The sequence below is a fragment of the Schistocerca americana genome, chromosome 2 (assembly GCF_021461395.2).
Source record: "Schistocerca americana isolate TAMUIC-IGC-003095 chromosome 2, iqSchAmer2.1, whole genome shotgun sequence".
Classification (NCBI taxonomy): Eukaryota; Metazoa; Arthropoda; class Insecta; order Orthoptera; family Acrididae; genus Schistocerca; species Schistocerca americana.
In genome coordinates this window covers 930623827-930768005 of record NC_060120.1, presented here as the reverse complement: position 1 = coordinate 930768005, position 144179 = coordinate 930623827, and the positions used below count along the sequence as shown (strand labels likewise).

General features: G+C 42.8%; 1 protein-coding gene and 1 pseudogene across 1 annotated transcript; both read right to left on the bottom strand.

Annotated features, from left to right (window-relative positions):
• Positions 1–41062: 41062 nt before the first annotated feature.
• On the bottom strand, positions 41063–136913 carry LOC124594555 (hemoglobin subunit beta-like). The gene is made up of 4 exons (XM_047132927.1): positions 136768–136913; positions 118911–119148; positions 59066–59283; positions 41063–41099 (listed from the first exon to the last, which is right to left on the bottom strand). Exons 1-4 carry the CDS (start codon positions 136911–136913, stop codon positions 41063–41065), a joined length of 639 nt encoding a protein of 212 aa, XP_046988883.1.
• LOC124597262 lies at positions 41478–41595 on the bottom strand (annotated as a pseudogene).
• Positions 136914–144179: the final 7266 nt, after the last annotated feature.

The following is a 144179-nucleotide window of genomic DNA, read 5'->3' as shown; positions in this document are numbered from 1 at the left end:
TAACAGTAACACATAATTTTCTTTTCAAGTACATGGTAATATTTCTTTTTACAATCAGTTGTTGTGGTGCACCACTTTAATTACTTAGACATTAAGATGTGATTATACATTTCCCTTATCTGCATTGTTGTTTTTACTGTAATATTTTTTCTGCTTGAGCTATGTCATGTTTAGATAAAAGTTATTGCATTTGCTGTTGCTGTTTGCCAGGCATAGTGCTACTAAATTTCACATTACATTACTCCGTTAAGCCAGTTTTACAACTGATTTTTTTTGTTGCTACTGTACATTGGCTCATATTAGTTGTAATGTTGCATTGCTTGGTAATTTACATTTACTGTAGCTTGCTTTGCAATTTTCAATTTTTTTTGCATTGCTGTTTGTGTTAATTTGTTATGTGCTGCTGCATTGCCTCGTCCCTTGGTATATATATCTCTGAGCTCAATAGATTTAAGTTAGCTTAAGAGGGGGTAGACTATAGGAGAAACTGACTATGGAGAATAGGTAAAGAATGCATTGCGAAGTTATATAAAAAGGATTTGGGCCCAAATGAGTATTGTACAATCAGAAATAATTATTTTGAAAGAAATATGAACAGAATACAGAAAGCATGCTTGGATAAGATTTTTTTGGTGGAAGCAAAGGTTGAAATAAGACGAAAGATCTATGGAATGAAGTTTTGGGATGGACTGCAGTACCAAATGTTACACTGAAAACGAACCCTGTCCTTTCGTTTTGTGTTATCCCAGTATGTGTTTGTGTACCCTTGTGTATTTGTTTTCTTCCTGTCTCTGTGTAGTTTCATAGAATTTTTTTCTCTTTTAATATTAAGCTACATTCACTATGATGAGGAATACTGTTATCCTCAAATATAATTGGCATTAATAATATGTTATTTTCTTTGTAAAGATGTTTAGACATTATTCATTCTGTTTAAATGCTCATGTGTGTAGTTGATGTTTCAATAATTATTCTGATCTTCTATGTATGTACTCATGTCATAATTCCACTGATGTATATGTTAGTTCGATTCTTTTGTAAAGCCTGTACTACAAAAGTTATCTGTATTATTATGTTCTTTAATGATGTATTCTGTACCTTTGTTATTGTATTTTTATGTTACAAAATTGTAATTGTTACCAGTTCTTCAAATTAAGTAACATTTCACTGCACACGTTTCTGTTGGTCATAGTACATGGACAATATGTGAGAAGTAGGGACTGATAGTGTTTGCACGTGTGTTAATGATTCAGCAAGGGACTGGATAACAGCATTGCTGGATCTAAGGACCTTTCCAAAAACTTTGTGAGTGCACAAGTGGTGGTTTATGGACTTGCTATATTCTCCGCAAGACTCTTCAATGGTGAATGTGCACCTGCACAATCGCAACAGATGGCTGCTGGCCATCTCTACAAGGACTACAGTGGGTCTGCACCTCTGGTGGCCCACCAATACCATTATCTCTACAAGGACTACAGTGGGTCTGCATCTTTGATGACCCACCAACACCATTATTTCTACAAGGACTACAGTGGGTCTGCACCTCTGGTGGCCCACCAATACCGTAATCTCTACCAGGACTACAGTGGGTCTGCTCTGTGATGACCTAACTACCAATATTCTTCAAAACGTCGACTGACTCTGCTGTGGGTTTACTCTGTTGTGGCCCATTACCTGTCAGCATGTCAAGAGTCAACACTGTCTTTCCGTTGGAAGGACAACACTACTTCTTCAAGACTGAATGGAAATCCACTACTTCAGTGTGCAATTTTTTTTACTAATGAGACTTTGTGAAAAAAAACTGTAATTACTATTGTGATGAACAATCTGGACTGTCTTTATGGACTGTGAGAAAATTTTAGCTTTTGACCAACATTGTATCAATAAGTGTGTGCATTTGATTTCTTTGTTATTGTAATTATGAAAAATTTTATCAAATCATTATTGGCCACTGCCCAAAAAAAAATTTGTAAAATTTTTTGTGGGGAGCATGGGGGCTATGTAAGTAGGCTGTTTATGTTTTCTCTATGTAAGTAGGCTGTTTATGTTTTCATATTGGCAACGTTACGTAGCGCTCAATATGAAAATCACTGGCTGTGCTGTGTGCAGTCTGTGGCTAGTTTGCATTGTTGTCTGCCATTGTAGTGTTGGGCAGCGGCAGCTGGATGTGAACAGCGCGTAGCGTTGCGCAGTTGGAGGTGAGCCGCCAGCAGTGGTGGATGTGGGGAGAGAGATGGCGGAGTTTTGTAATTTGTCATGAACTGCTATATTTATATATGATGATATCAAGGTAAATACATTGTTTGTTCTCTATTAATATCTTTCATTTGCTAACTATCCCTATCAGTAGTTAGTGCCTTCAGTAGTTAGTGCCTTCAGTAGTTAGAATCTTTTATTTAGCTGGCAGTAGTGGCGCTCGCTGTATTGCAGTAGCTTGAGCAGCGAAGATTTTTGTGAGATAAGTGATTTGTGAAAGGTATAGTTTAATGTTAGTCAGGGCCATTCTTTTGTAGGGAATTTTGAAAGTCAGATTGCGTTGTGCTAAAAATATTGTGTGTCAGGTTAAGCACAGTCTTGTATAATTGTTCAAAGGGGACGTTTCAGTTTTACTACTGATTTATTTTTCTTGTTGCTGTACATTGGCTCATATCAGTTGTAATGTTGCATTGCTTGGTAATTTAGATTTACTGTAGCTTGCTTTGCCATTTTCCATTTTTTTTTTGTCATTGCTGTTTGTGTTAATATGTTATGTGCTGCTGCAATGCCTTGTCCCTTAGTTTAGCATCTGAGCTCAGTAGATTTAAGTTAGCTTAAGAGGAGGTAGACTGTATAAGAAACTGACTATGGACAATAAGGAAAGAATGCATTGAGAATTTATATGAAAAACATTTGGGCCAAAATGAGTATTGTACACTGAGAAATAATTATTTTGAAATAAATATGAATAGAATACAGAAAGCAGGTATAGATAGTACTTTTGGGAATAATGATGAACAAAGGGAGATCTCCATGCAAAATACTGCAGTAAAACAAACCCTGTCCTTTCCTTTTGTGTCATCCCTCTATATGTCTGTGTACCTTTGTGTATTTGTGTTTAGCTGATGAGAGCTATGTTGTAGAATTTTTCTAATACTATGTTATTTACTTCGTAAAGATGTTGAGACATTATTTATTCTGTTTTGTTGCTCATATGTGGAGGTGATGTTTCAAAAGTTATTCTGATTTTTATGTATGTACTTATGTCATAATTCCTGTAACACTGATGTATATGTTTATTTCTATTCTTTTTTAAAGCCTGTACTTCAAATGTTATCTGTATTGTTATGTTCTTTAATGATATATTTTGTACCTTTGTAATTGTATTCTTATGTTATAAAATTGTAATCGACACCAGTTCATCATATTATTAACTTCTAAGTTACATTTCACTGCACACGTTTCTGTTGGTCATAGTATATGGACAATATGTGAGAAGTAGGGACTGATAGTGTTTGCACGTGTGTTAATAATTCAGCAAGGGACTGGATAACAGCATTGCTGGTTCTAAGGGCATGTCAAACAAATTTTTTGTGAGTGCACAAGCGGTGGTTATGGACTTGCTATATTGTCTGCAAGACTCTTCGATGGTGATTGTGCACCTGCACAGTCGCAGCAGATGGCTGCTGGCCATCTCTACAAGGACTACAGTGGGTCTGCACCTCTGGTGGCCCACAAATACCGTAATCTCTACAAGGACTGCAGTGGGTCTGCACCTCTGATGGCCCACCAATACCACAGTCTCTACCAGGACTACAGTGGGTCTGCTCTGTGATGACCTACCTACCAATATTCTTAAAAACGTCGAATGACTCTGCTGTGGGTTTGCTCTGTTGTAGCCCATTACCTGTCAGCATGTCAAGAGTCAGCACTGTCTTTCCGTTGGAAGGACAACACTACTTCTTCAAGACTGCATGGAAATCCACTACATCCATGTGCATTTTCTTTTACTGCTCATCCTTTGAGAAAAACACTGCAATTTTACTGTGATAAATGATCAGGTCTGTCTTTATGGACTGTGAGAAAATTTAAGCCTTTGACCAACATTGTATTAATACGTGTGTGCATTTGATATTTTTGTCACTGTAATTATGAAAAATTTTTTCAAATCATTATTGGCCACTGCCCAAAACAATTTGTAAAATTTTTTGTGGGGAGCATTGGGGCTATGTAAGTAGACTGTTTAGGTTTTTTTATTGGTAACGCCACCTCTGTATAAAAATCACTGGCTGTGCTGTGCGCAGTCTATGTCTAGTTTGCATTGTTGTCTACCATTGTAGTGTTGGGCAGCGGCAGCTGGATGTTAACAGCGCGTATGGTTGTGCAGTTGGAGGTGAGCCGCCAGCAGTGATGTGGGAAGTGAGATGGCGGATTTTTGAGTACATTTGTAAGAATGGATGACATGAACTGCAATATCTATTATGTTAATTAAGGTAAATACATTGTTTGCTCTCAATTAAAATCTTTCATTTGCTAACTATCCCTATCACTAGTTAGTGCCTTCCGTAGTTTTAATCTTTTATTTAGCTGGCAGTAGTGGTGCTCGCTGTATTGCAGTAGTTCGAGTAACGAAGATTTTTGTGAAGTAAGTGATTTGTGAAAGGTACAGGTTAGTAAGGGCCATTCTTTTGTAGTGATTTCTGAAAGTCAGATTGCGTTGCGCTAAAAAAATATTGTGTGTCAGTTTAAGAACAGTCCTGTATAATTTTTCTAAGGGGACGTTTCACTACCAACCGATATTTTCCTCTTGTCAAGTTGTGATACAAGTTTCTCTTCTGTCATATTTGCGTTTTTCCCATATTTGCGTTTTTCCCATATTTGTGTTTTTCCCATATTTGCGTTTTTCCCATATTTGCGTTTTCGCCACATTTGCGTTTTTCCCATATTTGCGTTTTCGCCACATTTGCGTTTTCGCCACATTTGCGTTTTCGCCACATTTGCGTTTTCGCCACATTTGCGTTTTCGCCACATTTGCGTTTTCGCCACATTTGCGTTTTCGCCACATTTGCGTTTTCGCCACATTTGCGTTTTCGCCACATTTGCGTTTTCGCCACATTTGCGTTTTCGCCACATTTGCGTTTTCGCCACATTTGCGTTTTCGCCACATTTGCGTTTTCGCCACATTTGCGTTTTCGCCACATTTGCGTTTTCGCCACATTTGCGTTTTCGCCACATTTGCGTTTTCGCCACACTTGCGTTTTCGCCACACTTGCGTTTTCGCCACACTTGCGTTTTCGCCACACTTGCGTTTTCGCCACACTTGCGTTTTCGCCACACTTGCGTTTTCGCCACACTTGCGTTTTCGCCACACTTGCGTTTTCGCCACACTTGCGTTTTCGCCACACTTTCGGTTTCGCCACACTTTCGTTTTCGCCACACTTTCGTTTTCGCCACACTTTCGTTTTCGCCACACTTTCGTTTTCGCCACACTTTCGTTTCTGCCACACTTTCGTTTCTGCCACACTTTCTTTCTTGCCTTGCGTTTTTCCCATATTTTGGGAACCCATGATGGTTCAGACTAAGGCCTACCAACCAATCTTTTCCTCTTGTCAAGTTGTGATACAAGTTTCTCTTGTGTCATGTTTGCGTTTTTCCCACATTTGCGTTTTTCCCACATTTGCGTTTTTCCCACATTTGCGTTTTTCCCACATTTGCGTTTTTCCCACATTTGCGTTTTTCCCACATTTGCGTGTCACCCACATTTGCGTGTCACCCACATTTGCGTGTCACCCACATTTGCGTGTCACCCACATTTGCGTGTCACCCACATTTGCGTGTCACCCACATTTGCGTGTCACCCACATTTGCGTGTCACCCACATTTGCGTGTCACCCACATTTGCGTGTCACCCACATTTGCGTGTCACCCACATTTGCGTGTCACCCACATTTGCGTGTCACCCACATTTGCGTGTCACCCACATTTGCGTGTCACCCACATTTGCGTGTCACCCACATTTGCGTGTCACCCACATTTGCGTGTCACCCACATTTGCGTGTCACCCACATTTGCGTGTCACCCACATTTGCGTGTCACCCACATTTGCGTGTCACCCACATTTGCGTTCTCCCCACATTTGCGTTCTCCCCACATTTGCGTTCTCCCCACATTTGCGTTCTCCCCACATTTGCGTTCTCCCCACATTTGCGTTCTCCCCACATTTGCGTTCTCCCCACATTTGCGTTCTCCCCACATTTGCGTTCTCCCCACATTTGCGTTCTCCCCACATTTGCGTTCTCCCCACATTTGCGTTCTCCCCACATTTGCGTTCTCCCCACATTTGCGTTCTCCCCACATTTGCGTTCTCCCCACATTTGCGTTCTCCCCACATTTGCGTTCTCCCCACATTTGCGTTCTCCCCACATTTGCGTTCTCCCCACATTTGCGTTCTCCCCACATTTGCGTTCTCCCCACATTTGCGTTCTCCCCCACGTTTGCGTATTCCCCACGTTTGCGTATTCCCCACGTTTGCGTATTCCCCACGTTTGCGTATTCCCCACATTTCGCGAACCCTTGATGGTTCAGACTATGTCCTACCAACCGATTTTTTCCTCTTGTCAAGCTGTGATACAAGTTTCTCTTCTGTCATATTTGCGTTTTTCCGATATTTGCGTTTTTCCCATATTTGCGTTTTTCCCATATTTGCGTTTTTCCCATATTTGCGTTTTTCCCATATTTGCGTTTTTCCCATATTTGCGTTTTTCCCCATATTTGCGTTTTTCCCGTATTTGCGTTTTTCCCGTATTTGCGTTTTTCCCGTATTTGCGTTTTTCCCGTATTTGCGTTTTTCCCGTATTTGCGTTTTTCCCGTATTTGCGTTTTTCCCGTATTTGCGTTTTTCCCGTATTTGCGTTTTTTCCATATTTGCGTTTTTCCCATATTTGCGTTTATCCCATATTTGCGTTTTCCCATATTTGCGTTTATCCCATATTTGCGTTTATCCCATATTTGCGTTTATCCCATATTTGCGTTTTTCCCAAATTTGCTTTTTTGCCACATTTGCGTTTTTCCCGTATTTGCGTTTTTCCCAAATTTGCGTTTTTCCCGTATTTGCGTTTTTCCCGTATTTGCGTTTATCCCATATTTGCGTTTTTCGCGTATTTGCGTTTTTCGCGTATTTGCGTTTTTCGCGTATTTGCGTTTTTCGCGTGTTTGCGTTTTTCGCGTGTTTGCGTTTTTCGCGTGTTTGCGCTTTTCCCGTGTTTGCGCTTTTCCCGTGTTTGCGCTTTTCCCGTGTTTGCGCTTTTCCCGTGTTTGCGCTTGTCCCGTGTTTGCGCTTGTCCCGTGTTTGCGCTTGTCCCGTGTTTGCGCTTGTCCCGTGTTTGCGCTTGTCCCGTGTTTGCGCTTGTCCCGTGTTTGCGCTTGTCCCGTGTTTGCGCTTGTCCCGTGTTTGCGCTTGTCCCGTGTTTGCGCTTGTCCCGTGTTTGCGCTTGTCCCGTGTTTGCGCTTGTCCCGTGTTTGCGCTTGTCCCGTGTTTGCGCTTGTCCCGTGTTTGCGCTTTTCCCGTGTTTGCGTACTTCCCGTGTTTGCGTACTTCCCGTGTTTGCGTACTTCCCGTGTTTGCGTACTTCCCGTGTTTGCGTACTTCCCGTGTTTGCGTACTTCCCGTGTTTGCGTACTTCCCGTGTTTGCGTTCTTCCCGTGTTTGCGTTCTTCCCGTGTTTGCGTTCTTCCCGTGTTTGCGTTCTTCCCGTGTTTGCGTTCTTCCCGTGTTTGCGTTTTTCCCATGTTTGCGTTTTTCCCATGTTTGCGTTTTTCCAATACTTCGCTAACCCTTGATGGTTCCGACTATGTCTTACCAACCGATTTTTTTCTCTTGTCAAGTTGTGATACAAGCTTCTCTTCTGTCATATTAGCATTTTTCCCATATTTGCGTGTTTCCCATATTTGCGTGTTTCCCATATTTGCGTGTTTCCCATATTTGCGTTTTTCCGATATTTGCGTTTTTCCGATATTTGCGTTTTTCCCATATTTGCGTTTTTCCCATATTTGCGTTTTTCCCATATTTGCGTTTTTCCCATATTTGCGTTTTTCCCATATTTGCGGTTTTCCGATATGTGCGTTTTTCCCATATTTGCTTTTTTCCCATATTTGCGTATTTCCCATATTTGCGTTTTTCCCATATTTGCGTTTTTCCCAAATTTGCTTTTTTCCCTTATTCTCGTTTTTCCCTTACTCGCGTTTTTCCCATATTCGCGTTATTCCCATATTCGCGTTTTTCCCATATTCGCGTTTTTCCCATATTCACGTATTTCCCATACTCGCGTATTTCCCATACTCGCGTATTTCCCATACTCGCGTATTTCCCATACTCGCGTAGTTCCCATACTCGCGTATTTCCCATACTCGCGTATTTCCCATACTCGCGTATTTCCCATACTCGCGTATTTCCCATACTCGCGTATTTCCCATACTCGCGTATTTCCCATACTCGCGTATTTCCCATCTTTGCGTTTTTCCCATCTTTGCGTTTTTCCCATATTTGCGTTTTTCCCATATTTGCGTTTTTCCCATATTTGCGTTTTTCCCATATTTGCGTTTTTCCCATATTTGCGTTTTTCCCATATTTGCGTTTTTCCCAAATTTGCTTTTCCCCCAAATTTGCGTTTTTGCCACATTTGCGTTTTTGCCACATTTGCGTTTTTGCCACATTTGCGTTTTTGCCACATTTGCGTTTGTGCCACATTTGCGTTTTTCCCGTATTTGCGTTTTTCCCGTATTTGCGTTTTTCCCGTATTTGCGTTTTTCCCGTATTTGCGTTTTTCCCTTTTTTGCGTTTATCCCATATTTGCGTTTATCCCATATTTGCAATTTTCCCCTGTTTGTGGTTTTCGCGTGTTTGCGTTTTTCGCGTGTTTGCGTTTTTCGCGTGTTTGCGTTTTTCGCGTGTTTGCGTTTTTCGCGTGTTTGCGTTTTTCGCGTGTTTGCGTTTTTCCCGTGTTTGCGTTTTTCCCGTGTTTGCGTTTTTCCCGTGTTTGCGTTTTTTTCGTTTTGCGTTTTTTTCGTTTTGCGTTTTTCCCGTGTTTGTGTATTTCCCGTGTTTGCGCTGTTCCCGTGTTTGCGCTGTTCCCGTGTTTGCGTTTTTCCCGTGTTTGCGTTTATCCCGTGTTTGCGTTTTTCCCGTGTTTGCGTTTTTCCCGTGTTTGCGTTGTTCCCGTGTTTGCGTTGTTCCCGTGTTTGCGTTGTTCCCGTGTTTGCGTTGTTCCCGTGTTTGCGTTGTTCCCGTGTTTGCGTTGTTCCCGTATTTGCGTTGTTCCCGTGTTTGCGTTGTTCCCGTGTTTGCGTTGTTCCCGTGTTTGCGTTTTTGCCGTGTTTGCGTTTTGACTCTACCCTATCGAGTTTGGGCTCGAATGAAACTTCTTGACAGACAGAATACGATGGCGAGGTCTGAAAATGTAAGAAATGAAGGCCAGGAGACCACGACACCTTACATATCCCTCCACCTTAGGACAAAATTTTTGTCTGGGGTTTGTGAATGCCAAGGAAAACATTGACAAAGTCAGGCAAAAATTGCTCTTTCAGATTTTCCAATTAACTTTCTCAGCCATTCTTAACAATTTTTGTAATTATTTTTATACCTATTGTTTCTAGTTTGAAAATATACAATTTGTGTTTTGTTGCTAGGCAGAAATGGAATTGGTTTCCTTTGCCATTGCCATTACGTGTCTCTGTTTTTCCTTTTCATCAAAAGTTGTTTTACAATCCTTTCTTTATCTTAACTCGTTAGTATACAGTGTATTATGTCTTGGTGTGGTTATCTCTTTTCTTTAATTAGGCTTTGCGTAAATGTTCGTAAAAGCTCTGTTGTGTTACTTTGTTTTTTTTATTTAGGCATTATCTTTTCTTTTATGTGTCACTATTTTTTTGTTATTGTGTAAGAATGAAGAAGCGTTTCCTCTTAATTCTATCCTTGGTATTAATAATATTACCCCAAAAAGGTGTTTTTGAATTTTACTTAAAGAAGAAAAATTCTGCGTAAATCCTTTTCTAAGTTTACATATAAAAGAAAGAAATAGACTTTCCATGAGTTTGTGAGATTATATAATTATACTAACTAAGTTTCCTTCCAAAAGGTTTTAAAGTATCTATAAATTATGGACTTTACATATATAATAAAAATAATTACTTTTACAAAGAAAGAGCACCCAAAGTCCTTGGGACTGCGTGGGTGGAGGCTTTCCAGGTGCCAGACTGATCGATCACTTACGAATGGTTGGGCTGCTCTGCTAATGCTAGGAGGAGACCATAAGCAGGTCTCCACTGTTTCGAGCTCCTAGGGCGAAGGGTCTACAAGTAGCTGAAGTAGGGACAAACACAGTGAATTAACTGTTCTACTTTCCCAAAACAGGAAGAGAAATAATAAAAAAAGTTCTCTGGACAGCGTAAATAATTACTGACGAAGTCCCTGTGTCATGTCTACCACATTTATTCTGGACAGTGACTAATTTTATTTGCCGTTTATCATAAACTTTGTCGTACCACTTCTCATTAGGTCGAGCAAAGCACCTAGTATAGACGACACTTCTTCACAACTATTGAGATCCTTGAGAGCACACATCATGACAAAAGAATTCCAACCGGTATGCAGGATATACAGTAAGATGATAAAAGTCAAGGGATACCTCCTAATACCGTGTCGGATCTCCATTTCACAGACGTAGTGCAGCAAATCTACGTGACATGGACTCAACAAGCTGTTGGACGTTTCCTACAGGAATATTGAGCCTCGATGCCTCTACAGCCGTCCATAATTGCGAAAGTGCTGCCGATGCTGTATTTTGTGCACGAACTGACCCCTCAATTATGTCCCATACGTTTTAGATGGGATTCATGTCAGGCGATCTCGGTGGGCAAATCACTCGTTCGAATTGTCCAGAATGTTTATCAAACAAATCGCAAACACCTGCGGGCCGGTGAGATAGTTCATTGTCATCCACAAAAATTCCATCGTTACTTTGGAACATGAAGTCGATGAATGGTTGCAAATGGTCTCCAAGTAGCCTAGAATAACCATTTCCAGTCAATAATCGGCTTAGTTGGACCAGAGGACGCAGTCCATTTCATGTAAACACAGCCCACACCATTATGGAGCCACCACCAGCTTGCACAGTGCCATGTTGACAACTTGGCTCCATGACTTCGTGGGGGCTGCGCCTCACTCGAATCCTCAGCCCTTATCGGCTGAAATCGGGACTCATCTTGCCAGGCCACAGTTTTCCGATCGTCTGGGGTCCAACCGATATGGACACGAACCCTGGAGCGGCGCTGCAGGCGATGTCGTGCTGTTAGTAAAGACACTCGCATCGGTCATCTGCTGCCATAGCCCACTAACGACAAATTTCGCCGCACTGACCTAACGGATACGTTCGTCGTACGCCCCACATTGATTTCTGGGGTTGTTTCATGCTGTGTTGCCTATTTCTTAGCAATGACAACGCTACGCAATCTCCGCTGCTCTCGGCCATTAAGTGAAGGCTGTCGGCCGTTGCGTTGTCCGTGGTGAGAGGTAATGCCTGAAATGTGGTATTCTCGACACACTGTTGATGCTGTATATCTATGAATACTGACTTGCCTGATGGTTTCCGAAATGGAATGTCTTATGCGTCTAGGTCCAACTACCATTTCGCCGTCTGTATATGTCGATATCGCTATCCCATGACTTTTTGCACCTCAGTGTATGAGACAGGCGAAATAACCACACACTGCTAGCAGGTGTGAATGTTACTGAACAATTAATTTCAAACGTTATGGCTACAAATGACTGACGTGTATTACTTATAGAGGAATGGAAAGGCTGGTAGAATACATCCTCGGTGAAGGTTATTTTGGATTCCAGAAAAATGTATGAACACCTGAATCAGTTCTGACCGTACGACGTATCATAGAAGCAGATTTAAGAAAGCAAACTGACTTTCATTTTTTCACATTAAGTGAAAACTGTTTAACAATGCTGACTTTAAAATACTCTTTAAAATTCAGATGGTAGCAAGGGTAAAATAACCTTATCTGCAATTTATACAGCAACCAGACTGCAGCTGTGAGAGTTGAAGGACATGAAAGTGTAGTAGCAAGAGAGATGGCAGTCAGAAAGTATTTTAGCCAAGACTCAACGTTATTCTATTTGTACACAGGAAAGGACAAGTTTGAAAAGGGAATTCAAATTCAAGGAGAAGATATTCAATTTTGTGCTTTGCCGATGATACTGTAAATGTGTCAAACATTGCAAAGGGCATGGAAGATCAATATAATAGAATGGACAGTGCCTTGAAAAGTGGTCTTAAGATAAGCATCAACAGAAGTAAAACAAAGGTAATGTAATGTAGTCGAATTAAATTAGTTGATCTGAGGGAATTAGGTTACATATTGGAACATTAATAGTAGTAGATGAGTTTTCTTATTTCGGTAGCAAAAATTCTGACGATGGCAGAAGCACGAGTAGAGGATGTAAACTGTTGGCCGCCAACAGAAAAAAAAGCGTTTCTAGAAAAGAGAAATTTGTTAACATCGAATATAGATTTAAGTTTTCGGCAGTTCTTCCTGAAAATATACTTGCCTAGAATGGTGCCTTGTGTGGAAATGTAGCATGGACGGTAAACAGTTTAGACAAGAAATGAGTAGAAGGTTTTGAAATATGACACCACATAGGAATGCTGAACAATAGTTGCTTACTTGGACAACTAATGAAATGTTGCTGAATCTAATTGAGGAGAAAAGAAATGCATGACACAACTTAATGAAAAGAACGGTTTGGTTCGTAGGACCCATCCTGAGGCATCAATTATGGTTCTGGAGGGGGTATAAATTGTAGGACGACACCAAGATGTGGGTTGGAGTAGCTATACCGACTGAACAGGCGTGTACATAATAGAGTGGCACGGATAACTGCATAAAACCAATCTTCTGACTGAGGAAAATGCAATAACAATACCAAAACTGTGGCAGTTTTCAGTCGCAAGAGGAATACGGGGGACGTGAAATTGTTGAACGTAACCTTCGCCTCTTAGTGATACCACAGCGTTTGTCCGTAGATTCTGAAAACCCGAAAATGCGTAATACCCCCTTCACCCCTACTACGGTATTAATCAGGAGTGTTTTGTTTTACGATATATTCGTTTCAGATGTTGTCTCTACGTTTTTATAACAAAACTATTAGAGAGCGGCGATCATGCACAACAAACCTCTCCCGATGCAAGGGGGACGTTTCCCTTAACCAAGTAAATATTATAATTATTGCTCTTACATGTTGCCTAGGTAGCATATTAATGAGATGCTAATGTGGCCACCGTACTTGGGAAACTTCATGACTAGAGCCTTGAAGGCAGTGAATGTCCCAAAACACCGCAGTAAACGTGTTTGTCGGGCTTCCAGAGCTTCGCTGACCGCTGCTTCCTTTCCTTTTACTCCGTTTTTCCAATTTTGGAAGGTCTGCGGCACCCTTCACCTCATGCTGCTGAGCTCAAATCTTCCAGAAGTCTCTTTAACGTTGAATAGAAAGAAAAGGCATGGTAGCCCACAAAAATTATCAGAAATTAAAAAAAAAAAAACTCCTAATGTACCAGTCGCGCCCATCTCCCTCGATGGCGTACAGGATGTGACTAGTACGACTGAGAACAAATAAAGCTTCAGGAACCACACAAACTCCCTTATATACGGAGGGAGTTCGTCATAGCATTTGCGTGCCATTTGGAAGCGACTGCGTCATGCGTAATCTCGTCGGATGTGCTGGTCGCTTCCGGACTGTTTCAGGCAAACAACAGAACTGACAAGTAGATTTCTGTATCGTTCGGGGACCAGGCGGTGGCAGATGTGTCAAGGACCCCCATTTCATAGCACGTAAGCAGCTCCACAAGATAATATCTCTACTGCCTGCCTGGATACTATAGAAGCGCAGTGCATCATCTCACGTGGTTTTTGACGTACGGCGCTCTCGGGAATGGATACTGTTACACTCGACCTACCGCTACCAAACAAATACTTCAGTATTTACATGCTTGTGGGAAGTTGGTTAAATTTTCAAGACGGAGAAAAGTCATTCCTAGAGCCGAAAAATGGTGTGAGTACATGATGACTATTGGGTATCTAGAGTGTTTAACGTTTCTGGAACTTTTCAAGAGGAGATCGTAACACACCACGCACAGCGGACGTGTACCTCCAGCTTTTCTCCATCTTTCGCACTTTGAGGAAGATCGAATCATTAGCATCAAGGACATGGGAATATCATATCGACATACTTCACAGATCGTTGGCTGTAGCGCAATGACTGCAGAACGTGTGTTGACGAGAAGGACTCAGGACAACAATGTGGCAATGTGAGTAGGCATAGATCTTTCTCGAAGGTATACACTAGGAGAAGATCCGAAGATCGGTTGTGTAGCCCTGATGAAGAGAGAAATGACAATAGTTGAAATCCGGGCAGAGACTACAGGCACAATGTAACCATGAGCCGTCGCGAGTTGATTATCTCAAGCTGAGTTCAGATCTCGAGTTCCCATGTGTCGCTTACCTCTGACGCCAAACCACAGACAACAGGTACTTCCACGATGCAGAGGCAGAGTAATCTGAGAGATTTAGTGATATTCTGTGTTGTTCAGTGATGAGTCGAGCATTTCTTTGTGGTGGTGAGGTAGACAGTAACGAGTCTCCCTCGGGCATGTGTGTATGTGTTGTCCTTAGAGTAAGTTAGTTTAAGTTAGATTAAGTAGTGTGTAAGCTTAGGGTCCGAAGACCTCACCAGTTTGGTCCCATGACATCTTACCACAAATTTCCAAGTTTTTGACACTAACGTGTTCGTAGTCGACCTGGTGAAGGTCGCAGGGAACGGCAAATTTCGAGCCTCAAACCCCTCCAACTCCTGGAATCGTGGTGTGGGGAGGTGTTTGGTATAGCAACGGGACTGAATTAGTAATTGTTTAAGGGAAGCTGAGTGCTTGCCAGTATTTGAGAAGAATAGTAAACCTGGTTGTGATATCCCTCACGACCAATGTACCATACATCCCAGCAGGAAAATGCAGTATCCCACAAGGCAGTCGACACCATAAACGCCTGCAGAAATGTACGCATTTTTGACAACTGCCACGTCCCTTATTTGTAACGATGGAGCACGTCTGGGATGCGATGGGAGGGCGGACACTCTCATACCAGCCTTCAGCCAGCCATATGCATGAACTTACACAGCATCTGTTTTATATGTGGCAAGAAATTCCTCAAGATAACATTATAAGTCTGCTTACACCCGACATACCTCATATTGATCTTAATGATGGTCATCAATTCTGAATGCAGCGAAAATTTAACGATTTAATGAACATCTCCTCACTGTCTGATAAATATCAGACTGATGCTTCATGGTTCAACACTTTCCACTTCCGTCAGCGTAGTACTCCGGTACTGCGACTTCATCCGACTACCTTTCTCCACGTTTCGAACGTCCAACGTGGGTGTTCCTATGCTCTCGATAATCCCTGTGCACTTTCACATGAGATGAGCAGAGATACACATATGAGGTGGTGGATGCTGCATTCCATTGCGTAAAAGCTGTTGTGGATGACATAACTGCTCATTGGATGATGTCCAGCACTGAAGTGGATAGAAATCTGGTGCATCGTGCGCCGTTTAAGTGTTGTTACAATGCGCTGTAGTCGACGAGTTATTGCCCACAGTAGATGCATTTTCCTCGAGCTATAATAGCAGATGATAGCCAAGACTGCAGGTTGCGCTGTTGTGTTTGACCACGTACGGCATCTGTGTCATGTCCTCAATGCGTTGCAAGTGTCATAGCAGTGTTCTGTGTAGTTGTGAGCGCGTTATGTCGCAGTCGGAGCTACGTGAATTCCATCGTAAGCAGCCCACTGGTGCTCATATTGTGGTTGCTTCCGTAACCAAGGTATCCTAAGTGTTTTGTGTTTCAAGAGCACCATATCGAAGATTTATACCGTGTACGCGGACGAAAGCGTGTGCTGAGTGATTCTGACGTATAGTCATTGAAGAGCATTTTGACGAAAAATAAGAGGAAGCTGCAGAAGTCACTGCATAACTGTATGTTGCACTCGCGAGCCCTGTCATCAACAAAACAAAACGAAGGGGGCTCCAGATGCAGGGAACTGCAGGGCAAGCTTGACTTCCGAAGCCATACACCAGTCATGGAAATTCCCGTAACAGGAAAATGTGGTGCCGAAGGCATAAAACCTGGACTGTGGAGCGATTGATGAAAGTGATTTGGTCGGATGAGTCTCATTTCACACTGTTTGCAACTTCCGGCCGAATTTACGTCCTTAGGGTTAACCATGGTGGGAGTTTGGTGTTGATCTGGGTAGCCAAATCGTGCTATTCCATGATTGCTATGGTTACTCTGCAAGTTCGCATTACTACCAAGGGTTCTGTGATCATTTTGGTTGATCAGGTCCATCCAATAGTACAATGTTTGTTCCCCATTGATGATATTGTCTTCCCAGACGACAGCTCCCCCGTTCACGCAGCTCGTATCCTCCAGGACTCGTTTTGTGATCTCGAGGATAAATTGTCGCCTCTTTCCTGACCACCATAATCGCCAGATTTCAATATTATTGAGCTCTTGTGGTCTACCTTGGAAAGAAGGATGCGAGATTGCTATCCACTTCCATAAATTTCTGTCCACCCAATGAACGCATCTAGTTAGACGGAAAGACAATTAAAAAAAACCACTCCGTCTACAGGCCACAAGTGGACCACCGGGACCATTAGACCGCCGTGTCATCCTCAGGGGAGGATGCGGATAGGAGGGGCGTGGGGTCAGCAGACGGCTCTCCCAGTCGTTATGATGGTGTTCTTCACCGTAGCCGCTACTATTCGGTCGAGTAGCTCCTCAATTGGCATCACGAGGCTGTGCGCACCCCGAAAAATAGCAACAGCGCATGGCGGTCCGAATGGTCACCCATTCAAGTGCCGACCATGCCCGACAGCGCTTAACTTGGGTGATCTGACGGGAACCGGTGTAGCCACTGCGGCAAGGCCGTCGCCTAGACGGAAAGACAATAGCAAAGTTGAAATGAGTATGTGAAACAAAAAAGCGATTGCTTTTCCATAAGTAGTGCAGAAAGTAATAACGTAGTAGTAAACATTGAAACTTAAACACTTGGGTAGCCAGTACTTTTACTAATACTACAGTTATTACATTCCTGTAGGTTACGGTGTGCTTGTACTTGACTCGAGTTGTCATTCATTTGCTCCTAGGCTATTTTCAGTCACGAATCTTAAACTACGGATTATATTAAGGAATATTTAATCCACTGAAATTAGCTGGACTCGCATAACTTGGGTAGCCAGTACTTTTACTAATACTACAGTTATTACATTCCTGTAGGTTACGCCTTGCTTGTACTTGAGTTGTCGTTCATTTGCTCCTAGGCTATTTCCAGTCACGAATCTTAAACTACGGATTATATTAAGGAATATTTAATCCACTGAAATTAGCTGGACTCCCATAAATACTAATAGAGTTTCCATGAAAACACATGTTAGCTGGCTTTTTGGTATTTATTGCTGCCTCTTATTTATAATTGTCCAAATTTACTACGGTGTAAATCTTCAAATGAGAGAAGAACGTTTGGGATACTGATGTACAATAAAGGTTTCTTCATACAGGCGTCGTAAGTTTACCCCATACCTTTGTCGCTATGCACGGTGTAACCTTTCGTACTACCACACACATTAACCTCTGTGTTGCTGTTTTGCTGTTCCACACTTTCTCGATTTACTATGTTCTGTTACTCTTACGAATGATATATCATAGGATGTATCCCCAAATTCTGCTGGTAAGGTATTCTAAATTACACTGAAGCGGCAAGGAAACAGGCATAGGAATGCGTATGCAAATACATAGAGATGTAACCAGGCAGAATACGACGCTGCGGTCTGCAACGCCTATACAACACACCAAGTGTCTGGCGCAGTTGTTAGATTGGTTACTGCTGCTACAATGGCAGGTTATCAAAATTTAAGTGAGTTTGAACGTGGTGTTATAGTCAGAGTACGAACGATGGGACACAGCGTCTCCGAGGTAGCGATGAAGTGCGGATTTTACCGTACGACCATCTCAAGAGTGTATTGTTAATATCAGGAATATGGTAAAACATCAAATCTCCAACACCGCTGAAACCGGAGAAAGATCCTGCAAGAACTGTACCAACGACGACTGAAGACAATCGTTCAACGTGACAGAGTGCAACCCTTCCGCAAATTGCCGCAGATTTCAATGCTGGGCCATCAACAAGTGTCAGCGTGCGATCCATTGAACGAAACATCATCGATATGGGCTTTCGAAGCCGAAGGTTCATTCGTGTAGCCTTGATGACTGCACGACACAAAGCTTTACCCCCCGCCTGGTCCCGTCAGCACCGACATTGGACTATTGATGACTGTAAACATGTTGCCTGGTTCAAATTGTATCGACCGGATGGATGTGTACGGGTATGGAGACAACAGGGAAATGTTCAAGCTGGTGGAGGCTCTGTAATGGTGTGGGGCGTGTGCAGTTGGAGAGATATCGGATCCCTGATACGTCTAGATATGACTCTGACAGGTGACACGTACGTGAGCATCCTGTCTGATCACCTGCATTTATTCATATCAGTTGTGCATTCCGACGGACTTGGGCAATTCCATCGGAACAATGCGACACCCCACGCGTCCAGAATTGCTACAGAGTTGTTCCTGGAACACTCTTCGGAGATTAAACACTTCCACTGGCCACCAAACTCCCCAGACATGAACATTATTGAGCATATTTGGGATGCCTTGCAACATGCTATTCAGAAGAAATCTCCATCTCCGCGTATTCTTACGAATTTATGAACAGCCCTACAGGATTCATGGTGTCAATTCCCTTTATCACTACTTCAGACATTATCCGAATCAATGCCACGTGCCGTCCGTAGTGGCCGAGCGGTTCTAGGCGCTTCAGTCTGGAACCGCGCGACCGCTACGATCGCAGGTTCGAATCCTGCCTCGAGCATGGATGTGTGTGATGTCCTTAGGTTAGTTAGGTTTAAGTAGTTCTAAGTTCTAGGGGACTGATGACCTCAGAAATTAAGTCCCATAGTGCTCAGAGCCATTTGAACCAATGCCACGTCGCGATGCGGCACTTCTGGGTGCTTGCGGGGGTCCTACACGATATTAGGCAGGTGTACCAGTTTCTTTGGCTCTTCAGTGTATATTTGCGGCGTTATTCACGTCCATTCATTTCTTTCTTGTAAGTGTAATACAGATTATAGCTCAAGACTGTATTTTACGAAGACACAACGTCAGAAATTCACTCACCTTTTGTACTAAGCCGGCGTGATTTAAAGGCTAGGGATAAGGATCGTCTCGCGGTTAAAAAATATTTCATTACGTTAGTGGGGTTACATGTTTCGCTTTCAGCAGCCATATGAGTCCGGAGAATACGAATGCATTTAACGTGTTTTCTTTCTGTTTTCCGTCGTGTCTTAGCTTTACAAAACTATTTCCTTCACGAACAGTCGTATGAGGCATAATTCCCATAGTTATGTGTTTACCAGACTGCTTAATTCAAATATCTATGTATAACCCCCCCTAAAATATTTCCCATTTCTTCTGAAACATTATGTATAACTTCAGTACATCCAGTATTATCTGCATTGAGTCCTTAACATCAGCTAGATTGCGGCTGACGCTGCATTGTGTAAATGTTGGTTCGGACCTTTCAGCACTGCTACATGAAACGCTAAGCTGGGTAACCGTGGTCTGCAAATTAATGGCACTGTGTACACGCTAACGTTTGCTTGGTCTTCGTCTTTTCATTTTACGCTGCCAGTCATGCTGAGTTGCTGAGTGCTGCTTTCGGAGAGCTCTGACCGTAACACGTAGAGGCACAAACTAAGGCAGTCACCTCCGGGAACGAGAGCTTATCATCTTGTTGCCGGCAACTGCATCAGAGTTTCCACCGTGATTGTGTTCTTATCTTTTATCCCCTTCAATGCAATGACGGCTAATTGCCTCAGGAGGCGGATACTTACCCATTACTCTTTAATTCTGGCTTATTCGAACCTGACTCAATACTTGTCCTAAATTACTCTGAATGTCAACTGAGTGTGATCTAACGGTACCACTGCCAGTCAACATGTGTATGTTTCTCAATCTGCTCTTGACAGGAAGATTAGGAGATGCTATCATTGATGACACAGCCTAAGGGTCCATCCCGTCAATGAATACATACGAGGGCATTTTTGTGCAGTTCTTCTCCTATCAACATATCACTACCACGTAGCTCTCTCGGCCTGAATTTATTTGATAAAATCACATATGATGATTGTGAAGAAATATGAGGAGCTTCTTTTTGGTAAATATACACGGTATTTCAAAAAGATTCATCTCATTTTGCAAGACTACATATTCTACATGACTGAAGATAGAAACTCAAAGTACATTTTAACTTAAGCATCGAAACTAAATGTTTATCTTGGCGCCAGTGGTTTGTAACTGGTTTATGTCGGTTCTGGTGGGGATTTCCATGATTCAGGTACCTGGCTCGCTTACTCGTTCAGTATCCAGTATACGTCCAGTCGAACATAGCACAACGCAGCAGCAAAAGGTTTAAGCGCTCTCCGTTTCACTAGGTGCAACTCAGTTGCGGCCGTACGGCTTGATTTTCATCGAGATTGCGGCACTGTACCTCCTGCATCTCAAAGCATTAGAAGATGGCGTCAACAGTTTTAAGACACTGGCCATTTATATGAGGGAAAATACACAAGTCGCTCCGTGCGTTCTTTCGAGACACAGGGCGCATTCAAGAGAGTTTTGCACTTAGTCAAGATAAATGTAGTCGTCATGCCAGCCGGGGGTTGGCCATTCCTGATGCGTCTGTCTGAATGTGGTTTTCGCGTACTTTTGTATCCCAAACCATACAGGATTCAGTTACTACACGCCCTTCACCATGATTGTAAGCAGCAACGTGTAGAGTTTTCTAAACTCATTCTAGGCGTGGAGATGGCAGATAACAGTTTACTTTCTCTTTTGTTGTTCAGTGTTGAGGCTATGTTCCATATAAGTGGAGAGATGAATTACCGCAACCAAAGACTAGTGGTATACAAAAGTCATATATACCATGTGATCAAAAGTATCCGGACACCTGGTTGAAAATGACTTACAAGTTCGTGGCGCCCTTCATCGGTAATGTTGGAATTCAATATGGTGTTGGCCCACTCTTAGCCTTGATGACAGCTTCCACTCTCGCAGGCATACTTCCCGTCAGGTGCTGGAAGGTTTCTTGGGGAATGGCAGCCCATTCTTCACTGATTGCTGCACTGAGGGGAAGTATCGATGTCGATCGATGACGACTGGCTCGAAGTCGACGTTCCAAAACATCCCAAAGGAGTTCTATAGGATTCAGGTCAGGACTCTGTGCAGGACAGTCCATTACTGGGATGTTATTGTCGTGTAACCATTCCGCCACAGGCCGTGCATAATGAACAGGTGCTCTATCGTGTTGAAAGATGCAATCGCCACCCCCGAATTGTTCTTCAACAGTGGGAAGCAAGAAGGTGCTTAAAACATCAATGTAGGTCTGAGCTGTGATAGTGCCACGCAGAAAAATAAGGGGTGCAAGCCCCCTCCACGAAAAACACGACCACACCATAACACAAGAGCCTCCGAATTTCACTGTTGGCACACAACACGCTGGCAGATGATGTTCACTGGGCATTCGCCATATCCACCCTCTACCATCGGATCGCCACATTGTGTCCCGTGATTCGCCACTCCACACAACATTTTTCCACTGTTCAGTCGGGCATTCGCCATATCCACCCACTACCATCGGATCGCCACATTGTGTTCCGTGATTCGTCACTCCACACATTTTTCCACTGTTCAGTCGTCCAATGTTTACGCTCCTTACACAAAGCGAGGACTCTTTTGCCATTTACTGGCGTGATGAAATCCAAGTTTTCTCACCTCCCTCCTAACTTTCATAGTACTTGGAACTCCTGTCTGGACATATGTCCGCCTATTACACAGTACGACCCTCTGTCAGTCAACAGACGAGGTCGGCCAGTACGCTTTTGTGCTGTACGTGTCCCTTCACGTTTCCACTTCACTACCACCTCGGAAACAGTGAACCTAGGATGTTTAGGAGTGTGGAAATCTCGCATACAGACGTATCACACAAGTGACACCCAATCACCTGACCACGTTCGAAGTCCGTGAGTTCCGTGGAGCGCGCCATTCTGGTCTCTCAAGATGTCTAATGACTACTGAGGTCGCTGATAAGGAGTACCTGGCAGTAGGATGCAGAATAATGCACCTAATATGAAAAACGTATGTTTTTGTGGATGTCCGGATACTTTTCATCACATAGTATATCATAGGCAAGCACGAGAGAGACTCTCCAAAGTTTCCTATGTTTTTCGGCTGTTTCTCGAGATACGTTTTACAATCAGGCGTCAACTGCATGAGTAACTCGCAGGGCTAGCATTTACCACATTTGCAACAGTATACGGAAAATTTATTTTTCAGCGGAACGGTGCACCACCGCAATTTGAGAGCAGTTATTAACAGTGAGCTGCCGCAGTGACGGATCGCCTGTAAACGTCGTAAGTATCACGCATCGCTCAGTTATACTCCACGGTTTTTGCGGGATTTTGTGAAAAGTCATGGGATAGAGATAAACACATATACAGATGGCAGTAGTATCGCGTGCACGAGGTATGAAAAGGCAGTGCATTGCCGGAGCTGTCTATTTGTGCTCATGAGATTCATATGAAAAAGTTTCCATGGTAATTGCAGTTAGACGCATGGTACATCCCATTTCGGAAATCATTAGGAAATTCGGTATTCCGAGATCCTCAATGTCAAGAGACATTTCAGGCTTTACCTCTCACCACCGTCAACGCAGCGGCCGACGGCCTTCACTTAATGGCTGAGAGCAGCAACGTTTGTGTAGAGTTGTCAGTGCTAACAGGCAAATAACACTGCGTAAAATAAAGGCAGAAATCAATATGGGACGTACGACGAATGTATCCTTTAGGACATTATGACGAAATTTGGCGTTAATGAGCTATGGCAACTAGCAGCAGACGATCGACGTGTGTGCATTGTCAACAAGACGCCATCGCCTGCAGGTCCTTTCCCAAGCTCGTGATCATATCGACTGGATCGCAGACGACTGGAAAATCGTGGTCTGGTGAGCTGAGTCCCAGTTTCAGTTGGTATGAGCTGATGGTAGGGTTCGAGTGTGGCGCAGACCCCTTGAAGGCAAGGACGCAGGTTGTCAACAAGACACTGTGCAAGTTGGTGGTGACTCCATAATGGTGTGGCTCATGTTTACATGGAAGGGCTTGGGTACTCTGGTCCAAGTGCACCGTTCATTGTGTGGAAATGGTTATTTTCGGCAAATTGGAAACCATTTGCAGCCATTCATGGACTTCATGCCCCAAACATCGGCCGGCCGCGGTAGCCGAGCGGTTCTAGGCGCTTCAGTCCGTAACCGCGCAACTGTTACGGTCCCAGGGTCGAATCCTGCATCGGGCATGGATGTGTGTGATGTCCTTAGGTTAGTTAGGTTTAATTAGTTCTAAGTTCTAGGGGACTGATGACCTCAGATGTTAAGTCCCATAGTACTCAGAGCCATTTGAATCATTTGAACCCAAATATCGATGGACTTTTGGTGGATGATAATGCTCCATGTCACTGGGCCACAGCATTCTGGACAATTCGAGCGAATGATTTGTCCATCCAGACTGCCCGACATGAATTCCACTGAACATTTATGGGACATTATGGAGAGGACAGATCGTGCACAATATCCTGCACCGGCAACACTGTCGCATTTATGGACGGATAAAGACGCAGAATGGCTCAGTATTTCTGCAGGGGACTTCCAACGACTTGTTGAGTCTATGCCACGTCGAGTCTCTACACTGTCCCGGATAAAAAGAGGTCCGGCACGATATTGGGCGGTATCACCTCAGAGCATAGCACAACGCAGTATTTCCCCAGACAATGACACTATGGGTGAGTGTACTCTGCTGTAGTTGGCACCATACAAACTTCCATCGTTGTTCTCCCCTTTAGACAAGGGCGATAATGTATAATGGATAAGTCATAAATTAGTTCAAAATGGTTCAAATGGCTCTGAGCACTATGGGACTTAACATCTGAGGTCATCAGTCCCCTAGAACTTAGAAATACTTAAACCTAACTAACCTAAGGACATCCCACAAATCCATGCCCGAGTCAGGATTCGAACCTGCGACCGTAGCGGTCGCGCAGTTCCAGACTTAAGCGCCTAGAACCGTTCGGGCACACAGGCCGCCCATAAATTAGTATCGAATGGTACGTTTTTAGAAAAGGTATTCTTAGGAAACGTGTATTTTTTCAGTTTGGCTGTGGTGGGTATTAATCAACAGTAAAGAAAGTCCCTGACAAACAAATCGACTGACAACTTGAAAAGTCTAAACAGACGTAAGGACTTGCCCGAAGAAAATTTTGTAGAAAGCTGGGAGAAACTTTTTGCTATTGCTGGGGCGCTTCTCTGCTACACTTGATGTAAAGCTGCCGGGAGGTTGCCAAACAATTTAGCCACCGGTGGAAGTAATGAGGATCAGATAAAGTCAATGCTAGTACACAGAGAGTCCAACTGAGCAGCTGCCATCACGCCCGCCATCCAGAAGTGCTGCGATTTTCAGAAGTCATCAGTCACCCACTGCCTGGTAGTACAATGCTCTACTGCATTCCCATAAAAAGTACGTCAGCAGACGTTGCTGTTATTCATATAGTAATAACCAACAAGCTGTAAAGTGACTCTGAAATAATTGTTACCGCAATGTGCATATTATTATCATCATTTCAATCTTAGAATATGATTGAAAGACATTAATTGTTTCATAGTAAGTTTCGTAAAGGGCAACTGCGGTTAATTTAGCTGTGTTCCACAATGAGAAAAGTTTTGTGAAAGCAAAAGTAACAGCAATGTATTACGGTATATTGGTAATTTTTACTTATGGACCGTCTGACAGCAACTGAATAAAACACAATTTTAGTGCCATACGCGTTTCGCCTTTATTTTCTGCAAGGCATCATCAGTGGCCTGGAATATGTACATATGTTAGCTATTTAATTTACATTTTTGTCACTGTGCCTACAGGTTATAAACAGTTCTGGTGGATGGTATTTCCTATTAAGTAGTAATGTTTTGAACTTTACTTACAAGTTGCTTGGACAATTTCTTACATATTACGCTCCTGATGCATTTTTGGTGTTGTCCTTCTTCTTCGGAATGCCAATTTGCGGTTTTTTCCCACATTCCACAGCACTATGAACTGAACGCTTGTTTCAATGCACTGTTTTGGTTTCTGTTGCAGACTATGAAATGTTTTTGCCAAAGATCGAATGTTATTGCCAAACTTTCGAGTGTAATTATTGAAGTATCTGTGATCTGTTCGTGTATGAATTTGTGTGTGTGTGTGTGTGTGTGTGTGTGTGTGTGTGTGTGTGTGTGTGTGTGTGTGTGTGTGTTTTGGTGTGATATAATTTTTTTGTGCTGCGTGTGTGTACCGTAATATTACACGCAGCTGAGGAAAACAGGACTACAAAAGTTGAAAACGGCAATGTAGTCTAATTGCAGTCCTGCAACTGGCGCACCAAACCCTTGAATTTGACATTGATAGCAACCGGCATACTCAGTTCCAGATATTATAATTAGTAAATATAAACATTGCCATGCTGAATAAGATTATGAAACAGTCATTACATAAAGTAACTTCCAGCGCGGGACGTTGACAAAAGTATCTCTGTATAAAATGGCACCCAGTTTAGAGTTAACGTAGCATCATTACAACACAAATACATCCTCCTCGAGCCAGTCCGAACATAACAAGTGTCCATTCTGGGATACTTGAATTACGATAAAAAAATTCGGCTGCAGCGTACAATGGGAATACTTGTTTGAGGTAACAATGTCTATGGTTCACGTCCATTGTTCGATCGCTGTAACTGCAACGCTTTGAGTTTGTGTAGAGACTGGCCTGTGTAGGGAGTACCTCAGATTTCAGGTAACTTCTTTTCCCTGCGCCCCAGTTGGCTAGACAGAGTACAGAGTTTAGAGTTTCCACCCCAACTTAGAGAAGGCCGACAAGCGGAGGCCAGGCAGAATGGGTAAGGATAAGCGCTTTTCTATCGCGCGTGCTAGCGTCAAAAACAGACTTTTCCACTTAGTCTTAAAGGTCTGGCGTTCCTTGAATGAACGTTGAAGATCTGAAAGTGACAGTTCCCTCTGGAGTAGCTAAGTTAGTGGTCAAAATTCATGCAGCCTTTAGAAATAACCCAAAAGCGGCTATAAAGTATTTGAGAAAAATACGTAGTTGATCCTCACTTAAAAAGGATAGTTGCCAGAAGCCGGGTGTACTGTGAACACGTCTTGTTGTTCATCAGGTGAGTCTGCGTATTAGACAGATGCAGTATCTATGATCCCAGATCATACAAAATGATGGATTACTTCCATGAAACTAATAGACTGCCTGAAAAAAATCAACTGCCGCGTACATCCGAAAACGTTGTTATGAAGTTCCTGACCTCGTCAAGCGCCCCGCATGTTGTTTATGGTTGGAGGACCTGGGCATTTCAATAGAATAATTTACTTCAGTTGTTGCCTAATGATGAAGTGTGATTTGGTACAAATAACATTTATTCAAGCAGTGTGGAAAAATTACTCAGGACACATAAACGTCGAGCTTATAAAACACTTTCAGAATGAATTTACGTAATTAAAATAGAAAAACGATATAATTAAAATAGAACAATGATAAGAAATTGAATGATGCTGGACGATTACGACTTAGGTGCTGCCCACACACACATAAATGGCACAAATTACGTTTTCAAACGTGATTGCAAAATTGTGCAGTTGCACAGAAACGGTGAATTCGAACAGAAGCACACAACAGATCAATGAATAACGGAAGAATCAGAGAGGAACGTCACTACCCGGATGAGCCCCAATGAGTTAACACTATTACGAACCAAAACATGACTGGTTACAAAAAGAGTCCACTTTGAAGCAAAGATTAGGTTGCAGAGAAACTTGCACACCGTGTGTGAAGCGCGTAGATCAAATTGGGAAGACTAAATATAGAAAACAGGAACGAACTCCTCTTACCTCAGTATGACGCTATTCTCGGGGTTGCGCTTGAAGATCAAAGTGAAACTTCGAAGACCGGGCAGAGTACCGAAGTCAAGAAAAACACTTACGAGTGCAGAGTCCATAGTAACTTCACCAAGTAGAAGTTCGAATCAGTCCAAATCCATACAAATCCTAATACGACTTCGAATGCTTCACTCAGTTTTTAGGTAGACTTTCTTCACTCCACGGAAAGGCACCCCGCACAATCTTTTATAGTCAGTCGTTGAAAGGGCCTAAGTTCTCTTCCAATTAGGGATCTGGGAGTCCGTTCCCTAGCTCCCACTGTAAAGTTAAAATGTGTAAGCCAGTGAGAAACGTGATGGAGATGTGAAACGGGTGTAGCCTTGTTTCCACGTCCAGACTTGTTTGTTCTACATTCTGGAAACTTTGTCGGGTTTCGCACAGCGTTCCCACGTGAAGATAAATTTTGGAAATTTGCAGATGGACGAATGGTTTTTATTTTGCTTGAGGAAGCATGTCTGGAGGCCACACACAGCGGGATAACGCCAAGTGGACAGCGGAGGACTCCACCCTAAGGTTACTAACAAGTAGAGCTCTCACCCCTTCCATTATAGAGAACACCGGTTTTCTATTCCACCGAGCACTGTGTGCGGAGGGTGAGCCTGGAGGATAATCCCTGACAGACTCGCTTGACTGTTCGTGCGGCCTGCTAGCGCAGTAGTTGCCTTCTGAATGACTGAAAGCTCTCCCAAGACGTGAGAAATTTCCTCCAGTTTTCACCTGAGCGAAAAGGAGTTCCCCTTGTTAAGACGAGATGCATTTAATGCGAAAAAAACTACTACGAGAATGAAATATTAGGTTACGTACAGAGAGGTGGGTAACCCAAGTCGCTACAAGCAACCCCTAATCACTCACGTAATCAGCACTGATACCAATGAAAAGTTGCAAGTAAAAACTGAACCTGCATCTACATCTACATCGATGATTCACCATCCACCTTTCGGCGCGTGTCGGATGGTACCCCGTACCCATACTACTCATTTCTTTTTCTGTTCCACTCGCAAAAACAACGAGGAACAAAACACTATCTACACTACTGGTAATTAAAATTGCTACACCAAGAAGAAATGCAGATGATAAACGGGTATTTAATGGACAAATATATTGTACTAGAACTGACATGTGATTACATTTTCACGCAATTTGGGTGCATAGATCGTGAGAAATCAGTACCCAGAACAACCACCTCTGGCCGTAATAACGGCCTTGATACGCCTGGGCATTGAGTCAAACAGAGCTTGGATGGCGTGTACAGGTGCAGCTGCCCATGCAGCTTCAACACGACACCACAGTTCATCAACAGTAGTGAAAGGCGTATTGTGACGAGCCAGTTGCTCGGCCACCACTGACCAGACGTTTTCAATTGGTGAGAGATCTGGAGAATGTGCTGGCCAGGGCAGCAGTCGAACATTTTCTGTATCCAGAAAGGCCCGTACAGGACCTGCAACATGCGGTCGTGCATTATCCTGCTGAAATGTAGGGTTTCGCAAGGATCGAATGAAGGGTAGAGCCACGGGTCGTAACACATATGAAATGTAACGTCCACTGTTCAAAGTGCCGTCAATGCGAACAAGAGGTGACCCAGACGTGTAACCAATGGCACCCCATACCGTCACGCCGGGTGATACGCCAGTATTGCAATGACGAATACACGCTTCCAATGTGGTTCACCGCGATGTCGCCACACACGGATGCGACCATCATGATGCTGTAAACAGAACCTGGATTCATCCGAAAAATGACGTTTTGACATTCGTGCATCCAGATTCGTCGTTGAGTACATCATCGCAGGCGCTGTTGTCTGTGATGCAGCGTCAAGGGTAACCGCAGCCATGGTCTCCGAGCTGATAGTTCATACTGCTTCAAACGTCGTCGAACTGTTCGTGGAGATGGTTGTTGGCCTGCAAACGTCCCCATCTGTTGACTCAGGGATAGAGACGTGGCTGCACGATCCGTTACAGCCATGCGGATAAGATGCCTGTCATGTCGACTGTTAGCGATACGAGGCCGTTGGGATCCAGCAGGGCGTTCCGTATTACCCTCCTGTCTGCATCAAGACCGACACTCACCCTGCAAACACTTTTGGTCATTTCAACTTGAGCCTCAATAGAATATGGGTGCCCATTTCGGTCAGTTCCGTACGCGGTACTCGCAAAAAGGATGCAAGGAATGGACGTGGCTAGACAGACACGTATATTTTATTCTCAGAGTTTGAGATTACATTTGCTAATTTGAATATTTCTCCACGTTTTCTTTATGTCAATTGCTTGCTCATAGTTGTATTACAGTGTGAGTGATCATTCCTGGCCAAAAGAAGTCTACTGGTGTCAAAAATAGGCCTTAGTTCGAGGAAGAAATTTCTGAAAAAGTACGTTCGGAGCTCAGCATGCTGTGGTGTTTACACCTGGAATGTGGGGAAACTTGAAAAGAACAGAATTGAGGCGTTTGAGATGTGGTTTGCCAGATGTGAGTAGGACTCGCGCACTGAAGAATCAGCACAAACGTAATTATGCATATAGACAGTTCATCCATTACGGGAATTGAGGATCTCGACGATCTTTGTCTGTTATCTACAGTGTCTCAAGATATAGGAACCAGGAATTCCAAAACTCGAAAATGTTTTAATTTCGTGTTTGAAGTTGGATAACAAATGACAAAAGAAATATTTTTCTCATGCGATATCATTACAAATTAACAATTTTCTAATATTTTCCTTTACTTGTATTGTGAAAACTTTCCTCTCTGCAAATTTCATGATTCTGCATTACAAAGAAGTACCCTGTCGGTATTAATGAGTCACTTTGCGATTATCAAAATATGTGACATGAATGCCGGTATCTTTTGATTGCATTGACTTAGAAGCTAACGTTTGTTATACTAACAAGGTAGCGTACACCTTAATGTGGGACATAAATTTCAACTTGATGTGTCAACCCGTTCCTGAGAAAAAACGGGTTTTAAGAGGTGGACGGAGTTTCTGATAACAAATGACGAAATTTTCTGTTTTTCTTGCATTCACACATCAAAAGAAGTTTTGCATCACCTCGGTTCTGAGAGTTCCGGAACCTGTACGGAAAATTGGAATAGAGATCAACATAAACATCATTTTCGCCCCATTTATTGCTCATGAAAACCACACGTTGCATGTTGTACCACCATACAGTGAGATCTTCAGAGGTGGTGGTCCAGATTGCTGTACACACCAGTACCTTTAATACCAGTAGCAAGTCCTGTTGCATTGATGCATGCCTGTATTCATCGTGGCATACTATCGACGAGTTCAAGGCACTGTTGGTCCAGAATGTCCCACTCCTCAACGTCGATTTGACGTAGATCCCTCAGAGTGGTTGGTGGGTAACGTCGTCCATGAACAGCACTTTTCAAATCATCCCAGACATGTTCGATAGGGTTAATGTTAGGAGAACATGCTCGCCACTCTAGCTGAGCGATGTCGTTATCCTGAAGGAATTCATTCACAAGATGTGCACGATGGGGGTGCGAATTGTCGTCCATGAAGACGAATGCCTCGCCAATATGCTTCTGATATGGTTGCACTATCGGTCGGAGGATGGCATTCAAGTATCGTGCAGCCATTGCAGCGCCTTCCATCACCACCAGCAGCGTACGCCGCCCCCACATAATGCCACCCCAAAACAGCTGCGAGCCTCCACTTTGCTGCACCAGCTGGACAGTGTGTCTAAGGCGTTCGGCCTGATCGGGTTGCCTCCAAACACGACTCCGACGATTGTCTGATTGAAGGCATATGAGACACTCATCAGTGAAGAGAAGTTGATGGCAATCCTGAGCGGTCTATTCAGCATGTTGTTGGGCCCGTCTGAACCGCGCTGCGTGGTGCCGTGGTTGCAAAGACGGCCCTGGCCATGGACGTCAGGAGTGAAGTTGCGCATCATGCAACCTATTGCGCACAGTTTGAGTCGCAACACGACGTCCTGTGGCTGCACGAAAAACATTGTTCAACATGGTGGCGTTGCTGTCAGGGTTCCCTCGAGCCATAATTCATGGGTAGCTGTCATCCACTGCAGTAGTATTCCTTAGGCAGCCTGAACGAGGCATGTCATCGACAGTTCTTGTCTCTCTGTATCTCCTCCATGTACGAACAACATTGCTCTAGTTCACTCCAAGACGCCTGGACACTTCGCTTGTTGAGAGCCTTTTTCGGGCACAAAGTAACAATGCGGACGCGATCGAACCGCTGTATTGACCAGCTAGGCATGGCTGAAATACAGACAACACGAGCCGTGTACTTCCTTCCTGGTGGAATAACTGGAACTGATCGGCTGCCGGACCAAATGGTTCAAATGGCTCTGAGCACTATGGGTCTTAACTTCTGAGGTGATCAGTCCCATAGAACTTAGAACTACTTAAACCTAATTTACCTAAGGACATCACACACATCAATGCCCGAGGCAGGATTCGAACCTACGACCGTAGCGGTCGCGTGTTTCCAGACTGTAGCGCCCAGAACCGCTGGGCCACGCCGGGCCGGCCGCTGCCGGACCCCCTCTGTCTAATAGGCGCTGCTCATGGAAGGTTGTTTACATCTTTGGGCGGGTTTAGTGACATCTCTGAACAGTCTATGGAACTGTTTCTGTGGTACAATATTCACAGTCAACGTCTATCCTCAGGAGTTCTGGGAACCGGGGTGATTCAAAACTTTTTTTTAAGTGTGTGATTACAAATTAACCAATTTCGAATTTTTTGGTTTTGTCGTACGGCAGAACGTTGCTTCTTCGCAAATTTCATGATTCTAGGTCAACGAGAACTAAGCCGTATCTTTTGATGAGTGAGTTTGCGAGTGTCAAAATATATGACGTAAATAGCTGTATCTCTTGATTGCACTGGCTTAGAAGCTGCACTTTTCTACATTGCCAAGAGCCCGTAGACCTCAATATGTGACATAAATTTCAAATTGGTCCATCTATCTGTACCTAAGAAGTAGGGTTTTGATAGGTCGGACAGGCAGACAGCCAACAAAGTGATCCATAAGGGTTCCGTTTTTACCGACTGAGATACAGAAACGTAGTAAATGATGCAGTTATCCGCAGAATCGGTGAGGAAAAGAACATGACGAAAAAACTCACAAGACGAAGGGAAAAGATGAGAACACACGTGTTAAACATCAGGGATTAACTGCCATCATGGTACTGGAGAGAGTGACAGAGGTTAAGAACTTTAGATGTAGAGAGACATTATATCACAACTAACAAATAACTGAAAATCTAGGGTACAAGTACTGCTCTGATATGAAGAGATTGTCGCAATAGAAGAATTCGTGGCAGGCCGCATCAAACGAGTCAGAAGATTAACGGAAAATAAGGATGAAGACTGTAGTGTTCACATTTTACAGTATTTGGTGAAGCATTGTTTTTACGAATTGTTGAATATTTCTTTAAACATTCAGTAACTTTGTGTTTTATATTATCTGTTACGCAGGCCAGTACAACGGTAATCGAGGGAACTCCTTTTTGGAATAATCTCCGCGACCATTTATTGTACAATATTTTGTTGGCCGCCGTATTTGTTGCTAGTTATTATTTCAATACTGAAAAACTTGGCCAGATCACAATTCTATGCACAAATGAACATTGAAGCGGCAAAGAAATTGGTATAGTCATCCGTATTCAAATATAGGGATATGTAAACAGGCATTATACGGTGCTGCGGTCGACAACGGCTATACGAGTATCTGGCGCAGTTGTCAGATTGCTTACTGCTGCTGCAGTGGCAGTTTATCAAGATCTACGTGAGTTTGAACGTAGTGTTATGGTCGTCGCACGAGCGATGGGATACAGCATCTCCGAGGTAGCGATGAAGAGGGGATTTTCCGATACGACCATTTCACGAGTGTACCGTGAATATCAGGAATCTGGTAAAACATCGAATCTCCGACATCGGTGCGGCCGGAAGAAAATACTGCAAGAACGGACAACGGCGACTGAAGAGAATCGTTCAACCTGACAGAAGTGGAACCCTTCCTCAAATTGCCGCAGATTTCAATGCTGGGCCATCAGCAAGTGTCAGCGTGCGAAGCATTCAACGAAATGTCATCGGTATGGGCTTTCGTAGCTGAAGGCCCACTCTTGTCCCTCGAATGACTGCAGGATACAAAGTTTTACGCCTCGCCTGGGCCCTTTAACACCGACATTGGACTGTTGATGGCTGGAAACATTTTGCCTGGTCGGACGAGTCTCGTTTCAAGCTGTATCGAGAGGATCGACGTGTATGGGTATCGAGACAGCCTCATGAATCCATGGACCGCAAGTCTCTAGAGGAACGGAGGGTTCCAAATGATTGGAAAAGAGCACAGATAGTCCCAGTCTTCAAGAAGGGTCGTCGAGCAGATGCGCAAAACTATAGACCTATATCTCTGACGTCGATCTGTTGTAGAATTTTAGAACATGTTTTTTGCTCGAGTATCATGTCGTTTTTGGAAACCCAGAATCTACTATGTAGGAATCAACATGGATTCCGGAAACAGCGATCGTGTGAGACCCAACTCGCTTTATTTGTTCATGAGACCCAGAAAATATTAGATACAGGCTCCCAGGTAGATGCTATTTTTCTTGACTTCCGGAAGGCGTTCGATACAGTTCCGCACTGTCGCCTGATAAACAAAGTAAGAGCCTACGGAATATCAGACCAGCTGTGTGGCTGGATTGAAGAGTTTTTAGCAAACAGAACACAGCATGTTGTTATCAATGGAGAGACGTCTACAGACGTTAAAGTAACCTCTGGCGTGCCACAGGGGAGTGTTATGGGACCATTGCTTTTCACAATATATATAAATGACCTAGTAGATAGTGTCGGAAGTTCCATGCGGCTTTTCGCGGATGATGCTGTAGTATACAGAGAAGTTGCAGCATTAGAAAATTGTAGCGAAATGCAGGAAGATCTGCAGCGGATAGGCACTTGGTGCAGGGAGTGGCAACTGACCCTTAACATAGACAAATGTAATGTATTGCGAATACATAGAAAGAAGGATCCTTTATTGTATGATTATATGATAGCAGAACAAACACTGGTAGCAGTTACTTCTGTAAAATATCTGGGAGTATGCGTGCGGAACGATTTGAAGTGGAATGATCATATAAAACTAATTGTTGGTAAGGCGGGTACCAGGTTCAGATTCATTGGGACAGTGCTTAGAAAATGTAGTCCATCAACAAAGGAGGTGGCTTACAAAACACTCGTTCGAACTATACTTGAGTATTGCTCATCAGTGTGGGATCCGTACCAGATCGGTCTGACGGAGGAGATAGAGAAGATCCAAAGAAGAGCGGCGCGTTTCGTCACAGGGTTATTTGGTAACCGTGATAGCGTTACGGAGATGTTTAATAAACTCAAGTGGCAGACTCTGCAAGAGAGGCGCTATGCATCGCGGTGTAGCTTGCTCGCCAGCTTTCGAGAGGGTGCGTTTCTGGATGAGGTATCGAATATATTGCTTCCCCCTACTTATACCTCCTGAGGAGATCACGAATGTAAAATTAGAGAGATTAGAGCGCGCATGGAGGCTTTCAGACAGTCGTTCTTCCCGCGAACCATACGCGACTGGAACAGGAAAGGGAGGTAATGACAGTGGCACGTAAAGTGCCCTCCGCCACACACCGTTGGGTGGCTTGCGGAGTATAAATGTAGATGTAGATGTAGACCCTGCATGTAAGGAGGGGACTGTTCAAGCTGGCGGAGGCTCTGTAATGGTGTGGGGTGTGTGTAGTTGGAGTAATATGGGACTCCTGATACGTGTAGATACGACTCTGACAGGTGAAACGTACGTAAGCATCCTGTCTGATCACCTGCAGCAATTCATGTCCATTGTGCTTTCCGACGGACTTCGGCAGTTGCAGCAGGACAATGCGACACCCAACACGTCCGGAATTGCTACAGATTGGCTCCAAAAGCACTCTCGTGAATTTAAACACTTCAGCTGTCCACCAAACTCCGCAGACATGAACATTATTGAACATATTTTGGATGTCATGCAACGTGCTGTTCAGAAGAGATCTCCACCGCTCGTTCTCTTACGGGTTTATAGACAGCCCTGCAAGTCCCACTGTGTCAGTTCGCTCCAGCACCACTTCAGACATTAGTCGAGTCCATGCCACGTCTTGTTGAGGCATTTCTGAGTGCTCGCGGGGCTCCTACACGATATTAGGCAGGAGTACCAGTTTCTTTTGCTCTTCAGTGTGTAATGACGACCCACTTCATTCATTTAATAATTTACACTACTGGCCATTAAAATTGCTACACCACGAAGATGACGTGCTACAGACGCGATATTTCATCGACAGGAAGAAGATGCTGTGATATATAAATGATTAGCTTTTCAGAGCATTCACACAAGGTTGGCGCCGATTTCTCATACTCAAACAGCAATTGACCGGCGTTGCCTGGTGAAACGTTGTTGTGATGCCTCGTGTAAGGAGGAGAAATGCGTACCATCACGTTTCCGACTTTGATAAAGATCGGGTTGAAGCCTAACGCGATTGCAGTTTATCGTATCGCGACATTGCTGCTCGCGTTGGTCGAGATCCAATGACTGTTAGCAGAATATGGAATCGATGGGTTCAGGAGGGTAATACGGAACGCCGTGCTGGACCCCAACGGCCTCGTATTACTAGCAGTCTAGATGACAAGCATCTTATCCGCATGGCTGTAACGGATCGTGCAACCACGCCTCGATCCCGGAGTGAACATATGGGGACGTTTGCAAGACAATAACCATCTGCACGAACAGTTCGACGACGTTTGAAGCAGTATGGACTATCAGCTCGGTGGCTGTGGTTACCCATGACGCTGCATCAGACAGGAGCGCCTGCGATGGTGTACTCAACGATGAACCTGGGTGCACGAATGGCAACACGTCATTTTTTCGGATGAATCCAGGTTCTGTTTAAAGCATCATGATGGTCGCAGTCGTGTTTGGCGACATCGCGGTGAACGCACATTGGAAGCGTGTATTCGTCGTCGCCATACTGGCTTATCACCGGGCGTGATGGTATGGGGTGCCATTGGTTACACGTCTCGGTCACCTCTCGTTAGCATTGACGGCACTTTGAACAGTGGACGCTACATTTCAGATGTGTTACGACCCGTGGTTCTACCCTACATTCGATCCCTGCGAAACCCTACATTTCAGCAAGATAATGCACGACCGCATGTTGCAGGTCCTGTACGGGCGTTTCTGGATACAGAAATTGTTCGACTGCTGCTCTGGCCAGCACATTCTCCAGATCTCTCACTAATTGAAAACGTCTGGTCAGTGGTGGCCGAGCAACTGGCTCGTCAAAATACGCCAGTCACTACTCTTGATGAACTGTGATATCGTGTTGAAGCTGCATGGGCAGCTGTACCTGTACACGCCATGCAAATTCTGTTTGACTCAATGCCCGGGCGTATCAAGGCCGTTATTACGGCCAGAGGTGGTTGTTCTGGGTACTGATTTCTCAGGATCTATACACCCAGATTGGGTGAAAATGTAATCACATGTCAGTTCTAGTACAATATATTTGTCCAATGAATACCCGTTTATCATCTGCATTTCTTCTTGGTGTAGCAATTTTAATGACCAGTAGCGTACATGAACCTTTCTTGCCTTACCATCCGTGTTGCACTTGCTTCCATTGCAGACAGAGACAGTCTTAGGACAATACCAGTCCTTAAGTGAAAAAGATTACAAAATTAATGTGTGCTTTTAAAAAAAAACCATCGGAGTTATATTGTACGTTTGGAGTTACGTGTTTTATTAGACTGCATCTTGTCACGTGCGTAGTATCAGGTTGCGTAAGTGGTAGAAGGACTCTGATTATGCTGTTATCGCAGCTTTGGCGTTCAAATTGGTTCCGCTGTTAGCTCCACACTTAGCTACGAGGTCGGCGATCACTCCGGTTCCAGCACCCCTTCCTAGATGCCGCACATCCTGCGCATCAGGCGCCTGAGCCGCTTGGTGAACCGCCGCCACAGCCGCCGCCTGCGGTGGCGCTGCGTCTCGCGCGGCTCTGGCTCGTCCAGGACCACTTCCTCCACCACCGCGTCCTCCTCCTCGTCCTCGTCCTCCCATTCGTCGTCCGACGTCACGCCCCACAGCTCCTGTTGCGTCCTCCAGAAGGGCTTGCGGTGATCCCAGTAGAGCAGCTCTCCCGGTGCCTCGAACATGCTCGCCACGCTGCAACAGTGGTACCTGTTACTGGGCAGCATGTCTCAACGAACCACCCGCAGCTTACACGCAAGTGATTTCTAACCGTCATATTCTATTACCTAACACAATAAAATACACTGACGCAAAACAATCGCAACACTAAAAAGCAGTTAATGTAGAGTAAGTACATCGGCTCCCGTGATATCACCGAAGTTAAGCGCTGTCGGGCGTGGCCGGCACTAGTATGGGTGACCATCCAACCGCCATGCGCTGTTGCCGTTTTTCGGGGTGCACTCAGCCTCGTGATGCCCACTGAGGAGCTACTCGACCGAATAGTTGCGACTCCGGTCAAAGAAAGCCATCATAATGACCGGGAGAGCGGTGTGTTGACCACACACACTCATATCCGGATACTCAAATAAGGAAGACACGGCGGTCGGATGGTCCCGATGGACCATTTGTGGCCTGAGGACGGAGTGCAATGTAGAGTAATAAAATTTTGGGAAAAGATTTGTCTAGGTAACATATTGAAAGATCACAGGTTAATGTAAGCGCGAAATAAGCCATTGCAACTGTGAAATGTTGGAACATTAATAACCGGTGTAACCGCTACAATGTTGAATGCAAGCATGCAAGTATGCACGCATTGTGTCGTACAGGTGCCGGAAGTCAGCTTGTCCGATGGAGTACCATGCCTGCCAGTGGGTCAATACATAGACGTTTGATGCTGATTTTGGATGACACTGGAGTTGTCGTCCTATGATGTCTCATACGTGCTCAACTGGAGACAGATCTGGTGATCGAGCAGGTCAAGGCAACATGTCGACACTCTGTGGAGCATGTTGAGTCACAACAGATATACTTGGTGATCAAAAAGTCAGTATAAATTTCAAAACTGAATCGCCGGGTATGTGGGCGAGCGTTATCCTGTTGAAGAACACACCCTGGAAAACTGTTAATGAATGGCAGCACAGCACGCCGAATCACCAGACTGACTTACAAATTTGCACTCAGATTGCGTGGGATAACCACGAGAGTGCTCCTGCTGCCATACTACCCAGACCGTAACTCCAGGTGTAGATACAGTATGTCTAGACCGCAGACGGGTGCAGGTCCTTAACTGGCCACTTCCTAATCAACAAATGGCCATCACTGGCACTTAGGTAGACCAGCTTTCATCAGAAAACACAATAGAACTCTGTCATGCTTTCCAATGAGATCTCGTTTGGTACCACTGAAGTCACAAATGGTGGTAGTATAGGTCGGTGGAATGCACGCTACAGGGCGTTTGGCCCGGAGCTGTCCTCAAAGTAACCGATTTCTAACAGTTCGTCGCGTCACTACGGTGCCAACTGCTGCTCAAATTACTGCTGCATACGCAGTACGACGCGCCAGAACCATACGCCTAATACGATAGTCTTCCCTCTCGATTGTGCCACGTGACCGTTCGGTACCCAGCCTTCTTGCGAGCGTATATTCTCGTTGCCACCGCTGGAAGCATTCTAATACAGTAGCTATATTCCTACTAAGTCTTTCTGCAATATCGCAGAAGGAACATCAAGCTTCTCGTAGCCCTGTTACATAAGGTGTTGATAATGGCGTCTTTGTTACCTTAAAGGCATTATTAACTAACGTCAACTCACTACGTCCAATCTTAAAGGTAACTAACGCTGACGACAGTTACAGCGTGTATTTAAAGCAAACTGATGCGAAATCTGTATAGACACCATCTTTCAGATGCAGAAACACGCCTATCAACCTTCGTTTATGTCGCACAACTCCTTCTTGATGTTGCGATTTTTTTTCCGTCAGTGTACAGCAGTTTCACCCTAGACCAGAAACTGCCATGTAAACGCCATCTGCTAAACATAAAAAAATATTCTGAATTTACTTCTGGCTATACATGTGTACTGTGTTCCTCATCCATGCTGAACATCTACAAAGTATCAGTCCAAACTATCCTCTCCTTGTACCAACGTTATCTATCCTCAAAGCCAAATTTGTATCTCTTCCTTCAAATGCTAGAAAGCCATACACTTCCGTGTGCGTCTAACCACCCCTAAAAGCTTCCCTCACTGAAAGCCTTCATATATTTTATACTTCCGCAAACTAGACAGCAAGTGACCTTTCGTTGACTGCCGACATTCACATCTGCTGTCTTTGTACTAGCAGATCCTCCCAACATCACACCTATACAATCTCCACATCCTGTCCCAACGTGGCATGTGCCACGTCTCGTTACCTGACCACAATTTCCGCCGAGAGTTCGGCTAGTCCTTCGAGCTTTAACAGAACACACCTTCTTCACAGTCGGCACCACTGGCATAAATTTATTAAAAGGAAGTTACTCCTTTCCACTTACACTATATGCATTTGAACATCTACTATTGCGTTGGTGCGTAAGTTCGTAGCGTTTTTCCATAAATTTGATAAACAGAAGAGATACACGTGACAGAGAGCATCCCTTCCCGCAGTATTCCTGGTCGTTGCTCTTGGATTGCGTCTGCAAGACGTCTGAAGGGCAATAAATGTCAGCAGCAATGGTTACACCTCGGGGGAGCAATTCGCAGTACACCATATCGTCGCTGTTCCACCATATACATAACAGTATCTTCTGTGGATGCACACAGGTCTTTGTACGGGCAGTTGTTGCTTTGTTTGGCCACAGAAATTCTTTTCCTTATGATAGCATAAACGCACCATCTCTCGTCATCAGCAACGATACAGGATAGGAATGGTCGGTGTTATTCACGATCCAGTTAATGACGAGCAAATAGAGATGCACATGTGATCATCCACTGATTTTGACTTGGAGCTTACGGTATCCATACATCCAATTGTTGAACCTTCCGCCTTGCACACAAACGTCGCACGGTGGTGAAGTGATCACAGTTCAACACATCTGCCAGTTATCAAGTACAGCGACGTGAATCGTTGTGAATTAATGGGTTTAGACGAACTTCATCAAATCGGGGAAGCTTTTCCTGAACGTGGAGAATCGTTAGTGTCAAAACGATCCTCCTTGAAATGAGAAAATAATTTTATTACCGTGCTCTGTCCAAGGGCACTATTCCCACAGGCGGCGTAAACGGTCCTGGCTGCCCCCTCTTCTATCAACCCTCTAATGAACTTAACGAGAAGAATATGTCGGAAATGTTCCGATTTCTCTACATAGCGCCCCACTTTCTAGCGTCCAGAACTCCACTCGCTACAAACGACAATATGTAAACTCAGATAGCAACACGGAACTACAAATAAAAAATGACAGTTGATAAATAAACCCGTAGCAACCGGAATATCAACATGCGAAACAAAAACGCTAATAACTTATGAACCATAGTAATACGCATTTCTCGCCGCCTAGAGCGTATCCGACTTCTTGCCAGTATTAAAAATTCAATTATTGGCCAATCCCTCCTGGCATCGCACAGAGACTGATGGCAAACAAAGCTATTGAAAACTTCAAGCCAAGTCAAATGAAAATTATTATTCTCTGCTCTTCAAATAGGTATACGAAGTGCACGGTGATAGTTATTCAGGGTCGGTTCTAGAATTAAAAGGACTAGATTAAAAAGGACGTCATTTAAAGGGTAGTGATCTGAAGGGAGAGATAACGTGATTTAAAGGGACAGTATGTAAGTACATTGCCATAACTTTGGACATAACCAAGGCCTACTCTGCTAGACATTGTAGAAGCCCAGACTGTAATTTTCACCCCTGCATTTTTAAGAGTTTTAAAATTATAAAAAAACTTTTTATAATATTTTAATGGCTTTGCACCTGTCTCTGTGGTTCTTATAAGTTGTTAATCCTGTGTATATATATCGTATATCAGTTGCGGTAGCTGTACCAAATATAAATACAGCTTCTAGATAGGTATATTGCGTAATTAAAGCACTCCGTCTTCAGGCCACGAGTGACCTACCGGGACCATCCGACCGCTGTGTCATCCTCAGTGGAGGATTCGGATAGGAGGGGCGTGGTGTCAGCACACCGCTCTCCAGGTCGTTATGATGGTATTCTTGACCGAAGCCGCTACTATTCGGTCGAGTAGCTCCTCAATTGGCATCACGAGGCTGAGTGCACCCCGAAAAATGGCAACAGCGCATGGCGGCCTGGATGGTCACCCATCCAAGTGCCGATCACGCCCGACAGCTCTTAACTTCGGTGATCTCACGGGAACCGGTGTATCCACTGTGGCAAGGCCGTTGTCCATAATGCGTAATTAAAGCTATAAGAATAATTTTTTAGAGTCTGCCATAATTATTAATTGGAAATAATTTTGTAAACATGTTTTAGATTTATTTTCGTTCACGTTTTATCTGGCACATTGTAATGTAATCACATAAATGATTTTAAGTAGGAAATACATGTTGCACTAGCTGCACCTGTCGGCCCAACTGTCAACGCCTGTCTTTTACAGGCCACCATCTCCCGGTCTAGCGTCACCCGGGCTCTAGCTGTCTGCCCTGTGGTTAGTGACGTAAGACATACGTATGTGGTGAATACCTGTTTATGTAGTTGCCGTAATTTTGACATGCCGATGCATTGAACTTCTAGTCAGTTACGTACTGCCAATTCATTCTGTTGAACTATGTTGGTTTTCTGGTTTTTCCATTAAATTGTACCTGATACTGTAAGTTACAATAGTTTTATATAGGCTATAGCCACACTGTATAAATGCTTTCCAGATCTGAAGATAGTAAGATTTGATTTCCGAAATCAGTTAACGAGAATAAAGGTTATTGTTAGCGACCTTGACAAAGAAGTTCATCTTGTCTAACATATTACCACAGCACGCCCCTTGTTCCCTCAAAATGAGCAGAATCTTTAAGAAGTTAGTGAATGCGAAGATAATTCAGTGTAAAAGCAAGAAAGCGGTGACGGAACTTACAGAGAGACATGAACCTCCGTGAAACACTCTTTGTCATCATGTGTGGATGGACAACGAAGAAACCATCTTTAATCTAGAAATTGCGCGACCAGAATTAATGGAAGCGATAGCGCTCACCAAAGGAAAAATTTTGACCGATAGAAAATTGAGTCGTAACGTTTGAACTGCCAAAAGACTTTGAAGAAGCCCATCTCACATACCTTCATCCCTCTTCACGAAAAAAATGTGATCCCGGCAAGAAATCATACACGAATCAGTCTTAAGTTAAATACGAACATTGACTGGATGACATAACCGCGACTGTAAAGCACTCCGTCGTTCCTATCGTAATAAATGCGTAAACAACACGTGCACAGAGACTCTGCTACAACTGATGTAAAATTCACTTCTTAAAAAAACTGCCTAATTGGAATGACGTCTCTTCGAGTCTCACTAAAATCTGTCGTGGGAGTGAAGCAGCATTTACCCTGGCTAGGTGTGGACCACACCAAGCCAACGTATAGAGTGACGAAAAAAGCTCAGCCGCTCTGTGCTTCCGACGCATACAAGAAAAAAAATGCGCGCCTAAACTGTAGAGGTCAATCGAGGCCTGTAACCCATTACCATCCTAACCGCATCTGAGGAGACCGCCCTCGCGGATCCCTCTGCAAACGAGCTCGAAATGACAGGCAAAAATGAACACACGTTTGTTACATGACGGACCTTTTAAGGATCCTCTTGCCTGTGGAAGAGATACATCTGATAACCCAGTGGTGAACGGGATATAAGGGAGCTAACTACTTGTTACTACAATTATTTCTGTTATTCTTTCATGTTGTTGTAGTCATATGTAATAAGAGTGGCGGAAATTAATACATAAGGAAACAAGTCAGCCAGAAAACTGCCGGCCGAGTTTGAAGTTTCTGAGCGACAAGATTAATTTACAAGTGGCGAATAAAGCATGTATTAATTTGCTCTAAAAATGATCTAGGAAAAAGTGTTGCGACGGTACGCCGCAGTACGAAGTGCTTGGGAAAGAGGTACCAGGTCAAGTCTGCTTGTGTGGATACAGCTAGTCGACACTGCTACGATCGCCAAGGTGAGTCGGGACGCCATTACCACCATTGAAGAAATGAGACGAACTATACAAAACACTGTCGTTGTTCCGTATGATTTGCTGCTGTTCTGTATGAACTGCTGACTAACGGAATGCCTGTGTCCAGTTCATATCTTTATTTGTAGTTTATTATGAAACTGATTGAAAATTTTAATGATAGACTAGGAAAAATTCAAGCCATAGTTCTTGTATAATTTATTCGAAAATATATTTAAAATGTTTTCAGCAACTCTTTTTTCCTCTTAGTAGGCTGAGGTTAATTTCACTATAGTAGTGAGATGTGATTATTGGTTTGAAAGATGAGTAATACTCAGTGCGATGTTTAATTAATTTTAAAACATTTATGTAAGTTGAAAGACGTATTTATTCCTTGGAAATGATGAAATCTCTGAGAAACATGAACTGAACATTTCGTGTAGAGAACAGGTTATCTAAGCAAACAGTCACATGCACAGCCAGGGCCAAAACACTGAGAAAATTTAAAAATTTTCATTAAATATCAGTATGGGGCCAGAGATGGTAAGAAAACAAAAGGCCTATTGTTCCCCTTAACACCAAGCAGAATATTATCAGCAAGGTCAAAAGTGATGTGTAAGGGTGAATGTCTTGACACGGTTGTTCTCTTTATCTTCAGGTTGTGCGCCAAACTACTGAGGAAGTTGTCCTCGTTCAACGTCACAAGTCAATGTCGCCCTTTGTCAGAATCCTCCTGGGACAAGGGGTCCATTCTTCTCTACATGTCAGCCACTTGGTCTTGTCACTTTTATTTCATTCAGTTAGTGTAATTAATGATACATCTGTTTTATCACTATTATTAATGACCAGTCACTTTGATCACCATAATTAATGTCCTATTACTTTTATGAGCATTATTTAATAGTCAATTATTTTGATTTAATACCCAAAAATAATGATTTTATACCAACAGTCCACCCATCAGACTGACTTGCCACTTGCATTCTCTACGCTATAGTGAGAGCATCAGGCAGACTCCTCACTCGTTTTATGTCTATTTCCACATATGTCACATGCCACAAACTTTTATGCAATTGTGTCTTTTGCAATTTGCAGCAGAATATTGTGCCTAATGACATTCCTGCAAAAACGCCATCGCAAGCGGCCAAGGCAGTTGTATGCGGTGTATATCACCGATTTTCAGGGTCTGTCGTGCAAGTGCCGTTTTGAGCGTTCCAAAAGTGTGCTTTTTCCTATGCAGACTAGCTAATTCGAGATGTGATTTTCCAGCCAGAGACTGACCCTGAGGCCCAAACTAGTGCGTTGATCACGTCCTATCGTTCTTTAGCAGCCATTGCCCAGATTGCAGAGTCTCATGAGCTTGCAGCGGCAGCAAGGGACGTCCTTTCCTACAATTTGTAGATGGCGCAATTATGTGCGCGCGGTAAATAGCTGCCAGTGTCCTATGGGGTTCTCCAGATGGCCTTCCCTCCACCGAGTCGCCGTATGCTGAAGCCGTTAATGATACTGGTGCTGTATCATCAATCTTCATGGCCTCTCTGAACTGAACTGAGTGCTTTACATGTGGACATGCCTGGGATTCCTGTACTTGAAGCAGGTTCCGCAGGACTATTAGATATCATTCAGGGAGTTCTCCGCCGCTCTGATCGAAATCAGTGCATGTTAGTCAGTGAGTCAGTCATGACATTCTGCAACGCATACAAAGGCGAAATTATTGTGTTCAACCTGGATTTGTATGAAAAGATTTACAATGTGTCTGTTAATCGGTATGCCGTTGAATCGAAACACATGTGTGAACCAGGAATAAATCTTTTGTGGTAGGAAGCTAAGTCGATGTTCAACGACAATAATTCTTTTAGTGAATATATAGATCAAGAGAATGATAGGCTACTTAATCGTACAGTTCCAAGAAAGGTACAAACAATGCTATTTTTTATTTAAAAACTGTGTAAAGGTTCAGTGGCATTTACTGTCTATATTGTATACCAACAAAAGGATAGTTTTTTAGGGATCCATCAAAATAGTTAATACACTACTGGCCATTAAAATTGCTTCACCACGAAGATGACGTGCTACAGACGAGAAATTTAACCGACAGGAAGAAGATGTTGTGATATGCAAATGATTAGCTTTTCAGAGCATTCACACAAGGTTGGCGCCAGTGGCGACACCTACAACGTGTTGACATGAGGAAAGTTTCCAACCGATTTCTCATACACAAACAGCAGTTGACCGGCGTTGCCTGGTTAAACGTTGTTGTGATGCCCCGTGAAAGGAGGAGAAATGCGTACCATCACGTTTCCGACTTTGATAAAGATCGGATTGTAGCCTATCGCGATTACGGTTTGTCGTATCGCGACATTGCTGCTCGCATTGGTCGAGGTCCAATGACTGTTACCAGAATATGGAATCGGTGGGTCCAGGAGGGTAATACGGAATGCCGTACTGGATCCCAATGGCCTCGTATCACTAGCAGTCGAGATGACAGGCATCTTATCCGCATGGCTGTAATAGATCGTGCAGCCACGTCTCGATCCCAGAGTCAACAGATGGGGACGTTTGCAAGACAACTACCATCTGCACGAACAGTTCGACGACGTTTGCAGCAGCATGGACTATCAGCTCGGAGACCATGGCTGCGGTTACCCTTGACGCTGCATCACAGACAACAGCGCCTGCGATGATGTACTCAACGACGAATCTGGATGCACGAATGTCAAAGCGTCATTTTTCGGATGAATCCAGGTTCTGTTTACATCATCATGATGGTCGCATCCGTGTGTGGCGACATCGCGGTGAAGGCACATTGGAAGCGTGTATTCGTCATCGCCATACTGGCGTATCACCCGGCGTGATGGTATGGGGTGCCATTTGTTACACGTCTGGGTCACCTCTTGTTCGCATTGACGGCACTTTGAACAGTGTACGTTACATTTCAGATGTGTTACGACTCGTGGCACTACCCTTCATTCGATCCCTGCGAAACCCTACATTTCAGCAGGATAATGCACGACGGCATGCTGCAGGTCCTGTACGTGCCTTTCTGGTTCTGGATACAGAAAATGTTCGACTGCTGCCCTGGCCAGCGCATTCTCCAGATCTCTCACCAATTGAAAACGTCTGGTCAATGGTGGCCGAGCAACTGGCTCGTCACAATACGCCTTTCACTACTCTTGATGAACTGTGGTATCGTGTTGAAGCTGCATGGGCAGCTGTACCTGTACACGCCATCCAAGCTCTGTTTGACTCAATGTCCAGGCGTATCAAGGCCGTTATTACGGCCAGAGGTGGTTGTTCTGGGTACTGATTTCTCAGGATCTACGCACCAAAATTGCGTGAAAATTTGATCACATGTCAGTTCTAGTATAATATATTTGGCCCATGAATACCCGTTTATCATCTGCATTTCTGTTTGGTGTAGCGATTTTAATGGCCAGTACTGTACTATTGTTGTGGAACCTCTTTGTGTGCCTGTCCCTTTCTGCCTGTCCATCCTAATATTACTCGGAATGGGCATGTTTAAAATAATGCTTTTAATAATGTGTTAAAAACACTGTTTAATACACTTGATAAATAAAATGTGGTTTTATTAAACCGTTTTAATCAGTGTTTAAAATTTTTACTTATTTGTATCTGACTACGGGGTGAACCTCACTTGAGGGCGGAATTGGGGGGGGGGGGGGGGGGGGGGAGAGTGCGCTGACCACATCTCACTAAATCTTACGAAGGGAGGAGGGGGTTCAATAAAAAAAAATGAAAACATCACATAATTAATGGATGGCCCCTTACGTGTACATCCTTGTAGTGCCCAGGTGTCGTGTTCTAAGTGATTAAGCCCACTTTAGCACTACTCCTTGTTTCGAGACACCAACGGTGGAGATGTGGCTCCCCTGATAAACTGTCTGTGCTGAGTAAAGATACATGTGGGTTCCGTATCTCACAGTGAGGAGATAGTTCTGAATGGCATTGCTGTTCGCCTATTGTTCTTTCCCCACATTGAACTGGCAGTTCATTCACTGCACTGCTGTATGCTTACCCTCTGTTGTAATGCAGCATAGTCGTCGCCACGCCCTGCCATCAATCCGTCATGGCCCAGGCATCGGCAACGCCAGTTTTCTCTGAGTCGAAGGTTTCACCGTACTCCCTCACCACGGTGGCCCGTGAATATCCACTTTCTTTGACGACGTTGTAGATGGCGTGACCCATGTCTTCCCATCTGCCCATACGTGTTCCCCATCCTGTACTGGACTGTTACCTCGACATTAGTACAACATCTGGTGACACTCCAGCCACGTGACACAAAATGTGAGAGACAGCGACAGCAGTCCTCTGTTTGTAATACACTAGGTATTTCTAATTCAGCCGCTCGTGAGCAAATACAGATTGATCAAGTAAATACCTTGTTTTTATCTCTTTACCCATATATGTTTTCGTGATATTACTCGATCATCAGTGGATTTCTCTGCATGCTGCAGGAAAAAGTAAGTATATGTTGAATGAGAATGCATGCACGTTGAGATTGTGGTCATCATATTTACAAAAATTATACTAACAAAACATACACCTTTGACTGCTCATTTTGTTGTTCATGACAGACAGCAACTCAAACAAACAAATGTGCTGTTATGGTATAGCTACTTCTTATGTTGAAACTGTTCATATGACAATTAGTTATTGTTTTGGATTATAATGCAATGACACCCACTGCTGTACGTGAGTCGCCACCAATACATGTATGGGTGCAAGGAAAAATAGAACAACAGGAAATCGTGTCTCACACAAGCCAGAATTTGCAAAATATATTTATAAGAAGAACGATATCAGTGTATAAATTGTCTGTATCGTAATATAACGTAATTTGCAAAAGGGTTTGAATAAAAGAGTGAAAAAGTTAAAAAGTATTTTCTTGAACATTTGAGAGCTACAAGACGCAACGTACTGAAAACCTTTCCACCAAAAGGTCACAGCGCAATGATAACTGAATCTGTTTTTAACCAGTAACACGCTACCATGTCACATGGAGACTTGTTTCCTCCTAAACTCCATGAAAGGACAGTTCCGTCCCACAGAGACCATACTGCATGCCCTCTATCCTAGCGTTTGTCCTATTGTAAGGAGTTGGTTCGGTGTTTTCACGGTTTGGGAAATTTATATGATTTAACTTTGGTGTGTGGTGTCCTTCTTATCGTCAGGTGGCTCAATTACCATATGGGAGGAAGTTCGCGAGCGCATATACTTATCTGTGAATCGGGGTAAATCTGTTTTGTGTGCTACACAAGTCATCCCAAGGGTGAAAACTGACAATCTCATCAACGAAGTGCTCAGTAACCGATGTTTTCAAATACTAATGGGCAATAAGATGACTTCACACAGGAATCTAAACTATGAGTTGCCGCTAGAGTCCGTCGTAGCTCCTTTCGTGTTCTGGTCCTACATATCATAAACACGCGAAACCCATCAAAAAAGTTTTGGTAAATTGACGATTGAGCACTAGCAATGAGGCACAGAGATCTGCAAATTGCCGAGTCCCTATTGACCAATATTTTATCAATTATTGATCAATATTTCCGAAAACGTAGTTTGGAGCCTGGTGTTGCTAAGACAAAAGTCTCAGTGTTTCACTCAAACAAGTTGGTTAACAAAGAGATCACTGCCCACTTTGAAAGAAGGCTACTCAGGCGTAACAAAAACCGTAAATATCTCGGGGTCACGCTTGAACGCTATTATAAACAACGTATATTAAGAACAACTGCCGAAATCAAAACTCGAAATATCTTTCTCCAGGAACTCTGTGACACATCGGGAGCATCGTCTATATTGACACTCCATACTTCAGTTGTGGGACTGGTTTGCTGTTTTGTGCACTGTTGCTCCCCAGCGTAGATGTATAGCATTCACTCAAGACTTGCTGATACTTAGCTCAGCCTTACTAAGCATCTTATAACTGATACATCTTGATACATGAGGGGTGACATAGGCACTGTGAAGATTACAGCGATCCAATGTAATTATGTTTTTGTAAATACCACAACACTCACTGATAGTAGATACAGCAATTGTTTATTCATTAATCGGTTTCGATCATTTGATCCTCGTCAGATTGATCTAAATACAGAAATATTTGTAACCATCAGTGGTTCCTCGGATCTGTTTTTGGTATCCGTGACTTTTCGATTGTTTAACAAACTGCTGTCTAACTTTTTTGTACTGCATATGGCATCAATCCTTCAGAGTTTAAACTGGTATTTCCCTTTTCACACACGTTATGACTCTGGCTAGCTTTTAATTGCATTTTATGTATTCAGTTTAGTTGTATTCAGACACAGTCTAAGATTACATTTTTTAGCTTTGTCTTACGCCGTTGCAAATTGTTTTCGGGCAATGACATCCAGCGGCCAAACCAGTAGGTAGGATGGGCCCAGAGACTCCATCGATGACGTATTCGGTGACATTGTTGATGAATCATGAGCTTTCGCCTGCCCTTCCCTCTGACAAAGGCCAGTTGATCCATGTATAAAATGTGGGAAAGTCAAATTTTGGCACTAAATTGATTATTTTTGCAGGAATTAAAAAAAAATAGTCCATTTGCCCTAATGTGGATGCAGGGCTGTTGTCATCAGTAAGAATTGGTAGGAAATTCAAGATACTGCACTGTCATGCTGGTTGACTCGGAATACTGGGAAGATGGCGATGCAAGATGGCCGACCTGCAGTTTTAGCACAGTCTTCCTATGACATCACACCCTAAGACCTAAGACTTGTAATACTGGAACAGTCTTCCTGTGACGTCAGAATACAACATGGCGATGCAAGATGGCCAACATGGATAAAATATAGTTGACACAGGATGGCTGACTTCGAATACTATGATAAGCCCTGTGATGTCACTGTCCAAGACTTAGAATTGTGGCACAGTCTTGCTGTGACATGAGAATACAAGATGGTAGACCTGGACAAAATATGCCCAACCTGGACAAAACATAACTGAAGTGGAATTCTAGTTCAGTCTTAGTACGAAATCACAACCCAAGGCTTTAAATACTGGTACAGTCTTGCTACGGTGTCAGAACACAATATAGCAATGCAAGATGGCTGACCTGGATAAAATATGGCCATCACAATCACAAAATGGATGACTTGGAATACTGGGAAAGACTCTATGATGTCACAACACAACCCTTGGAATACTGTCACAGTCTTGCTATGATGTCAGAATACAAGAAGGCGATGCAAGGCGACCAATCTGGAATACTAGGGGACAAAATCAAAGACTATGAATACTGAGGCAGGCTCTATGACGTCAGGGTCCAAGTTCCAGAATACCAGCACAATGAGGACTGAGACATAGGAGGTCTGTGCAGGTCCAACCCTGCTTGTCATGTTTTCCTCAAATACTGTTCACTCAGAGGTGTGTGGTCACTGTTTCTCCTAACTCTAAGTTTCGTTCTTTCCGCTTTATATCTCTAACACTACGCTGGGAATGAAAGGCACTCACTCAGAGGTGTGTGGAGAATTCCTGCATACAATTTCTCGTAACTACAGTTCATTTAACTCGACCTGGAGTCACATTGGTGACAGTTCCATGCACAGCAACGTGATGTGCATACTGTTTATTCAACTGCCTCATGCAAAGTGGAGGCTATCGCTGCACCCATACCCTTTGTCCTAAATTTAACTCTGCTTGTGCTGTGTTTAGAACAACTTTAGCGAGTAGGACAGCGACGCCTATCTGACCACAGCTGGTCGAGTTTCTCGTCATGTCTCAGAACTGTTGTGGTGCATACTTAACATTGGTCACCGTCATAGGATTTCTAAACGCCGACAGGTGACATACATACAAGTCAATGAATTTCCACTTCAACTTTATGGTGAAATCAACACTTAATGTATCGAATTCAATGAAGTTAAGACTCTAATCTTTTAGTTCCGACAAATAGTGAAACTATCCACCGATTTATCACGTTAAAGTATTCGCATTTCTACCTCGACCCGAAACCACAACTTGGAGGTCCAATAATGCATGTTATACGAATTAACATTTCCAGTAAATAAAATCAAATTAATAAATGTATCATCCCTCTGAATCTGAAGTTGAGCCCTTCGGCAGAATTCAATCCATACCAGTTAATTCTTGGTGGAGACTGATATGGTAAGGATGATACTTATAGCGATGCGAAACACGAACAACACTACTCTGGCTGATGCCAGATTCCCTTGGGATTTGATGCGAATTAACACAAGGATCTCGAACCACAGTGGCAAGAGTAGCAATTTCCGTTTCCTCGTTAGTAACTTTCCTTTGCTGTATATGTTTCCGATGCGTTAAAGATCCAGTTGTTCTCAATTTATCATACACATATTTAAACGTACGATTTGTAGGGTCAGTACGTTGAGGATATCTTTCAGCGTATAAGTCTCTGGCTCTCACTGAATTTCGTAGGCATTCTCCATAAATGAGAAGCATATCGATTTGTTCTTCGAAGGAATACATCATTCACATCCACTTGATTCGACGATACTAGTCTTACCGTTCTTATTAGTGCTGTACTGCGCAACCGTCGAATGGCGTTTACATGCCAATGGCACGTTAGATAGATACGCCGTATTCGGCGAATATTTACTATTTTAACGATATACGAGAGAGAATTGTCAGAGCATGTGATCCGATAAGTGCCGATGTGATAAGGAATACCACTCAAGCCATGATAAGAAGATTGCAGCACCGCATTGATACAAATGGTCATCACTTCGAACACCTTCTGTAAATGGACATCCATGCCACCGTTGTGACCTTACTGTTGCAGATCTCGATAGCCTCTATAAGAAAATAAGTACCAAACTGTAGCATCCCATTAAAAAAAAAAACAAAGCTGACCTTCATATCTCTGAAGCGACCACACCTAGGAACAAAATACCAAATTCATATTTTGGCCCCCGTTGCCACATTCAACATTAGTCCCACAAACTTTTCAGCTACTATCATACTTTCGGAGCTATTCTAGGGGACAATAGTTAGTGACTCACCCTGTATAGCATAATATAGCTATTTGGTTGTTTTTGTTAATTCTTCAGGTACAGAATGTTATAGTGAGTAGAATGCTATACATATGTATTTAGAACTGTTTACAGAATATGTGTGCTCGTTCCTCGTCTAATACCTTGAAACAGAAGAAGGGTTTTTGCCATGGAACATATGATACCTGCAAATAAAATGATTATCTTTAATGACTTAACAATTGAACTTATCTTAAAGGCGGAAGGTTGTGTTAATTTCCAATATGTTAAACTTCAAAATGTATTTAACTTGTAAGTGGTTTTTAATAATACTTCAGCTTAATTTGATTTCACTTATTGACTGTTAGTTTGCAGTTGAATAACTATGTAACAGACTGTTAAATACAGTACAGATAAGATTATCACAACTGAAGGTTTTCAAATTTCAATCGAATATTTGCTCTTAACTTCATGACCAGGTTGTACCTCGGAACAAGTTTTTACACCTGGAAAAACCTTAATTTTGCTGAGTAATTTTTGTAATTTCAGAAAAAGATTGCAAAGTACAGAAAGCGAATGCCATCGTTTAAAGACGGAACAAGAAAATACTTTAGTACAAAAAAACGATGCTCTATCCATTTGTCCAGAATGTCTCCAGAAACGTCTTCACTGGTCATCGGTGCTCAGTTCGAAGTGGGACTCATCATTGAAGACAATTCTTCTCCAGTCAACGCCAAAGACGTGTCTCGATAGGGCCCGGACAGCGGTGGTATCCCAAACTGACTGTCACGTGCCGTATGACCCAACAACCATGAGAAATGATTTGGATTGCTATTTCATAGCAGGATCCCTTTGGTTGTCGTCCGCGGCCCCCTTACAGCAAGGCGGTACGGCCACAATATTCTACGCACTATTTTCTTGCACTTCATGGCAAGCCACCTTGGGCTTATATTTCAAGAAGATAATGCCCGCCCACACGCAGCGAGAGCTTTTACTGCTTACCTTCGTGCTTGCCAAATCCTCACTTGGCCAGCAAGGTCAACAGATCTCTCCCCAGTTCAGAACTTTCGGAGCGTTATGGGTAGGGCCCTTCACCCATCTCGGGATTTTGATGATCTAAGGCGCCAATTGGGCAGAATGTGGCACGATATCCCCCAAGAGGGCATCCAATAAGGCTATCAATCAATGGCGAGCCGAATAACTGCTTGCATAAGGACCAGAGGTGGACCAACCCGTTACTGAATTGCTCCAATTCTTCTGAAATTGTAATGAATTGTTTGTCGGTACATGTACATCACATATGTCGATTTCTTTCCCATTCGGATAATTCCTTCATGGAGCATCGTTATTTTTGTCTTAGAGTGTATGAAGGATATGGAAATGTTGAAGTTTTCTAACCAAGTGGCTCCTTCTGGCAGAAGGTTTGAAGAGGAAGGAAGAGGGGTGATGAGAAAGGTCTGGGAAGGTTTATAAAATGGGGAGAGTTGCGGAAAAGTCACCTTGAACCCGAGGTCACGGCAGACTTACTGGAGAGTATGAGAACAAAAGACTGATTGTTGATTTCTGCACCAGATGAGACTTGAAAACCTGGGAACTTGAAGGTGGAAGACAGGGTAATAATCAAGACAGCAATCACAGAAAAAATCATGCAAGAGTGAATAAGAGCGGAAAGCTAAGTGAGTTATATATGGTAGATAGCGAGGGTGACAGGGAAAAATGGACAGGTAGGGGGAAAAAAGCTATAGAAACGTAAAAGAGGGTAAAGAAAAGAAATAATTACCGAAAAGAAATGCTGAGACCTAAGAAGTTAACCTAAATTTAGACCAGGTGGGTAGTGAGCACCAAACACACGTTGCAATGTCAGTTCCCACCTGCGGAGTTCTGAGAAACTGAGGAGGGAGGATCCAGATGGTATGTGCAGTGAAACAGGCACTGCGGTCACAGTTGTCGTGGTGTAGAACATGCTCTGCAACAGGAGCACGTTGCACCTTGGAACAAATTCTAACATTAGTAAAAAAAACCTTAATTTTCCTGAGTTATATTTGTAATTTCAAAAAAAGACTGCAGTGCACAAAAAATGAATGGCATCATTTAAAAATGGGTAAGAAAATACACTTAACTTCTATTACTGGCTTGCCTAGAGGCGAAAGTCTAAAAAATTTAGCAAGTTACAACACTCTCTGGTGATGTACTTCAAGAATGTCCAGTGCGAGCTTCCGCAGGCGATCCAACAGAGCTTCTCGTGATGACGGAAGGATCAATAGATTATATTCGTGGCGTAGATATTAGTTTGTAATTTGAGAAAATGGTAAACATTAATTATAGAGATGTTGATGTACACTAAATACTCTGCTGGAAAAAAAATCAGTACCCCTGGAAACAGGACGTCGATTTTGATCCGATGAAGACAATTTCCACCTGAAGGATAGTGGATTTACAGATAATTGTTTCACTGTCGTCCGCCAACGGGTAGTGTAGTGGCATAGCTACCAGAGCGCTATCGCTGTCTACTGTTGAATAAGGAATGCTCATAGCCAGAAGGCTCAGTATGGTGCAAACACGTGACGTAAACAGGCAACCATGCCACAGAAACTCACTCATACTTCCTACAGTCAACTGAGCGAATTTAAAAGGGCTCAAATTGTGGCATTCCGAGTGATGCGATGGTCCTTTCGAAGAAAAGCCACACAAGTTAGATGCGTTGTGTCAGTTGTGCAAAGATGCTCGTATCAGTGGTCACGTGAACATTCTCACACCCACAGACGAGGTTCTGGACGTCCACGCAGCACAGACGCCCGCCAGAATCGTCGTATTGTAAAACCAGCAATGGCAGATCGTAGAGCCACCACAGCAACGATAAGAGAGCTTGTGAGTCCAGACGCGTCAACACGAACTGTTGCGAACCAGTGGGACTACTGGCACGCACACATCTCGCCCATCTTCCACTCATGCCTTAGCATCGACGTGCACGGCTCGACTGGTGCCGTCGGAGGATCACTTGGAAGATGGAATGGCGCGCTGCGGTCTTCAGCGATGAAAGCAGATTTTGCCTGTTCGCAAGTGATGGTCGTTTGCGCGTACGACGTAGACCTGATGACTGCTGTCTCATACAGTGCATTCGTCCAAGACACACTGGCCTCATACCAGGCCTTACGGTTTCGGATGCGGTAAGCTACAACTCTCGTTCACGTTTGGTGTTTCTAGATGGGACACTAACCATCATTTGGTCCCTGCAGAGTGTTGTTAGTATTCTTTTGCTGTTCTTGCAGCGAGAAAATGGTGTATTGTTCCTACAGGATAATGCTTGCTCATACACTACCCATGAAACTCAAGGTTCTGTGCAAGAAATGCAGCAACTTCACTGGCCAGGACGATTTCCAGACTTTGTCTCCAAACGAGAATATGAGCGATATGATGGGACTAGAAGTGCCAGAATGAGATTTTCACTATGCAGTGGAGTGTGGGCTGATATTAAACCTCCTGGCAGATTAAAACTGTGTGCCGGACCGAGACACGGACTCGGGACCTTTGCCTTTTGCGGGCAAGTGCACTACCAACTGAGCTACCCAAGCACGAATCACGCCCCGTCCTCACAGCTTTACTTCTGCCAGTACCTCGTCTCCTACCTTCCAAACTTTACAGAAGCTCCCTGCGAACCTTGCAGAACTAGCACTAGTGAAAGAAAGGATACTGCGGAGACATGGCTTTGCCTCAGCCTGGGGGATGTTTCCAGAATGAGAGTTGAAGTCTCGGTCCGGCACACAGTTTTAATGTGCCAGGAAGTTTCATACCAGCGCACACTCTGCTGCAGAGTGAAAATCTCATTCTGGAAACATCCCCCAGGCTGTGGCAAAGCCATGCCTCTTGCAAGGTTCGCAGGAGAGCTTCTGTAAAGTTTGGAAGGTAGGAGACGAGGTACTGGCAGAAGTAATGGTGTGAGGACGTGGCGCGAGTCTTGCTTGGGTAGTTCAGTTGGTAGAGCACTTTCCCGCGAAAGGCAAAGGTCTCGAGTTCGAGTCTCGGTCTGGCACACAGTTTTAATCTGCGAGGAAGTTTCGGACGAGAAGTGACTCGTGCAACTTGTCAGCCAACAACTCCTACAGAGCTATGTGAACAGGCCCAGAACGTGTGGCATAACGTATTCTACGACAGTATTCACTAAATGTACACCGAGCGAGGTGGCGCAGTGGTTAGCACACTGGACACGCATTCGGGAGGACGACGGTTCAATCCCGTCTCCGGCCATCCTGATTTAGGTTTTCCGTGATTTCACTAAATCGTTTCAGGCAAATGCCGGGATGGTTCCTTTGAAAGGGCACGGCCGATTTCCTTCCCAATCCTTCCCTAACCCGAGCTTGCGCTCCGTCTCTAATGACCTCGTTGTCGACGGGACGTTAAACACTAACCACCACCACCACTAAATGTACGATCAACTGGATGCCACAGTCAACGCCTGCACTGCCGCCCGTGGAGGCTACACCACGTACTAATTGGGTGTTCCAGCATGGGTCGATACTTTGTACGTGCTGCTGATTTCTTATTGTAATAAATTCATATACTCCACATTCACTTTTGCAACAATAAATCTTGAGGGAATTGGAAACCACTCAAAGGGTGTACCAATTTTTTCCCAGTAGTGTGAATATACAAATGAATTTAGGTTTGTATACAGTATTTTCTGAGTTGGAGATCAAGAACCAGTAGAAAATTTGCTTAAACGAGCGTGGAAAATAACTTAAGATCCATATTTGGAGAGCCGTGGTAAAAATTGCTGTTTTGAAGAGCGCGCCGCAGCGCATAGTGTGAAGCAGTCGCACTCCGTTTCTGGTGGTGGCGCCGCTGTGGAAATCGCAGCTTTGGTTTCTCCCTCTGGTGGGAAAGGGGAATGGTTGCCTGTTCAGGTGCATTTAAGGGGCGCTATGAGCTCGTCAGTCGGTCAGTCTCTCGTCCCCAGCTTGATAGTCTGTCTCTCGTCCGCATTTGTTAGGCAGTTAGTGGCTGGCTGTCGTTCGGGGTGCTAGTATGTCTGTCGTTCGGATCAACCTTTAAAGCCGGCACAATGAGAGTCTTTCCACTCCGCCAGTGAGAGAACTCAGCGAATGGGCTTAGTTCCTGCATCTGAGTCCACGCGTTAGACCGCCAGTCTGCTCGAGTTTGCTCAGGCAATGGTCATTGGCGGTTGGATCGATCGGTTGGTCGGTGGCGCACTGAGACACAAGATGACTTGTCCGCCTTGAGTGTCGGCGCATGTGAGGTCGCCACGTGAGTCCAGTGGGCCGCAGCGTATAGCGAGGGATAGTGACTTCTCGGCCGGCACGAGAGCAACAGGAGTCAACCCATGACATCAGTCTGGCCGGTGCGAGCTGCGACGCCGTGAAACGGGAGGTCGGCGCGACTTCCTGCGTCCGTTGAAGCGGCTGGCAGCGGACGGTTCGGGGGAGAGATTTGGGGGTGCTGCGCCAGGTATTCTCCAGAAATCGCAGTTTATTGGAAGTTAAGTGATTGGTGATATGTTGTTTGATTTACTCTTGTTAAATTCTACTTGTTTTATTGGTGAGGTATCCAGCCATTTTGCTTTGGGGTCGTCCCATCATTCTTCTGCGTTTGCCCACCCGCGGGAAGGTGGTTGTTTATAAATTGGGTGGTCAGTTTTTCCCTTGTGAAGTAGGGGCTGTTAGAGCAACCCGCGGTTCGGGTTGTTCGGTAATCTCCCAATCAATCTACCGTACGTTAGTAACTGCCTCAGTCATGTTTGTCGGATTCGGTGTGATAGCGAATTTATTGCTTGCAGTGTAATGGCCTAGTACCTGAAATATGTTTTGATCTTTGGAAACTTTGATATTATTGCCTTTGATCTTGAGAGGCGGTATCTGTGTACCGTAGAGCATCTTAACTATTGTTTGGCCAACCTTGTAGAATTTTATATAAGATTGCATTTCATGGACGTTTATTTAAATGATCATTTCAGTATATAAATTTGCCACCCTTTCACCGTAAGACTTTTCTTAGAAGTTAAAATCAAGTTGCACCTTCGGTGGCAAGGTTAATATTTTAATTGTTAGTATTTTTTACCATTTCCATCCCTCCTACGGGGGGTGCATAGTGTGTGTGCTTGTGTAAATTGTTAAAACTCTTAGTTTAAAGTAATCTGGTGTGTTGCAGATTTGCACCAGTGTAGTCTTTCAGAGGCTGTTGTGAGCGGTCGTAAGTACGGCCGTGTCAAAAGGGAGCGGCAAGGTTCTCTGCCCGAAAGCTCATACAGTCAAAACTTGTTTCCTTCTGCCTCTGAATAAATTGTAACTTGATATTTAGAGGGTGCTTTCTGATTATAATTTTAAATCTGTTTCTTTTAAAAAATGCTTTAGGCACTATTAAATTGAATAAAATTCCCATTTGTTAAAAGGAATTTGGTTATGATTTCATCAGTTACTCCCTGGCATCTACTCCCATGCATACATAGTATGATTAAATGTGTTAATGTTCTTGATGAATCGCTAGTATATAAAATAAATTTTTAAGAATATTCTTTGAAAATAAATCACGGTTCAATTAGGTTAACCGATGTAAGAGATCAATGTACAACATTCTGCCACGTGGATTCGATTCGTATCCGACTCACCTCTTCGTTTCCTAAATTGTCGTGCTGTGTGTTAAACTGTGCGAGCGGACGAAGGGACCATACTGTACGGGGTGTATCGTAATCGGCCGAAGTGGAGCTACCAACCTCTTGCAGGAGACGGCGGATTCGCCATCTTGGGCGTCCTCCTCTGCCTGCCGCTTGTGGGTGCCCTCGCGCGGAGCAGTGCGGTGGTATTCGTCGATGCGCAGGCAGATCTCGGTGAACGCCCGGGTGAGCAGCGTGTGCCAGGCGCCGACACACAGCGGCGTCATCTGGGACGGGAACTCGGACTTGAAGTAGTCGATCAGTTCGTCACGGAAGTTCTGAGGACACGGGAACGCGTAAATTTAACAGTAGGCAACGGACTGTGCAAAAGCGTCTCTCGTAAGAGTAGATCTCATACTTTATTGCAGTGCCTGTGTTTGCGCGATGCAAAGTTCCTTCGGAAAAGCAGGGGTGCGCGTAATGCATGAAATACATAACGTGCATTCGTAGTTCCGAATATGAAAATAAAAGCGTTGTATAATGGAATGAAGACAATGAAAATTCGTGCCGGAAGGGGACTCGAACCCCAATCTCCCGGTTATTGCAAGCAGTCGCCTACCATTTTTTTATTTTTATTATCAGAATCACTTGGTACCATCATGACACTTCAGTACACCATAGTCAAATCATCATCTAAAATAACTGCAAAACGGAGAAAAAATTAATTGTAATAACAGAATAACAAAAAAAGGATAAAGGGAAAAAGACTGAGGACGTAGCCGACAAACCACCACCATGCTCACATGATATACTACTGGCCATTAAAATTGCTACACCAAGAAGAAATGCAGACGATAAACTGGTATTCATTGGACAAATGTGTTAAAGAATTGACATGTGATTACATTTTCACGCAATTTGAATGCATAGATCCAGAGAAATCAGTACTCAGAACAACCACCTCTGGCCGTAATAACGGCCTTGATATGCCTGGGCATTGAGTCAAACAGAGCTTGGATTGCGTGTACAGGTACAGCTGCCCATGCAGCTTCAACACGATATCACAGTTCATCAAGAGTAGTGACTGGCGTATTGTGACGAGCCAGTTGCTCCGCCACCATTGACCAGACGTTTTCAGTTGGTGAGAGATCTGGAGAATGCACTGGCCAGAGCAGCAGTCGTACATTTTCTGTATCCAGAAAGGCCCGTACAGGACCTGCAACATGAGGTCGTGTATTATCATGCTGAAATGTAGGGTTTCGCAGGGATCGAATGAAGGGTAGAGCCACGGGTCGTAACACATCTGAAATGTAACGTCCACTGTTCAAAGTGCCGTCAATGCGGACAAGAGGTGACCGAGACGTGTAACAAATGGCACCCCATACCATCACGCCGGGTGATACGCCAGTATGGCGATGACGAATACACGCTTCCAATGTGCCTTCACCGCGATGTCGCAAAACACGGCTGCGACCATCGTGATGCTGTAAACAGAACCTGGATCCATCCGAAAAAATGACGTTTTGCCATTCGTGCACTCAGGTTCGTCGTTGAGTACACCATCACAGGCACTCCTGTCTGTTGAGCAGCGCCAAGGGTAACAGCAGCCATGGTCTGCGAGCTGATAGTCCCTGCTGCTGCAAACGTCGTCGAACTGTTCGTGCAGATGGTTGTTGTCTTGCAAACGTCCCCATCTGTTGACTGAGGGATCGAGACGTGGCTGCACGATCCGTTACAGCCACGCGGATAAGACGCTTGTCATCTCGACTGCTAGAGATACGAGGCTGTTGGGATCCAGCACGGCGTTCCGTATTACCCTCCTGAACCCACCGATTCCATATTCTGCTAACAGTCATTGGATCTCGACCAACGCGTGCAGCAGTGTCGCGATACGATAAACCGTAATCCCGATAGGCTACAATCCGACCTTTATCAAAGTCGGAAACGTGATGGTACGCATTTCTCCTCCTTAGACGAAGCATTACAGCAGCGTTTCACCAGGCAGCGTCGGTCAACTGCTGTTTGTGTATGAGAAATCGGTTGGAAACTTTCCTCATGTCAGCACGTTGTAGGTGTCGCCACCGGCGCCAACCTTATGTGAATGCTCTGAAAAGCTAATCGTTTGCATATCACAGCATCTTCTTCCCGTCGGTTAAATTTCGCGACTGTAGCACGTCGTCTTCGTGGTGTAGCAATTTTAATGGCCAGTAGTGTATATAGCAAACATTTATTTTTATATGGTTTTCTTAGTAATTGTTTAATTTTTTAATTTTGTGTTTTTATATTTTTTATAGTTTGTAATAGAATCTAAAAGTAGAAGGAAAACGAAACAATATTACATTAGAAATAGCAAACTAAGAAAATCCACGTCGATTGCAAGGATTGTATACGTTCATGTGTACCTGTACTTCATCTATACACAGTTTACAATAGAACTGGAGCTACGATGAGTCAAAACACAAAACAAAATGGACAGGGAAACCAGGAGAGGACAAGCCGAAGCAAATCAGACGGGAACATACTTAACAAAGAAAAATTAAATTAATCAACACCTTGCCAACGGAAAAAAAGATTCAACATGTTGGCAAAGAGGTCTTGATAACGAGGCATTCGCATTCATGTCCAATAGGCAGTGATCATGTACTGCATGAAGTTCGTGTGATCTTCCGCCTCGCCTTCTACAACATAATGAACGAAGTGTCCCAACAACCATATAACGGTATGGGTTTTCGAGATTGGAAAGAAAGAAGAATCTGGGCGCAATATGATGTCGGTGGTGTATGCAGTCCCAGAAGATCGAATAAGGAAGACCAATCGTGTCCTGACCCAAGAGCAGTTTGCCATATGAACTCCACAAGTAAAGCGATGTCGTATAGTATCGGGAAACGTACAACGACTACATAAATCCGTGTCACTAAGCCCAAAACGGAAAAGTCGCTCGTTCGTTAGAGTCAAGTTATTTATTACCTTATATCACGTGGACGCTATGTCCATCGACAAAATCGGAAGACCGATATTGAACCAAACTGTCGTCCAGGTGCTGTGGCGGAGCGGTTCTAGGCGCTTCAGTCCGGAATCACGCTGCTGACACGGTCGCAGGTTCGAATCCTTCCTCGGGCATGGATGTGTGTGATGTCCTTAGGTTAGTTAGATTTAAATAGTTCTAAGTTTAGGGGACTGATGACCTGAGCTGTTAAGTCCCATAGCGCTTAGAGCCATTTGAACCATTTTTTGTTGTCCAGGTTGTTTGCGGTTATTCTCTTTCAACGAGGTTCGGGCAAGAGACTGGTTCGCAACGAGTCTTTAGAAATTTCATGGTGAGGACAGGTCTCCATATAATGTCAGCCCCTAAATAGCTCACCGCAATATAGAAGTCACGAATGTGTTTTAACTTATAATTTATGCGACCAACATCAATAGGGGGTTCAAGACTAGTAGGACGGACACAGAGAAATAAATGAGACGTGAATGTGTGAGATTCTTGACTCATCGTCTAAATAGATCTATGCACATATAGCGTCAGCGTCTTCCGTCGTATATCAATCAGGTCCAGCCCCCCAAAGGAGCGAGGCTTTGTGATCACCTCATACCGTAAGCGAAATATCTGTCTTATCCGTAAGAAACGACCAGACAATTGTTATCGTTTCTTCACCATCATCGAGGGAAGCGGATAAACTTTGGCCACATAATAAGCTTTGCATAAGACATATGTATCCAGTATTCTGACTATCTGGAGCAGAGCAAGAGAATGCCTTTCATGCTCTAGTATCGCTCCCGCCGTTTTGAGCGGACAACGATCAATGATGATACCGAGAGACATATGCCAATACACCGCAGTAGCCCATGGAACAACCACGTCATCAAAACCTCGCAAGGAAAGAAGCTTGCACTTACCTTCATGAAGTTTTGCACCTGAACTCTGTTAAAAATCATCGATTACAGGCTTCAGTCGAGGTATCTCAGCAGGATTGCGGAGTGGAACCGTCACGTCATCCGCGTATGTACGAACACCTGTAGTCCCTCCGGAAAGCGTCCAAACTGTCAGCTGGGACGGTAGCATCCGAAGTAGGGGTTCCAGAGACAACGCAAACAAAGTCATTTACAGCGGACTTCCTTGAGGCACTCCCCTGAGGATATTTATTGGGGGCGTCAGTTGGCCATTAACAACCACCGAAACCGAAATACCCGTAAACAGGTTTGAGAGCACGCGCCATTTGTCAACAGTGAAACGAACTACCTTCAGAATCCGAAGCAGAAAGTCGTGATTAACACTATCAAATGCCTTATCGAAGTCTATAAAAGCAAGGGCAGAAGGGACGGACGTTACAGCAGCAACCGAAACCACGTCACGACACTCGACTATAGCGGTAAGAATGGTACGACCAGGTATGCAGCTTTCAGGTTTTGCAACAGTCGTCTCCATCAGAGGCGCCACCCTACTATTAACTGCCCTCACCACAGTGTTATAATCAAAGTTTAACAAAGTAAGTGGGCGAAAGCTATCAGAGGAACCGGTCCAGTGCGTTTCGGGATTAAAACAATATTTCCCACCTAGAACGAGGTCGGCACAACTCTACCCTGTAACACTTCATTCAAAAGGAAGGTAAAGGTAGCACCCAACAACGGCCAAAAGCGCACGTAAAATTCCTTTGGAAGTCCATCTATACCCGGGGACTTTTGAGAAGGCGATCCCACTGTAAGTTTGTAAACTTCCTCAGGCTGAAAGGCAGCTAAGAGCGTTGCATTATGTTCAGGTGAAAGTGTCGTATCCAAGATGCTGATTAGTGGGTCGTAAAAGGTTTCATTGGACTCATCGATGTCGTAGATGTCTACATAGTGCTGGTGTAAGATCGCACTATATCAGCTTGCGCCATTGCGATACGTCCGTCATTTGTCGTAAGAGAATTAATATAAAGGTGTCGACGACGGGTCTGGTGCCGAAGCAAAAGGAGGTCAGTTCTTCCGTCACCAACGAACGTGGCTTCGATCGGATTTTCAAACCTTCCGTTTGTATTCTCTTCAAGGTCAACAATTTTGCCTTTACACGCCTAACATCCGCAATTCGCAGAGGAGCGTGATTAGAAGCAGCATAAAGTTCACGCAGGATGGAATAGTAAAATTCATCAGTTCTCCGAAATTCTCGTGCTTTGGCAGCATAGAAAAGTATCAAAGTTTGCCTGATCCTCGGTTTTGCTAGCTGTGTCTACCAGTCTAGGGTGGAAGAATATTTCCCAGTGAACCGTAGAGTATGCTCTCACACGACACGCATCACGCGACCGAGAGAGAGGTCAGCTAGATGAGCGACGTTTAGCATCCGTGGAGGGCGAAACAATTTGACTGGTTGCCACAGCACAGCGATCCGTAAAGGAAGCTGGGATGACTTCAACATTAAGAATACTATCGCTCAGGCAGTATGATAAGTAAAACCTATCTAACCTGCTACTAGAAGTCGCAGTAAAGTGGGTAAATTAACTAACGTCGGGTATTTACATATCCAAACGTCTTTTAGGCGTAAGGAGCGGAACAATTCACATAATTCAAGAGAGAAATTAAAATTTGGAGACTGATCCGCAGGACGCAATACACAGTTAAAATCACCACCCAACAGAATACCAAGAGGACTCGTACGCAACAGATAAACAATATCATCTTAATGAAATTGCGAACGATCCACTCCGCGACCAGTGCCAGAATGAGCATATAAAAGACCCAAGGTAAGATTAAAAAGTTGACAACCTATGCGCCTGCCAGAATCAAACATTTCCACCTCCGCAATAGGAATGCCTTCGCGGAAGAATAAGGCGGTCCCCGTAGAATATTCGGGTACTACATTAAAGATCATACGAAAACCAGGTAAGAAGAAATTACTACCACCTCCTGTAAGAAGACTATGTCCGCACATGACTCATAAATGAACTGACGCAGTGAAGCCAAGCGTAATTCTGATTCCACACGATTAACATTTAAGGAAAGGAAAGCGTAGGCTTGGGTCATTGATGACGGCTATACAGGGAAGTACGGAACGTATTGAGAAGAATTAGACAGACAGCTGAGCGTTAAGGTTCTTTGCGGAGTCCACAGATGAATCAGACATCGGGGGACCAGAACCCCCATCATCACAACCATTTTTCTTAGATTTCTTACGTGCCACCGCATGACCAGGTTGTATACGCTGTTTCTGTCGTCAACGTGGCATGGCGGCCTCTGCAGACGGTGGTGTGGGAGGGGTCATAGGCACAGTGTTCAGCCGCTCAAAACAAGGGTCATATACTGCAGATTCATTCAATAATTCGGAAGCATTCTGTGGAACTACCAATACAACAGGTGATACCTGGTCGCTAATTTTATTCTCCTCAGGAGTTGTTGTAGTCGGCAAATTCGGAAAACCGTCGGCGTATGAAGACGAAGGAGCAGGAGGACATTGCGTTGTCTCATATTGTAACGGAGGTCACAAAGACGAAGGGGGAGGCTCCGCCCCCTCTCCGCGCATAGGTAGCTCAGGAGGAGCCACATCGCGAGCAGGTGGGGTGCAGGAGATATCTTCTTCGCCACTCACCGTACCACGGATGGGAGGCATCGTAACATCGAGAGGAGCAGGAAACACAATCGACGCGGAGGAGTTTGGGACAGAAGGTCAGCCAAATCCTCACCGTCACCATCTGGAGCGCAACGTCGCTTGTTTGTCCCTATTACGGGTATATCCTGGGGGCAATAGGGTTTAAAACCTGTCGCGGAGGTGAAGGTGGAACTTCAGTTAAACGATTATAAGAAGTGACCTTTTGTTAACCGCCGGCCGGAGTGGCCGAACGGTTCTAGGCGCTTCAGTCTGAAACTTCGCGAGCGCTACGGTCGCAGGTTCGAATCCTGCCTCAGGCATGGATGTGTGTGGTGTCAGGTTAGTTAGGTTTAAGTAGTTCTAAGTGTAGGGGACTGATGGCCTCAGATGTTAAGTCCCGTAGTGCTTAAAACCATTTGAACCTCCTCTGCCCTTTTAGAAAGTTGTCATCAACCTCCGGCGGGAGGTTGAACACTCGAACATTGCTATAGTCAATTTCAGCATCTGCGAGTGACACCACATTAACGGAATTATCTTGATGCTTGAACGGGACTTGAGAACCATGTCGCGACGATAAACTTTCAACGTGAAGGGGATCCATAAATTTCACGTAAAACACGTACTCGTCTGCGTCAATATAAGCGGTGTGCACCTGATCAGAGTTCACATGAATTGTATCGACAAGCCAATCGTGGATTTCTAGAGACCCGGGCTGCACATATCGCGTTGTTTTATCGAAAGTGAAGCTCACAGTACCTTTTCGTGTAATACACGTGGAAAACATGGTAGCCATAGCGGAGCGGCCGACGCCGCAGCAAGTAGACGAACACAGACAGTAAGGAGGAGCGATGGCGCTACGAATCACTCGGCAGACAGGACTACACCAACGAGGAAAACTTCACACAAGTGAAATAAACAAGAACCTTCCCACAGGGCGCTCGAAGTGGAACACCATTAGGCTACAAGAGCACGATTCATGGCCAGATCCAAACTTCCATATGTCGTCAAATATGAGTCTACAGCCTGCACTCGTAAGTTCATGATGTATATTCCCGTACAGGGGTGAAATGTTAAGTGAAATTGGCACTCCCAGTGTCGTCTAGTAAATACGATGTGTCAGTGCCTGTATTGTTCGTAAGTATGATGCAGGGCTCCTTCTGACAAGCAAGCAAACGGCTGTAGTCGCCGCAGTGCCAATTCCTTCGGACGTGCATGAATGTCCGAAGAAACTTTGCAGCGTTCTTGTGAACAATACAGGTACAGTAGCATCATATTTATCACCGACATCGGTCAAGCGACTCCCAATTAAAAGTTACCCCTGTACTGGAATATACGAGGAAGGTATGAATGCCGGTTGTAAGCAGCTGGTTTATGGCATGTGGAAGTTTGCTCGGTTAGCCTAATGGTGATGCCACCGCTCGTGATAAGCGGGAAATCCGGGTTTGTGTCCCGGTCTGGAACAACTTTTCAACTGTCGTCACTCCATTATATAGCCGATGATTGTTCACATGCGCAAATGCGATAATATTTCCTGCATGTTAAACTGATTTTTACGGGCACTAATGTGAAACGAAGAGATAGACTGTCTCCACAATCATTCAGCTCGACTCATTCATGTGCAGGGTGTATCGAATTATGGCCAAAATGTCAGAGAATACTCCTCACACACAGAGGAACAAAATGTGTTATGTGGACACGTGTCCGGAAATGCTTTATTTTCATGCTAGAGCTCATTTTTTACTTCTCTTCATAATCACATTGATCATGGGGCGCCGGCCGCTGTGGCCCAGCGGTTGTAGGTGCCTCAGTCCGGAACCGCGCTGCTGCTACTGTCGCAGGTTCGAATCCTGCCTCGGGCATGGACGTGTATGATGTCCTTAGATTAGTTAGGTTTAAGTAGTTCAAAGTCTAGGGGACTGATGACCTCAAATGTTAAGTCCCATAGTGCTCAGAGCCATTTGCGCCATTTTATTATGGGGAACATACAGAAACAGAACATACCAGCATAACATGAAACGTTTTATTACATGAATTGTACAAAATATTCTCGTGGTTACGTTTAGTTAGGAAGCACAGTAAGTTTCAATTCACTACTACTGTTTTTTGTTCCAATTGGTTGAAGGTAATGTTGACATCTGACTCACTTCATTGCTTGTGTTGACAAGTAACTAACTTCATTCCTCTACTAGCATCAAGCACGTAACATCAGCAGTTTAGTATTCGTCACGGACTTGGTTTCGGATACACTGCACTGGAGGTATTCGCAAATGGGGCACTGGTGGATGCCTATTTGTACTTACTTACTACGCTTTCTTAGCTAATACTTTATCTGTTCTGGTGGAACGTGTGCGTTTGTGAGTGCGATACAACCTGTACTTTATGCGTGATGAAGCTCCTCCTCATTTTAGTGTTAATGTTCGTAGGCTCCTAAATAAAAGATTTCGTGACAGATGGGTAGGTAGAGATGGATCAGTTGCTTGGCCTCCACGCTCACTGTACTTTCATTTGTGGTGGTATTTGGAAACTTTTATCTAGTAAACCCCTGTAAAAGATGTACAGGTTCTCTGTGCCTGTACTGAAGAAGACCGTGAGGTAACACGTACCTCTGCAGCGATGCATCAGCGCACCAGGAATTCAACGCGACTGTGTGTAGATGCATGCATTTTGAACATTTCATGTAGGAAAGCGTTTCACACTGCGCTGATATGTTCTTTTCCTCTGTTTTCCCACGACTGATGTGTTGAAAAGTTGTAGAAACTAAGCTCTAAGATCGAAATAAAGAGTTTCCGTACCCATGTCCAATAACATTTTTTTCCTCTACCTATAAGGCATGTTCCCTGAAAGTTTGGCCGTTCGTTTTTGTGTACCCTGAATTACACAAGGTGACAACGACAGATTCGAATTATGTCTGATTTGAGAACCGCTCACCAGTACCGCGTATGTTTTCAAGAAACTGGAGTTCTCATGTGACTTAGGTGCAGCGCCGTTTGTTTATGCTTGGTGCAAAATCGGAAATTTAAGTACCACATGTATTGGCCGGACTTTCACGCATCGATCTGACCATCAGCTGAGTATTCGTTCGATTGCTGAAACTACAGGAATTGACAAAGAATGTGTAAAGCGGATTTTACCTTAACAGATTTAACATGAGAAGAGTATGTGCGAAACTGGTGCCGAAAATTTTCATCATCGCACAAAAAGAAGCACGTGAAATTGTTTGTACTGACCCTTTGAATACCACCTAAAATGATCTTAATTTCTTGGAAAGAGTATTAACATGTCATGAATCTTAGTTTTTCACTTATGATCCTGAAACTAAGGGCCCGTCCATGCTTTGAAATGGTCCAACTTGATCGAGAATGGATGGAGCTCGATGAGCAAATCAGGATTGAAAGAAATGTGTACCTTCAATGGGTTTATGATGGCCAAATTAATAATCAACATTACTTCACTGAGATTCCTGTCAACTCCGTGAGAAAACAGGGAAAAATTGACCCGAAATGTTGAAGAACATGCCATGAGTTCTGAATCGAGGCAACGCACCGGCTCATACCGCATTGTCCGTTAAGAGTTTTCTAGCGAAATACCTCACCCTAGCGTCAGACCACGCACATTATTCGCCTAACCTAGATCAATGTGACTTTTATCTGATTCCCAATGTAACATCCGCATTAAGAGAAACAAGATTTCAGTCCTTTGAAGTAGTGAAAGAAGAAGTGTGACACGTCATCATGGAGCTCACAGAGGAAGACTTCCAGCACTGTTTCGATAGATGGAAAATACCGTATGGGGCGTTGTAGCAGTATTGGAGGGGAGTATATTGCGGGTAACAACAACTAAATATGTATGTTTTTTAAGTAATACGTTTTACAGCAATAGTCCCGTTATTTTATAGTCACATCTCGTATAGAGGGCCTATACGAGGTAAACAATCTTGAAGACATCATTATAGAAACGGAAGAGGAATCAAGTCAAGATGAAATGGACATACGAATCCCCGAGAAGAATATGACAGAACACTGAAAGACCTAAGTCGAAACAGGATCACAGTCCCTCAAAATTATTGAGATTTTTGGGAGAGGCAACAATTACAAAACTATTCTACCTCATATGCACGGTATACGAAACAGGCGAAATACCGTCACCTTTCAAGAAGAACACAATAATTCTTATTCCAGAGAAGGAAAATTCTGTTAGTTTCAGATTACTGAATCATCATTTTAATAAGTCATCGTTGCAAAATACTGATTCGAACTATTTGCAAAAGAATGGGAAACTGGTAGATTCGACCTCTGGCAAGCACAGTTTCAGATCCGGAGAAATGTGGAAACATGCGAGGCAATACTGACTCAACGATTTATCTTATATCATACTCTAGAAGCAGACAAAGACAAACCTTCATTAATAGAATTTGTAGATGTAGGGAAGCTTTCGAAAATGCTGACCGGAATACACTCTGAAGTTCTGAGGGTAGCAGATAAAAAATACAGAGTCAAAAGTTGTCTAACACTTACACATAAATCACAGCACAGTAATAAAAGTCAAAGGAGATGAAAGGGAAGCAGTAGTTGAGAAGGGAGTACGACAGGAATGTAGTCTCGCCCCGATGTTATTTAATCTGTACATCGAACAAGCAGTAATGGAAAACCAAGGAGTAACTTAGAGGCAGAACTGAAGTTCAAGAAGGAGAAATAAAAAAAAAAATTGAGGTTTACCTGTGACATTCCAATTCTGTCAGAGAAGGCAAAGAAGAGGACGGTTGAAAGGAAAGGGTAGTGTCTGAAAAAGAGTTTATAAGATCAATATTAGCCAAAGTATAATAAGACTAATAGACTATTGAATTAAATCAGGTGATGCTGATGAAGTCGATCAAGAAATGAGATATTAAAATTAGTAGATGAGTTTTTTATTTGGGCAGCAAAATAACTGATGGTGGGCGAAGTAGAGAGGATATAAATGCATATTGCCAATAGCACTATACGTGTTTCTCAAAATGAGGAATCTGTAACATCACAAATAGAGTTTTGTATTAGGAAGTCTAGTCTGCAGTTCTCTCGAGGGTAACATTGTACGGAAGTGAAAAGTCGACCGTACAAGACCCCGACAGTAAGAGAATAGCAAGTACGGAATAATGCTGAAAATTATGTATGTAGGTCGAACAACTAATGCAGTGACAATTAATCGAAATGAATAAAAAAGAAATTTGCGGAATAACTTGACGAGAAAAAGGGATCGGTTGACAAGAACACGTCCTGAGGCATACAGGGTGCGGCGCTTGAATCTGCACTAGTTTCAATTTAAATTTCCCCGTCATATTGTAGTTCCACCGGAGGACGCGATTGGCGTTCTTGAAAGCCATAGGCATCTAGTAAACAGTCAGAACCTCAAAATGGCTGAGATGTTACGGACAACTGCGGAGAACAACCGAAGAGCCACGGCTATCGAAAGTCTTCGAGCTGGGCGTTCGCCTACTGAAATAGTTCCATTCTTCGGGTACCCGAGGTAAACTGTGAACGATATTGTGGCCAAGTGTAATGCTTCGGGGAAGTCTGGGGATGGTTCCGCTAACCCGGCGAGGAAACCTCATTCGAGGAAATGCGTGTCACGAACTGCAGTAGTCATCGAAAAGGCGCCTAACGCTGATTTGGATGACCCTGGGTAATCGCTGAGGAAATTGGCGTCTGTTATAACCAGGAATAACACAATAACCTCGTCAGTCTGGTTTATTAAATCACAAATCACTTTTTAACAATTATGTTAGCCAAGCCTCAACCCAGGCTCACACTCAGAAGTAATGCATAATTAAAGTTTGGTTATACCAATGTCCAAATGTGCATGGTGGGGTGCACGTCCCGTAATTATTCCCAAGTCCAGTGAAATTCAGTATCTCCAAGTGAAGTCGCTAGATTTCCGCCGAGCAGCCAGGTAACCTCGAGTGGTGCGGCGAGTCATCCACAAGCAGCTGGAACACGGCGTAATGCACTTCCCGATGAGAACTGTCGTTTGCGGCGGCGGCCGGGTTTATATAAGGCTTGCTAGTTAATGGAGCCGTAGGCTGGGGTCGCTGTTTTCCAGGGAAAACCAATCGCAATGTTTCCTGGCGTAGCCAATTGCTGTGTGCTGACAAACGCGCGCGCGCGAAGGCGGCCAGCGATGGTAGCCGCGAGCTGCCCGGAGAAGTGCGGCCAGCGGTGTATTTCTCGGCCACGTAAGGGAGCGTGCGTGTGAAGACGGCCGGCGATGGAAGCAGCGGGCCGCCCAGAGAAGTGCGGCCAGCGATGTATTTGGTGGCCGCGTACTGGAGCTCGTTGTTCGGTGTTTGTTAGAAGTGGTGTATACCACAGCGTCAGTATAGAATTTCAGCGAACAATGCTTCGGATGGCAGAGGAGGGCGTCATACGAGCCATTTAGTCCAAAACTGGTTCTCAGATAACGTTGACATGTTCTGGTCAAAGGAGTTCTGGCCCCAGAATACCCCGGATTTGAACCCCCTCGACTACTGTGTCTGGAGCGTAGTCGAAAGTATTACCAAAAAGACGAAGCACCCTAATGTCGCATCTCTACGCGCCGCAATCGAAGCATTCGCAAATATGGACAGCGCTTTAAAGAATGCGTGCGACAGCTTCTGACAAGATTGAAGGCGGGCATTGTGGCTGAAGGGGGTTACATCGAATAATTTTACTCTTGACGAATGATATCACTACTTATACGTAAAAGGAGTTTCGCCTTCATTTTTATTTTGTTTTAATAAATTTGCTTTTTAAGAAAGTTGCATTTGTCCGGGTTTAAGCGCCGTACCCTGTATAGAAATCGTCAATTTGGTGATAGACGGAAATGAGGGTGTTCACACTGGTCTTGGGACTAAAGTTCATGTGTACGTTCGTGTGTTTGTGTGTGTGTTTATGTTTGAGAGAGAAAGAAAAAGATACCAATATACTCAGTGTGAATCGTGGTACTCACAAGGGAAACGCCCCGTCGCACTCCCTTCAGATTTAGTGGTAAGTCTTTTTTTGAGTTTAGTCGTTCTGAATATATTTATCATGGCTATAATAAAATTATCATTTTTAATGGGTCAGAATTAAAATCACATAACTTGTCATTAACTGTCCGGCAAAGCTAGTCCCTCTTTGGAAGAACGGGCATATTACTTCAAGTTGTGTAAATCAAATGTTTGATCTGACATTTGGAGCTATGGTGGAAAGGATGTAGTCAGGGCACAGTTCTTGTTAAATGAGTGCCCAGGTTGGTTTTCTAAGTGTTCGCAAGTAAGAGTGATCCGACAATGGTATATCTTGTTCAGAGAGGTTTTATGTCAGGGAGTATCTCAGGTGTGGTGGTCACTGACAATGAATATTGTTTTTGTAATGGTTGTGAAGACGTTATTTGGTGGAGGATTTTGGTAGATGGCAGAGTTTCGATACGGTTTATATATATATATATATATATATATATATATATATATATATATACACTTATTTGTTGATTAAGAACCTACATCTTGTTGAATAATTACAGAACCTGATAGTGGTTAGAGAATTGGATACTTACCAAAGAGTGAACAAGATACACAAGATACCGAAATCTGTAGGAGAGGGACAAGATAGTGGGCATATGAATGGAACAAGTATCTTGAAAAATTATAGTGTCATCATTTTCTTCAAGAAAAACCTGTATCGAGATGCCAAACTTCTCTGCAAACTTAGTGTGGGCCAATTAAATACGAACCGACGCCTGAAGTGCTCAAGTTTTGTTGAAATTTTTTCAGACAGAAAAAAAGGGGCAGTGGCAGGCAATATCTCTTCATTTTTGAAGAGGAGAGTTTGTTAGCAGCACTCAGTCGGGAACAATGGCCCTCGTTCATCTTCGACGCATACAGTAGCCTGCTTTTCATAAAGATCCTTTATGGTGTTTAAAATCAATATAAGACCTGACTTCTCATTTTAACCTCTGTTAACTTAAGTAAAGAAAGGATAATTAAAACAGACAGGAAGAAAAATTCTTATCTTAAAGAAAAAGAAAAAATACGAGGAAAGTAATTTGTGCTGAAGAGAAAGTAAAGTTCTACTCGTAATAAGTTTACAGTTCAATATTACGCGAATAATCTAGTATTCAGAGATTAAAATTAACTTTGATAGAGAAAATCCTAAAAAAAGAATTCCAAAGTCTTAGAGACTTATTAAGAGTGGTAACAGTGCGTTACTGATTTGATATTGAGAGCTTTAAAGTAAAATCGCTGTGATTACTGAACTTATGTTAAAGTCATCAGTGTTTCATGAATGAAAAGAAAAGTTCATAACAGAAATCTAAAGAAAGAAAAATCATAAGTAAAGAAAGAGTTTAAGACGATAAGTGAACGACATTATTAATGGTTTTATCGCTGACACTAGTGTAGAATCTTTCTTTGATTGAGTTGCTAAATAACTTCGAATGGATCAACACAGACTGGGAAATGATGTTTTACTCGGATAAGATTATGATGAATATTTACTGGAAATAGGTAATACAGTAATTTATTTGTCTGACGAAGATATTGCGTATCAGAACGCGATGACAGTGTAACTGTGAGCAGTTTTTCTTAATGCATTCCGATATACACTGAACCGCCAAAGAAACTGGTATAGGCATGCGTATTCAAATACAGAGCTATGTAAACAGGCAGAATACGACGATGCGTTTGGCAACGCCTTTATAAGACAAGTGTCTGGCGCAGTTGTTAGATCGGTTATTGCTGCTACAATGTCACGTTATCAAGATTTAAGTGAGTTTGAACGTGGTGTTATAGTTGGCGCACGAGCGATGAGAGACAGCATCTCAGAGCTAGCGATGAAATGAGGATTTTCCCGTACGACCGTTTCAAGAGTGAACCTTGAATATCAGGAATCCAGTAAAACATCAGATCTCCTATATCACTGCGGCCGAAAAAGATCCTGCAAGAACGGGACCAACGACGACTGAAGAGAATCGTTCAACGTGACAGAAGTGCAACCCTTCCGCAAACTGCTGCAGATTTCAATGATGGGCCATCAACAAGTGTCAGCATGCAAACCATTCAGCGAAACACCATCGATATGAGCTTTCGGAGCCGAAGGCCTACTCGTGATTACTCTTGATTACTGCACGACACAAAGCTTTTCACATCATCTGGGCCCGTCTTCACAGACATTGTGCATTCCGACGGACTTGGGCAATTTCAGCAGGACAATGCGATACCCCACAAGCCCAAAATTGCTACAGAGTGGCTCCAGGAATACTCTTCTTCCGCTGGCCATCAAGCTCCACAGACATGAACATTATTGAACATATATGGGATGCCTTGCAACGTGCTTTCCAGAAGAGATCTCCACCTCCTCCTACTCTTACGGATTTATGGACAGCCCTGCAGGATTCATGGTGTCGATTCCCTCCAGCACTACTTCAGACATTAGTCGAGTCCATGCCACGTCGTGTTGCGGCACTTCTGCATGCTCACGGGGGCCCTACACAAATTAGGCAGGTGTACCAGTGTCTTTGGCTCTTCGGCGAATAATCGTTCTCTATGTTGTAAAGGCAGCGTAATGCTAAGACGATACAATTTAAATACGTGCCAGAAGTAGTACAAAGCAGAATGTCCTTTTTTGTTTTTAATTTTGCTGTTAGGTGAGATATAACGGGACAAGAAGGAACCTCTCGAGAATAAACATATTTTGATTTAGTAATAAAATCAGTGGATCCCTTACTGAATATTACACTCCATAAAGTGAATAAAAGAAGGCACCAGTATTCATTAGATTACAATGACATAGGCTTGATGCCATTTATTACGAATGAGTAACTGCAGTGAGTCATTACCTACATTAAGTTCCTGAGCAGAGCTTTTGGTGTAAAGAAAGAGTAAGTACATGTGTTGGCGGACGAAGTTGTTATTTATAAACACATGTCTTAGAAAAGTTCTAGAAAAATAGATAAAGGAGTATTATTTAAAATATAAGTTTTTTTTTTTTTTTACTGACAACATGACTCGTGCATGGGATGTGATTTATGTGTATCTGACGATGCTGGTGCTGATTCCGCATTTAACACTATGGTTGCAGTGCATTAGGACTTTGTTTTTATGAGACAGATCTGATGATGGTCATTAAAGACCGAAACCGGTAATCTGTTAAACAGAAAAGATTGTGACCATAGACGTAAATTAAAGGAAACTTATTACATATACGGGTCACTATGTTTTTTCGCGACGATGTCGCAGCTTGTAAAATTTAAGTTACATGTATAGAAAGTGTAGAAATTAGTTTAATTTGTGTGCGACGGTTTCAAAATGAGTCGAGCAAGCTGAATCTGGTTCTATCTGAATAGTTCTAACAAACAATAGTCGGGTAGCGATATAGGACGTGGAATTCCGCCTTATGCAAGACACCTTTTCAGTTTCGTTTTACCCAGACATGTTTCAGCATTTTTTGTGCTATCTTAAGTGGGTTATTTTATTTTGTTACTGTAATATTCTTGTTACATATTAACGTTTAGAGAAACTTTTGGTACAAAATATTTACAATTGTGAATGAATAATTGTTGTAAGATATTATACAACATTTGTTTACAGGTCACAGTTAAGATATGTATTAACGATGTGATGTGCTGTATGCTGTTTATTACGTCATGTCTAAAGACATAATGTCTAAAGGTATAATGTCTAAAGACATAATGCAATAAAAATCCCCATATACGGCGCAAATATTTCTGGCTACCTACGCTGCTGTCATCGATCTACTGAACGGAAATAGGAGAATATGTTGGAAATGTTCCTATTTCTAGATTTGGCGCCCTCCTTTCTAGCACCCACAGCTCCACTCGCTGTCTCCAAACGACAAAAGACAATCTGTAAATTCAGACAGCAACAGTGAACTGTAAATAGAAAATGACAATCGATAAATAAACCCATAGCAACCGGAATACCAACATTCAAAACAAAAACACTATGAATTTGTGCACCAACTTAATAATTAATTTTGAAGACATACGAATAATAGTTTGCATTAGATCCTCAGCTGTCAAACATAGCTGAGTCATGTGTAGTGATATCTTTACAGTCAGTGCTGCACTGTAGACAATAAGTAAAACGTGTTCCTGCAGTTTTTTCAACAATCATTTTAACGTCGACTAGATCAATTTTATAGCAAGAATGTATTTGTTCATTTAAAAAATTGTAATGCATGACGGTAAAATGTTGAACATTAAAGTCATAGGTCAGTGAAATGTACTCGCTGGCTGACATAATGGTACTGGATGGCGCTAACAGATCAACAGTGACTTTCCACACAGCAGTGATATGATACAGATGGTATCCCACGGACCACAACGCCAGCCATCTCTCCACAATGTGCGTTAACTCTCCTCCAACACAATCTACTGCTTATGTGTCGAAACTTGTAAATTTACACCACTGATACTGCTGAGGAGAACAATCCAAAGAAGTGGTTAAAAGTACGACAAATGTCTTAAAATGGCGCAGAAGCCGAGCAATAGTATTTGTTGTTAATCTAAGTCAGCTGATAAGAGTTATTCCACTTTTATTTAGCAGAGAGCGTTTTCATTCTCTATCAGCGAACGTCTCGTGATTTCATCTTTAGTAGGTGCAACATGTTCTCCACGTCTATCGCTTTTTTTATGGAATCATGCCTCTTCCTCTTTACATTCCATTCAAATATTTTCCCATACCAAATACATACGACTTGTACCTTGCAGTTATTGGGAAAGAATGCCACATCATTCAGAATCCAGATAAAGGATATCTTTCAAATTACACTCTACAGTAATAAAACGACTCAAAGTAAGAGGACGTACTGCATGACACCAACTGTTTCATCCTGTATTCCAATATACGGAACCAGCAGTTCAGCAATCGAATGGATGCCTGTATAATAGAAGTATATAGCTGGAAATATACTGTAGAAATGCTTCTATGTAATTTGAAAAGTACGATGTATATTAGTCATGGCGAGAACTGGAAATAACATTACTGTTTCCTCACACACAAAGAACTAGTGGAAATACAACAATTTCGTCTTGCCACCATGTCTCTCTAGAACATACTGCCTTCCCACTATTAAAGTATATGTCATGTCACTCCCTATCCTATATCTACGTTACATTAATGACCTACGCCTCCTCTGCACACATATTCCGATTACTCCATCTGTATAGCGCTTCTTTGTTTTTAAGTGTATGTGTGATGGTATGTCTCTCCGTCCCTCTATATAAATAACACACTCCACATATTTTCCTCGCAGGGCACTGCTCACTGTTAGTAGTAGGTTTGGGATAGGGTTCAAAGTCATTCCAAAGTGGACCCACCAATAATACAGTTGGAATATTGTTCAAATGGTTCAAATGGCTCTGAGCACTATGGGACTGAATATTGTTCGTCATAGAGCCCCCGACATTAAGTCTGGGGTAATTTGCAAGACTGGATACACTAGAATTACCTGTGGAATATTGTTCAGGGTAGATCCACCTGTGTTACATCCATAATAAAGGCTGAAGATGGATCCACATTCTTTATGTCTGGGGTAGCCTCTGAATGTGGACCCAGCTCACAGCAGGTCTGAGGTAGTTTTCGGAAGTGAATCTATCAGTGCTAAGCCCGAGGTAGTGTCTGGAAGATGATGGACCCATTTGTGATCCGAGGAAACGTCCAAAATGTCCACCACAGTAGTTCCGGGACATGCAGGGAGTTGGGACCACTTGGGAAACTGACACACAAAATAGCTTAACTGAGCTATGTTTATGCTTGTTACAGAATAAGTCAACACTCTACCTCCACAGCAATCCACATATATGCAAGTTTTTTGGCTTTGGCAGTTTGTGTTTCGTGGGTCGACATTTGGAAGAAACATAGTTTGTTGGGTCTGTATCACAGTTTATCGGTAAAAATAGCAACTCACTTCTGGTATTCTAAGCAATACGAGAATATGTACACTTGTACGTTTACATATACAATACTAAAATTCGGAAAAATCGGAATAAATGGAAAAATATTGAAAAACGACAAAAATAAAAAAATATGTAAGAACACTAAAAATGTGTAAGATAGGTAAAATATGGACACAAAATGGGCTTCTAAGATAGCTATACAGAGAAAGTAGTTGAAATTTGTGGCTCATGCACTAGATCAAAGCCGGCCGCGGGGCCGAGCGGTTCTAGGCGCTTCAGTCCAGAACCGCGCGACTGCTACGGTCGCAGGTTCGAATCCTGTGTGATGTCCTTAGGTTAGTTAGGTTTACGTAGTTCTAAGTTCTAGGGGACTGATGACCTCAGATGTTAAGTCCCATAGTGCTCAGAGCCATTTGAACCATTTTGAACCACTTGATCAAAGTGTCTGGAGAACTCTTGGATACTCTTCAAGAAAGCTAAAAGTTTGTACCTAGGAGGAGAACTATATCATAGCACCATCAGCGGTCAAAATGACTAAGAGATCTGTGCCAGAAGTTAAGAAATCTCTCAGATCACTTGAAAAAATATGAAGTTTATTATTTATACATAGTGGGTAGTGAAAATTTGCTGCACAGGTAGTAGATATATGTAGGAGAGACATGACATCACACAGACACACACACACACACACACACACACACTTGGTAATAAAAAACTGTTATACAACCGCAATAATTGGAATATTTGGTAGAGAGGGGCTGTAGGTGCTTAAGTAATGACTAGGTTTAGAAGAGTGAATGACACCACGTATGCTTTAATGGTGGGAAGACGGTATATTCTAGAGAGACAAGGTGATAAGACGAAACAGAGAAACAGTGTGTGTGTGTGTGTGTGTGTATGTGAGAGAGAGAGAGAGAGAGAGAGAGAGGAGGAGGAGGAGATTAGTGTTTAACGTCCCGTCGACAACAAGGTCATTAGAAACGGAGCGCAAGCTCGGGTGAGGGAAGGATGGGGAATGAAATCGGCCGTGCCCTTTCAAAGGAACCATCCCGGCATTTGCCGAAGTGATGTAGGGAAATCACGGAAAACCTAAATCAGGATGGCCGGAGACGGAATTGAACCGTCGTCCAGCAGAATGCGAGTCCAGTGTGCTAACCACTGCGCCACCTCGCTCGGTGAGAGAGAGAGAGAGAGAGGGGGGGGGGGGGGGAGAGAGGGAGGGAGAGACAGAGACAGAGAGAGAAAGGAAATGGTAATGTTGTTCATTATCCTCATTATGGATGTAAAACATTTACTTCAAATTACTTAGCGTCAGTTTTATAATATATTCTCAGTTGCGGACATGCATTAAGTCCTCTTACCTTGAGTCGTTTTGTTACTGTGGAGCGTGATTTGTAAGACAGCCTTTATTTGGATTCTGTGTGATGAGCTATTCTTTCCCAGTATATGCAAGCTGCAAGTGTAATATTTCAAATCACAAAATATTTGGATACAATGTGAAGTGGTATGATTTCATTCATGAGAAGCGACACACATGCATCACATGTTGATGGTACTACAGATGAAATCATGAGAAGTTCGCTTATGAGAGTAAAAAAGCTCTGTACCAAACACAGGTGATATACAACTTAATCCATATGACTTAAATTAACAAATAATGCTACTGCTCGTCTTTTACCTCATTTTAAAGCCATTTACCATACTTTTAATCTCCTTTTGGGCTGTCCTCCCCAGCAGTACCAGTGGCGGTAAATTTACAGCTTTAGGCACATAAAGAATTGACTGTTTTGCAGGACGCACATTGTGGGGAGACGGCCGGCACCGTGTTCAGTGCAAATAGCGTACGCATGATGTCAGTGCTGCGCGATCACTGCTGATTTGTCAGAGCTGTCCGGCATCATTATCTATAGGCCAGCGAACGCCTGTCACTCCCCTATGATTTTAATGTTTGACAGTTCACCGTCATTCATTATTATTATTTTTTAAATAATCACATACACCCTTGATGTAAAGTGGAACTGCTGATGTTAAAATGAGTCTTAAAAATGCTGTAGAAACGCAATGTAGATACCATTTACAACAAGCCATGGTTTGTAGGGCTATTACTACACATAACTTAGCTATGTTTGACAAGTGAGGATCTAATGCGAATTATTATCTGTGTGTCTGCAGTTTTAATTATTTAACATGGACGTCGATTGCACACATTCGAACTTTTGTAGTTATCATATAAAATAATGTATTCTGAGACGTTTACTACGGAAGATGCAGGACTATATTGAGTTCCGAAGTCTAGAGTGTCCAAATTATTTTGTAAAAAGTACAGACTCACACACCCCAGAGTGCTGTGGTCAGAGCATACACGGAAAAGCGGTGTTTGGGTAGTACTAGCAGATAATGCACGCAGTGCACTGCAATCCGTAAAACAGTCGAAAAATATTCTCATCTTTTATCATTGGATGTGTGTTGCATTCCATTGCCACTCTTGTGACGTACCAGCAAGAACAACTGCATATTGTCGCCCATCTACAACTTCAATCTGGTTGCATCCCACCTAAAAACCACGAGACTAGAGATAGGCATAATCGATTACTATTACCTGAAATACGCAAAATAATTTTGTTTTCATCTATACATTATGACTCAAAAGAAGAAATCAATGTTTTTAAGCTGGTAATATTAAACTCGTTGTTATTGAACTAGTGTGTGTGGTGTATCTGTTTGTATGTCTGTGAAGGACGATATCAATGGCCAGAGCGGCGTCGACTATTCCCACAGCGTACGTAATTTCGTACTCGTAGACAAGGTACTCTCGTGGTGTAGAAGCAGCTGCCGACTCCGACGGTCGTCTGTGAGATTCTTGAAATGTAAGAGAAAGAAAACTTCCGTAGGGTCTTCTCGAATTGGGTTACTGCTATTCGCATTTGGTCATTCGATGACTGCGAGTGAAATGAGTTTGTTTTAGCAGAGAAAACTTTCTCTATGCTTTTGGCCGTGTTATTGAAGCAGGTTCTACAGCAAACATCGACCACCAGATGTATAAAGTCCTATACAAGCTTGTCGTACATTACAGTTCATCACGGAATCTTTTGATCAAAAATAAATACCCAAAATTACCTTTGAAATGCACCAGACAGTATTATAGTTGTTACTAAACTCCACATTAACGTTACATATCGCTTGTGAATTTTAAAAAAAACACAAATTGTACCATATGGCGGCTAAAAATGTTTCATTGCACACGCTTCACACACGTCCTCTCATTATCCTGTCTCGCAATAAAGTCCGGTCACATGCCGATTTTCTTACATTTCTCCGCTCGCCAAGGAGCAACGCTAAGTCAAAGAAAAAATATTTCGCTTGTGCAGGCCAAACGGACCGCCTCGCGATACATATTAACTTTGGACCAATAACAAGTGGAAGGTCGTTGAACTGATCAGCTGATAGATTCACAACTCCTAACCGCTAGTACGGGCCAAGGAATATTACAAAATACGCGGCGCTTTGGCGCTAAAAGCCATTCCAGTCTAAGACAGGGTAGCAGAAACATCAACAGTATCAGCAGAGATGAAACAGTGTAATGGAAATGGTCACGATGACAGTTCATTGGGGTTTAATAAGGGTCTCTGAATGGATTCTTGCGACCGTACAAATGTGTATTATGCTGACATTTTTCCATGACTGTATGTGTTCATTATAGGTGCAATCTGATGATTAACTTCTTCATTTGCTGCTTATCGATTCACGACTCCTAACCGCTAGTACGGGCCAACGGATATTATAAAATACGCAGCGTACTGGCGCCAAAAGTCATTCCAGTCTAAGACATGCTAGCAGAAACATCAACAGCATCAGCAGAGATGAAACAGTATAGGGTGTTTCAAAATGAATATACGGGTTTTAAAGCTTTGTAGCATTTACTACGTTCAACTTACAATTGTAAATATAGACTAAATGAAAGAGCAACTCAAACAATTTTGTTCGTATACCTGTACGCAATGAGAAGAGTATGGAATGACCAAGAGTGGCTGAAAAACGTGTTGAACGAGGTCGAGTCTTTCACGCTTAGCCCCAAGAAATCAGTTCGGGAGGCTAGTCGTGAATTAGCAATTCCAGTAGCATCTGGGTGCAGACTTTTAAGGAGACGCTTAAAACTACGTCCTTATCGACTCCAGTTGTTACAAGTTCTAAAGCCTACAGACTATGGTATACGAGCCAACTGCGCAAACGAAACGTTGCTGCATGACGACGAAGATTTTGTGGACAGTTCACTTTCAGAGATTAATCTACTATGCACGCCAGTGGAAATGTCAACACATAATGTGCGCATCTGGGGATCAGAAAATCGCCGGGAGACGATACAGTTGCAAACTCAAAGTTTCTCGTGCCGTATTCCCGCGGAAAGTTTGTGGGCCTTTTTTTCAGTGAAGCAACTATAACTGACGTTTCTTATCTTGATGTGCTACAACTATGGCCCGTGGCTCAATGGGAAGAAGCTGAACAATGCATCTTTATTTGGGAGCAAGATGGTACGCCACCTCACTCGCAGACTAGTTAAACGACGTTTTACTGGAACGGTGGATTGGCCGCAAGGGGCCGGATGACAGAGCACGTTTCGGAACAACACGCCTATCAGCTCTATGTGTGATCGGTGTTCACACTGAATAATTGTAAGAAAAACTGTTTGTGTTTCTCTTTCATCTGGTGCATTATTCATAATTGTAAGGTGAATGTAATATGTGCTACAAAGCCTTAAAACCCGTATGTTCATTTTGAAACACCTTGTATAATGGAAATGGCCATGATGACAGTTCATCGGTGGCTAATAAGGGTGTCTGAACTGACTCTTGCTATCCTACAAATTATTTAAAATGACTTTTTTCCATGTCTGTTTGTGTTCATTATAGGTGCAATTTGATTATTAACTTCTTCTTCTTCTTCTTCCGTTGCAGGTGTGATGGACATATGCAGACTCAGTCCTGCATCTGCAACAACTCCACGACCTGGCATGATGATGAAGCGTCTGTCATCACAGCCCGTGTAACTGCATCTACAGATACCACTACTGCCTGGTCCATCATCATCAGTGTGGTATGGGCTGATAGCACCAGCTTGTTTGCAGATGCACCCATGCTCTCCATACCGTGGACCATCTCGCAACTGTCACCATCCGACATCACTTCCACATCAGTCAGCCGTAGCAACTGCAGTACCCCTGCCTGCTTCTTAATGGATCACCAAGTAAGTCCTGCAACCACAACGGGCTACTTGCTGACGCTTTTGGGAACAGGTTCTCATAAACTAGTATTGACAACAGAGACGTAGGCTACTGAAGTCCAGTCACTTTTTCTCTATGCCTGATAAGGCGTTTTGGAAAGTGTGCACCCCAAAACCACCAATGACCCACAGCATCCTCCCCCCCCCCCCCCCCCCATTAACAGCAAATCAGTTCTATACTGTGAGCTCATGCATTTCCCAAAAGATGGCAGTGATGCTTGTGAGGAGAAAAGCGTTGTCTAAATTTGAGGAGAACCTGTATGGTATAGCAGGGTGATTCAGTTCCAGAGTAGTATGGAAACAAGAGTGGCATACTCCGCCATTTCTCGGAAATATCTGAAAGAGAGTCCGTGAAGGCTCTTAGGCGTCTATTCCACCTCAATGTACACTCACATGTGTATGATCAAGTTGATGGGCGTCCAGTTTCACTTCTCTCCTGAAAGATATTGTTGCTAAAAAGCATATATTAATTTTCACAATCTAGATGAGGAGGATGAATATTGCTTGCTTGGTCACTTCTGGCTAGGCATAGAAATGACCCAAAAATTCAATTCATCTGAGCGCTTACATTACATCTAATGATCATGAGAATTATAATTTCAAAGGTGTCTTGTTACTCATAGATTTCTGGGATCTACCAACACTCGAGAGGCCGAACCTGGACAATTCAGTTCACTTTTACAGGCTGGATGTTGATGATAGCAAGTCAGAAGAAGAAAAAAGATGAACATGAGTACAGTCTGCAGAAACGGGAAGTCAGACATAAAGAAGGTCGACAGCTATATTATTATAATCAGCTAGTCAATGCAACAAACACATACGATTTGGATGCTGTTCACCAAGAGTGAGACGCAACACTACATCTGGATCAAAGGTACGTCCACCCCTTAATTTCCGGCCAGCTGAGTGAATAAGGACGTAAACGATTGCTGCAGATGTCTCAGCATTTCCAACATGAGAGAGTGCCTTGAAGAGCACCTGACTGACTGCTCTAGCCAGGAACTGGTATATGCAGAAATGCCTAACATGATATAAAGCTATTGAAGGTCAAGTACGCCCACTATCAGGAGCAATGCGATTTGTCATGTACGCTGGCTCTGAATGTCCCATAGCTCCTGATGTGTGCTGCAAAGGTGCTTCCAATGCCTATCACATCACCATCACAGAATGGCACCTACAGTATGCAAAGCATATCAAGTTGTTGCTCGAATGACTGCACTTGCAGCAAATTAGAATCATTTGTCAAGGATAATCCTGCGAGTAGGTTGCTATCTGAGCTTCCCAATGAGTTATTCGCTGGAGAATGATACATTGTATGAGCTGACAGTTCATGTTATATAAGTTCTGTGCCAGAGTCACAACATATGTGACTTGAAATACCAACTACTATGGCAAATACCTGTCTTCTTCCATAATTTGAGCAAGTATTTTCCAAGAGAATCATGGCAAGAATAATGTTACACTTCCTGGATTCACTACATTTCATGCACATATTTCTTCAGAAACTTGCTGAGACGAAATGTCAGGACGATATGCATATCACCAAAGTAGCATACCCTGATGATACAAAATTTCAGATTGTAATGAGGAAGGGCCGCTTTCCTTACAAATACCTGGATTTGGAGTAGAGACTCCAAGCAACCACGTTGCCCATCGTAACTGCATTCTCCAACAAGCTGAGAGGCAGTGCCAAAACAGAGCAGAGTATGAGCACTGTGTCAATGTTTAGCAGGAGTTCAATATCCGTAATTTAGTGGGACGTGCTAGATTGTAAATGAACACAAATGTACATCTGCTCGCAGACATATTGCAGAAACTGTGGATTGTATACCTGGGCACATACCTTCCAGATCCTGCCTTCCATTACACCACACCACAGCGTTTGTGTTACGCAACGTTAAGGAAGATGCATGTCGACATGAAACTGTTGACCAATGTAAGTGTTTCGTGATCTTGAATATGCTTAGCGTAATTTCCTCTTGCTTAACTCGATACCCTCTCTCAAGGTCAAGTGTAACCTGACACAACAAGCTCTTATCAGATGCATGGGCAGGAGAGGGGAGTGAGGATGACTCTGAATATACCTAGCGCAAATGACTCAAGTGTTACTTGGGGAAACACACCTTACAAGGTCAAGTGCTCCCTGACACTAAAGTCAGTATTGGTGAATTAAACTGGTTATAACCAGTTCTGTGCTCATACTGGCAGTATCTCAGCTGTGTGGACAGGCCTGAGGTGTTCTCCTGGGTGACCCTGAATATAATTTGGCCAACTACCACAGCTGCAACAAAACATCGGAAGCCCTTATCAATAGACTGAACCAATAATAATTGGTTCTGCGCTTGTAACTGCAGTACCAAGCGTGAATGTACAGGTGCAGGGGGAAGGGGGAGGTGCAGGAGGCTGAATATACCACATACAACTGCATGGGTAGGACAGAAGTTCCCCTGGATGTCCTTGAATATACTCGCCCAGTTGCATAACCTGATACCGGAAATGATATCATTAAGGCAGTTATAGCTGGTTATAAACAGTGTTTGACTTGAACTCTCATTACTTAAGAACTATCTCTTTAAATCGCATTATTTGTTCGTTTAAATCATGCACATTTCAGTTGTACACCTGTCAATTGCATCACTTTAAATCGCATCTCTTTAAGCCTAAAACTGGCCTGAATAATTATTCATGATTCTTTTGAATGTGATCTATATGTACTGCTGATGTAATGACAATAAAAATCCGCAGGGTGTTTTAGGTGTGGAATGTATGTTAAGTAAAGGTTCTATTCTGACCACCCAAATGTTCACTCGAGAAATATCTGTACTCTTTGCTGACTCTGTATATTTTTACTGTCGCAGGATCAACTACGTAAAAGTATTCCAGATCAACAATTTCAGTAACTCGTTTGTCCGCCTGCAGTAGCAATAGAGGACAGCAATCGTGCATGAAATGAAGGAAGACCACGATTTTATATTCCATCTGCAGCTAGGTTATTAGAGCACAATGACGGATTTTTTCAAGATGGGGAAGGAAACTGACCGTGCTGTTTCAGAGGAGCCATTCTAGCATTTTCCCAGAGAGTTTTAGAAAATTACAGAAAACTTAAATGTAGATGGTTGGACACTTGGAAGCAATGGCAGCAGCGTTCGGCTTCATCTCTAGAGGCTGTGCTACTTCCATCTGTGCATCTGTGGTCGCCATGAGTCAAGGGATTTGCATTTTTGGAAACTTGACCATAAATAAGCTATCCCATCACGTTCCACACCTATACAAATTTGGAATAGGTCTGGTCATTGTGTTGGCCTGTGGAATCAACGAATATCTCGAAGAGCACATTGGGTTACCTGAGAACTACATTCAGTGGCATGTCCTTTCTGGAAGGTAGAACACTATTGTAGTTTACGTTTCACAGTTTAGTGGATATCCTATAAATGTAATACTAGTTGTCTTATCGCCAAAACTCGAGCCATGGCTATGATGTAAGGTCACTATCAGATAATTTAATCGTTATCACACACTGACTCCAGTGTACCACTTTGTCACAATTACTGTCTGCTTTCCTACTAAATACTTTCTTTTTAAAAATCTACGAAGTAAACAGCAGTGTGCAGTGCCACAAAAGATCGTACCTATCTCGAGGCTTTACAGTGTGGTGCAATGTACTGCAACTGCAGCAGGGATCTTCAATGTATAATGAAGAGAACCTACTTTCCAGTTAGCAAGTACACTGCTTGTGATTAAAATTTTAACTGCATGAAGATGTCATGCAACAAACTTCAACTGGTGTGAAGTGTATTAAATGCTTGACTATGCAAGTAATTAGCATTTCAGTGCAAACATGTAAGCAAAGTTACACAGTGCGTTTGTCATTCAGACATTGCATTTGAATGTCTGTTGTTTACGAGAATATCGTGTTATGCACATGTAAGAAGGAGAGACGTCTTCTGTCACCTGCTGAAATTCGACAGCGGCAGCGTGCTGACCTGTCGGGACTGCGGAATTTAGTTCCAAGATATCGCTGCTCACATTCGGTGGTATCGCACAACTGTTATATAAATATCGAATCGATGGATTCAGGAGCGCGCAATGCTATGCGGTCAGGAAGTGCCGTGACGCTTGGATCACCACAAACAGTCAGCAAGGCCACTATGGTTCTTTCAATAACGAGGATTTAAAGAGAGTCCTTGCTCACAGTGGTGCTCCCAACGACGACACTGGACACTGTCCTATTCAGAAAACTACCAGTTCGACGTACAGCATCATAACGAAGGTATCCATCTATGGAGGTTCCGAAAGAACTGGACGGCACCTTGTTGCATTCATTATCTTCATATATATCCAGTACCTGACGTGGCAATATGCGATGCCTTCGGGCACAAAAAGGCTCACCTCTGGTTTGGATAGCTGCTAATGTTGATAGCAGGAATTACATTTCTCGTGTGTTACGGTCAGTGGTCGTGCCCTGTCACCGAAGTGTCCGTGAAGATATATTTCAATAAGATAATGTAAGACTGCATGTTGCTCATGCTTTCCCGATCTGGTTAGCATTTTCTCCAAATCTCTCGCCCGCTGTACAATAGACTGACACATTATCACTCACCGGCCACTACGATTGATGAAGTCTGGCACAGTGCTGATGCAGCATGGAATAACGTAATCTTATTTGACATCCAAACTCAGTGCAATGCAATGTCCAGCACGGTTAGAGCAATTGTTAAAACTACACTCATGGTCATAAATTAAGGATAATGCTGATACATATAATATTCAAAATTTCTAGGTGTATGCATTGACGGGGAGTTGAACTGGAAAAAACACACTGAGGATCAGCTGAAACGTTTGAGTTCAGCTACTTATACTATTAGGGTCATTGCAAATTTTGGCGATATACATCTGAGTAAATTGACTTACCACGCCTATTTTCATTCTCTGCTTTCGTATAACATCATATTCTGGGGTAACTCATCATTGAGTAAAAGAGTGTTCATTGCACAAAAGCGTGTAATCAGAATAATTGCTGGAGCTCATCCAAGATCATCCTGCAGCCACTTATTTAAAGGGCTAGAGATCTTCACTGTAGCCTCACAATATATATATTCACTTATGAAATTTGTTATTAACAATCCCAACGAATTCAAAAGTAATAGCAGTGTACATGGCTACAACACTAGGAGAAAGGATGATCTTCACTACTCAAGGTTAAATCTAACTTTGGCTCAGAAGGGGTAAATTATGCTGCCACAAAAGTCTTTGGTCACTCACCTAATAGCATCAAAAGTCTGACAGATAGCCATATAGCATCTAAAAGGAAATTAAAAGAATTTCTTAATGGCAACTCCTTCTACTCATTAGATGAATTTTTGGATATAGTAAGTGGGTAATTTCCCAACCCCACAAAAAAAATAAAATAAAAAAATTAAAAAACTAAAAATTAAAAAAATTAAAAATATTGAGTGTTATGTAATATTTTGTCTAATGTAATATCTTATATAGACACTTTTTATTAACCTAACACGTTCCACATCATTACGAAGTATCGTATTCATGATCTTGGAACAAGTACTAATCTAATCTAATCTACATTGTGAAACAACGCTTTGGTGGGCGGTTTGCGGGTTTAAATCACCTCGGGGTATGACCATGCGGTGCATTTGACCTGCGGTCGTCGCACGGTGGCGCTGGCAGCAGTCCACATACGCAGAGGTGTGTTGGTGCATATCAGAGTACGAGCAGCGAGTAACTGTGCAGACGTTTTCAGACGTGCTTGAAAATGGCTCAAAGAACACATATTGATGACGTTATGAGGGGTAGAATACTAGGGCGACTGGAGGCTGGTCAAACACAGCAGGTCGTAGCACGGGCCCTCCGTGTGCCACAAAGTGTGATCTCAAGATTATGGCAACGATTACAGCAGACAGGAAATGTGTCCAGGTGCTACAGTACGGGACGTCCACAGTGTACAACAGTACAAGAAGACCGATATGTCACCATCAGTGCCCGCAGACGGCCACGGAGTACTGCAGGTACCCTTGCTCGGGATCTTACCGCAGCCACTGGAACAGTTGTTTCCAGACACACAGTCTACAGACGACTGAACAGACATGGTTTATTCGCCCGGAGACCTGCAAGGTGCATTACACTGAGCCCTGGTCACAGGAGAGCCCATAAAGCCCGGTGTCAAGAACAGAGTACATGGTCACTGGAACAGTGGTCCCAGGTTATGTTCACGGACGAGTCCAGGTATAGTCTGAACAGTGATTCTCGCCGGGTTTTCATCTGGCGTGAACCAGGAACCAGATACCAACCCCTTAATATTCTTGAAAGAGACCTGTATGGAGGTCGTGGTTTGATGGTGTGGGGTGGGATTATAATTGGTGCACGTACACCCCTGCATGTCTTTGACAAAGGAACTGTATCAGGTCAGGTGTATCGGGACGTCATTTTGCACCAGTATATCCGCCTTTTCAGGGGTGCACTGGGTCCCACCTCCCTCCTGATGTATGATAACGCACGGCTCCACCGAGATGGCATCGTGAAGGAGTACCTTGAAACAGGCGAATGGAGTGGCCTGCCTGTTCGCCAGACCTAAACCCCATCGAGCACGTCTGGGATGCTCTCGGTCGACGTATCGCTGCACGTCTTCAAACCCCTACGACACTTCAGGAGCTCCGACAGGCACTGGTGCAAGCATGAGAGGCTATACCCCAGCAGCTGGTCGACCACCTGGTCCAGAGTATGCCAACCCGTTGTGCGGCCTGTGTACGTGTGCATGGTGATCATATCCCATATTGATGTTGGAGTACATGCGCAGGAAACAGTGGCGTTTTGTAGCACATGTGTTTCGGGACGGGTTTTTCTACATATCACAAATACCGTGGACTAACAGATCTGTGTCGTGTGTTTCCTATGTGCCTATGCTATTAATGCCAGTTTTGTGTTAAAGGCGCTGCAGTCTGGAACCGCAAGACCGCTACGGTCGCAGGTTCGAATCCTGCCTCGGGCATGGATGTTTGTGATGTCCTTAGGTTAGTTAGGTTTAACTAGTTCTAAGTTCTAGGGGACTAATGACCTCAGCAGTTGAGTCCCATAGTGCTCAGAGCCATTTGAACCATTTTGAACCAGTTTTGTGTACTGCACGTTGTATGGCACCACATTCTGCAATTATCCTTAATTTATAAGCATGAGTGTAGAAGTGGCACTCTGTATTAAAACTTTCACCCCTTATACCCCGGTATCAGCTACAAATTTAATAACATATTCTTGCTACTGTACTGTATACTCACAACCAATAAATTTTTTAATTTAATACTCTTCCTAGTGTTTCAGTTTTAACGATCAGCAGTGCATATCTATTTCGCAAACCAGCTTCACTGCCCTGTACCTCCATTTTCATTGCAAGCATTTAGTATCATTCGTTTGTATTCGTAGAAGAGATTGACTAGACAGTGCATCTGACTGTCATATGGAGCACTCGGGTTCAGTTCCGTGCACTGCCAGGGAATCTGTCCTACTTGGTTAGACTAGAACGAGGTGCACTCAGTCTCGTTAGAGTGAGAAATAGCGGGTCTGTAAAAACGACAACGGACGCGAGAGCAGGGTGCGGAACCCACGGCCCTTCATACTGCATCTGAAAGACGCCATATAGCAGAGGACGACAAGGCGGGCGGTTGGCATCGCGTGGACGTCTTGGAGTCATTGTGAAGGTTTTTCTATTTGCAAGAAGTAGACACACGCCATGTCACATCATTTTCCCATTTGAAATTGGAAATCATCCAAAAGGACACATGTATTCGTGAGAACTGGTACACGGTGATCTAAGCACATACAATAAAGAGAACGAAAAGGCAACACACTGATGGAAGGTATCAAAAATATTGAGAATAGAGCATATGTGAAAGACTCGAGACGCTCATGTACACTGTTAGCCATCTCAATGCCGTGCTGCCCTTTTACAATAATCAGTCATTGTATAAGGGGACATTAATCACAGTGGAGGCGTCTGTTTCTGCTAGTCTACTCATGACTACGTCGAAAACAATTAAAGATCAACATTAATCTTTAACGTGTCTTGCAGGCTATATTATGTATGATATCAAACTGAATGAAAAGTTCATGTTTTCTTACTTTATGATGGCCCGTTTAATAACCTAACAGTATTGCAGAAAACACTCTATTTTATTGACCGTTGTGAGGTACATTGCAGAGCTGCACGTTATATAGCATTTTCCCGTATATTCCACATTCCACTCACGAATAAAGCGTCATATAAATGATAGATTCGACATTTTACGTACCAAGTCGATATGAATCAATTTACAGCATCCGTCATCCTACCACTTTACAACTGCATTCTCTCATTTTGCGTCCTCTTCGACTGTGCTGCCCATATTGTTTGGGCAATGTTTCGTGCTCTACCGCAGACGCCAGATGCAGTCTAGATTCTTCTATGAGTGTACATAGTACAGAGCTGAGCTCGTTTTATTCGTATATCTTGTTGATTTCTTCGTGATTCATGAATCCACTGTAAACTGATTTCCCAGTTAAGGCACTTAAATGTTTAATGACTTAACATCTTCTGATCCATTCTGTTTACGTCTTCCGAAATTTTACTACTTCTTTTGTGCTTTTTGTTATCAAGTTGCGTAGATCTTTATTTTTATTCATTTTATGTTTTGTAATGTCTTAATATGTTTCCGGACTAGGTCCACTAATTTATACCTCTTATGTAATCTTGCACTAATTGGGACTATGTGAGACATTACTGTTTGTTTATGTATTCAGGGAGTACCATTAGCAGAGTCTTATAATGTCTTAACTTTGGGTTGATCGAGAGTTTCCCATTGCAAGCATTAGTGGATTTTTTTTTTTTGGTAGCTATTTACCTTTTAAAGCTTCTCTTTCCTCTGTATATGTTAATATTTTTAAATTTCTTAACATTATGAATGAACCAACTTTCCCTCCAAATTATTTCACTAGGGGCTGTTTTAGTTTTTTCACAGACGCGTGTTTTCTTGAATGTCTTATTTAATCATCGCTCGTCTGTCTGCGGACTTGAGCGATCTGTTGCAACATCTCTCCAAGTGATTCTGATGAGATTACACTGACTTCTGCGAAGGCCAAACCAGCTATCCCTAAGAAACTTCCTGGGAGATTAAAATTGCGTGCCGGACCGAAACTCGAACTCGGGACCTTTGCTTTTCGCGGGCAAGTGCTCTACCAACTGAGCTACCCAAGCACGACTCACGCCCCGTCCTCACAGCTTTACTTCTGCCAGTACCTCGTCTCCTACCTTCCAAACTTTACAGTTTTGCAGGAGAGCTTCTGTAAAGTCTGGAAGGTAGGAGACGAGGTACTGGCAGAAGTAAAGCTGTGAGGACGGGGCGTGAGTCGTGCTTGGGTAGCTCAGTTGGTAGAGCACTTGCCCACTCTTCGAGTCTCGATCCGGCATACAGTTTTAATCTACCAGGAAGTTTCATATCAGCGCACACTCCGCTGCAGAGTGAAAATCTCATTCTAGCTATCCCTAGTTTTCTTTCTATCATTCTCAAAAAATGGTTCAAATGGCTCTAAGCACCATGGGACTTAACATCTGAGGTCATCAGTCCCCTAGACTTAGAACTACTTAAACCTAACTTAACCTAAGGACATCACACACATCCATGCCCGAGGCAGGATTCCAACCTGCGACCTAAGCAGCAGCGCGGTTCTGGATTGGAGCGGTTACAACCGCTCGGTCAGAGCGGCCGGCCTATCATACTCAAATCATATCTTGTCCATTCCTTGCGTACACTGACATTGTTCTTTGATAAGCTTATCAGGTACACACCTGAAGAGGTGTCTTCAAAGACGAGAGGACTTACGTCAGTGCTGAAGACGTCGCCACTAGGAATGAACTGATCACTTGTTCAAAAACTTTTATATTGACGCGTATTGGGTGCAGCCTGTCTTCAGGACGTTAAATAGTATAGTCTTTATACATCTACATCTACATCTACATCTACATTGATACTCAGCAAGCCACCCAACGGTGTGTGGCGGAGGGCACTTTACGTGCCACTGTCATTACCTCCCTTTCCTGTTCCAGTCGCGTATGGTTCGCGGGAAGAACGACTGTCTGAAAGCCTCCGTGCGCGCTCTAATCTCTCTAATTTTACATTCGTGATCTCCTCGGGAGGTATAAGTAGGGGGAAGCAATATATTCGATACCTCATCCAGAAACGCACCCTCTCGAAACCTGGACAGCAAGCTACACCGCGATGCAGAGCGCCTCTCTTGCAGAGTCTGCCACTTGAGTTTATTAAACATCTCCGTAACGCTATCACGGTTACCAAATAACCCGGTGACGAAACGCGCCGCTCTTCTTTGGATCTTTTCTATCTCCTCCGTCAACCCGACCTGGTACGGATCCCACACTGATGAGCAATACTCAAGTATAGGTCGAACGAGTGTTTTGTAAGCCACCTCCTTTGTTGATGGACTACATTTTCTAAGCACTCTCCCAATGAATCTCAACCTGGTACCCGCCTTACCAACAATTAATTTTATATGATCATTCCACTTCAAATCGTTCCGTACGCATACTCCCAGATATTTTACAGAAGTAACTGCTACCAGTGTTTGTTCCGCTATCATATAATCATACAATAAAGGATCCTTCTTTCTATGTATTCGCAATACATTACATTTGTCTATGTTAAGGGTCAGTTGCCACTCCCTGCACCAAGTGCCTATCCGCTGCAGATCTTCCTGTATTTCGCTACAATTTTCTAATGCAGCAACTTCTCTGTATACTACAGCATCATCCGCGAAAAGCCGCATGGAACTTCCGACACTATCTACTAAGTCATTTATATATATTGTGAAAAGCAATGGTCCCATAACACTCCCCTGTGGCACGCCAGAGGTTACTTTAACGTCTGTAGACGTCTCTCCATTGATAACAACATGCTGTGTTCTGTTTGCTAAAAACTCTTCAATCCAGCCACACAGCTGGTCTGATATTCCGTAGGCTCTTACTTTGTTTATCAGGCGACAGTGCGGAACTGTATCGAACGCCTTCCGGAAGTCAAGAAAAATAGCATCTACCTGGGAGCCTGTATCTAATATTTTCTGGGTCTCATGAACAAATAAGGCGAGTTGGGTCTCACACGATCGCTGTTTCCGGAATCCATGTTGATTCCTACATAGTAGATTCTGGGTTTCCAGAAATGACATGATACGCGAGCAAAAAACATGTTCTAAAATTCTACAAGAGATCGACGTCAGAGATATAGGTCTATAGTTTTGCGCATCTGCTCGACGACCCTTCTTGAAGACTGGGACTATCTGTGCTCTTTTCCAATCATTTGGAACCCTCCGTTCCTCTAGAGACTTGCGGTACACGGCTGTTAGAAGGGGGCCAAGTTCTTTCGCGTACTCTGTGTAGAATCGAATTGGTATCCCGTCAGGTCCAGTGGACTTTCCTCTATTGAGTGATTCCAGTTGCTTTTCTATTCCTTGGACACTTATTTCGATGTCAGCCATTTTTTCGTTTGTGCGAGGATTTAGAGAAGGAACTGCAGTGCGGTCTTCCTCTGTGAAACAGCTTTGGAAAAAGGTGTTTAGTATTTCAGCTTTACGCGTGTCATCCTCTGTTTCAATGCCATCATCATCCCGTAGTGTCTGGATATGCTGTTTCGAGCCACTTACTGATTTAACGTAAGACCAGAACTTCCTAGGATTTTCTGTCAAGTCGGTACATAGAATTTTACTTTCGAATTCAATGAACGCTTCACGCATAGCCCTCCTTACGCTAACTTTGACATCGTTTAGCTTCTGTTTGTCTGAGAGGTTTTGGCTGCGTTTAAACTTGGAGTGGAGCTCTCTTTGCTTTCGCAGTAGTTTCCTAACTTTGTTGTTGTACCACGGTGGGTTTTTCCCGTCCCTCACAGTTTTACTCGGCACGTACCTGTCTAAAACGCATTTTACGATTGCCTTGAACTTTTTCCATAAACACTCAACATTGTCAGTGTCGGAACAGAAATTTTCGTTTTGATCTGTTAGGTAGTCTGAAATCTGCCTTCTATTACTCTTGCTAAACAGATAAACCTTCCTCCCTTTTTTTATATTCCTATTAACTTCCATATTCAGGGATGCTGCAACGGCCTTATGATCACTGATTCCCTGTTCTGTACATACAGAGTCGAAAAGTTCGGGTCTGTTTGTTATCAGTAGGTCCAAGATGTTATCTCCACGAGTCGGTTCTCTGTTTAATTGCTCGAGGTAATTTTCGGATGGAGGCACATGCATCCACTTCATGAGGTCCTTGGTGAGAACTTTTTTAAAGAAATAGCACATGGCAGTGCTTAAAAGTCCACGATGACAGTGGCGAAAAAATTTCTTTTAAAATGAAACAACCAGTGGCAGTTCAGTATTTTTTTTATCTCAAATAAAACAGGCCCATCTGTATATACAGACCACTATGTTCGAAAATATTTGATTTTTTAATGTTATTTTCAGTTATTCTGTTTCAGTTCCACATAAAAAATTACATAGGTGTCTTCATCTGAATTGCGTAAATTGGCTCTATTGAGCATACTGTCTCTCTCTCTCTCTCTCTCTCTCTCTCTCTCTCTCTCTCTTTTACAGAGCCTTTAATGTAAAATACTTTAGCTTCATCAGTAAATTCCATCGATTTTATGCTTTGGTGATTTTCATACTTAACGTTTACATTAAGTAATGTGTTGTCATGCCTGTAAATTTCATCTCACATGTGCCTTGACAGTAAACGTAATATTTCTCTGTTTTCCTAGTGCACAAATGTTTATGGCAGATACTGTACTACCTCACTGTCAATATATTTCGTGTCTGTCTGTGTTAAATACTGTATTGCTTAATCATCAGTAAATTTTATCCCTTTCTTTGTAGTATATTATAGAGGGAAGGGGAAAGGAAAGAAAATTTAAAAAAATGCTCTAGATATAACCTCTTTAGTCCATGGGTATACATACATGTAGCTCGAGTTATCGCTTCCTAAAATATATATGTATAATTTTTTTCATTCTGAATGACGGATACCTGACAGTCACGAAACTTTTTGGCTGTATGTAATTTGACTGTTAGGAAACAGATTGTTACAACGTTAACAATTAAATTATGTTAGTGATTCCAGTTATCAACGACGAACAAATATCTCAAATGTTGGAGGAGAGTGATTTCAATCTGTTATTTTGTTATCTTCCAGTGCAGGTACTCGTAATTGATGGTCAAGTGCTGGGAAAGTGTAGGTCAAATACCAGAACAGAAAATGGCCATTTCTAGTGTTCATCCATTTTACTGATTTATCTACTGTGATTTATTGGATTACACACAAAATTTCTTGTACAAAGAAAGGAGTACCAAAAAGTAAAAGATTCTCCCTTATAAAATTGAGACTATATTTGGCTAATGAGCTGGTACAGTCTTCTCATGTGAGAAGTTCCTAATGGCTCTCCAGAGAAATATTTGTGGAAGAATGGGAGAGGACTGACAGTGTTGGATCTGATGATAACGGACTCAAGAGAAGAAACGTCCCCTTGGCTAAAAATCTAAGTCAATATGACCAGTCTGATCACCTTCCCCAATACGAAAAGGTGAAGAATGTCTCACAGTGTCGCTATCGAGGGCGCTGAACTGTATCCAAGAAGTGTAATTCGTATTGTGCGTACTTAAAAAAATTACTTTTTAAAATTCTATGTTCAAAAACATGCGTTATAAATATTTTTTCTTCTACTGGTTAAGACCCAAAGTACGCATATATGTACCTTAAATATTTTAGAAAATTTGAGAAATAAAAATTAAAACAATGTACACTCCTGGAAATGGAAAAAAGAACACATTGACACCGGTGTGTCAGACCCACCATACTTGCTCCGGACACTGCGAGAGGGCTGTACAAGCAATGATCACACGCACGGCACAGCGGACACACCAGGAACCGCGGTATTGGCCGTCGAATGGCGCTAGCTGCGCAGCATTTGTGCACCGCCGCCGTCAGTGTCAGCCAGTTTGCCGTGGCATACGGAGCTCCATCGCAGTCTTTAACACTGGTAGCATGCCGCGACAGCGTGGACGTGAACCGTATGTGCAGTTGACGGACTTTGAGCGAGGGCGTATAGTGGGCATGCGGGAGGCCGGGTGGACGTACCGCCGAATTGCTCAACACGTGGGGCGTGAGGTCTCCACAGTACATCGATGTTGTCGCCAGTGGTCGGCGGAAGGTGCACGTGCCCGTCGACCTGGGACCGGACCGCAGCGACGCACGGATGCACGCCAAGACCGTAGGATCCTACGCAGTGCCGTAGGGGACCGCACCGCCACTTCCCAGCAAATTAGGGACACTGTTGCTCCTGGGGTATCGGCGGGGACCATTCGCAACCGTCTCCATGAAGCTGGGCTACGGTCCCGCACACCGTTAGGCCGTCTTCCGCTCACGCCCCAACATCGTGCAGCCCGCCTCCAGTGGTGTCGCGACAGGCGTGAATGGAGGGACGAATGGAGACGTGTCGTCTTCAGCGATGAGAGTCGCTTCTGCCTTGGTGCCAATGATGGTCGTATGCGTGTTTGGCGCCGTGCAGGTGAGCGCCACAATCAGGACTGCATACGACCGAGGCACACAGGGCCAGCACCCGGCATCATGGTGTGGGGAGCGATCTCCTACACTGACCGTACACCACTGGTAATCGTCGAGGGGACACTGAATAGTGCACGGTACATCCAAACCGTCATCGAACCCATCGTTCTACCATTCCTAGACCGGCAAGGGAACTTGCTGTTCCAACAGGACAATGCACGTCCGCATGTATCCCGTGCCACCCAACGTGCTCTAGAAGGTGTAAGTCAACTACCCTGGCCAGCAAGATCTCCGGATCTGTCCCCCATTGAGCATGTTTGGGACTGGATGAAGCGTCGTCTCACGCGGTCTGCACGTCCGGCACGAACGCTGGTCCAACTGAGACGCCAGGTGGAACTGGCATGGCAAGCCGTTCCACAGGACTAGATCCAGCATCTCTACGATCGTCTCCATGGGAGAATAGCAGCCTGCATTGCTGCGAAAGGTGGATATACACTGTACTAGTGCCGACATTGTGCATACTCTGTTGCCTGTGTCTATGTGCCTGTGGTTCTGTCAGTGTGATCATGTGATGTATCTGACCCCAGGAATGTGTCAATAAAGTTTCCCCTTCCTGGGACAATGAATTCACGGTGTTCTTATTTAAATTTCCAGGAGTGTATTTTAGAAAGTAACTATGCATAACAACAATAAAACACACAATGAAAACATTTTGCTTTGCTTATTTTTATCACTGGGACTGAAGAGGATAAAATATATTATAAAAAAGGATTATCTTCCAAAGAAAGTTAAATGTACACCTAGTTGATGGTGTCCATTTATATATACTCCAGCTATGACAAGGGCTATCCAGAGTTTAAACTGTACAACTATTTTTTATTTAATAATTTCATTTTTTACACACTTTTATGAGTTTTCGTGTAATATAATAATGAATCAGTTTGTTATTACAAAACAAAATGACTTTTTATATTATCATACATACTGGAAACATTCGAATTTAATATATGGTCCACATTACCTTCAACACCTTTTAAATCATCTTGTTATTGGTTCAAATCTGGTGCTATATAAAGTGTCATGTGTTTTGACTGCTGATTTACTAAAAAAATGATGGTACTATTTTATCCCCTGTCTCTATTATATTTTTCTGTTGTGACTCCTCTTTAGCAATATCGCTATCTTTCTTCTCATATTCATCATCTTAATATTCTTCTTCTGCTTCTTTGTCTTCTGCTTTCATAAATACACTGTTTTCTTTGGTTTCATCCTCTTTGTCTTGGTCCATCTTCTCCTTTCGGAACAACTATCCCAAACTTTCCAGCGGATGCCAAATGGGTTTAAATACATTTTACAGTACAGAGACAACTTCAGTTTGCATTTTTTGGAACAACACCAGTTTCCTACAGCTATTTCGTTGATATTCCAACACTGGATTTGGAAGACTAATCTTTCTTTCAGTGGAATTTAGGGACAAGTTCATAACTACAATGCTGAATCAACTTCTGAACTAATAATAAGTGAACATCTCATTTTGCAGCACTGCTCGCATATAATTAATGATATTGCAAACGAATATAGTTACCGATATTAATACGATAATTCCCATTATTTAAATCATCTTTGTTTATAAGAAGAAAATTGTACTCATTCTCGCTCAATGCTCATTTACACATTTTGAGGAACGGATTTAAAGTCACTCCTCGGGTAACATGGTCGCTGAAAACATTACTCAAATTACGTTCATCTTGTTTGAAAACAATAATTACATTAATATTGTATCTAATTAACTGTTCCAGAATTTTTCTATATGTTTGAAATTGATAAAAGCTGTTTACTCCATAACAGCGACCCGCAGAAAACTAAGCTTTCGTTTGGCCTACCTTTACAAACAATACAACCGAAAATCAAAATCAAAATTGGGAATATTTCATTGGGTAATATTACATCTTTCCTATTTGAAAATGTGAAATGTCCAATAACATTCAAGTTTTGAAGCACTGGCCCTAGAAATTTATACTCACATTGCTGAAGCGATGTGGAATATACAGGGTGCAACAAAACGGTACTGAGAAACTTTGAGGGGTTGTAGAGGGTGTTTTGCGGAAAAAACTGAGGACAGGAACCCATGTTTGGAAACTTCATCCTACTACGCTATAAAGTGTCGAAGTTATAGGCGTTGGTGCCTGCTGCTAGGCCACTCATTTGACAGCAAACATGACCTTGTATGCTTCTGAACCACAGTTAGAAGATCTTGTAACTTAGTTGACAGCATTCTGGACATGAGATGGCGCTGGGCCCAGACTCTTCAGTCCACTAGCCAGCGCCAATTGCACTGCTGTTTGGGTATCACTGGCCTAATCGAGATTGGTCTGCAAATTGGCTGCCTTTGGTGCCTCACGTCAACTAGTTATTTTTTCTAAAGGATGTGATGAATGAAACCCCAGTTGAGTCTGCAGAAGACTTGTTTGGAGGGGTACATGCAGCGTGTGAAGATGTTCAAGTCATGCCCAGTATCTCTGAGTGAGTACATCAGCCAATAGTACGTGAAGTCAGACACGCTACAATGCCGGAAGCAGGCATTTCATCTTCTCTAATTTTGTTTAATTTATTTTAGCAACAGAATAAATAGTAATGTTCAGTCCTCGAAATTTATTTTCTGCTGACTGCAATCGTAAATACTTTTATGTTTCCTCTTCTTTCTCATATTTCGTTTACATTAAATAAAAGGACAGAATTCTCGAAAATTGAGCCGTTCTACATCTATATTTACATAGATACTCCGCAAGCCATTGGACGATTTGTGGCGGAGGGTACCCCATGCCACTACTTGTCATACTCCTCCCGTTCCACTCGCAAATAGAGCGATGGAAAAGCGACTGTCTGTACGCCTCTGTATGAGCCCTAATTTCTCGTATCTTATCTTCGCGGTCCTCACGCGCAATGTATGCTGGCGGAAGTAGAATCGTTCGGCAGTCAGCTTCAAATACAGGTTCTCTAAATATTCCCAATAGCGTTTCTCGAAAAGAACGTCGCCATCCTTCCAGGGATTCCCAGTTGAGTTCCCAAAGCATCTCCGTAGCACTTACGTGTTGTTGGAACCTACCGGTAACAAATTTTGCCGCCCACCTCTGAACTGGTTCGACGTCTTCCTTCAATCCGACCTGGTACGGATCCCAAATACTCGAGCAGTGCTGAAGCATAAGTCGCACCAGCGTCCTATATGCGGTCTCCTTTATGGGTGAAACACTCTTTCCTAAAATTCTCCCAATAAACCGAAGTCGATCATTTGACTTCCATACTACAGTTTTCACATGCTTGTTATTCATCGCATGCAACTGATAGCCACAAACTCCAATGGAGAAGATGGGGACAGCTGCTCTTCACAGAGACATTAGCTCCTGTAATTTCGGCGCTGTCGGTATCTTTCTGTTACAGCCCATATACTAAGAAATATTGGAAATTTGATAGGGCTCCAAGAGAAAAATAGACTGTGGATGGAAACCTGTGTCCGAAACCGTCATCCACAGAGGCAAAAAATATCCTATTCATAGGACATAATGCCTTTTTACACAGCAATTACATCCATCTTTCCCACTGGCTATCGTGGCAGTCAGTCGCGATCACTGAATAACAAACAAGTATACCACTCATGAGGTGGAATTAGAACAATGAACAGGCAGAAGAAGAAGCACAGTGGATCTCTCCTTGATAGTGTTATTAACAATATACCTATAGAACCTCAAATACCTGGCTACTCATACTGCAAGCCCAGAGTAAAGTTGGTAGAAGAATTAAATAGAGGTGATGTTGGAGTCAATCCATTAGTTGTAGTGTGCAAGAAACATGACATCGTTTATGCAACGCAGTTGTCAGATAGATACAACAAGGACTATATTCTGGGTGCAGAAACATACAGTAGAGTGAAGGCAAAAGATGCAAATCTCAGTGAAACGTTAGCTGGTTTAACACTGAGTGTGCAATGAAAACTAAAGTTAAGATGGGCATGGATATGAAAACGGTGACAGGGAAGAAGAAGAAGATAAACAAAAAGAAGAAGGATGGAGAAAATGTAATGAAGAGAATAATCAGAATGATTTGAACTAGTCTAAAGTAAATGAAGCCAAGAAGTAATCTTACAGCAACTGTGAAAATCGCTCATAAAATTGCTTCGCAAGTTGCTCCAAAAGAAAAGTCAGCCAACAGATAGTGTATAAAACCGATCCCAAATACAAGTGGAATATTACCTCACATTCCAACATTTGCTGCATTATCTGTACCTATAGGATTACCAGGAATTGCCGCTGGGGTTGTTAAGGCTGTTGATTGTGCAAAAGCCACTTGCAAACTGCTACATAGATGCAAAGAATATAATCATACAATTCAAGCAACTATAATTTGTGAAAGGAAGGGGTTGTATTTAGGATCATGTAGGAAAACGAGTTTGAGCTACATTTAACGAATTGATAATCTCCAGACGGGAAGTGAATCTGGTGCACATTGGGTATCTTACAAGAAGAAAGTTAATGTACATTATTTTGATAGCTTAGGCAACTTACCCCTCCACTGTAAACAGTGAGTTGTTTCAAAAACTCTGCAATAACTTACAACTAGAATACGTTTCAGTCACCTAAATATTAGATGTGTGGTCAGCATTGCTTAAAGTTTCTGAACTTGTAGATAAATTAGCAAATTCTGTAGTAGATACTGACAGTATCACAATGGATGTCCCTGTGGAAGATGTAGCATTTAGCCATCAGCTAAAAACCCTGTTGTAACTGCTGTCTATAACCCTATGATAAATGTGTCTCATTACATACATGAAACTGCCTTATTCAATTATTTACCTGCGGTTCCATAGTAACATTACATTGAGAAACAACAGTTCTACTTTTATAATCAGATAGGCGATCTGGAATTTCTAGACAGAGTTACTTTAAGGTATGAAACTTATGAACTCCAAGACATTATTTCTTTCTAGTTGAGACAGACAAAATCGTACGACGTCAAGAATGACTGTGAGTAGGACATGGGCATGGCAAGTTAAATTCAGTACAGTGCTCGAAATGGGAAGATGCGTATTCGAATTATTCAGATTACTGCATTGTACTCAACGCAACAGACATAACAGAGTTGATGGTATAGCTCAGTTAACCTAAATATCCTGGAAAGAAGTATTCATCTGATTTTAGGACAAAGAATATTGAGCATGTGTATGAAATGGACTGCAATTTTCAGTCTCTTTACCATGGAGAGACAGAACTAACGAGAAATCTTCTCATGAGACGTACAGTGTTCAAGAAATGATCAATACATTTCATCGATTGTTCATATCGAGGTGAAGAAACACCAAAATCTACTGGAATTCAAACAAAAACATCGTTCATAAACAATATGATAGCATACTGTCTCGTTATTTACGACTTTGTTTTACTGAAATGACACCTCCATCCAATTTAATAATAAGACATATCACAGATTTAATGCTACAAATATGAAAACAGTGTCACAATTCACGTCATGATCATGTGATTCACAGTGTGGTCATCTTCGATCTTGAAAGTATTTAACAAGGCTAGATAGACACAACGGATCTCCAATCTACAACTCTCGTGAAACATCTTACTCAAGGTAAAACAGTTACCTCACGCTTCCAACGAGAGTGTTTTTGGTAGTGTGACATTGTTCAGTGTTATGCTCTCTTTTTCTCCAGAGACATATACATAATCAAGAATACATTGATAATGTGCTTATCAACTTTGGACACCTGGAAGCTGTATATAAGCTTGGAGTCTCTTCACAGTATTGTGCACACTGCAGGAGGAAGAAATCTTACTTAAGGTACGGAAGATCTTCACGCATGCTTAGGATTATTTTTGTCTGCATGAGATTCTTTTTTTCCAGAACCATGTACGAAGTCCTCCTTGTTTGTTAAGATTTCTGCATCACAATCAGTTTCTCCAGATGGAACTTATGTTACATATGTTGCTTGGTGTTTGATGTTTTCATTCTAGAGGGGACAATTCCCCACTATGAGTTGCATATAAAGTCTGCAAAATCGCTGCTGGAAAATCACCACCATCACAGTATGGGCTCAGGTGATGTAGCATTGGAAACAACATTGAATGGTATAGACTCAGTTATTCCACCTAACTTTTGTGTCTTTGTGAAGGGTTTGGAGGTAGTGGAGTAGATTATTAAAGACTTCTTACCAGAATATGATGTTCATAATACTGAGGAGCAGAGCTGCCCCTCATTTTTTGTGCTCTGATTAAATATCTTTGATAACAAATATGAACCAGTGGCTGCTGAGCTAAATGTGAAGTTGTTGGAACATTGGTGGCGTGATTGACATTCACGTATGAGGTAAATAACAAAATGGATCTTGTTGTCGAAAAATAAAGGAGTATATTGATTTTTCAGTGCCGATGAGTGGAACATATCTATTTGAACAATGAAGCAATTCTAAATTTTCTCCTAATAAAATTTATATCTTGACGCCAATGAGTGGAAGGGACTTTGTCACTGAAGAATGGACGGAATGTAATTTTTGTATAAAAAAATATATATCTAGAGCACTTTTGTTAGTTTCCCTTCGTTTCCCTCTACAACATGCTATATAAGGAAATAATTCATTCTAGCGAGATGTTGCTCTTCTCACTGACTTCATTGTAATAAGTATGGAAGGTTAAACGGCTGCAGAATTGCAGCAACCAGCATGCGAAGTTTATCTGAGAATAGCGGTTACCATGAAAGGAACTCATGATATTCATGAAGGTGATTTGGTTGACCTGACTGCGTATTCCAAATGCAAGACACTTTATAAATATTTATTCACAATAACTGAGATGTACTCCAAACATGCATTGGTTTTGGCTCTAGAGGCTAAATGATATTGAGGATGCAAATGTGTTTAGAAACAAAATACACTTAAAAAGTAATACACTCCTGGAAATTGAAATAAGAACACCGTGAATTCATTGTCCCAGGAAGGCGAAACTGTATTGACACATTCCTGGGGTCAGATACATCACATGATCACACTGACAGAACCACAGGCACATAGACACAGGCAACCGAGCATGCACAATGTCGGCACTAGTACAGTGTATATCCACCTTTCGCAGCAATGCAGGCTGCTATTCTCCCATGGAGACGATCGTAGAGATGCTGGATCTAGTCCTGTGGAACGGCTTGCCATGCCATTTCCACCTGGCGCCTCAGTTGGACCAGCGTTCGTGCTGGACGTGCAGACCGCGTGAGACGACGCTTCATCCAGTCCCAAACATGCTCAATGGGGGACAGATCCGGAGATCTTGCTGGCCAGGGTAGTTGACTTACACCTTCTAGAGCACGTTGGGTGGCACGGGATACATGCGGACGTGCATTGTCCTGTTGGAACAGCAAGTTCAAAAAATGGTTCAAATGGCTCTGAGCACTATGGGACTCAACTGCTGAGGTCATTAGTCCCCTAGAACTTAGAACTAGTTAAACCTAACTAACCTAAGGACATCACAAACATCCATGCCCGAGGCAGGATTCGAACCTGCGACCGTAGCGGTCTTGCGGTTCCAGACTGCAGCGCCTTTAACCGCACGGCCACTTCGGCCGGTGAACAGCAAGTTCCCTTGCCGGTCTAGGAATGGTAGAACGATGGGTTCGATGACGGTTTGGATGTACCGTGCACTATTCAGTGTCCCCTCGACGATTACCAGTGGTGTACGGCCAGTGTAGGAGATCGCTCCCCACACCATGATGCCGGGTGTTGGCCCTGTGTGCCTCGGTCGTATGCAGTCCTGATTGTGGCGCTCACCTGCACGGCACCAAACACGCATACGACCATCATTGGCACCAAGGCAGAAGCGACTCTCATCGCTGAAGACGACACGTCTCCATTCGTCCCTCCATTCACGCCTGTCGCGACACCACTGGAGGCGGGCTGCACGATGTTGGGGTGTGAGCGGAAGACGGCCTAACGGTGTCCGGGACCGTAGCCCAGCTTCATGGAGACGGTTGCGAATGGTCCTCGCCGATACCCCAAGAGCAACAGTGTCCCTAATTTGCTGGGAAGTGGCGGTGCGGTCCCCTACGGCACTGCGTAGGATCCTACGGTCTTGGCGTGCATCCGTGCGTCGCTGCGGTCCGGTCCCAGGTCGACGGGCACGTGCACCTTCCACCGACCACTGGCGACAACATCGATGTACTGTGGAGACCTCACGCCCCACGTGTTGAGCAATTCGGCGGTACGTCCACCCGGCCTCCCGCATGCCCACTATACGCCCTCGCTCAAAGTCCGTCAACTGCACATACGGTTCACGTCCACGCTGTCGCGGCATGCTACCAGTGTTAAAGACTGCGATGGAGCTCCGTATGCCACGGCAAACTGGCTGACACTGACGGCGGCGGTGCACAAAAGCTGCGCAGCTAGCGCCATTCGACGGCCAACACCGCGGTTCCTGGTGTGTCCGCTGTGCCGTGCGTGTGATCATTGCTTGTACAGCCCTCTCGCAGTGTCCGGAGCAAGTATGGTGGGTCTGACACACCGGTGTCAATGTGTTCTTTTTTCCATTTCCAGGAGTGTATGATTCCGAAATATTTATAAACAGATACAAGTAAGGAATTTTATAATATTCATTTCAAGAAGGTAATGGAGGTGCATAAGATTAATCACTTCTCATCATTTTCAAACTTGAAAGCCACTTTTTTGTGGAGTCACTTAACAGAGCTCTTAAAGAAAAGATAATTACATTTCACTGCTCACTGTTTTTTGAAATAGATTGATACGGTGCAGGATCTTGTCAGTCAGTACAAAACACAGAATAGTTAATATGAGACTTGTTGACATAGAAGGTAATAGCATTTCGTCAGTTGTGTATGATAAGACCATATAGTACATCCACAAAGAGCTAAATTCAAAATCAAAAGTGTTGTTAGGATTTCTAAATGTAACCCTGTTTTCAAGAAAGGCTTTCCCAAAACTGAAAAATTTTGCTGCCACTACCATATTGGATTTTTAAGAGTTGTGGTTGGCTGTCACATTTAAAAATTTCCTGACAGCACAAATTCGCGAATTTTAATTTCCTGCCATCTGCTATCATGCATATTTTTAAACTTACCACCAGTTTTCAAATTTCCTACTATCAACCGTCTTGATATAATGTATTCAAGGTCACTGATGACATCATACATGCACATGTTTACGTCACTGATGATGTCATATGTGCACATGATGGACATGTAATGACCTTCAGCAGGTACTGGAGGATCATAGTGGAATGAAGTCAGCACAGCTACATCACTAGTTTTCAATCTCAAGCGTTACCGAACATGATTTGCTGAAACACGAATGCTGCTTTGGTAAGATATAGTTCCAATAATTTGGTTTGCATTATGCTCACGCTTTTTTTTAACGTTGTGATGACCTTAGAACTTCTCAATTTTTCTTCTAAGCTGCGAAACTAGTGTGTTTCTCAGCGATTTCTCAGAAATGTTTGATTGACGACTTTATCAATGTTCGTACCAATAAACTCTTTCTTCGAGATCTTAAAAGGGGTGAAAATAATATAACATGTATTTCAATAGTTCACCAAATGAAAAGTTCTGATTACCTACCGGTGGTAAAGGATGTAAGTAGGCTGTTTATGTTTTCGCTATGTAAGTAGGCTGTTTATGTTTTCGCTATGTAAGTAGGCTGTTTATGTTTTCTTATTGGCAACATTACGTAGCGCTCAGTATGAAAATCACTGGCTATGCTGTGTGCAGTCTGTGGCTGCTTTGCATTGTTGTAATACTCGCTATTGTAGTGTTAGGCAGCTGGCTCTGAACAGCGCGTAGCGTTGCGCAGTTGGAGGTGAGCCGCCAGCAGTGGTGGATGTGGGGAGAGAGATGGCGGAGATTTGTAATTTGTCATGAACTGCTATATTTATACATGATGATATCAAGGTAAATACATTGTTCGTTCTCTATTAATATCTTTCATTTGCTAACTATCCCTATCAGTAGTTAGTGCCTTCAGTAGTTTGAATCTTTTATTTAGCTGGCAGTAGTGGCGCTCGCTGTATTGCAGTAGCTTGAGCAGCGAAGATTTTTGTGAGGTAAGTGATTTGTGAAAGGTATAGTTTAATGTTAGTCAGGGCCATTCTTTTGTAGGGAATTTTGAAAGTCAGATTGCGTTGCGCTAACAAAATATTGTGTGTCAGGTTAAGCACAGTCTCGTGCAGAATTGTTCAAAGGGGACGTTTCATAAGGAAAAATGTCATATCTTTGAGAGTGCAAAAGCTGATTTAGAATCCTTCGTTTATGGAATATGGGGCATGTTCGAAAGAGGTGAAAAAGCAAATTGCAACATCGAGAAAGCATGGCTCAAATGAACCGAAACGAGGAGGATGCGCAGAACAGTGCACAAGTAACAATTTAAGACTGCAGAGAAAAGTACACGCTGGCCCAGCAGAGCTTATTGTACGATGGCAAAGGGCAGCGTTATGCCATGTTAAGCCACTGACGAGCCATCAAAAGCAGAGGAAACGGGAAAGGACACTGAGCCCTGATAAATGGCTTATGCTTTATTCATCTTAAGTTCAGCCTTAGTGTAACCAACTTACTCTCAGAGACTGGTCGCCGGTAGCAGTCCGGATGCACGAGGCCTGGTGTGCCATGAGGCTGTGTCCTGAAGTAGCCAAGGGTATGGTCTTCAGCAACTTCGAAAACACTCGTAAAAATAAATCTGAATATGAATAAATGAAAAGAAAGACGTGTAAATAAGCAGAAGGACATAGTGAACGGTCTTCAAAGCTGCCAGACAAGTTTAACCTCTAGTTGGCATGAAAGAGTTTTGAAGATTCGGCGTATCCCAACTTAAAGGCATAATGTTTCCCTTTAGTTGTATGCTTTCATATGATTATTCTGTTTGTGTGGTGTGTCACCGTGGGAACGAGAATCAGAATGAGCTGTTAAACATCCAAAAATAAAGCTATTTCGTTCTGAGAACTGAGATGTGTTTGTTCCATCCTTTCTTTGGACATTGTGCTTGACATGGTGCTTCCAGCATGACACTGGAAGCCTACTGACCGCCTTCAACAACGCAACGAAATTTTTAAATAGTGCAATTCGAGACAAAAATTTTGCAGCAGAGCAACAAGGTGAGATAGCGCGATCATTCTTGCGAAGCGTGTAGATAAGGAGCTGTTACAAGGCGAGTTTTGTCGAACCATGAGCTGATGATATGAAGGTCATGAATTGTAATTCCTTGTTATATTTGACTATCAGGTCCATTGTTTCATCCGTGGATACCGTCGCTTTTAAGCAGTCTGTCAGTCTGCAGCGTCATCCGTCATGAGTTGCTGTTTTTCTAAAACTCTTGTACTTCCGACATAAGGAATTCACAAACCACAATCGCTCCTTTCACCCAAGAAATAGATATGACGAAATTCTCTCTACAGAGAATTACCGAACTTCTGTACTGAGTTGGCAAATGGAAATTATGCAATGTTATTGGTCGCTGAATGAAAAAAAATGGCTCTGAACACTATGGGAGTTAACTTCTGAGGTCATCAGTCCCCTAGAACGTAGAACTACTTAAACCTAACTAACCTAAGGACATCACACACATCCATGCCTGAGGCGGGATTCGAACCTACGACCGTAGCGGTCGCGCGGTTCCATACTGCAGCGACACTCCGGCCGACTCTGCCGCAAGAAATACTTACAATATAGAAAGAGATGTTAAAAGGAATTCTTTGCAGCAGTACTGTGAAGCTGAGAAATGTACCTGTTAAAATAAATACAAAATATTTTGTCGCCTCCCTCCCATTCCGTACCACCAAAGGTCCCCAAACTGACATAGGCATTTCGACATTGTACAAGGTAAACAAATTTATCAATAGGTCGCGTTAGTGACAGTTATGCCTATAACACCAGGCATAAGTGTTATGTGAGAACGCTTATATAAAAAGTACACGCATTATTTAACTTCCATCACAATTTTCGGATTAAATTTGCAAAATTTTAGCTTAATTATCTCTGTTGGAAAAATTATAGTTTTCCAACAGGATCACTGATACAAAACTGTCGCCCACGGAGGCTACAATATACAGCATGAATTTTTGTGTTGAGACAAGGAAATATATCAACTACGCATCACATTAAAAAATGGAAAAATACGTGATCAATATTTTTAAAAATACTATACAGTAATAATAATGTTGACACCCCTACCCAACTCTCATGCGATGGGGTGGGAACATTGCATTTATATTGTTGAATCGGTTTCTACGTAACTCTTGTATGTACCACTTCTGTCGTTGCGCGATAGATGGTGTTGTAGTCGGAAAATATCACGACTGAGTTCCAAAACGGTACTTTCCCGAGAAAATTGCATTCAATTAAAAAAATAAATAAATAAAGATAGGACTGTCCTCTCACATATCACCAACGGCGTTCTCGTTTGAGGTGTATCCCCTCACCTCCTAGCAACAGGGTGTTTGTTTGTGAGAATTATCTTACAGGAAGTGTTTAAAGTTGTCACTACCCACATTGACGCACTTATTTATCCGCACGTGGAATGATTAGACACAACTGAGAAGTGTTTACGATGTAATCTGTGACATGTATTGTGATATACTGAGTCACGTTATCGCGCATCGCTGGTACTTCATTTCAAACTTCACTCTTCAAGCAAACCCACAAACAAATGTCGGGCGAAGTAAGATCTGGCGATTTTGCAGGCGAAGACACTGGATCGCCTGTTCCGGTCCATGGACGAGTGAATAAGCGATATAATACTTCCCGTGATGGTACAGAATAGTGTACTGCACAACCATTATTCTGAAACCACACAATTTGTCGCAAATCCGAGGAAAGGTCTGCAAGCAATGCTGGAAGTTAGTCCTCCAAGAATGTTCGATATTTATCACCATTTAAGGTGCCATCGATAAAGGATAGACCGATGAATTTATCATGAATTATTGCACACCAGACGTCACATTCCACATACGCTGATGTTCAACTTGATATGACCAATATGGGCTTTCAAAATTCCAAAAATGCTTGAAGTGTCGATTAATCGTACCTTGGTTTGCGAAGGTCGACTCGTCAGAGAATAATACCTAAGCAAAGAGATCTGGGTCAGTATTTTCAGATTTTACCACTGGCAAAATGACACTCGGTTCTGGAAATGACTGTCATGAAATTACTGATGGGGGGAAATATGAAACGAATGATATTTTCTACGTTTCAAAATTCAGCAAACACTAGTCTAATTAACTAAACAAACACTGTTTTGGGGTTGTTTCACAATTTTATTATTATTGTTATTGTACAAGCTAGGTTCCGGGTTATAAGCCCATTTTCAAGTACATTACTGATTCCCAAAGATGATAATGCACAGATAAACATGATGACCAGGCGGCTTCTTAAGGTATCGAGCCATAGCTTAATGTAAAATTACATCAATGACCATTTTTTAATAATTACATACATTATTACACATTCAGCAATTATAGTACCGGACTAAAGTTATGAATCGCCCAAGAACTTTTTAACTACGATGAACTGGGGCCCAAAGTTTTGCTTCTATCCTGGGGTTGTGATCTCATCTAAAAGAGGTGAATAACTGAATTGGGTTTGCTCGTTTAATAATAGGTGCGGAGGTATACACATCTGTCTTTTAATTTCTAAAATTTGTGTATTTGTGGTTATTGTTCAGGCAATGTTCTGCAAAGGCAGAATCAGGCTTCTTCAATCACCAGCTTCTCTGGTGTTCTTTAAGTCTGTTACAGATTGACGTCCCCGTCTGTCCAATGTAGCAAGACTGACACTTACGGCACGTGATTTTACAAACCTCATTCTTTGTGATAGCTGGTTGTTTGTCTTTTGCATTGAGTAAGAAACTACCTATTGTCTGAGGGACATAGAAAAACACAGAGAAACCCTTTGCCTTCAAGATGTTACTTATGTTATTTGATGTTTTCCCTATCAAAGGTAATCTGCACCACTTTGACCCCAACACCACTGACAAAATTGTAGTTAAAAAGATGAAAATCAAGCCAGGTCCCTACTGTCCCCAACGAAAAAAAAAACCAGACAAACTGGAAAAGAAATTGTACAGATTATATTTTATAGGGAAAAGATCATAGCATGAGATCAAGTACAGTGAATGAATCAAAGTTATAAAACAGCTACACGGAGAAAACTGTAAAATACCAAATCATTTGCCGCGCACGTCTGTTCCTGTATTATTGATGCAATGTTGTTTTTTTTCGAGATAATACTGCTTTGGAACTCAGTTGTGTTATTTGTTGATTACAGCGCCCTCTGTCACGCAACGGCGGAAGTGTTAACATACAAAAGTTACTTATTTTTCCCCATATAACCCGATTCATCAATTAAAATGGTGTATTGCTATTTAATTTTACAAGTTGCCCTCCACCCCTCCCCCTTGAGTCGATACTGATATCGCCGGATAGCATTTTTAAAATACTCAATATGCATTTTTCCGTTTTTTAATTCGGTTCATAGTTCTTGAGATATTTCGTTGTCTCAAGATAAAGAAACTGACCCTGTGTATAAAAATTTGTTAATAAAGGAATTGTACTAACGAGGCCATACTGCCGCATACTAATTTTTTCAATCGGTTCCTTTAAATTTTGACTTCCAAATACTATTGTTTTTAAACAATAATTATTATCATGTAATATTATTCGGATGGGTCGATTCAAATTTGTATATTGAATAATATTTTCGTATGCGATGCATTCCGATGTTCAATTTCAGCAGCCTGAAGCGCTGCAGCTATGGCCTTTTTGGTAGAAATTCGTAACTACAATTGCTGACAATTTCTTGTACTGTAGTTGAATAACTAGTGGATCACTGTGAGGAATAGTATCAAAGAGGCAGCGAAGGTCACAATAGGTACAATTAAGGAGAACAGGAGGAAACCGTGGTTTGATGAGGAATGCAAGAAATTGGTAGAGGAAAGGAGAAAAGCGCGATTAGATTGGGATAGAATGGGAGACAGAAAACGAGAGGAGCTCTTGAACTTGAGAAGGGATGTTGGTCGTAGGCTACGAGCAAACTAGAGGGATTATTTCAACAATCAAATTACAAAAATGGAAACAAACAGTAAAACAAAAAACATTAGGGAACTTTACCTAGACATAAATTGGTATAGGAAGGGCTTCAAGGCTAGGACAAATGCACTTCGAGGGGATTCCGGGGGAATACTGACAGACTCCAATGGAGGGCGTATTTCGAGCATCTATTAAATGTACACCAGGAAGCAGAAAATGAGCAGGCGTACGAAATACATACAGCAGAACCCCAAATACCTGAGCCAACGTTAAAGGAAGTAAGAGATGCAATCAACAAATTGAAAAACCATAAAACACCAGGATCAGATTGCATAACTGCAGAATTAGTTAAAAATGGGGGACAGAAATTGGTGGAAGTAGTTCACAACGTGATAACAGAGACGATACCTGAAGAGTGGCAGGAGTCGATTCTGATCCCAATTTTTAAGAAAGGTGACAAAATGGATTGTAGTAATTATACAGGGATATCGCTATTACCAGTATGTTCCAAAATTTTCTCGAATATTCTGCTAAGCAGGCTTACACCATATGCAGATGAAATTGTGGGGGATTCCCAAGCCGGCTTTCGGAGGAACAGATCAACTATAGACCAAATATTCACCCTGCGTCAAATTTTGGAAAAGAAATGGGAATACAATAAACCAGATCATAATCGTTTCATAGATTTTACAAAAGCATATGATTCAGTATTGCAATCAAAATTGTACAGAATTCTTCTGGAACTTGGAATACCAAAGAATTATGTTAGACTTATAGAAGCGAGTATGAAAAACACAAAACGTAGAGTACGCGTGGGGAAATTGGAGTCAGAAGAATTTGTAATAAAGAACGGACTTAAGCAGGGAGATGCCCTGCCTCCGATACGTTTTAATGTAGTCCTAGAATATACTGTACGAATGACAGCAGATAATTCAGAGGGTGTGGAGTTAAATGGAAATATTAAGATATTAGGGTTTGCAGATGATCTAAACATCATTAGCGATAGCAAAGAATCTGTAACAGCAAATTAGAATGCGTTAATCAAGGCTAGTGAAGATGTAGGTCTAAGGATAAGTGAAGACAAGACTAAATACCTGGTTACTACTAGAATGCCAACAGCAGTAGATCAGGAAATGTTAAGAGTTGGAGACATGCAGTATGAAAAAGTGAACGCATTTAAGTATCTAGGCGTGGACATCACTTCGAGAAATGGGGTTGAATCCGAACTGAAGAAGAGATTACGGGCGGGAAATGCGTGGTACTTCTCACTGAATAGATTACTTTCATCACGGATATTGTCTAGGAATTTAAAGATTAGAATATACAAAACTATTATTCTACCAGTTATGCTGTATGGGTGTGAGACTTGGTCTCTCACTGTGCAAAATGAAAAGCCGTTTCGAGTATTTGAAAACAAAATTTTGAGGAAAATGTTCGGAGCAAAAAGGGATGGCATTAGCGGAGAGTGGCGAAAACTGCGTAACGAAGAGGTTCACAAACTCTATTCAAGCCCTGACATAATCAGTATTAATAAATCACGTAGGTTGCGATGGGCGGGTCACGTAACTCGAATGGATGAGGGCAGGGCAGCGCGCAGAGTACTGGTAGGGCACCTATATGGAAAACGTCCTGTGGGGAGACCGAGGCGTAGATGGGAGGACAATGTGAAGGCTGATTTGAGGAGCCTAGGTATTGAAGGTGAATGGAAGGAAATAGCCCAAGACAGCAACAGGTGGCGAAAATAAGTTGCTGCGGTAATGGACTCTCGAGTCCGTTATGACCAGTGAGTAAGTAAGTAAGTAAGTAAGTAGTTGAATAACTGGTCACATTTTTGTAAGCATTACGTGCTACTAGCCTATAAATGGCAATTGTTCCATGAAATTGAAGAAAATGTTCTTATTGCCCGTTTTCAATATTTTTAAGTTTTACATGTATTTAACGCGCGATAACATTGCCGTGGGCGTAGCTTGTGTAGTACGAATTTCTGCCGATGGGCGTGTTGTTTGGTTGGTTGATTTGGGGGAGGAGACCAAACAGCGAGGTCGTCAGCCCCATCAGATTATGGAAGGAAGTCGACCGCGCCCTCTCAAAGGAACCATCCTGGCATTTGCCTGAAGCGATTTAGCGAAAGCACGGAAAACCTAAACCAGGAATGCAAGTCCAGCATGCTAACCACTGCGCCACCTCGCTCGGTGAAGGCGTGTATATTGCAATTCATAGCCAAATTCAATGCCGCCGATCTGGGCTGTTGTGTTCATCTGCAGTGATTGTTCTTGTTTCGTTTTTTATTATGGAAAGTTTAATTGAACAACGTGCAGCTGTGAAATTTTATTTTCTGCTCGGTAAAAATGCTGCTGAAGCTCTTTGAAAACAGCTCGCCAACATGACGCTGTGGGAAAAACTGAAGTGTACAGTGGTTTGCTCATTTTAAAAATGGCGACGTGCCGACTGATTACAAATCTCGTTCTGGACTTCCATCAACTGTCCGAATCGACGAAAATACTGAAAAAAATGTGAGACCTTATGTTCACAAACTGTCGACAGGCTATTGAAATGATCGTATGGCATTTATTGGCCGGGATATCTCCTTAGGGTTTCGGCCGCCGTATTGCAAGTCTTTTTAGTTGACGCCACTTCGGTGACTCACGTGACAATGATGATGAAAATGATGATGAAGGATTCGCAACACCCAGTCCCCTGTCGGGAATCGAACCCGGGCCCACTTGCGTGGTAGGCAGTAACGCTACCGCTGCATTACGGAGGCAGACGATAGACCAGAGTTAGTGGGTTATCTTGCAGCTCGGTTCAGCGAATTTGTGGCATACAGGAGACTGGTTCTTCCACCAAGACAACGCACCTGCACACACAGCCATCTCTGTTAGACAGTTTTTAACTAAAAATGGCATGGTTCCGTTGCCCTCGCCTGACCTGGCTCCGTGTGACTTTTTCTTATTTCCAGGCAAGAAAAGGGGGGTGACAAGACACGATTTGACAACACCGAAGGAGTCAAGAAAGAAACTAGGGAGGAGCTGTCAGCTACTTCTAAAAATGACTACAAAAAAACTTTTCGAACAGTGGAAGCACCCATTGGACGAATTAGTAATTGTAATGGAGAGTATTTTGAAGGGGATAAGGTTGTTTTGTAAACAATCTGAAATTATGTAGCTTTTAAAAAATAATTCCAGTGTTTCGGGTACCCCTTCGAATATAAAAGTTAAATAAAACATATACTTTTCTAATAAGCATTTTCATAAAACTGTAATGCATGATGTCACATACATTACTCTCATTGACACCGTCTGCTGGGAAAATTGTTTTCTTTGTCGCATGTCAAACTGTCTATGCCTGTTTGGGCACATATGGTGTTACAGAACGGACTAGGGTACGAGAAGACACTTTTATTGATTTTATTAGTTACGTTTCTAAACTTCACTACGTCGCTGCAATGTATTCCTTTTAATAACTTGATATATTGTAATATATTGGACCTTTTTTGCCACAAACAACTGATAATAGGGCTCTCCTGAAACGTATCATGTGATGATAAATCAAATTATTATGGCGACCCACACAAATGTATTACGATTTAGTGTCAATATGGTCACAGATCTACACAGAATCTTTATGTGTAAAGTGATTGAAAGCCGCTATTTCTGTGTAATTTGTCTACAATGCAACGTTGAAGTCCGCAGCTTATATTCCGGCCAGTAAAGTAGCTGTTACTATTAGCTTGATTTATAAAACTGAGAAAACCTAAGATACCCGACGTGATTGTACGGACATGTATCCTGTTTAATGAAACAGCAAACTAAGATTTACTTGCCACATGATGCAGCTAGTACCTCGGGAACTGCGAGGTGCAATCTGCATGTGAACTCTGCAGCACAAGCCAGCAACGTCACTTACCGCAGTGCGTACAAGCGCTCACGCGAGGTCAAACAACAATGAAAGAGACCATTGTTAATGAAAATCAAATGTTGTTACAAACAGAAATTCGCTGTTGTTCATTTTTTATACCTATTTTATTTCTCTGTATGAACAACTTTACATGCAGATTTCCACCTCAAAGAAAAATTGGAGAGCAGGGAGACAATTATAGCCACATTCCTTACATACTACAAACCAGAATCTCAGAACTTGATCTATGATACGACCATCATGAGTGAACTTCGCAGTCTCTCTAGAATGGTCACTACCGTTGGAATATGGTGAACACTTGAAAGGATTCTTCTGTTTAAATGAGGCTCCTTGAAACATAAAACGTACTCCCTTTCTCGTTTGACGTCTAGGCAGGATGAGAAACCTCTGAAGAACGAATTCATTATCTGTTTTACGTTCCCAGCAGGAATAACTTGGCCGTCGCGTATCTCAGCAGTTGGCAGGTGACGTTTTTCTGGCAGTACCGACGAATATCGGTTACTCTGAGGTCATAAAACTCCGAAACGCGGCCGTACTTGTCCCCTAGAGTATTTTCACAGCTTTGCTGTTCGTTACGTTGGACAGAGATATGTAATGATACAAACGTTAATGCGCCACTTTTTTAACAAAGCGTTAAAAACTGTTTCGGGCAGGAGCGTCATAGCAGATGGCTGGATCCTCCATGCCACCTACAATGTCGCCATGTGATAAGAACACATCGCAACCATACATCTCGACCCATACGCTTATGAGTGCAATAATCATTCTGATCTCTCTCTATTGCATCGAGAGCTGCATATCAATTACATCTGTTCTTTTGAAAGGTCAGTTTTTGCTTGTGGTAAAATGGAAATAAGCATTTGACGTCATTGGCCAGGAGGCCCCTTGCGGGGCAGGTCCGGCCGCCTTGGTGCAGGTCTAATTACATTCGACGCCACTTTGGGCGACCTGCGCGCCGGATGGGGGTGAAATGAAGATGAATACAACACAACACCCAGTCCTAAGCGGAGAAAATCTCCGACGCAGCCGGGAATCGAACACGGGCCCGTAGGACGGCAATCCGTCACGCTGACCACTCAGCTATCGAGGCAGACGTTTGCTTGTAGTTGTTTGCAGTGATACCCTGGCTGCATCCATAATTCGGTGAGCGCAGCTTTCAGCAGTGTGAAAGTTCTAATTATAACCTTCTTCGCTGTGTGTTCTAACCTCTATCCACCTCTTCATTTTCTTAATATCTCAATTTACAAACCCTTGCTACTGGGGAGGAATTCGATTAGTTTACGTTGGCATTACTGTGTCTGGAAATCATAATAATTTTTTCCACACTCTCCGTGCAAGTTGGAGACACTCCCCAAGGTAAAAAAAGGTTAATAATCAGCTTTCTCATAATTTTAGTTCTTGTTGTTACTTCTTGCTTTCTTTTGGAAAGAGATACGAACGTTAATAAGACTACAGACCTATTTTATCGATTTATTTTTGTGGGTAACACCGTTATTACGACTATGCCTTGATTGCACCTCGACCAGTCAAACTTTCGTTAAATGTAACGCTTTTCTGAGTTACTGTACACTTTGAGGTTTTTTTTACCTAGCATACTCTATACCTACTGCGGAAAATGGCCGCACCGACACGGCGGGCGCAGGTACTCACGAAGAAGTCCTGCAGGCCGAGGCCGATGTGGCGGTGGACGAGCGCGAGGAAGTCGTACTTGGGCACCAGGTTGTCGGGCTTGTTCACGCTGGTGTAGACGAGCGAGCCGACAGACGTGAGGATGTTGCGGAAGTGTGTCTGCACGCGAGCGTCGGCCGCGATGCTGGACAGCACGCGCGGGCTGCTGGACGCCAGCGTGCGGAAATAGCGCCGGTACTCGGGGTGCTTCCGCATCAGCCTGCGGAAACCACCCTTCTGCTGGAGGCTAACTCTCTATTAGCTGCCGTTCTTACATGTGACCTGCATCCTAGAATCAAATAAAAATAAAAGTAAATAGAAAATAATAATTAAATGAATAAAACTCCCACCAATTCGCCACACACATACACACATACACACACACACACACACACACACACACACACACACACATACTATATAAACGACATTTTTTTAATAATAATATCAATATTTATATGTGTGTTTGGAGAGAGAGATTGATTTTTGATTGAGATTTTTGCTTTAAAGCGTAACTGGCACCTGAATTTTGGTTGCTGCCTCCTTGAATGATCAGCTTCTGCACCAGTTGTTGACGTATTGCAATTTGGAGGAAGTTATTGTTCTTTAAGGGTTAAAATACGACTCTGTTAGTTACTTGGCCGTATCGCGGATAGCTTTGAGCCCAAGTTTTCATAGTTTTTCATACCTAAGGGATCACTGTTGTAAGTAAATAAGATCAAACAGCAATCTGCTTTTCGTGAGGAAAGCAGATTGCTTGGCACACAAACTTCCTTCAAACTACACGTCCTGCTACATCAAAATTGGACAGTGGAGTTCATAGTATTGTACAAGAACATAATCCAATCACTGTAATTAAGAAAGTATGAGAGGTTGTTACTTACTGAATGAAAACTATAGAGAATGCATTTCTCTTCCTGTATTTTAGTGAACTTTGTACACTTACAATTATGTCGATTGATTGACGGCAACTACAATGAAGTTCACCTCCTTTTCCAAAAACAAGATATTTCTATTCTTTCAAAAACAAGATATTTCTATTCTTCACTTCCAGAAAATTTGTATACATAAATGTTTGGCAACTCTTACACATACTTCACTCGGTTTTATCACTAAATTATCAATTTTCATTAAATGTAACAATACGTTCTGAGCGACGGCCTAGCAACATGTCCTCTTTCCACAAGATACAGATTAACAGTCTTTTTTTTAATAAAATTAATTGTCTTTTTTTTTTTTTAGAGTTCATACTCAAAGATTCTCTAACACTATCGTTGCAGGGATTGAGCGCTAAAGAGTTTCTTGCTGTCCAGCTGCGCTTCACTTCACTTCAACTACTCTTTGAATCACAATTACATTTACGGTATTTACATACATTACTGAGCTTCTCAGAATAAAATCATGCACAAATTAGTTAAAGAAAAGAAAAGCAGTGAGGCACACATAACATTACAACACAAACACAAAATGCCAGGTACACGTTGTAACACGACAGCCTATAGTAAAGAGAAGACACACTTTATTCAATCACAAACACGCAACCACGTACGCACAGGCCGAATGTAACATCGGGTTATATTCGTGTTGAGCGCTTGATAGGGGCTCGTGGGGCGCCAGTTTCACTCTATGTTCCGCAGATGGGGCTGCCTCTGGACTTTCGCCGGCCGCTGAGGTGACTGCATGACCGGGAAAACCAGTGCATTGGGCAGCACAATGGGTGCTCGTTTCTCATGGCCGCTTTTCGCTTCCAGTGCAAAATTAAAGGTTACCTCAAAATTAATAAACATCGAACCATATGTGGGGTGCTGCCCACTCGTCTCGTATAGGGTGCTTAGGAAGCTGTTTTCTCAGATAGCTAGACAACATACAAGCAAATCATACTAATGGAGTTTATTACAGTAATTGAATATACTGGGTGATCAAAAAGTCAGTATAAATTAGAAAATTTAATAAATCACGGAATAATGTAGATAGAGAGGTAAAAATTGACACACATGCTTGGAATGACATGGGGTTTTATTAGAACCACCCCATATTGCTAGACGCGTGAAAGATCTCTTGCGCGCGTCGTTTGGTGATGATCGTGTGCTCAGCCGCCACTTTCCTCATGCTTGGCCTCCCAGGTCCCCAGACCTCAGTCCGTGCGATTATTGACTTTGGGGTTACCTGAATTCGCAAGTGTATCGTGACCGGCCGACATCTCTAGGGATGCTGAAAGACAACATCCGACGCCAATGCCTCACCATAACTCCGGACCTGCTTTACAGTGCTGTTCACAACATTATTCCTCGACTGCAAATACTGTTGAGGAATGGTGGTGGACAAAAAATAGTTCAAATGACTCTGAGCACTATGGGACTTAACATCTATGGTCATCAGTCGATGGTGGACATTTTGAGCTTTTCCTGTAAAGAACATCATCTTTGCTTTGTCTTACTTTGTTATGCTAATTATTGCTATTCTGATAAGATGAAGCGCCATATGTCGGACATTTTTTGAACTTTTGTATTTTTTTGGTTCTAATAAAACCCCATGTCATTCCAAGCACGTGTGTCAATTTGTACCTCCCTATCTTCATTATTCCGTGATTTATTCAGTTTTCAAACTTATACCGACTTTTTGATCACCCTGTACAATACTTGACTTGCATATGTACAAGGTGGTGTCGCAAGCAAGTGGCGACATGCAGATAATTAGTGTTCTTCGAAATATACAATTTCCGTGCAAGTAATTGATATGGATCACAAACCACAGCTCTTCTAGTGCGGCTCTTCTAGTGCTCCTCTTCTAGTCTGGGTATTCTAGTACGGCTCTTCTAGTGCGGCCGAGGCTAGGCGGTGCTTCGCTTTTATTTTCTTCGAGTCGAGGTCACTCCAGTCGTGGTGCGTGCTACTGGCTGACGTCGTCTCACAGCCCTCTCTGCTGTACAGTTTTTGAGTTTTTGATCTTCGTGCCGGCGCTTGTCGTTACGCCAGAGCATTCCCCCCCTCCCCCTACCCTTCCCCCCCCCCCGCCCCCCCCCCCCACACCACACCAAAGCGACGGACCGCCGTCGTGTAGGGAGCGTGAGAACGGCGGGGGAGGCAGGAGTGTGGGCGCAGTGCTGGACAGGAACCCCGCCATCCGGCCTTCGTTCTAGACTCTAGAGGAAAAGTCCCCTGGAAAACGACCAGAAGGGTCTACATCTGCATCTACATTTATACTCCGCAAGTCACCCAAAGGTGTGTGGCGGAGGGCATTTTACGTGCCACTGTCATTACCTCCCTTTCCTGTTCCAGTCGCGTATGGTTCGCGGGAAGAACGGCTGTCTGAAAGCCTCCGTGCGCGCTCGAATCTCTCTAATTTTACATTCGTGATCTCCTCGGGAGGTATAAGTAGGGGGAAGCAATATATTCGATACCTCATCCAGAAACGCACCCTCTCGAAACCTGGCGAGCAAGCTACACCGCGATGCAGAGCGCCTCTCTTGCAGAGTCTGCCACTTGAGTTTATTAAACATCTCCGTAACGCTATCACGGTTACCAAATAACCCTGTGACGAAACGCGCCGCTCTTCTTTGGATCTTCTCTATCTCCTCCGTCAAACCGATCTGGTACGGATCCCACACTGATGAGCAATACTCAAGTATAGGTCGAACGAGAGTTTTGTAAGCCACCTCCTTTGTTGATGGACTACATTTTCTAAGCACTCTCCCAATGAATCTCAACCTGGTACCCGCCTTACCAACAATTAATTTTATATGATCATTCCACTTCAAATCGTTCCGCACGCATACTCCCAGATATTTTACAGAAGTAACTAATACCAGTGTTTGTTCCGCTATCATATAATCATACAATAAAGGATCCTTCTTTCTATGCTCCTGCTGCCATGTTCCAGATGAAGAAGGCGGCGACTGCTGCTGTGTCGGCGGGTCCAGCTCCATCGGTAGGACGAGAGGAGGCGGAAGAGGCGAAGGTCCCGTCTGGATGGGGTCGTCCCATGGTGTCGTGATGACATCCTCTGGCGGTTGCTGGGGCCGCGCCATCCTCGGGATCTATGAATCTGGGTGAAGAGGCACTGAAAGATCGTCGTGCACATGACAGTAGCGAATTTGATTGTGATGTCGGCGCTGCAAGCCGCCTGGACCTGAAATAAGCTACATGCAAACGCCAAGTCGACGGACGATCTCGCCTCGCGCCCACCGTCTGGTGCCTCTAAAAACCCTCTGAAAGACAATATTGTGTGGCGCGAAGCGATACTTGCGGCTTTCCTTTGGCGTCAGATGCTGAGGAGGGTGGAGCAGGTGGAGCTATTCCGATGGCGGCGGCCGTAAAGCAATTCCGCCAGCGATGATTCGTCTCGTGCGTGCGAACGACAGGAGGCGAGAAACAGTGGCAATGCTTCACCCCTGGAGTCGTGCTTGGGTAGCTCAGATGGTAGAGCACTTGCCTGTGAAAGGCAAAGGTCCCAAGTTCGAGTCTCGGTCCGGTATACAGTTTTAATCTGCTGGGAAGTTGAATATACTGCGTTAATGACACGGCCCTTTTGACTACATTTTTGGAGTGGGCCGAATTCTATGTTTGTTCCATTGCAAACATACAGATTGAACACGTCCTTTCCTGCCACAAGCGTAACACTGAGTTTGTTGGGACGGACAGTCTTGGCGTTTGTGCCGTGAATAACACCAAGGGCAAGACTTAACTCTGTTCGCCTGTGTAGCTGCCTGTTTAGCGAGCTGCTTACACGGTGTGGAGGGCTGTTTACTCTGCATTTCGAGCGCACGCTGCCACTGAATAGGCCGGTCGGAAACAAGGGACTCAGTCCGAAAAATAGCTGGCTGCTCAAATTTATCGATTGACAGGTGGAGTTGTACTGATCTAGTATTTGCATTTCCTGCTGAAATTATGGATCGAACTGTTCCAAAAGCTGTTCTCTGAGTTTGATGTACAATCATACACAATCACATCATACAAAGTAACATCTAAATATAAAGCACCACAAGCATATTTGAATTTTCCTTTCCTTGTCATACCCTGCAAATGTGTTACCCACTCGTGGTAAGTTTGTCCTGACCGTTTTTTAAACTAAAGAACTGATACCTAGCTGCTACCACATTCACTTGTTGGTCATAATAGTTAGTTAGTGAATGTACAACCTGTTCATAAGAAAGTTCACACGGAGTGGCGTTAGGAAACAACTTCTGAGTAAATCGAAACACTGCACTTCCTACTGTGGATAACAGATAGAGATGCTTCACAGTAACTGGTACGTTGTGAGCGATTATGTGTGCTTCAAATTGTTGCAACCACTCGAGCCACTCCTCTTCTTTCACTAAACTGTCGAAAAGGCGGTATAGCAGTAGGTGTTGCTGTAGGCGGTGCTTATTGCACCGGGCGTGCAGCGTTGGCCAGTAGCTGCTGCACCGTGTTGACCAAGGTGTATATTTCCTGCATCTGAAACTGAAACATCTGCATTAGCTGTGTTACGTCTAACGCTTCCATCTGTGGCGCCTGAGCAGAGGGTGCGATAGGTGGGGTGAGCATTTTGGAAGAGACAATTGCAAGACACATAAGGCAAGCAAGAAAAATAAGGACAAAAGCAAAGAAAATTTCTGCAATTCCCACCTGGAAACACTGCATAGCAAAAACGTTAAGAGACTGTTAAAGCAAGTAAACTCCACTGCAAAGAAAAGACAAGAGAGAAATAAGGCGCCAGCAAAACAAAAAGAAATTCCGTGGCCGCGAGGCGCGGTGTTGGTTTGTCAATCCTCATTGCTAATGTGGGATCCTGCCCACTCGTCTCTTATAGGGTGCCTAGGAGGCTGTTTTCTCGGACTATCAGCCAACATACAAGCAAATCATATTAATGGAGTTTATTACAGTAACTGAATTCATGATACTTAACTTGTGTATGTACAAGGAGGTGTCGCAAGCAATTGGTGACATGCGAATAATCAGTATCCTTCGAAATATACAGTTTCCATGCAAGTAATTGATATGGATCTCAATTCACAGCTCTTCTAGTGCTCGTCTTCTAGTCCGGGTCTTGTAATGCGGCTCTTCTGGTGCGGCCGAGGCGATTTTTTTTTCTTTATTGTGATTTTACACCTTATACAAAAGGTGGGCTGGCAGCGGCAACATTACGCCGCTCTTCAGCCACAAGCAGTACAAAGAGAAGCAATGAAGACACAGAATAACATAACATAACGGTGGACAAAAAACAGTAGACACAGTAATTAAAAAACACGAAGCCGTTCACAGGCGTCTAAAGACAAAAAACTGTCAGCACTGTACACGAACACTGATGATTGAGATGACACACGTGAACGATGGAGCGTGGGCAGCAAAAAACACTGAAGCACAAACACGACGGCACACACACAAAACCGATGGCGATAATCTCCGGCTCGCGAATGTTCACGTGACGTGTGCGAGTCCGGGGACGTGCCAAAAGGGGAAAAAGGTGGGGGAGGAGGGAGAGAGGAGAGTGGAGATGCCAGTGGCACAGGAGATGGAGGGAGGAAAGAAGGTATGGGGGGTAGGGGAAGCCCAGGGGGAGGAGGGGGGAGGAAGGGAGGAGGAAGAGAAGGGAGAGAGGGTGCCCTAAGGAAAAAACACAGGATGTGGAAGACGAGGATCAAAGTTGATAGGAGGGGTAGATGGAGGGGAGGAAGGCATCATCAGGGAGGGGGAGCTGGTGGAAGCCACCTTAGGAGAGGGTATGGAGAGTGGAGAGAGGGAGAGCATGTGGGACTTGGGAATAGAGGCGCGGCAGCGACAAGCGGGTTAGTGGGATCAAGTTAACGGGATGTGTAGAGGATCCGTATCCATTCGAGGAAAAGGAGGAGCTGCGGGAATGGAATAAGGTCATACAGGATCCGCGTGGGGGAGGGGAGACGGATGCGATAGGCGAGACTGAGAGCATCTCTTTCTATGATTTGAAGGGATTTGTAAAAGGTAGGAGGGGCGGAGATCCAGGCAGGGTGGGTGTAGCAGAGGATAGGGCGGATGAGGGATTTATAGGTGTGGAGGATGGTGGAAGGGTCCAGACCCCATGTGCGGCCAGAAAGGCGGCCGAGGCTAGGCGGCGCATCGCTTTTATTCTCTTTGTGCTAAGGCCGCTCCTGTCGTGGTGACGCCCTAGTCAGCGGCCCTAGTCAGCGTACTGTTGGCTGGTGTCTCACAGCCCTCTCTGCTGTTTCGTCCTTGACCTTCGCGCCGGCACTTGTCGTTACACCAGAACACCATATGTGTCACTGAAGAGTCAATAGGCTACTTTGAAGCGGGGAAGATGGACGATTACGCGTATGAAGAGGCGGCTTCGATATGTGCATTGGTTTGTAAGTTATTGTAAGTTAAATTTTGTAAATAATTCCTGAACTGCTAAAGCGAATATCTCAGCAATGGATTATGTGACTGCTACAAACGAGGTGTCTATGATACATCTCACAGAACTGCAGCGGACTGTGATGGTAGATTTACTGAAATTATTCACATATTTAAATGAGAGGCCAGTACGTGGATTTCACGCTATTAATAACAGCTTTCCTTACTAAATAAATAAACATTAAAAGAAGCTGCAGTACTGTACACTTTAGACATATAGGAAACTATTTAATGTATAATTTATATTGTTTGTTAACATTTGCGCTTATAAATCAGAAAATGTCGGAAAAACCATAGAAATTATTATCAATAAACTATGGCAGATTAAAGAAAACTGAAAACAGTGTAGTATTTCTCAGAAAATTTCCTTGGGATTTGATTATCATATGTGAAAAAAATGTTAAAATTAAGAATTTCAGCAATTTTAATCTTCAGCAGTTTAACTGACTTCAGTGGTGCTTGCTTAAGGTCTCATGGGTGATGATGTTTGGTTTGTGGGGCGCTCAGCTGCGAGGTCATCAGCGCACGTACAAAGTCCTAATTTTTACACAGTCCAATCTAGCCACTGTCACGAATGATGATGATGAACTTATGAGGACAGCGCGAACACCCGGTCCCCGGGCAGCGAAAATCCCCAACCCGGTCGGGAATCGAACCCGGGACCCCCTGATCCAAAGGAAGCAACGTTAGCCTCTAGACCACGAGCTGCGGACAGTCTCCTAGGTGAACAGCGGTATTCTCGAGGGGGGGGGGGTCTATCTTCGGACACTGTTCGGGGCAGTCACACTGTGTTCCCCTGTGTTTCGAGAAAGTTTTATCTGATGAGAGGTGTAATAGTCGCTAGTTAGAGTATGTGAATTATTAAAATTTCGAACTTTCGGACGTAGAAATTTTTCGGCATCTGATGCACTTGTTATTTTTCGGGCTGTGTGTGATACAAGCCACAATTAGAATGTTTCAGTATGTAGTCATCGTGGAATTTATAGTTTGAAACATTGTGGAACTTTAACGGATTTATAAGATAACTCATGGAATTAATCGCTGCTTATTCAACTGCCTCCAAGATCTTAAGACACTCAGTCAGGCTCTGAAATTAATTCATTGTGAACTGTGACTTTCGATTTTTCTTTGCTCTTATTGGAAATAAACTCGAATTTGTGGAACTTTAAAAAAATACGTGAGTACACGCGTGATTTTTGCACAGCAAATCCTGCCTGCATCTATATTAATTACTTTTTGTGGAACATTGGGTATATTGCGACAAATGTGAGTTGGCGCCCCATAGGCTAAACTTAGTCAGACTTGTAAGTCCAACCACATTTACGGGGGTCCACTGGAGTATTTTATAACGTGTCAGCAAGTTCTTTTCGTGCAAAGGCACGTATGGGCTCCCAGCTGATATAGAATTGTGAACAGTTTAAAACTACGATTTTCGGTGAGCTCATGAGAGAGATTGTATTTTATTTCGTCATCCACGCCACATGAACATTCTCACACAACCCGTACAGTCGCAACCTAACAAAGATTCAAAATTCCCACCCAGAAAACACTCAGCTATTCAGCTGTCCACCATTTTGTTTCTGTAGTTTGTAAACAGTGATAGTGAGAGTTACTTACTACAAGCCTTCACGGTGAAATTAATGGCAAAACCAGAAAAATAAGTGAAACATATTGCAAATAAACAAACACACACACACACACACACACACACACACACACACACACACACACACGCACACACACACCATCTTCCATGTAGTTTTAGTTAATGGTCGTCATAACCGTCAACATTCCCAGCCGAAAAATATCGAAGTAAATAACTGTTCCATATTAAGTTCTATATGGTTGCAGATGATAAACTGTGAATCAAAACAACTACACAAATAACATAATAAGCCAGGAAATCCACAGCATGTGGCAACAAAATATATATACAAAACGTCGTTTCTTTTTCAAACATGTAAATACCGTCTTAAAAACTCAAATTGATATGTGTACAAGAAGTAACGAAAACTTTTCCTGTTTTGTAGGAAGATAGCAAAAAACCCACTGATGATGCTGAAACTTCAAGGAAACGTGTCTGGAAAATAAAAAGAAAAAGAAAAATCGTGTTTTGTTGAAGGCGGGCACTCTCCCGAAACAAATCTAGAATCAATTGCAGACCGCATTTCACTATTATTGCCAGTGTCATTACTTCCCTGATACTTGGTGATTCTTACAAACATTTAAAAATGTCGGGAAGTATTCTAAAAGTAAATGACAAATGTTGAACATGTGACGTCACCAGATGACGTACCTCGCCGCACGTGCAGTGGTTGGGGTTGTCGATCTTACTCTTGCTGGTAGGGGGCATTGCTGCCCATCACTCCGCTAGGTTACTCTGTTTTCGTAAACGTAAACCTATTAATCGTAGTCTTGTATCGTTACTACCGCAAACTGTACCGTATCACATCGGGTAGCACAGAATATCCTAGCGAGTTATGTGCAGCACTGCCCCCTGCCAGCGAGACTAGGATCGACAAGACCAACAGGTGCACTTGCGGCGATGTACGTCATCTGGTGACGTCACATGTTCAACATTTCTCATCCACTGTTGGGGTATTTCCCTACATTTTCGGCCCCATGGGTCGATTTACATTAAATTACTCGTCTCAGCATCATCTGCATTGCTTCGCGAGTTTTTAAACGTTAACCAGGGTCACCCTGTATACAGTTATGGAGCAGCTCCAAAACTCAACACCACACTACTAAAAATACTTAAAAACAAGATGAAGTCTAAATAAAAGGAATGACACACACAAGACACAGACAAAAAACTCAAAAGTGTATGTTATGATTGAGATATCTCGACCTTTCAACAGTTTCATGCAGAAATTTGGAATGAAAAACTGACAGAACTTAAAATATCGCCACTCACGTTAGAGAGAAAGAAGAAAGGTGTTACAATACATTGCCTAGCATTTGTGGATAATTCCGCTTTCCTTCTGAAAGCCTTGCAAATGCAATCTTCGGGAAGAGACAGGCAAAATGACAGACTTAAGAATCTCTGCGGGAAAACAAAGCTATTGACGAAACATAAAAGCACTCCACATATTTAGTAAGAGATATTGTGCAAATAGAAAAGGTAAGAATATTCAAATATTTAGGGGCGACAGTTTGAGCAACACCAGATGACTTGAAATTTTCCTCCCTGTATGTCATACGACACAGCTGCGTGGAGCAACCAGCATCCCGTACTGCGCCGGGCAATACGACAGAGATACTTATCGGTGTTGTATCGCTATCATTCCGGTGTGAAACAGTTAAGCCGCTTCATCTACGTTTCCACGCGCCCCTCTGATGTGGGTCGGTTCTGCGCCGTATCACGAGTAGCACTGAGTATCATATAGTCTCAGGGGATACTGCGCGTTATGGGCCCAGTCGTTATGGTGTTGTAAGTGAAAGTTTGCCTTCTTCGCCGAGCTGATTTTCGAAGTTCGGGCTTTCGGCGCAGTCAGTACCATTGCACACAGAACTGAGTCATTTTAGGCTCGAAGACTTCCAAGATAACAACAACCTATCTGTGTCGGCTGATTGAGCACATCTGTTTACCTGGATACGGCTGTCTCTTGAAAATCTTCTTTGTTGGCGAATTCGAACGTCGCGTATTCATGGACGCTTTTGGATACTGGCTCGTAGTGGTGACACCACGTCTCATCTCCAGTGATGATAATGTCCAGAAAATTGTCTTCTGTAGAGTTTTATTGGTCCCGCAGGTCCCGAGAAATATCCATTCTATGACGTTTAGGGTTCCAAATATAAAATGACAAAAAACGGAATCCTTACAGCGTCACTTTGTTGTCCGTCTGTCTGTCTGTTTGTCCGTCTATCCGACTGTTAAAAATAATTTTTCTCGGGAAGGGATACAAGTATCAAGTTGAAATTTATGTCACACTCTAACGTTAGCGTTACTGCCTCTGGATCACGGTGTCCCGAGTTTGATTCCCGGCCGGGTTGCGGATTGTGTCTGCCCGGGGACAGGGTGCTTGTGTTGTCCTCATCATTTCATCATTATCATCATCATCATCATCCGTGACAGTGGCTAGATTGGATTGTGCTAAAATTGGGACTCAATACGGGCGCTGATGACCGCGCAGTTGAGCGCCTTACAAACAAAACTTCAAACACACGAACGTCTACGGTTCCTTGGCTGTGTAGAATATTAAAACCTCTACGCCAGTGCAATCATAAAATGAGGTTATTTATGTCACATATTTTGACACTCGCGAACTCACTCATAAAAACCTATAGGGTACTTCTTGTTGACATAGAATCATGAAATTTAGCAATAAGCAAGGCTTAAGAACAAAATGTTTAAATAAAAAAGTTCAGGAAATGTTAATTTATAATAATAGCACACGAATTTTTTTAATATTTTATGTGAATTTCTGCTGTGTGTTCTTTGGGACATGACTCAAAGAACAGTCACCGAGGGGAATGCGCAGGTGTCATACATATTATGCAAATTGAAGATGGAGATGGGAGAAAGGAGGGGAAAGAGAAGGAACTATTCGTATCAGCTACATCGGGACTTCTACGCGTAATCAGCGGCGACAAGTGAAAATGTGTCCCAGACTGAAATTCCAACACTTGATTTTCCGCTTATTAGGCAGTTGCGTTAGCACTGCTCCATATGGACACGATGTTTATCGCAATTAAGCGGACTATCTCGACATGTCTGCCGTTCATCCCCATATTGCACCTATCGCCACTTATCAGCACCCCCCGTCCATGTCCTCCATACTCGCTTCTTTGAGATTTCCATAGGAGGTCGAATGTAATTGTGCATACGCACTGAAGGTGGTGGCTTCATTGCCCGTCGAAACGAACCAGCTGTATGAATGTGTGGTGTCTGTTCCTTCGGACATGTCCGAAAGAACGGACACGAGGCATTAACAAAAGATAAAAAACATTTTTTTAGTGTGCTATTATTACACATTAATTGTTTTCGCATTTTTTAAAATTTACATGTAGTAATCTTAAAGCTTGCTTTCACATTCTTCAAAGGACACGAGGCATTAACAAAAGATAAAAAACATTTTTTTTAGTGTGCTATTATTACACATTAATTGTTTTCGCATTTTTTAAAATTTACATGTAGTAATTTGAAAGCTTGCTTTCACATTCTTCAAAGGTGCCGTAATCATTGTTCCATTCCGCTCTCTTAGATGTTATCTGATTGCTTGCAGTTATGTCTCCAACAGTTTCCCTGCTGGGACGATGGCAAAATGACACGCACCCCCTCGCAGATACAATCTGTGTTGTGACTTTGGTGCGTCCAGCACCAAGGTGGTTTCCTTGAAAGCAAAGCAATGTACAGTGTGAGCTCCCTGGCATCGTTCCTTGCATGTGTGCATGTGGGCCTTCCTCGAATTCTGCTGCGGGCTCTTTCCATGACGGCTTTTATCACCGACGTCGCCTCCTCTCGCCTACAGCGAAGCGCAACTTGCTATCAAAGACACTGCTAAGGTAGGTGTACACGGAATTAGATACAGGAAATAGTAATCTAGTTAATCAAGTACTGGCAATTACTGGTACTGTTTCATACTTCAATTACTGAGAATATTAATTTATACCAATTTTATTTGACGTGCATCAGTTACGGGTCAGTTTGAGAAAAACAGTCGTGTAACAATATACAGCAGCAGATCTTTCTATGTATGATACAAGTTCCATCGAGCAACGCTACTTAGCCGTGACACATCGTGTGAAAGTTACTTTTGTCCTTAGGTTTTGCACATCAGTGTATTAGTTACACTACTGGCCATTGAAATTGCTACACCACGAAGACGACGTAATACAGACGCGAAATTTAACCGACAGGAAGAAGATGCTGTGATAAGCAAATGATTAGCTTTTCAGAGCAACCATACAAGGTTGGCGCCGGTGGCGACACCTACAAGGTGCTGACTTGAGGCAAGTTTCCAATCGATTCCTCATACACAAACAGCAGTCGACTGGCGTTGCCTGGTGAAACGTTGTTGTGATGCCTCGTGTAAGGAGGAGAAATGCATACCATCACGTTTCCGACTTTGATGAAGGTCGAATTGCAGCCTATCGCGATTGCGGTTTATCGTATCGCGGCACTGCTGCTCGTGTTGGTCGAGATACAATGACTGTTAGCAGAATATGGAATCGGTGGGTTCAGCAGGGTAATACGGAACGCCGTGCTGGATCCCAACGGCCTCATTAACTGTGGTATCGTGTTGAAGCTGCATGGGCAGTTGTACCTGTACACGCCATCCAAGCTATGTTTGACTCAATGCCCAGGCGTATCAATGCCGTTATTACGGCCAGAGGTGGTTGTTTTCGGTACAGATTTCTCAGGATCTATGCACCCAAATGCGTGAAAATGTAATCATATGTCAGTTCTAGTATAATATATTTGTCCAATGAATACTCGTTTATCATCTCCATTTCTTCTTGGTGTAGCAGTTTTAATGGTCAGTAGTGTACATTTGGCATGCTGCATAGTGTGACGGAAAAAGCAGCAAACTTAAACTGGCCAACCATTACATTTTTGAGTGCAAACTTAATTTCGAAGTACGACAATAGCTATGAGCAATACGTGGAAAGAAAACCAATTCTATATAAAGCTGTGATGTCAGACTACAAGATGCAAAAAAAAAAAAAAAAGAAAAAAAAAAAAATCAAATTCTTTACCGAAATGTTTTCCCAAAATCAAATGATAAAGACTGCATACTGTAGAACACACACGAATCCCACAAGAGTGGTTTTTAATTTGTTATGGAAAACGTAAAAGTTTTATTGAGAAACTAACTGCAGAGGCGGACGTTGCATTGGTTCATCTATATAAAACAATATTTTTGTGGCACATCAGATTGCGTGAAATATAGCTCCCTATGTATCGTACTATAGAGTTGCATGGAGCAATTAGCGTTTTACGCTGCTCCAGGCGATGCAAGGGAGATATTTACTGGTGCTGTATTGCTGTCGTCCCAGTGTGAACCAGTCAAGTAGTTCAACTACGTTTCTCCACACTCAACCGGATATGAATTGCTTCTGTACCAAATCGCAAATTGCGTCGTATATCGTATTGCATACTCAGTGAGATCTGTGCCTTATATTTATAATCTATTTTGATGTATGAAAGATGTACTACGCGACCAACATCTTTCAGGTTTAGATGCTAATATTGGTACAGACTTTCACGAGTGTGGCGTCCAGTTTCTTGTTCATCGCACCGGAAGTTCATAACATCTGGCGGTGACCATGGGGAAAAACGATAATATTTACCTGAGATCTTGATCTACTCGTTTATAACTGTGTTACTGAACGATCTATAAAGCTAGGAATCAAGGCATCAGGTGTATTTTAAAAGTTCCGAAAAGCGTTAACGATTTCAAGCAATAACGATTGACAAAGCTTGGGTTGTATGGAGTATCAAACAAAAATTCGTAACTGGATTGAGGATTTCTTGTCAGGAAGGACATGACATATGATCTTGGATGACAGATGTAGAAGTAACTTCAGCCGTGGCCCAGGGAAGTACGTCGCGACCTTCGTTGATAACACTGTATATTAATGACCTGTCAGACAATATGAATTGTAAGTCAGATTTTTTGCGGAATATGCAGCTGTCTACAATGAAGTAGAGGGGAGTATAGTACCTTGAAAGACTTTCCAGATTTGGCCTCTAGCCAATCCTGCAATGGAAGTTAAGCATACTATCTCATTCCTTTTTGAAATGATGGCGTTCACTTGTTATGTGTCATGCTCTTTTCGTGAAATTAAAAAAATTACTCATTGAAAGTAATACGGTATTTACTAATATAAAAAAACTGTTCCAAGGTATAACATGGCCTCTTACCTAACAACAAACATTCTGTTCAAATTTAAAAGTGCCTCAATAGAATTTCTTTTCTCAAAACTGTATTTAACGTATTGCAATATTACTCAATTACATATTACTGATCAGTAAATGCCTTCAAATTAAGCAGAAATATTTTCAGAAACCAATTACTAGTTAAAACATTTTGAAACAGAAGCTGTTGGCAACAAACACATATTTCCGTTTCCAAGACAGGAAAATTAGTAAAGACATTAAAGAAATTCAGGTTTGAATTCAGATTTGCAAATATCATGTGTTCCGTTGTAGAAGACCTTATGTTTCAAGATACAATATGGTGCAAGATTGACGAAGTTTGGTATAACCGTTTACATGATATGTAAGTACTTTCAAAACTATACAGAATTATACTCACCATAAAACTCTGTCACTGCAGAATTAAAAATATCCTCCAATATCTCTAATATATTATACAGCGCTTAAAAACAACAAAACAAAAACAACAAAAAGAGTAGAAAGTTCCGCAGACTGCTTATAGAGGTTTCTATTGCGCATTTCTTCGCATGACTCTAAAGTTAGTCATTATATTGAAACACTGCCCAGGAAAAATCAAATGTTACTAGATACTCTATCCTCCAATACAACACTCTCTTCTACCATCTAAAAAAGGTGCACAAACATGCATTCAGATCTTGTAATTTTAAAGTATTGCAAAGGTTAGCAACTTCTTTCAATTGTTCTGGAACGTAAAACTGTTCACCTGTACAGCAAAGTAAAGTTGTGCACTCAGATGACAAGTCATGGAATACCTCCTAATATCGTGTCGAACCTCCTTTTGCCCAATGTAGCGCAGCAACTCGACGTGGCATAGGCTCAATAAGTTGTTGGAAGTCCCTTACAGAAATATTGAGCCATGCTGCCTCTATAGCTGTCCATAAACGCGAAACTGTTGCCATTGCAGGATTTTGTGCAAGAACTGACCTCTCATTATGTGTCAAAAATGTTCTGTGGGACTCCTGTCGTGCGATCTGGGTGGCCAAATCATTCGCTCGAATCGTCCAGAATGTTCTTCAAACCAATCGAGAACTTTGGTGTCATCTATAAAAATTCCATTGTTGTTTGGGAACGTGAAGTCCATGAATGGCTGCAAATGTCTCCAAGTAGCCGAACATAACCATGTCTAATCACTGATCAGTTCATATTAACCGAGGACCCAGTCCATTCCACGTAAACGCAGCCCACACTATTATGGAGTCACCACCAGTGCCTTGTTGACAACTTGGGTTCATGGCGTAGTGGGGCTGCGCCACACTCGAACCCTACCATCAGCTCCTAGCAACTGAAATCGGAGCTCATGTGACCAGGCCACGGTGTTCCAGTCGTCTAGGGTCTAGCCGATACGGTCACGAGCCCAGGAGAGGCGCTGTAGGCGATGTCGTGCTGCTAGCAAAAGACTCCCATAGTCCATAACGCCTACTTTCGCCGCAATATTCTAACGTATACGTTCATTGTACGTCCCACATTGATTTCTGCGGCTATGTGAGGCAGTTGAGCTTGTCTATTAGCACTGACAACTCTACGCAAACGCCGCTGCTCTCGATCGTTAAGTGAAGGTCGTCGGTCACTGTGTTGTCCGTGGTGAGAGGTAGTGCCTGAAACACGGTATTCTCGGCACACTTTTGACACTGTGTATCTCTCAGAATATTGAATTCCCCAGCGATTTCCGAAATGGAATGTCTCAAGCGTCTAGCTCTAACTGCGATTCCGCGTTCAAAGTCTGTTAATTTCCGTGATGCGGTCATAATCACGTCGGACGCCTTTTTACATGAATCACCGGCGTAGAAATGATAGCTCCTCCAACGCACCGCGCCGCTCTTTTATACCTTGTGCACGCGGTATTACCATCATCTGTATATCTGTATATCGCTAGTCCAAGACTTTTTGTCACCTCAGTGTGTTATTGAAACATTATTGAGTCACAACTGGAAGGATGCCACTCATACAAATACTTGGGTGCAACAGTTTGTGGGGATATGAAATGGAATGATACATACGCTCAGTGACAGGTAAAGCAGTTGGCAGATTTCGGTTCATTGGCAGGATGCTGGGAAAAGGTAGTCTGCCTACAGATCACTTATACATCCCGTCATTGAATATGCTCATGTGTGCGGGATCCATTACAAGTAAGACCAATTGGAGATGTTGAACACATACAGAGGAGGGCAGCATGAGTGGTCACAGATTCTCTCACGAAAGAGTGCACGGAAATGGTGAAAAACCTCAAGTGGCGAACACTTGACAATAGACGCCAGCTATGCCGGGGAAGTCTGCTTACGATGTTTCAACAACCAATATTAAGTGAACAGTCTAGAGTTCTTCTTTAATCGACCAGTGTGTACGTCCTGTAAGGACTGTGAAATTATGTTCAGAGCAATTACAGCAGGCCCAGAGGCATTTGATCAGTCACTATTACCGCGCTCCATAAGAGAACATGTGGTACCATTCTAAGTGCCCTCTGTCCTGCATTTGGCAGTGGCTGGCAGAGCATCTGTGTGGCTGTAGATGTCAGTTGAAGTGCCCTGGCACGTACAGTGGGCGGAACACAGTGAGAATGGCGTCTCACCTGACGAACAGCTTGATGCTCTGGTCGCGCAGGTCCTGCTCGATGACGGCCCAGCAGGCGATGAGTGCCTTCATCTCGCGTCTCCGGAGCCCTGTCTCGGTGCTGGGGCGGTCCAGGTACTGTTCCATAGATTGCGAAGCCCCCATCTTGATCACCGCGCACTCGCTGCGAACAGTCACCTCAGATGCAACACGTTTCATTATAAGATTTAACACTGCGAAGTACATACGACAGGTAAAGGCTGATTTCAGACCCGTTCGGATAATTCCTTCATGGTGCGTCTTTTTTTGTTTTACTGTGTACTATAGTAAATATTACAGTCAAATGGTTCAAATAGCTCTGAGCACTATGGGACTTAACATCTATGGTCATCAGTCCCCTAGAACTTAGAACTACTTAAACCTAACTAACCTAAGGACATCACACAACACCCAGTCATCACGAGGCAGAGAAAATCCCTGACCCCGCCGGGAATAAATATTACAGTCAGTGGCGTGTCTGATGTCATCTACAAAACATCAACGAGACTGTAAACTAAAACAAATACGCCGCGCGGAGTGGCCCGCGGTTTAGGGCGTCATGTCACGGACTGCGTGGCCCCTCCCGCCGAAGGTTCGAGTCCTCCCTCGGGCATGGGTGTGTGTGTGTGTGTGTGTGTGTGTGTGTGTGTGTGTGTGTGTGTGTGTCGTTCTTAGCATAAGTTAGTTTAAGTAGTGTGTAAGTCTGGGGACCGATGACATAAGCAGTTTGGTTCCTTAGGAATCCACTCACACAAAACAAATACAGTTCTATTCAATGCAAGCAATTCAGTACTGCCCAAGTTCCAACAACACTCTTTGAAATAATGCATCAAGGTAAATGAATAACCTGATTTCTTACGTTCTTATGTTAGTAAGAAGGTGAACTAGTAGTCATACATTATCGATCTTCCTGTGTCTAACAAGGGTAATACAATCAAAAGAATTGCCGAATGCCGTCATATTTCGTCCGATTGTTGCACATACCAACACTGCCAGAGAAAAAAACTGAAACACGTATTAGGGAAGGGAGATACGAAATGAAACTTTCTGGGTTGTGTGGGTAAGTGATATTATTGCAAACATCGAGTCAGCCTGGATGCATTCACTGCTTCGGTTGAGAAGGGCGTCATAAAGCCCTTGTATCCCTTCCTGTGACAAGCTGGACCAGAACTGTTGCACTTGGTCCTTGATAACCTGGATACTGACGCCGGGATGGAATTGACTTCCGAATTGGTCCCACTCATTTTCTGTTGGGGCCAGATCTGGGGATATCGCTGGCTGCGCCAGGACCTCAACGTCACGCAGCCAGTTTACAGAGCCAGGGAAGGAAGATAGGAGGGAGGATGAATTAGGGAAGGAAGATACGAAATGAAACTTTGGTGTTGCCTGGGTAAGTGATATTATTTCACTGATCACAAAATCGAGTCAGCCTGGATGCGTTCACTGATCCGGTTGAGAAGGGCGTCATAAAAGCCGTTGTATCCCCTGCTGTGACAAGCTGTCACAGAACTGTTGCACTTGGTGCTTGATAACCTGGATACCGACACTGGGATGGAGTCGACATCCCAGTTGGTCCCATCCATTTTCTGTTGGGGACAGATTTGGGGATCTCGCTCGCCACAGGAGGGCCTCAACATCATGCAGCCAGTTTACACAGCCAAGTACCATTTGTGGATGTATATTGTCCTAATGAAAAATGACTCCACGACACTGTTTTATGGGAGGTGATACATGAGGACGCAGGATGTCCGCGACGTTCTGTAGTGGCATCAGAGTTCTCTCAATCATTACCGGCTGTGATCTGAAGTCATACCCGATGTCTCACCATAGCTTGACGCCAGAAGTAATAGCGAAATGCCTCTCCAAAACAATGGAAGAACATGACCTCTCGCCAGATCGCTCTGAACCTCCGACGATAGTCATCCAGGGTAGTGCAGAACGGCGATTCATCGCTGAACACAATGCGACGCCATTCGTCAGCAGCCCACGCTTCCTGTCCACAGCAACACTTCAGACGTAAAAGTTTATGTTGTGGTGTCAGTAAGAGCCTATGCACGGGACAGTATTTCCCTGATCCGGCTGCTGCTAGTCTCCGTCAATTGGTGCATGATGACACAGAATGTCCATCACCTGTTCTCAGATAGGAAGTACAGTTGTGAAGTTACGAAGTGCTTGGCACAATACGGCGTTTCGCTCTTGTGGTGGTTAGACGTGGTCGACAGGGATCTTGGTGACAAGTATTCCTGCCCTCGAGGTCACATGCAGTAAGCAGCTGTTGCCATTGGTAGACACAAGCGCGCGATTCGTTCAGTACAGCCTGTTGTCACATTGTGCTCTACTGTTAAAAGTGCCAAGGAAATTGTGTAAGGGGAATCTGTACATTGTAATTAAGGAAATGTAAGTATTATTATTTTCGTTTAACATAGGTTTTTTGTTTATGCGTTTTGTCTTCTACTTCTTTTCTGATATTATCATTTCAGTTTCCTCCGGTGTTAGACACCAAAATGTCAAATTTCTACCGAAACTGTAGAATATGATGGTATTCTCAGTCTACCTAAGAAACGTGAGAAAAGATCAGTATTAAGCAGTTCAGAGAACAAAATGGTCCTGGAGGTGTACAAGACACAATGTGATTTACACCCAGCGACAATAACATCACAAATCGTTGCTAAAACTGCACATTCCACTGGAATATTTCATCAAAATATTGGGAGTTTGAAGAATAAAATAGATGAGCTTCTGGTTTGTTTAGAAGATTTAGAAGCTGAGGATGAAATAGATATACTATGCCTGTCTGAGCATCACATCGTTACTGATATGGATAAGGTAAATGTAAGTGGATATAAGCTCTCTGCACATGCAATGAGAGAAAATATGGAGAAGGGAGGAGTTGCCATATATGTCAAAAGTTATCATTGTGCAAAAAGTATAGAAACAAAAAAGTTTTGTGTAGAGAAACATATAGAAGCATGTGCCTGTGAGCTTAAATTAAATAAAGGCACATTTATAATTGTAACTGTATATAGGTCCCCATCAGGAAATTTTCATCTATTTCTGAAAAATTTGGACTCCTTGTTGTGCTATCTGTCAGACAGGGGGAAGCAAATTATTATTTGTGGGGACTTCAATGTAGATTCTCTGAAAGAGGGTAATAGGAAAAATGACCTTGAAGTATTACTCGGTTCTTTCAATTTGACACCCGTTATTGATTTTCCTACTCGGGTGGTAAAGGATAGCAGCTCACTGATAGATAACTTCTTTATAGACCAAGATAAGTTTAACCAGATAAATGCTCAGCCTGTTGAGAATGGTCTTTCTGATCATGGTGCACAGCTAGTTACAATATATGACATAGCTCCATTCAGCTATACTAAACAGTCCTCCAAAGTAGTACGTTCAGTCAACGATTTAACAATTGCAAATTTCAGGGAAAGCCTACAGCAGTTAGACTGGGATGAGGTGTACCGTGAACCTGATGCCAATTTAAAATATAATTTATTTCATGACATTTTTGTAAATGCATTTGAAAACTGCTTCCCCAAGAAAATAGTTAAATATACTCGTAAGAAACCTTGTAACAAACCATGGCTTACTAAGGGTATAAAAATATCTTGTAACCGGAAAAGGGAAATGTATCTAACAGCAAGAAAGAGTAGTGACCCAGAAACTATCAAACATTATAAAAACTACTGTGTTATATTAAGAAAAGTTATTAAAAAAACCAGAAGTATGTGTATCATGTCTGAAATCAGCAACTCTGATAATAAAATTAAAACAATTTGGAATATTATTAAAAGAGAAACAGGTCAACCAAGAGCACAGGAAGACAGTATTACCATCAAATTGAATGAAAACTTTACGAACAAAAAGTCAGAAGTTGAAAATATTTTTAATAATCATTTTCTAAATGTTGTGGATATAGTAGGATCCAGGTGTTCATTAGAAGATGCTAGGCTGTTAATGGAAGAGGCCATACCTATATAATTTGATACAATTGAAATCTCACCCACTTCTCCCTCTGAAATTAGGAAAATAATAAACTTGCTTAAAAGCAAAAACTCACATGGAATTGACGGCATTTCCAGCAAAATACTAGAAGCTTGTTCTCAACAGATAAGTAAGATTCTCAGCCACCCGTGTAATAGCTCTCTGGAACAGGGCATTTTCCCTGATAGACTGAAATATGCTACTGTTATACCTTTGCATAAAAAGGGGGATAGATCTGATGTCAACAATTACTGTCCAATCTCCCTTCTAACAGCTTTATCCAAAATTTTTGAGAAAGTGATGTATTCAAGAGTAGCTTCACATATCTGTAACAATGAAGTACTAACAAAATGTCAGTTTGGTTTCCAGAAAGGTTTTTCAACAGAAAATGCCATATATGCTTTCACCAATCAAATTTTGAATGATCTGAATAACCGAACACCACCCATTGGGATTTTTTGTGATCTCTCAAAGGCTTTTGATTGTGTAAATCATGAAATTCTGCTAGACAAGCTCAAGTATTGTGGCATGAGTGGGACAGTGCACAAATGGTTTAATTCATACCTAACTGGAAGAGCGCAGAAAGTTGAAATAAGTAGTTCTCATAATATGCAAAGATCAGCACATTCCTCAAACTGGGGAACTATCAAGAATGGGGTTCCACAAGGGTCAGTCTTGGGTCCTTTGTTGTTCTTAATATATATTAATGACTTGCCAGTCTATATTCATGAAGAGGCAAAGTTAGTTCTCTTTGCTGATGATACAAGTATAGTAATCACACCTGACAAACAAGACTTAACTGATGAAATTGTCAATACTGTCTTTCAGAAAATTACTAAGTGGTTCCTTGTAGCTGGAGTCCACCCAAGATCATGCTGCAGACATTTATTTAAGGATCTAGGGATATTCACAGTAGCTTCTCAGTATATATATACTCTCTTATGAAATTTGTTATTAACAACCAAACCCAATTCAAAAGTAATAGCAGTGTGCATAACTACAATACTAGGAGAAAGGATGATCTTCACTATTCAAGATTAAATCTAACTTTGGCACAGAAAGGGGTGAATTATACTGGCACTAAAGTCTTTGGTCACTTACCAAATAGTATCAAAAGTCTGATAGATAACCAACAAGTATTTAAGAAGAAATTAAAAGAATTTCTGAATGACAACTCCTTCTACTCCATAGAGGAATTTTTAGATATAAATTAAAAAATAAAATAAAAATTAATTTAAAAAAAAAACACAAAAAATGAAAAATTTGTTATATTAACTTAAGTATGTTGTTAAATTAACTTAATTATGTCATGTATTGGAAAATTTGATTCATTCCACATCATTACGAAATATCGTATTCATGATCCATGAAACTAGTATTAATCTAATCTAATCTAATCTAATCTGGAGTCAGCGTCTCATCGGTGTGTCTAGTGCTTTGCGGAAATAAATCTAATCTCACCTTGAAATAATCAGACGAAGATAGGTCTCGCTAAAAATAATTCAAAATATTGACGACTTCGTCAGAAACACCATAAGGAGGAAAGTGCACCAGTTTTTCTTCCGCAATGAGCTGTCTGCAATTGATAAAGTCCTCGCTTCCGATGACGAAATCCTGATCTGATGGACTTCAGAAGAACAACGTTTCACTCTTTATTGAAGGAGACAAATTTCAGGTACGTCAATCGTGGACGTAGAAACATGCTGATCGACAAAGAAGAGGTCGTTCTACGGAGAAGGCGTTATTTAAGCACAATGAATTCAGGACGCTGGGAAGGAAAGAAAATCTATTTCTTAGACGAGACCTGGCTAAATGCAGGCCATACGCGGATTAAAATCTCAGTAGATGATTCAGTATCACTATCTAAGAAAGTCTATCTGTCTAGGTTGTCTACAGGAAACAATGCGCCCTCTGTGAAAGGAAAACGACTAATAATAGCGCATATTGGGAGCGAGACAGGTTCTGTGAATGAGAGTTCGTGGACTCTCGGATCAAAAAAGACCGGTGATTTTCACGAAGAAATGAACGTCAAGTCTTTCGACTCTTGGTTTTCCAAAGTTCTCTCTTGCCTCGAGGATCATTCTGTTATTGTATGTGATACTGCACCATACTATTCCCGCAAACTGGAAAACATTTCTGGACACAGGCTCCAACAAACAAAATATTGTAGACTGGCTTTCGTCCAGAAAAATTCCATTTGAAAATGGTATGTTCAAGCGAGAATTGCTGGCTCTCGTCGAGGAAAATAAACCAGCTTATAATGCGTATGTTGTAGACGCTATGGGAAGTTCAGTAAACAAAAGAGTTTTAAGAACGCCATCATATCAATGTGAATTGAACGAAACTGATCTTGCCTGGGCACAAATTAGAAATTATATCGTAGCAAGGAACAAAACCTTCAAACTGGATGAAATGAAAGTACTTCTGGCTGAATCAGTCACAGAAGTAACGCCGGATGTTTGGCAGAAATGTGTGCAGCACGTTCAAAAAACTGAAAACTTAATGTGGGACATGGATAACATTGTGGAAGCTCACGAATGAGAGTTTAGTTATTAGTGTCAATAGTAGCAGCAGCAGCGCATCTGGCTCGTCAGGTGGGTGATTGCTCTGCATGCGCTGGGAAAAAATAAAGAGCTCGCCCTATATAATTACAGGTGAGTAGTTTCATTTATTTGTTCCATTTTTTTTTCTCCATATGCAACTAAAGCGCTTGTGTAACAGGGAACAGGAAAGCATGAGTACATAATTGTCTCCGTAACTACAGATTTTATTATTAAAAACCATTCAACAGCCAATATCACATAAATATTTTTATTTAAGAGAACTAGTTTCAACAGACTACGCTGTCATATTCAGGTCTTAAAATCTTTTGTTGTGAAACGTCTTCATTTTACGCTGAGCTCACGCACAAGTTATCAAATGGATAAAAATAGCATATTTAAAACCTGAAAATGACAGCATAGTCTGTTGAGACCGAATATCTTAAATAAAAAATATCTTATGCGAGCTTGGCTGTTGAACGGTTTTTAACAGTTAAACAGATCACCCCTCAGTTTCGAAAATCGTAAAATTCAAACGTTTTATTCTTGTTTTTGTTCCTCATTTCCGAAATGTTACGCATGCTAAGCGCCTTGCTGGTGAGACACCTCGAACGTTTTGGAAAAATCGAAGTTCCGAGTTTTACAAGCTTGTTGAATACCAGAATAGAGCACGGTGGCGTTGGTGCAACCGGCTAAAATGGCGACTCGGCTGATAACCGCTGAAGATTTCATCAATTAAATTCGCGAGACAGCCTGTATTCCGATATGGCACACTGGAAGTCCGCTCATATTGCTTTCGAATCTAGTCATGTAATTTTTTTCTAATTCTCGCCCGAACAATGGTACGATGATACTTTAATCGCCG

Excerpts from the sequence above, each read along its gene's own strand:
- LOC124594555 (XM_047132927.1), bottom strand. The coding sequence starts at position 136,913 with ATGGGGGCTTCGCAATCTATGGAACAGTACCTGGACCGCCCCAGCACC. Across the intron at positions 59,284-118,910 it reads TCGGCCTGCAGGACTTCTTC|AACTTCCGTGACGAACTGAT; the intron begins GTGAGTACCTGC and ends CCGTGTCCTCAG. Across the intron at positions 41,100-59,065 it reads TCCGCCGTCTCCTGCAAGAG|GGGTGAAAATTACAGTCTGG; the intron begins GTTGGTAGCTCC and ends TTAAAAATGCAG.